This window comes from Lacerta agilis, chromosome 2, assembly GCF_009819535.1.
Source record: "Lacerta agilis isolate rLacAgi1 chromosome 2, rLacAgi1.pri, whole genome shotgun sequence".
NCBI lineage: Eukaryota > Metazoa > Chordata > Lepidosauria > Squamata > Lacertidae > Lacerta > Lacerta agilis.
Genome location: NC_046313.1, coordinates 57,807,290 through 57,935,873, shown reverse-complemented (window position 1 = coordinate 57,935,873; position 128,584 = coordinate 57,807,290). Strand labels below are relative to the sequence as shown.

At 41.4% G+C, this 128,584-nt stretch overlaps 4 protein-coding genes across 5 annotated transcripts; 3 read left to right on the top strand and 1 right to left on the bottom strand.

Annotated features, from left to right (window-relative positions):
- Positions 1–41,725: 41,725 nt before the first annotated feature.
- GFPT2 (glutamine-fructose-6-phosphate transaminase 2) lies at positions 41,726–65,774 on the top strand. Of its 2 annotated transcripts, XM_033140229.1 has the most exons (19): positions 41,727–41,804; positions 49,431–49,535; positions 49,994–50,092; positions 51,426–51,551; positions 52,008–52,066; positions 52,432–52,566; positions 52,901–52,962; positions 53,194–53,273; positions 53,646–53,763; positions 54,168–54,331; positions 55,312–55,407; positions 55,525–55,622; positions 57,142–57,262; positions 59,779–59,936; positions 60,366–60,480; positions 61,033–61,160; positions 61,936–62,103; positions 63,629–63,790; positions 64,940–65,774. In XM_033140229.1, exons 1-19 carry the CDS (start codon positions 41,798–41,800, stop codon positions 64,982–64,984), a joined length of 2,046 nt encoding a protein of 681 aa, XP_032996120.1. In that variant the 5' UTR covers positions 41,727–41,797; the 3' UTR covers positions 64,985–65,774. The 2 variants fall into 2 exon arrangements, with proteins under 2 accessions (XP_032996121.1, XP_032996120.1); XM_033140230.1 differs by lacking the exon at positions 55,312–55,407 and having other exon boundaries at positions 41,726–41,804.
- Positions 65,775–69,181: 3,407 nt separating this feature from the next.
- MAPK9 (mitogen-activated protein kinase 9) lies at positions 69,182–96,105 on the top strand. The gene is given in 14 exon segments (XM_033140228.1): positions 69,182–69,333; positions 79,580–79,750; positions 80,687–80,760; positions 80,763–80,815; positions 82,551–82,609; positions 83,439–83,577; positions 84,762–84,927; positions 86,090–86,132; positions 86,134–86,159; positions 89,404–89,586; positions 90,254–90,378; positions 92,066–92,129; positions 92,385–92,456; positions 95,317–96,105. Coding segments are annotated over 13 exon segments (1,269 nt in total). The 5' UTR covers positions 69,182–69,333; positions 79,580–79,628; the 3' UTR covers positions 95,460–96,105.
- Positions 96,106–110,254: 14,149 nt separating this feature from the next.
- On the bottom strand, positions 110,255–113,014 carry LOC117041422 (rho GTPase-activating protein 24-like). The gene is made up of 2 exons (XM_033140227.1): positions 112,347–113,014; positions 110,255–111,564 (listed from the first exon to the last, which is right to left on the bottom strand). Exons 1-2 carry the CDS (start codon positions 112,664–112,666, stop codon positions 111,327–111,329), a joined length of 558 nt encoding a protein of 185 aa, XP_032996118.1. The 5' UTR covers positions 112,667–113,014; the 3' UTR covers positions 110,255–111,326.
- Positions 113,015–116,094: 3,080 nt separating this feature from the next.
- On the top strand, positions 116,095–116,528 carry LOC117042924 (cytochrome b-c1 complex subunit 8-like). Its single transcript, XM_033142555.1, is given in 1 exon segment — positions 116,095–116,528. A coding segment is annotated over 1 exon segment (249 nt). The 5' UTR covers positions 116,095–116,158; the 3' UTR covers positions 116,408–116,528.
- The last annotated feature ends 12,056 nt before the right edge of the window (positions 116,529–128,584 follow it).

The following is a 128,584-nucleotide window of genomic DNA, read 5'->3' as shown; positions in this document are numbered from 1 at the left end:
CAGGAGTGGAAGGAAGCAGAAGGGGCAGGGCAACCATGTTCCCCCTCTTGCCCTGCCAGCCCTCTCCTGTGTCACTTGGTTTGTGCTTATGCCAACTTTTCTCGAAAGGTCGGCTGGGCCCTTGTGCGTCGTTGAAAAAGAGGAACTGCATTGCTCAAAGCAGGACAAAGAGGAGGACATATTTGCATGCAACAAGTCCATATGGGGAGATGCACATTTATAAATAATTACTATAATTTAAATAGAAATGCAGTACATTGCACCACCTTGGGAGAAGACAGGCCAGGTGAGCTGTGTACCTGCTTAGTCTGCTGCTGATGGGCTCAAAGCCCTGCTTCCCCCCCCCTTTTATTGATTTTTTTTATCAGACATGCAGCCCCTCTAATAAACAACTGTCCTCTGAGAAGTGAGTCACATGGTCACTGTATGAGAGCCTAGGGAAGGGGAGAGAAATGGGTGGCAAAATGGGGAACAAAATGGTCAGTGTAGTACCCCTCTCTCCCCCCACCTGTCCCCATTTCTGCTTTCATCTAGTTCACTCAAGGCTTGTGTTACTGTTGTTTTCCTTTGGAGCTTGTGGATAGAGAGAGGTAAACCCTGGATAAGTGGGTGCCACACTTGGAATTGTACTGCTTAGTATTACAACAGTTCTGATAGTGTCTCTAGTCCTATTACAGAAGGGCCCTTTTTGTAGTGGCACCCCAGTTATGAAACAGGCTTCCTAGAAAGGTTCATCTGGCATGATCTTTATGGCCTGTTCACTGATCATTCTATTCACCCAGGTCTTTTATATAACTTATATGTTTTTGGGCATTTACTTTTAGCTGTGTTTCAATTTTGTAGTTTTTTTATAGCTATTATTTTTTTGTACTGTGTGTGCGTGTGTGTGTGTTTGCTTTGTGAGCCACCCAAAGAACTCTTGTCTCCACCCCCATTGTTCTGCCCAGACACTGAGGTCCCGCGCCGAGGGCCTTCTGAAGGTTCCCTTGCTGCGAGAAGCCATGTTACAGGGAACCAGGCAGAAGGCCTTCTCGGTAGTGGCACCCGCCCTGTGGAACGCCCTCCCACCAGATGTCAAAGAGAAAAACAACTACCAGACTTTTAGAAGACATCTGAAGGCAGCTCTGTTTAGGGAAGCTTTTAATGTTTAATAGACTATTGTATTTTAATATTCTGTTGGACACCGCCCAGACTGGCTGGAGAAACCCAGTCAGATGGGCGGGGTATAAATAATAAATTGTTGTTGTTGTTGTTAGTGGCTGTAGAAATGCAGAAAATAAATGTATAAAACAACCTATTCCAATGTTCTCTTATTGTCTTGTATTTGCAATGAAAATGGAATATAATATTGTAACTGTTTAAAAAATTGGAAAAGCTGTTTTTGCTTTTTTAAAAAATGCAACTTAGTGAGACTTACTTCTGAGTAACCATTCATAGCTTTGGCCTATGAGTGTGTTCATTATTAGTACATTAATACTCCATAGTAGCCTGGCCTTTGACATTATTAGATTGTTTTTAACTGATTTCCATATTCTGTGTTGTAAATCACCCTGGGACTTTATGGTGTTTGAAAAATGAAAATAAGAACAGCTATTATTACAGTATATCCCTACCATGCCACTTGAAACTATTGCCACTGTAGAGCTGGAATTCTGTGCTAAGGTTTCTTATGTTATTGATTAAGGTTTATGAAAAAATCTAATTATCTTGTCTAAACAACAATTCTAAGTCAAAAGGCAAATAGAAAGCTAAAGGAAAATATTTCACTATTTGAGGATTCCACATTGTTCTACTTTAAAAGAATGCAAAGGGACATTTTGTGCTCAGTTGGGAAAGGAATTGTGAGCAAATAAGTCAAGAGATATTGGATGCCAAACAGGGGCTGAATTTTACATTTTGATTTGAATTAAATATACTGTACAGTTCTTGGGCTGCAGGTCTCTAGTTTGTTCAGCCTCATGCACTAGGTTCCCCCTGTCTCAATTTCACCCTGGAACAAGAAGAATCCCAGTTGGAGTGGGGGTAACCTCAAGTGGAGCAAACTTCAGAACATGGGTAGCACTTCATATGTTGTAGACTACAATCCCCACCAATCTCAGCCAGCAGGGCTACTGGTCAGGGGTGGTGGGAGTTGTAGCCCATGACACCTGGAAGGCATCACATTGGAAACCCTTGCCTTAGATAAAGATGAAACTTCCCAGCCACGAAGGTAGCAGCGACTCAAAAGTCATCCCTGGAGAAGGAGAGCACAATACTGCTAGTGCTACAGCTCCATAATATTCATTCAGCCAGGAGCTGAAGCAACAGCCTACTTGTGAGTAAGTGTGCAGTTGTGGCTATGAAGGCAGCGGTCGGAAAATGGGAAACAGTGTGGCTTGACCTATAAGAAGCAGAAGAGGCCATGGGATTTTTGGGATTTCTCTTGGCCACAGGCAGCCTGGTGTTGGAGAGCAGAAGGAGAATGTGTGAGAACCAACCACCTTCTTCTGCTGAGGGCTGCTGGTTGGGGAAATCACTAAGTAAATAATAATAATAATAATAAAATTTTTATTTATACCCCGCCCTTCCCAGCCAGAAAACCGGGCTCAGGGCAGCTAACATCAATTAAAATCACAGCAAAAAAACCCATAAAAACATAAAAAACATAAAAGGAGGGACATATCTTGGTATTTCAGTAGTATGGGTTTTGTGAAATGAGTATAAAGAAGAACTCTAAAAGAACATGTAGAGATGACAGGATTCCAAACAGAATTAATATGGGGTGTAGTTAATTGTGGAAGGAAAATTGGATTCTGAGTATATAGCGACAGTGGAAACGCAAATTTGATTTAAAAATGTATTCTAAGATCCATTGCCAAGCATGTGTCCTTAGTCACATTACGAGAAGCAATGGGTGTTTCTTCTTTCAAAAAGGAACAAATTCCCTCATTATAAATTGCTGGCTGTCAGAAGGAAGCATCTGGCTCATATTACTGAGTTTGCGTTCCCTATTGACTTCCCAGAGGTACCTCTTGCAGTATGAACCATTCATTGCCTGGTCTAAATAACATAAAGCATCAAGGGCCAGGGCCCACATTGGCCCAACAGATGCCATTTTTATGAGCTATAGAATTTTGAGGGTTATGATGACATAACCTTATTTTTGCTACAGATAGGTAGCCATGTTGGTCTGCCATAGTCAAAACAAAACAAAACAATTTTTTTAAAAAAAAAAATCCTTCCAGTAGCACCTTAGAGACCAACTAAATTTGTTCTTGAGATGCAGGTGGCGCTGTGGGTTAAACCACAGAGCCTAGGGCGGGGGTCAGCAACCTGCGGCTCCGGAGCCGCATGCGGCTCTCTGACAGGTCTCCCGCGGCTCCGGCATGCCCCCTTTCAATGCCCTTTCAATAATAATTAAATGGTTATCAGCAAAAAAAGGGCCAAAAAACCATGAATAATCCGCATCAACGTTGAACAGCTGGGCGGTCTTTCTCAGCCCTCTCGGGGTTCCCGAGGACAGACCCAAGATTGATGTCCACCTTGACCACTCCCAGAGAGAGGAAGCGACTTCTTCACACCAATAAGCGTGTGGGGAGGGCTGAGCTTTTACCACCTCGGCGTGCCGATTGGCAGGACAGATTGCCCGCCTTGGCGCATAGGCTCGGAGCCGGGGCCTTACCGCCGAGGTAGCCACTGAGGATGAAGGCGGGAGGCGGGCACGGGAGAGCGACGCTTCGTTCGGCCAATGAGTCGCCGGGATGCCTGTTCCTGTTTAAGGGGAACGTGCCAATGAGGGTGGCGTTAGGGTGGGGAGAAGAAGGAGCTGGGCTTTGCGAGTTATCGAGAGAGAGAGAGAGAGAGAGAGAAAAGAGTCGGGATAATAAAGGCGGCGGGAGGTGGCGGTGGCGATTGGAGCGGTCCCTGTTCTGAGCGGCCCCTGTCGGGCGGAATCCTTTTCAAAGCGGCCGCGCGGAGGGCGGAGCAGGCGGGCCAGGCGTCGCCGTGAGGGGAGGGCGGTGATGGTCGCTGACAGGATGAAGTAGAGCTGCTTTGGGGCGGCGGCGGCAAAAACGTCCGGGCTGCTTCTGAAACCTCCGCCAACCGGTGCTTCGCCAGAGCTCGCTGCGGGCGGTGTACATGCTCAACGACGGCCCCAAGGGCGGCTCGGGGGCCCGGAGCCCCGAGGCCGGCGTGCTGCAGTGCCTGGCGCGATCCCCCCCCTTCAAACCTGTTTTTTGCTTTTTGGCTTTTTGCCTTGCTCTCCCACCCCCCTCTCTTTTTCTTCCTCCCCTCCTTTTTTAATCCAAGGGGAGAAATCCCATTTTTAAAACAAACAAACAAACGAAAAACAAACAAACACCCCCCACAGCTGCTGCAGCCACTCTATTTGAATTTTTATTATTACCCTTTTCTCCCTCTATCCCCCCTTTTCTTTTCTCTTCCCCTTTTGTTTTTGTTTTCAAAAAAAGGAAAAAGAAGAAAAAGATTCCCCCCCTTTATTTTTATTTTTAAACTACTACATATTTTTAATAGATATCCTCCTCACCCCACCCCACCAATTTATATTTTTCCACCCCACTTTTCCATTCCCACCCCCTTTTTTCTTTCTTTATTAGTTCGCTTGCCAACCTATCTTAGAGGGGGAAGCCCTCTCTCCCACCCACCACACCCCCCCAAACAACTTTGAGCTGAACCCCCAAAAACAGGGGTAGATCACTGCTGAAAGTAGATCACAGTTTCTTGGGAGTTGGCCACCCCTGGTATAAGACATGTAACTAGAATAAAAAATTTAAAAAACCAAGCAAATAATTGTAATAACTACTGTAATAAAGCACTGCTATAATTATATATAATTTCCCTAAAATTTTGGTTTCATTCGCCTTTCCGTGCTGAAATGTCACAACCTGAATGACCATGGCTTGCCCCCCCCCCCAGTTTTGGTTCTGGGTACGCCCCTGAGTCAATGCAAAAAAGTAAGAACTTATTCTTGTTGTTTTTACTAATTATACTTTGCATTGGCTCCTATACGTTATTTATTATTATTGCATTATGGTAAGAAACAATATATGCAGCGTTATATTTGTTTTAAATGTTGCAATGGTTTTGCGGCTCCCAGTTGTTGTTTTTTCCCTTTGGAAATGGGTCCAAGTGGCTCTTTGTGTCTTAAAGGTTGCAGACCCCTGGCCTAGGGCTTGCTGATCAGAAGGTCGGCGGTTCGAATTCTCACGACGGGGTGAGCTCCCGTTGCTCGGTCCCAGCTCCTGCCCACCTAGCAGTTCGAAAGCACGTCAAAGTGCAAGTAGATAAATAGGTACCGCTCTGGCAGGAAGGTAAACAGCGTTTCCATGTGCTTTGTCATGCTGGCCACATGACCCGGAAGCTGTACGCCGGCTCCCTTGGCCAGTAATGTGAGATGAGTGCCGCAACCCCAGAGTCAGACATGACTGGACCTAATGGTCCTTTTAAGTTTGTTCTTGGTATGAGCTTTTGTATGCATGCACACTTCTTCACCTTAAATATAGAAGCACTCTTGTTATATATTGCAAGTTTGTGCCCCCCCTTCCTTTAAGGTTCTCAAATTCTCCCTTCACCCCATTTTTCCTCTTAAAATCCTTGTGAGGGAGCTTAAGCCAAGAGATATTGATTGGCCCAAGGCCACCCAGTGAACATTGTGGCTGAGTGAGGCTTTGAACCTGAGCCTGTCCTCTCTTGGTCCGACATCTTACTCACTATGCCACACTACATGTAAAACATTTTTAGAAACACTGGCTAGTGCATTGTTCATTGAGAGCAATCCATGGCAATTATAAGATAAGCGGCTAAAAGATTGTGGGATTTCCAGCAAAGTTAGTGATTTTAAACAAATCTTTGCAGGCTTTTATCCCCAGAGCCTCACAAACAAGAACATAACATTAGAACATAAGAAAGGCCTGCTGGATCAGGCCAATGGCCCATCTAGGCTAGCATCCTGGCCAAACAGATGCCTGTGATTAACTCACAAGCAGGATCCGAGCACACAGCACTCTCCCTTCCTGAGGTTTCCAGCAACCAGTATTCAGATATATAAATTCCTCCAAATGTGGAGGCAGAGCCTAACCATCATAGCTAGTAGCCATTGAGAGCCTTATCCCTTGTGAATTTGTCCTCTTTCAAAGCCATGTAAGTTGGTGGCCATCATTGCCTCCTGTGGAAATGAGTTCCATAGTTTAACTATGCACTGTGTAAAGAAGTACAGCAGTAATTTTTTTTAACCATCTTGAATCTTCCAACATTCAGCTCCAGTGGATGTTCCTGTGTTATAAGAGAGGGAGAAAAACTTCCTCCACGTCATGCATACCGGCAGTTTTATAAACTTATATCATGCCACCTCTTACTCTCATTTTCCCAAGTGCTGCAATCCCCAAGTGCTTCAACCTTTCCTCATAGGGGAGCTCTTCCATCCCCTTGATCATGGGTAGGCAAATGAAGGCCCAGGGGCCAGATCTGGCCCAATCGCCTTCTAAATCCGGCCCGCGGACGGTCCGGGAATCAGCATGTTTTTACATGAATAGAATGTGTGCTTTTATTTAAAATGCATCTCCGGGTTATTTGTGAGGCATAGGAATTCGTTCATCCCCCCCCCCACCCCGAAATATAGTCCAGCACCCCACAAGGTCTGAGGGACAGTGGACCGGCCCCCTGCTGAAAAAGTTAGCTGACCCCTGCCCTTGATCATTTAGATTGCTCTTTTCTGAATCTTTCCCAACTCTACAATATCCCCTACAAGCAAAGCATATCCAAGATGCTGAATTTTTGTAGAGCTATATAACCGTGAAACAAGACCTCCTTATAACACAAAATAACCCACAAAGGCATCTGCTAACAGATAACATTCAGAGGAACAGAATCAGAAAAAGTTGTCTACTGAAAAAATCCTTGCCTAAATATTTTTCCATGGCAGTTTTCCTGATATTTCAGCTGCTTGCAAGAGGAGTGCTGCTGCTTCAAACACACCGTAGTTCCACGGGGTCTCTATCCCAGTGTTTTTCAACCTTTTTTGGGCAAAGGCACACTTGTTTCATGAAAAAAATCACGAGGCACACCACCATTAGAAAATGTTAAAAAAATTAACTCTGTGCCTATATTGACTATATATAAAGTAATTTTTCAATTTTTTCCACGGCACACCAGGCAACATCTCGCGGCACACTAGTGTGCCGCGGAACAGTGGTTGAAAAACACTGCTCTATCCTAATGCTGAGCATTCATGGAAAGGGGTGGGGTGGCCTTGGCAGAGTGGGGGGGGGAGGCATCTAAAAAAATAAAAAAATGAGATCCTCACAGTGCAGTAATTATTTATATGTCCTTAATGTTGTTAGCTGTACCAGACAGCAGAGTAGCAGGCCAAACAGACGAATATGATTTCTCCTCCCCTCAAACTGGATTGGTTAAAAAACCATTTCATTCACAGATGGAATTTATCTGCGGAGACCGAGATGGCGACTTTGTCTGCGTAAATTGTGTGCTCTTTGGGGATTTAAATCTGCAGGCCACTGGAGTTCATTTGAATCTGCTATGTTTAATCCTAGTGGGCCATAGATCAAATTATAAATGGAGGAGTTTCTATCATGACATGAAGTAAGTTTCAGTGTCCTTGGCACAGACCCTACTGCCTTGTATGTTTCTTGGCTTAGCTTAAGCAGACAAGTGTGTATGAAACATGAGTAAGAGCTACTGACAGCTCTCGCTAGAGAATTATCCTTCCTTGCCTTCACCCCACCCAATGTCTCCTTTCAGCACAAGCATGTAACTTAGTTACATTTTCTATGGAGTCTTTCGCAACTTTGTAATAAAAGCAGAACCTTCACAGTTTGGTTCTTTTTAGTCATCCTTCTCATATAATAATATTTACACATAAAGCAGAAAGGAAAAGAAAATCATTTATTAGATTTATATGCCACACTTCTTCCTTCACGGAACTTAATACATAGGATTCTCAAGTGGTCTGCTTCTGCTATGAAAATGGCTTCTTAACTTTCGCTCCAGTGAGCTAGTGGTAGTAATCTGAAAGTGACCGGCGGTCCTAGGAAGATTTATTTAAATCAAACCACAGAAATGAGGAAGTTATACAAACCCAGCAGTAACTGAAATATACGATTAAAAAGGATGTACGAATCAATTTATAAATGAAAACAATATTACACTGGTAGATAAAAATAATTGAACAGCTACCAATAAAGCATGTATGTTACTAAGCTCCAAATTGAATCTTCTGAAAACTTCCACCAGTTCAAACTAGTTAAAAGGCTGCTAAGTTCACAGACTTCTAGCTGTGTAACCTAAAGACAGTGGTGGAGGGAGGATTACTCTACTAATCCAAGCAAGGACCCAAGGACAGGCTGTTGCGGGCACTTCAACCCTGTACAGCACCCCCGGACGTTTCACGGTCGATGAGTGCTGCACCAACGACAAACGGTCCCCAGCTGCAACCCACCAGACTGCTAACTGGAACCTGCTTGCTTTATTTACCACAGACGAGGTTTATGTGAATAAAGAAGTTGTTTATTGTGTACAAAAGCTTGTGGTTTCTGATAAATAAACGGTGTTCAATAAGCTTATAAAGATGGTCCTATACCGGCCTATTACCGCTAGATGATACTGGCCTATTACCTCTAACAGTCAACTAATTAACAATAACAACACATTTCACAATAACTGTTTATCCTCGCCGCTAACTTCCACCAATGCTACACCTCAGACTCTTAGACCCAGCTCTCACTCCCTGCTCAACTTACTTCTCCCACCAACTCCCCCTAAATGACCACAGGGAGGGGTTTTTTATACCCAGGCTGAGCCCGCCCCTTTGGGTTCTAACTGACACGAAATTTAACCCCTACCTTGCTTAGTCCTGGCTTTGGGCTAGTTCTCCACACAGGCTTCCATGGATTTATGGGGAAAGTTGGGAAAGATAAATATAGAATCCAGTGTATAGGATCCAGAGTGGTCCAAATGGGAAATAGGTTCAGGTAAAAGTAGAGGGGAATGGAAATTAAAATTGGAATCATGAATCCTAAGCCTCACAAGGGAATAAACAAAATGTAAAATTGACATAATACTGTTTTAGGGAAAAGAAAACCCTGTAAAAACTGCATCTGTTCAAAACTGTTCATGAGCCAAACATCCAGACCACAAAAGGCTCAGTGCAAATGGAGAAGAGTGAAAACTGAAGGAGGGACATGTTCAAAGCAAGAAATCCCTTCTCTCAAAGAGAAGGCAATAATGCTCCAAAGGCCTCAGAACAAACAAAACTCCAAATTCTATTATGAGGGGGGTTATTGGTTTGGTTTTGGTTTTATTATGTATTCTGCGTTCTCATTTTGTATTTTTATGCCAGATGATCTTCGGAGGAAGGGTGGTATACTACTACTACTACTACTAATAATAATAATAATAGCATTTTTATTTTTGTTTACTCATCTGCTCTAGCCAGTGCTTGGCTTTTATTTTATTTTGACCATCAATTCCAGGGACAGGGAACTGCCAAGATTTTGTGCCAGATCCAGCCCGGGGCACCTTTGGATCAAACCTGCGGAGTGTTACCACCTTCTCTTCCCAACTCCAACCCCTCACCAACCCTAAAAATCTATCCATTCTGGTGCTTGTGCTGCTGACTGGAGCTCGGTCCTCCCCCTGCCCCTTCCTGCCTTGATTACCGGGCGCCTTTTCCAACACATGCTTGGTTTTAGCACTCTGCTCCACCTCGAACCATCTCTGTTTCTCTGATGTCTCCACAGTTTCTATGTATACATTGGAACCTCAGATTTTCTGGACTCCTGAGTTCCGCACTGCACCTGACCTCCCTTTGGTGCCAGCAGCCATACACGGATTCTAGCCCAGAGACAGTAACTTTGTGCGAAACTTAGAATGGAACAAAATTTAGCACTCGGTAGTCCTGGATCTGAAAGCAGGTCCTGCAACACTTCCAATAAAATCTTTTTTTGGATAAAACATGTGTTCTCTGCCATGCACTATGAGCCACAATTGTTCGTGCTTGTGGTTGATTCCTCCTTTGAAGCAATGGCTCAAGAATGCAGATTGAAGAGGGCCAGGAGGGTGTATGCGTTAACGTCTTTCCCATGTGGTTTCGTTTCTGTGCTTCACACCTACTGAGCTTTGTTTGGTTCCTTGCTCATAGACCCTTTAAAATGGAACATGCAGCCAACATGGCAGAGATGCATTTAAGCAGTATAAGCTACAAACCATGACTACTAAGGCGGGGTGGAATGTGTGTGGTGTGAGGCCTCCTGGTTTCCAAAACAAGTACTTTGCTGCCAGCCATTCAGAATACCCCAGCTAAGCTGCTAAGAGTGCTTACCTAAACTGGCGGTGGAGTTACGAGCACACTTGATGACACAGCCTTTAGTCAACCATTTGAACCAGCCATGCCTATTTACTCATGTAGCATAATGTCTTGGTTTAGTCTTTTACATCACCACATCCAAAATCAAACATACACCACAATATTTTCAGTTGCGCAGCTACCTGCTTTCGTCCTGACTGTTATCGGCTCTTTGCTGCAAATGTATTAGATGCACAACAGCTTTTTAAAAGAAACTTTGAATCCCAGATGACTTAAGCCAACTACTACTACTACTACCAGGAAGAACACTGGAGCCAGAAGTTGACATAAGACAAGACCTGGTTCGCCTGAACCGATATGGCAAAATTAAATATTTAAATGAAATGGCAAACGGGTCTCTCTGTCTCTCTATTATTTTTAGTTGACTGTTTTGGTATCTGTATGGACCTTCCAGTAACTTCCATGCACCCCAATGCACTCTGATAGCCCTGGCTTTACACTCCATAATGTGTTGGGTTTTGTGGCCATCTTTGATAGTTTTTGATTATTTCCTTTGAGCTATTTAAATGGGGGAGCAGACCCCCCCCCCAGGCTTCCATCTTGATCTTCTTCATAGATCCAGTTACAGGTGGGTAGCCGTGTTGGTCTGCCATAGTCGAAACAAAATAGAAAATTCTTTTCAGTAGCACCTTAGAGACCAACTGTGTTTGTTCTTGGTATGAGCTTTCGTGTGCATGCACACTTCTTCAGTGTATCTGAAGAAGTGTGCATGCACACGAAAGCTCATACCAAGAACAAACACAGTTGGTTTCTAAGGTGCTACTGAAAAGAATTTTCTATTTTGTTTCATAGATCCAGTGAAGTAAAATGGCTTTAGTAATGTCCTTGTTCAAACATAGTCTGCGACCATTTGTAATGGTCTGTGATTATGGTCAGGCATTTCTTTCTGAGCAATTTCAAAGTGTGTGAGACAGAGAGAGAAGGGGAGGGCTTCAGGAAGTTCAGCATCTGGAAGCAATTGGCCTCTCATTATGCAGTCATTCTATACTGATGTGGAATCTGAAGACAAAATGGGGGGGGGGGTCAGGGAATCAGAGTGTGCTACCAGAATTTCGTTTATTATTATTCCTCTTTCGAAGCTTCTCTGAAAAAAGAACCTTACAGCCTCAACTCACATCCTTTAGCATAAAATGTCAATTGACCACAGTGGTGCAAGCACTGGCTTTGTGGGCCTTTGTAAATAGATTTGAGAAAATGCAAATGAAGTTGTTCTGGGGCACGTAGACCAACCTCCTGCTCAATACAGGATATGCATTAGGCAGGATGAGGAGACAGCATCTCTATCTGGACACCTCCAGAAAAAGAGAGCCCACCACTTTCCAAGACAGGCTGCTCCACTGTTGGACAGCTCTTACCAATCAGAAAGCTCTTTTAATATATAGCTGAAATCTGCTTTTCTGCAATTCCCCCTATTGGTTCTAGTTCTGCCTTTGGAGCTAAGTCTACTACTCCATCTTATGCATGATAGTCCTTCAGAGGAGGGGCAAGAGGAGGGAAAGAAGGTGCTTAACCTTTCCCTGACACACTAATAGTCCTTCTTACAAGGGCCTGCTCAAGGTCAAAAAGATATGAGCACAAGCCATTAATGATATTGTTTGTTTGTTGACCTCATTTGGTGTAAGCACCCAGAGAAAGGATTCCAAAGATGATCTGAAAGTAGGAAAAGGCATTCCTTTAAATAAAGTCCTCCAGACAAAACAGACAAAAAATGAACGGGGGCAATTGCAGTGTGTTTCAACTGCACTCTTTTGTTCACAATTTTTAGTCACCCGAAGTATAATTTGGGGCATTATATGGATCTTGCAAAAACCTGGACTGCTTGCACTTCTGATGCAATATCTAAGGTGAAGGGGCTGCCCTTTATATGATACGCTGGATTCCTGTATATCAGCACACTGAGCTCTGCAACCCCTGCTTCAGATGTTGCAATATGTTGGCTCCCCGATTGTTCCTTGTTTGTATTTCTTTCTGAGCATCATACATTTATGAGTGCCCAAGATAATGATCATGAACAAGAATTTGCATAGTCTCAAACATTAAGATAGCATGGGATCAAAATAAGAGCCCCCTGTGAACTACTGTAGAGTCCTTTTCCACTTGGTACTGTTTTCAGTTAACCCCTTCACAGTGTACACAAATAAAAACACTGAAGTGAATCATGGATTTGTTGTTTCAGGATGATGGATTCCGTAAACAAACCCTGCCTCGGGAATGGGTTTTAAAATGTGAATGAAGAAACACCTTAGTGGCGGAACCTTTTTTAAAAGTGTCACTTATCCCAAGGCCTTTTCACCCATCAAATGAGAAATGTCTTCACTATATGTTTTCCTGGAAGAAGACGATTATCCATTAACAGCAGGCAAGGAGGGTTTGTGGCACTTACCTGGCCTCCTGTCACAGTTGTCACTGTGACTCACCACAAGTGAGAGGTGGAAGGAGATAAGTCCTGCTGCCTCTCTCTTTCAGAAGTTTTTGTGATTATCTGGAGCAGTGTTTCCAAATTGGTGGTCCACAGACCAAAAGGGGTATGTGCAACCCACCCATGGGGTCCATGGCACATACCCATCAATGTCCGGGAGATCCCATCTTGGGGGGCTGTGCTCTTGAATGAAAGCATGGTGCACAAAATATTGTGGCCTGATGCACATCTTGTGTGAGACAGCAACATCCAAAAACATGTATTTGGGGGCACTGTGCTTTTGCTTGAATCACATGGCTTGTGCAGGAGCGCAGCCTGGAAGACTCATGTCCCAGTTATGTTTTGAGACATGTTGGTACCATTCACATCACAAAAACTACCACAGAAATATCAACATTTTCAAAAGTAGAGCTTGGCTTTTGAAAAACAGGGGATCCGCAGTACTTAGCTAATTGGGAACCACCGATCTAGAGAGTTGTTACTCTAGCTTTGGACCTGTTACCAGACAGAAAAGGCCTTGGTAGATGGCTTTTGCCGGGAGGTGGAATAAGGGGGTGCACCCCTACTGGGTCTCCTTGGTCTCTCAGTAGTTTTTGAAACCATTCCTTCTGGGCTGCCTTGCTGGACAGTGGCTGGGAGTGAGGCACTGTAGCTCCAAGCATTCCTGAAGCACAGGTCCCAGAAAGTATTACTAGGAGCCTGCTGACATGCCCCTTGGCTTTTTGGCATGGGCTGTTCCACAGTTTCATCTTGTATCCTATGCCATTTGCAGCTACACAAAACTGTTGGGTGAGGTTGTCCAGAGATTTGGGTGGAGATATAATCAGAAATGCTGATGATTTCATGATAGCCATGTCTTTCCATCTGATGCCAAGGAGCAAGCAATGGAAGTTCTGAACCAGTGCCTGAGGCCAGTGATGTACTGGATGTAAGTGAACAAACTGGAGCTTGATCCAGACATGACAGAGGTACTGTTGGCTGGGGGTTTCCTTTGATTTGGGACTGGGAGTGAAACCCCATCCGGCTTATAGCATAGGGATGCTTCCAGATCCATAACTGTAAAAGTAGCAATAATGGCGCAATCTCATCAAGTGAGTTAAGAAGAAATGACCAGTTGGACTCCTATAGCAGCATACATTAAAAGCGAGATGGTTATTGCTAATATAGGATCACACTGCATGCTTCTATGTAATGTTAATATTCTGAAATGTAAAATAGAGATTAGGTATTTGAAATTTAAACATTTTTTTCTTGACATATGTATTGTCTATTAACATCGTGTCTTATATCTGATCTTGATATATAATTAATGTTTGACTGTACATTGAATATTGTGATCATTGTGATAATGGAAGCTTATAAAGAAAAATTAAATTTAAAAAATGTAAATGCAAATAACAGTAACCAAAATTAAAATCAGACAATAAAATATAATGCACTCGGTCCAGCTGTTTTCACTCTGCTCCGTCTATTTACATCCTTTACCACACTTCTCACTTTTAGAGTCCTTTTCCATCCCCCATTCAGTCTCCTTCCCAATCTTTGATATTCCAAGCTGAACACACTACATTTTAAAATGTAAACTGGGGAGGGAAGGTGTTTCAGAAATTTACATATTTAATAAAGCCATCAACTTGTTGTGATATGCTATATCTACGACAACTAGATTTGATATATCCAAGGGTTAATGTGGTGTGACTAAAAGCAATTTAAATGGAAGCAATTTGTTTCCATGAGCTGACATAGTATTCAGCTGAAAATGGGTGTATCTCAGTGTAAGATTTTCACCCTTGATACATTAACATGTTTGCTAGCTTTAGGCACAGGGATAAATTGGAATAATTCAGGTCTCACGAAAGATGAGAGCAATGTGTGACTTCTAACTCATACAAACAGGGATGGGGGTTATGCTAATTTTTAAAAATAGTAACAATGAAGAATGATACAGCTCTAAAAAAGAGATGATTAACTAAATGTTACCACTGTCCTTCACACATCACATTATTTCATGCTGTCTTATCAGCCTATGGGGAAAGTGTCTTGGGGAAAACCACTTCCCTTTCTATGATTATATCACGTGGAAATGGCTTTGCACTAGTTTCATTCTGTGTACAACATTTTCTATCTTAAGGATTGTTATTGGGAAGGTAGGGACAACCTTCTGGGTTTTGAAAACTTTATGAGTATCTCCAACAACTCTGAGCTTTGCATTCTTTATTTTAATACATGCTACTTTTCAACCAGGAAAAGTTCAGTCACTCTAAGAAGAAAAGGGGCTTCCTTTAGAGACTCAGATGTAACCACGCTTTATGCAAGATTACTAAATCAATTGTGAATATTGCGACAGTCACCGCAGAGAAGAACCTTCCAAACCCATCTCTCATCCTTTCCTTACCCTAGCATCCAACTGGCAGCAAATAAATTGGAACAGAATGGAGGGATTGTTACCAGGTAGCTAGCTGCTTTTGCAGCAGCAGATTATTTTAGGCCCATTGTTCAGCAATGCATTTTAGTTTAACTGTTGGAATTTGGTTGATTTTTTAAAAAGATAATTGTTAAACCATATGGTTGAAACCAAACAAAAAAGTAACTCACTTAAAGTGACACACTATTGGAGGTTCTTAATCAGATTTTAGTATTTGTCTAGATCTCTTTGTTGAAATGCTGGAGAATATTGAGCAACGTCAAACCACATGGAAACTTGCCACATCATCCTTCGATGAGCAAGTGTGGCTTTTGTGTGTGCGTGTGGTTGTGACTCTGTTCCGGTCTATCAAATCTGCTGAGTCTTAATTTGCAACTTTTGCAGCTCCAGTGCAAAGATGAATGGGCAGCCATAGGCACAGTATTTTTACATTCCACAACGAGGCTGTAGCTCAGCAGCAGAGTACATGCTTTCCATGCAAGAGGCCTTAAGATCCATCTCCAGGTAGGGATATAGAGGAAATCCTGTCTGTAACCCTGGAGAGCTACTGCCAGTCAGCGTGGAAAATAAAGATCTAGGGATCAGTGGCCTAAGGCAGCTTCCTATGTTCCTATGGCCACTAATTTAAATAAATGAAGCTAGTCATTTGTGAAAAAGTATACTGAATAAGCAAACTTCTGCTCGAGGTCCCTGTTATGTCACACGTCTGCTTTGGAGACGTTAGCTAAGCCGATATTCACTCTCCTTCCAGTATTTTTTTCACCCCTGAAAGCAGCTGTGCATACATTAGTACTAATCTAAAAGCATTCTCATTTCCCAACCAACTTGAATCGTTTAATTTCTTAACCCAAAGAGTTCCTCACTCAGCCTGGCCCTCATCTGCGTACTGTACTGAAGAACACCTCACCCGGGAACGTTAAGACCTTCTTCAACTCTTGCCTGTAATTAAAACCACACCGGAGCAGAGTCCTTGAGGCTGGGGAGGGGGTGTACATTGGCACAAGAAACCAGGATGACCTCAGCAAGTCATGTTAAGGGCGAAATCGCAAGGCTGTCTTTTTTGAACACAGGCCAAAGGCTCAGAAACCCCGTTCATCCAAAAAAGAATAAGAAAGGGTTCTCTTCTTGCTTCTTCGCCTAGGAGAAGCAAATAGGGAACAAGCAGAACAAACAAACAAACAAAAACCCTCATTATCCTCAGGTTGTAAGGGGGTGTGTTTCGTGTTGTGCTTTTGCGGTAGGAAGGGAATATTATGAGAATGTGTGGCAATGTGGCTGGAAACCCAGCTTCCCTAAGTCCTGAGCATACTAACTACTAGCATCTCTGTGGGACTTGCTTTCCAAGTAAACATGCCTTTGGATTGGCCAGCAAGGCTTGGAGCCTGCAACCTGACAGGAAACTCATCCGAGTGCTTGCGTCAGACTTTGGGACTTGTAACAACAGCGTTGCTGAAAGGAATGGGATTAGGTTTGTAGGGAGAAGGGGGAAATAGGAGGGGTGGGAGGGACAGCAGTAATTATGGGTCTGCAAACATTCAATTTGCCCTTGACGTGGGAAGAACTGCTCTTTTTGCTGCCATGTACAAGAACTATGAAAAATGTTAACCAAGACAAAGCTGGACAACTAAAGATGAAGTGAGAGCCATACTCTGCGGGAGTAAAAATTGCTGCAAGGACTTTAAAATGAATTAGCCGTTCCGATAACTTTTTCTTTGTTAGTGGTTCACTGGGCAGTTAGAATGCAGGCAGGACGTTTCTGGTTGGCTGATGCCCAATTATGCTATTTTTATTCATTTCACAAAATTTATGTGCTGCTTGACAGTAAGAAAACCTCCAAGCACTTTACTAAAAGAATAAAACAATACAGTTATGAGTTAAAAAAAGTTAAAAGCAACTATTTGTTTTTATGCTAGTGGTGGAAAGAAACAGGGACTCCTCTTCAACTAGATTTTGCCAAGGGCAAGTTCACATGCTCATTTTGACACAGAAGTATCACAATATTTCCTTCTGGCTACTCATGGTTGCACACAGTTCCTATTAAATGCAGCACCACACGGTGAAATCAAATCAAGGTCCAACCACATCAAAGGCAAACTTTTGACCTTTCCATTTCACACAACTGAATGGTCACCCTTGTGCTTTAAGTGGCTCAGTAACAAAGTAGACCTTCAAGCGTACTGGGCTTTCCGTCCTGTGGCACCAAGCAAGTGGATGTTATGTGAAATGCATTCAGCATGTAGCTGCCATTCCCTCTAACAGCAAACTTGGTTGGTGAAGTGCTTAGCTGCTTGGAATAATGATGATGATAGCATCTGTCTGTCTTCTCCTGAAAATATCCTACAAGGCAATGGAGGTTTAGGATCAGAGTTTCCTTCTCCTAGATGGGCTACCTTCCCAGCTTGATGAGCCCCATCTGCTCCTCACATCCCCCATACACCACACACAGAAACCACCTTCTTGACTGTGGGACCTACTATTGGTCTTGTCTGCTGAATCCACCAGAGCCTGTCTTCTCATGCAAGGGTAGTCCCTAACTCACCAAAGGTTTGAGACCCATTGGCTACCTCACTTGGTTTAGCCAGCCAATTGAAGCCATTCCCAGAGTGTAGCCGCAGTCCCATGCTGACAGCTTCTAGTAACCACAGGTGAGAGCTGAGTGCAGGGTGGGGACCAAAGCTGGACAAACCAGCTTGACATGTCCCCCACCAGAGGTACTCATCCTCCCCTAACACCCCATACAACCCAATAATAATTAAGGCAGTGGTTTCTACATACAGAGAAAGTAAATTCTATGCAGAAATAAATGGAAGAACATACATTTAAATCCCTAAAGTGGTCTGACAGAAACCTTCTAGACTATCAGCATGTTGATTGCATTGAGCCCATAGAGCAGCGTGGTCTCATCAGCCCTAGCCAAATGGCCAATGGTCAGGGATGATGAGAGCTGTAGGCCAACATCTGGAGAGCTGCACATTTCATTGTTGAGTAGGAGGAAAAATTGCCCCCCTCCCCGGAGCTACCCAACTTTCCTGTTCCTTCCCGGTTCTTTGTTCCTTCTGCATTCCTCTTCTGTTAAAGTGGGGAAGAAGTGAAGCAATCTCTTCATCCTGGTGAAAGAACTAGCAGAAGATGAACATTGTATATTTCAAGGAACAGTATAACAGTAAAAGTTAGTACAGTCGTACCTCTTGTTACGAATGCTTCAGGATGTGTACAACATGGGTTACGAACGCGCCGAACCTGGAAATAACAGAATACGTTGCTTCCCGGGTTTGGCGGTTTGCACATGCGCATACATGACAAATGACGTTACGCACATGCGCAGAAGCGCCGAATTGCGTCGCGCACATGCGCAGACATGACGCTTCAGGTTACGCACATCACGGGTTATGAACGGGGCTCCGGAACGGATCCCGTTCGTAACCAGATGTACCACTGTATTACTAAATAAGGAATAGTTCATGTTCCACAGCCTATGGTCAGCATGTGGCCCCTGACAGATTACTCTGAGGGAATGTGGCACTTGACACTTACACCCTGAAAAAGGTTCTTTCTGAATCTTGACCTCCAGCAAGAACCAGAACCACAGTCCCCCAAATCCCCATTCTAGCAAGACAACCAAGAATACTACTATGGTCAGTGCTATCAAAAGCTGCTGTGAGGTCCAGCAGAATTGACCAGGGCATCCTCCCCTACCCACTTTCCACATCAAGACCATCTGTTAAGCTAGAGCAACCATGGTCATTTCTGTCTAAAAACTGTGGCAGAACTCAGCCACTGCTGCAGTTGCCATAGAGCAGGCATGGGGAACCCATGGCCTTCCAGATGGTGCTAGAGTAGACTCCAGTTCTCATAATCCCTGAATATTGGCTGTGCCGTCTGAGGTTGATGGAGTCCATATGTGGACCACAGCTTAGCCTGCACTGCTAAGTTGTTGGGTGCAACTCAGAAACTCCTGAGGGTGGGAGGAGAGATTGTGGCCTTGCCGCAACAGCACCAACTCCCTCCCATTCTGTATACAAATTGGTTTGGTCCACTATTGAAAGGTGCCTCCGGTTTATTGCTAAAGCCTCCATCCCTTCCCAATTCCAGACCTCAGCATTTCTGAATCACTTGCAGAAGGAAAGCTTCACTTCAAGAGACACTGGTTTATGTTTGTGGGATTTTGTTTCAAAGGAGAGCTCTGGCATGGTAGCTTTTCCTATTGTGAAATCTGACTCATCTTTCTGAATCCATGGATTTTTTTTATTGTCCCTGATTGCATATAATATGAGATTGTACATTCCCTAGAAATAGTAAACTGCTGAGGTAACCACACAGCTACTAGCAATTAAGAGACACTGCAAAGTGGTCACTCAAATGCTTAAAAAAATACTGAAGGATTTCCTAACCCAAATGAATTATGGCTAGCTACATTATTCAGCACATAACAATCTCTCTCACAATATAGATTGTATCTTCTTGGCTTCTTTGAGAATAAAATATTATTTTAATCATCATCCTTAAATCAATTACCTGTGAGTAAGCCCCTTTGAGGGATGTGGGTGGCGCTGTGGGTTAAACCACAGAGCCTAGGGCTTGCTGATCAGAAGGTCGGCAGTTCGAATCCCCGCGACGGGGTGAGCTCCCGTTGCTCAGTCCCAGCTCCTGCCCACTTAGCAATTCAAAAGCACGTCCAAGTGCAAGTAGATAAATAGGTACCGCTCCAGTGGGAAGCTAAACGGCATTTCCGTGTGCTGCTCTGGTTCGCCAGAAGCGGCTTTGTCATGCTGGCCACATGACCTGGAAGCTGTATGCCAGCTCCCTTGGCCAGTAACACGAGATGAGTGCCGCAACCCCAGAGTCGGACACGACTGGACCTAATGGTCAGGGGTCCCTTTACCTTTACCTAAGCCCCTTTGAACTCAGTGGGACTTACTTCTTAGCAGACATGTCAAGGATTGTCCTGCTAATGGCTGAATTGCACAGCACTAAGTGTGTTACCAGGGGCTTCATCTGTTACTAATGCATCATAGAGATGAACTGCCATGCCACAGCAGTAACACAGGAAATGGGTTTATTTATTCAGTTATTTGTAAATTCATAATCTGCTCTTTCATGAAATATAACAAGGCAGTTTACAACATATAAAATATTGTAAGATCTATCTATAAAGCATAATTCAAAACACTGATAGAACGTATGAATTGGTTTAAAGAAAAATGCATATTGTGAAGGCCTGCCTGAACAGCACAGTTTTCAGAAGTCATCTGAAGGCGAGGATGGTTCCTGCCAAACGTCTACAGGTAGGGAGTTCCACAGGGCAGGGCTGCCACACTAAAGACTCAGTGAAGGGCAACTGGACTTCGGGGGAGTGAGGAACCACCAGAAGTGCCCCATCAGATGATCTCAGTGACTGAGGAAAAGTATAAAGGATCGAGTGGTCCTTAAAGGCCCAAATAGTTTAAGAGCTTGCCAGTTAATATAAGAACCTTGAACCTGGTGTAGTAGCAAATCAGCAACCAGTGCAACTCTCTCAGCAGGGGAGTAACCTGTTGTGAGTAATCTGTTCCTGTGACCAGTCTGAATGCTGCTGCAATCTGCTGTAGGTGCAGCTTCTGGGCCAGATACAAGGGCAGCCCCACATAAAGCGTGCTGCAGTGATCAAGTCTTGAGATTACCAAAGCATGGACCACTGTGGTCAGGCTGTCGCAATCTAGCAACCATCATAGTTGGCATACCAGACAGAGCTGGCAAAAAACACTCCTGTCCACAGACGTCACTTGGGCAGAGATGGCAGAGAGAGATCAAGGAGTGCCCCCAACAGCAACGTGTCAGCAGCTTAAATTTAAGACAAGGAATAGAACATATTTTATTTATGTGAAATTCCCACCCACTATTTAGGAAGACTTGCAACACTTTAAAACTGCAATACAGTGAACTACAATAAAAAATAAACAACAGTAAAAATGCACTTAAACTAGAGCAGATAAAAATGACCATCAGATATAAAATGTAGCAGTCAAAAGCTTGCTGGAATACAAACAAGAGCACTGAGCCAAATCCATGAAGGCACATGCCAAGATCTTTATCATGATAATCTGTGGTTGTATTGAAACTTGTCAGGTTCCAACATATCACCCTCTACTTCCTACTGCTGTAAAATTCTCACTTGAATGGTAAAATGTTTTGCATTCCATAGCAGATGGTAGCACTGCACTTTTCAAACATTTTCACACAGGTTTTTGTGCTGAAATGAACAAAATTATAACTGAAGAATGACAGGAAAAATACAAACTATTGTGGAACTTAGTTTGGAATTCCATCTAACTAAAGATACTACTATATATCTGATCAGGATGACATAAAGATCTCTGAAAAGCCTTTCACCAATGCTAGAGCCTGGCATCAGGACTTGGCATGGTGAGTAGGGTTGCCGTACATCCACAATTTCCCAGACATATCTTGAATACTGCTGTCTCTAGCAGTGTCCAGGCGGAAATCGGTAAAATCCATAAACGGCATTGCCAAGAAAGCTCAACAACTTTTCTGTCCGGATTTTCACTGTTTGAAATATGGCAGCCCTAATGGTGAGGCAAATGATGGGGCCCATAGGCATGCTTTGTTTGATAAAATATGCTTTAATAAATGATGGTTTAACTTTAGCTTAGCACAATGTGCAAACCAGGCCAAGGGTTGGGGGGGATGGGACAGCGAGGAATGGAATAGTGAAGAAATATGGAGAAGGGCAAAGCCTACTGTTTCCAAAACCAGTGCTTGACAGGGATAGAAAGCTTTTTATTCCAGTCCAGTAGCAAAGATGCATTGTGAACCCCCCCCCCCTTTTGCCATGTCTGCCTTCATCTTCACTTGAAAATTGTATCCAACATTGTTATTGTTGTATTAATGAAAGAGCAAAGTGGAGGGATGCTATCAATAGGCAGGGAAACACTAGAATAATCATTTCTGGGTAGTGGCTGTTTTGTAAAAAATAAATGCTGATGTACATCGTGTTGGAGCATGGCATTTTCACAGTGGGGCTAAAAGCAGCTGAACAGCTGCACGAAGCATAAAGACCAGAGAGAAGAGAGGGGTGGACAAGATGTGTTGGCTTACATCATTAATTCAGAGCAGCACCAAGGAGCTTACTGATCACAAGAGTTCCTTCTCCCGCCTTCTGATGTTTATGCTTGGATTGCAATTTTCGCATCAGCTTGAAAGAAGACATCTTTCTGCCCCAAATGAGCCGTCAGTAGAAAACACAGCAGCAGTAATGAGTAATTTGTGTTGCAGCTTTTGTTATTGGCAGTAAGACCAGAGATTTTTTTCAGCCGGTACTCAATTCTGGCACCTCTCAGGTGGGTGCCATTGCCATTCTAGGAGAACGGGGAGTGTTCGTGGTGAGTTCTGATACCTATTTTTCTAGAAAAATAGCACTGGGTATATAACATATTAAAATACAACATAATGCAACCAAAATGATCAATGACTAATAAAAACAGCAGTAGCAAAAACACATCCTGAGAACTAAAATAGCATATGTAATGATAAATAGCAGATTAGATGAAACATCAAGATGGAGAAATGCGTCTGCTTTAAGAAGAGGGATAGAGAGAGTTTCAGTGTGGAATTTTAAATTAAAATCATATTCATATTGTAGAAATACAAATGCTGGTTTATAAGACATGTAAGTGTACATGATACAAGTTCTTCATAATTTGTGGAGCTGCATGAGTTTCAGTATTCATGGAAATATTTCTAGGGTTGCATATCTAGCACACTTCATATGTCACAGTTCTGCTCCTTGAGTATGTTTTCATTTATTAAAACATTTCATTTTTTCCTGCCAAGAAATGCTTGTCCTACATGCAGAAAGACACACACAAAGTGAAAATATAAAAACATTGTTCCATTTGCAGCATGAGGAAATGTAGATCCATCACTGCACGGCTCATAGTTGTTGTTCGTTGTTGTTGTTCAGTCGTTCAGTCGTGTCCGACTCTTCGTGACCCCATGGACCACAGCAAGCCAGGTTAGATTGCCATTAATGGAATGATTGCCAGCATCGTGAGGATGGAGTTGGGAGGAGCCTCTATTCATTCATGGGCTAGTTCCCTACTTTTAGCATATTATATCAAGAAATTTTCATTTTTGTTGGCGTTCATTCTAAGGCGTAAACTTCTTAATTAGCACTAACACAAAGCATCAACTAAATTTAGTCGGTTAAATTAGTCATGCCAGGTTTATTTAACTTGTTTAAATGGCACACCTTCTAGGGAAAGTTAACTGCCATAGTTTTGCCAGTTCAATATAGAAGAAAAATTATCTCATACACATTCTGGTTCATTTGCTTCACTATTATGACGCTGGTTGGTTTTTATATATATATACTCTAGTCTGTGCAGTATAAATTGTGTAAACATAATCACAATTCTGTCCATATTTTGCTGCCCTTTATGCAGCTGGGCTCCGCTTGCAACCTAACCTTCAGAGAATGCAGCTGGGTGTACAGTTCAGAAATCTGGAATTCATTAGTGGGAATTTGCAGATCTCTCTCTCCCCCCCCCCCCCCTTTTAGGCTTAGTTACAAGAAGTCAAAGCAAACAGGGCTGGAATCTCCAAGTGTGGAGGAGTTGCAGAGTTTTCATTTACTGAAAATGAACACGCAGAAAAATAAATGTCATTTTTACTCTCCGATAAGGCTTTCCTCCATAAATTATTAACAAATGCTAGAGGTTTAGGCTGTGTACACCATCCTGTTTACTCTGCATCCAGTTCGCTCCCACTACTGGTTTAGGAAGTGGTACACTTAAGATGCTTGTCACAACAATCCAATCTACCCTGTTGTTTCTTGTGAAATACTTCATTTGATGCATTTCCCCCAAACCAGTTTCTATCTGAATTGAGAAAAGGGATGTCCTATCTGCATATTAAGCCGGTGATGTGTGCACAGCCAGAGAAAAGCTTCTGCTACAGTTTTTTTTTATTGGTATAGTACTGATCACTGTTAAAGCCCATTTTGAGCTAGGCGTGGGCTAAACATTAGCATTAATGCGGAGAATTTCTGCAAGAGGAAAAGTCATTCAGATTCATAACATTTGTGTTTTCCAGTGGGATTGCAACAGGAACACAACTTTCTGGACAAGCTTTTTTAGGTGTGTTCCTTGACATTTAGTTTTCAAAACAAATGCCCAATAAATGCCGAGCTGATTAATCATTCTGAATTAGATTATGCACTTGCTACCATAGTTGGATAGCATTCATTTTTGAATGCTAACTGCGAAAATAGAGAAAAAACTCCAAAAAATAAATAGTGATTTACCATATTTATTTGCTTTAAAAGACCTGCAAGAGTAACAGTAGAATATATTTGGGAGATTCCACTCCCAGCTTTCCTTCTATCAAATCTCCCTCACATGAGAAGTTTGCAACTTAAGGACCATGCATTTAACCTAACCCTGACACAAATGTGTCCCATACACAGAGAGATTTGACAATGGGTTGGTTGTCCACGTGGATTCTGGGTAAACCAGACCCAAAGAGTTGAGTGATACAGCTGGCCTGCAATTTGCATGCACTCATCTTTACATATAGAGCAAAACATTATATATATATAATGGAAATGGGGTGGAAAAGGAGTTGGGTTCTGGGAAAATAAATAAATCTGGGTGGTCCAGTGGTACTTTACAAAGTGTGGTTGCATGGTCAGTTTAGCCATTAAAAGGTAAAGGTAAAGGACCCCTGACAGTTAAGTCCAGTTGCGAATGACTCTGGGGTTGGAGTGCTCATCTTGCTTTACTGGCCGAGGGAGCCGACACAGTTTTTTCAGGTCATGTGGCCAGCATGACTAAGCACTTCTCGCGAAACCAGAGCAGTGCACAGAAATGTTGTTTACCTTCCCACTAGAGCGGTACCTATTTATCTATGTGATCACTAAAAGTCAGCAGGGGTTTCTGAAAAATAAGTCATGTCAGACCAATCTGATCTCATTTTTTGACAGAATTACAAGCCTGGTAGATGAAGGTAACGCTGTGGATGTAGCCTATCTTGATTTCAGCAAGGCCTTTGACAAGGTGCCCCATGATATTCTTGTAAAGAAGCTGGTAAAATGTGGGCTAGACAATGCTACCATTCAGTGGATTTGTAACTGGCTGACTGACCGAACCCAAAGGGTACTCATTAACGGCTCCTCTTCATCCTGGAGAGAAGTGACTAGTGGGGTGCCACAGGGTTCTGTCTTGGCCGAGTCTTATTCAACATCTTTATCAATGACTTGGATGGGCTTGAGGGCATCTTGATCAAGTTTGCAGATGACACCAATTGGGAAGGGTGGCTAATACCCCAGAGGACAGGATCACACTTCAAAATGACCTTAACAGATTAGAGAACTGGGCCAAAGCAAACAAGATGAATTTTAACAGGGAGAAATGTAAAGTACTACACTTGGGGGGGGGGGAACGAAAGACACAAATACAGGATGGTGACACCTGGCTTGAGAGCAGTACATGTGAAAAGGATCTAGGAGTCTTGGTAGACCATAAACTTGACACGAGTCAACAGTGTGATGCAGCAGCTTAAAAAAGCCAATGCAATTCTGGGCTGCATCAATAGAGTATAGCATCTAGATCAAGGGAAGTAATAGTACCACTGTATTCCGCTCTGGTCAGACCTCACCTGGAATACTGTGTCCAGTTCTGGGCACCACAGTTCAAGGAAGATACTGACAAGCTGGAACGTGTCCAGAGGAGGGCAACCAAAAATGGTCAAAGGCCTGGAAACGATGCTTATGAGGAACGGCTTAGGGAGCTGGGTATGTTTAGCCTGGAGAAGAGAAGCTTAAGGGTTGATATGATAGCCATGTTCAAATATATAAAGGATGTCATATAGAGGAGGAGAAAGGTTGTTTTCTGCTGCTCCAGAGAAGCAGACATGGGGCAATGGATTCAAACTACAAGAAAGAAGATTCCACCTAAACATTAGGAAGAACTTCCTGACAGTAAGAGCTGTTTGACAGTGGAATTTGCTGCCAAGGAGTGTGGTGGAGTCTCCTTCTTTGGAGGTCTTTAAGCGGAGGCTTGACAGCCATCTGTCAGGAATGCTTTGATGGTGTTTCCTGCTTGGCAGGGGTTGGATTGTATGGCCCTTGTGGTCTCTTCCAACTCTATGATTCTATGATTCTACTTGCACTTTGACATGCTTTCGAACTGCTAGGTTGGTAGGAGCTGGGACCGAGCAACGGGAGCTCACCCTGTTGCGGGGATTCAAACCGCCGACCTTTTGATCAGCAAGCCCAAGGCTCAGTGGTTTAGACCACAACGCCACCCGCGTCCCCTTGTTTAGCCATTAGACAGGACAAATGATAGAATTTTTTTCCGTAAGGATAGGAAGAGCTGACTGTTTTTCAGAGACTGAAAGCTGTTATGATAGAGCTCTTGTCAAACATGCCACTAATATAGGTTATGCAGGTGTCAGAATCACTGCAACAACCTGCAAAGTTTCTCTGACCAAATCCCACAGTGGGAGAGAGAGAAATGAATGCCAGACGTTGGAAGTTTAACTTTCTGTCTAGTTGTAAACATAATTATTGCTTATCACCTTCAGGTTTCTCAAAAAACTCTAGAGCTCCATCCCCATGATGAGGGAATTGGACATAATGGAGAACAGGGGAAGAATGTATGATTAATGCAATTAGCCATACTTAGGCTTCGACATGGGAAATGAGAGTTTGTGCCAAAGGCTTCAAGGTAAGTTTTCTGGATGGGTTTGAAGAGGGAGGCAACATTGTGCAAGTGATCTGGGTGGCAGTTCCAAGCACACAGGAAAGCAAGGAGAAAGGACAGAGTCTTTGGAAAGAGCAGAAGACCTTTGGCATGCTGAAGGTTTTGCATTCATTTTGGCAAAAGAGTTCTTAAAATATGCTAGACCTCAGCGTCAAGGATGCTAGAATAATTGATACAGCATTCAAATCATTGCTGGCTGTTATGGGTGAGAGCTGCTCTGAGGGTAGGTAGGTAGGTAGGTTTATTTCGGCCATGTGGCCCATATCACATCGTAAAACACATTCATCATAATACACACAGAGTAAAACAATTTAACAAATTTAAACAATACAGTATGAAAACAATTTTAAAACAACCCATTTACACCCTTCCATCTAAGTCACACTGAGATCTGAGTAGTCCAACTGAACTAGTTTTTTTAAATTAAAATAAAATCTGTTAAAATTAATTTATCAGCTATTTTATCGCCCCAATAATAGGTCTTAATTATTTTCTGCATTGTCATAAATGGGAAGAGAACCATTCCTCTTCTTTGTAAATAGCACATTAGTCAAAAACCTAGCAACCATATGGGTTCTATTTGGTTCCTCGTCATTTAATAAGAAAATTAATTTAGCATCCTGAGTTCCATCTTGGGTTTTCTTCAAAAGTGGAACCAAAAATTTGGACCGAGCTGCCGAATGAATTGGGCAGCAAAAAATATATGCTGTAAGGATTCTATGGAACCACTATTACAGTCGCAAAGGAGGGAGATTTGACCATTGGAAAGTCTATTGCCCAAAACATTTGATGGGAAAACATTAAATCTGGCTTTTATGAAGACATACCTATACCTCACAACAGAGAGATTGGTTAAGTAGTGTGGTAGTTTCTTTGGTGGTAATAGGCCTAAGTTAGATGGTGAGCAAGTTCCGTGACTTGTCAGAGCAGTAAGCTGAAAATCAGTCTCCTCTAACTTTTGAGAAAAGGTTCTTTTGGCTGAGACTAGGTCCAGTTCCAGGAGATCGGATGGGGATAACCCAATGTCCACAAGTTTATTATGTATAGCTTTCAACCAAGGACTAGAGAAGCCATCTCTCCAAAGACATTGGATCAGGTGGAGATTGCCTCTGAGGGGAAAATGCATTTGACATAAACTAGTATGAAAAAATCGGCAACCATATCAAACCAACAGCAAGGTCCTATTTCTCACGAAGTTGCTCTGAAATAGCTGTTTACATTTGTTCTTTAACAGCACATTCTTTGTTCATTGTATATAAATTGTGACACGTCCAAATTTACCAATCTAAAGAATCTAATTAAGGTGCAGTGTGGGAGAAGCAATTTCTGGTGTGTGTGTTCTCTTGGTATCCCTGGGCTGGATTTGGATTCTGCTGAAGCAAAATCTGGATTGAAAAATGGCTCCCTGGAGTGTCCCTAGAGTTGCACAAGACAAAATCCGTTACCAAGGGACACGGTGTGTAGGTGTGTGGAATTAATGCAGAACTGTGCCATGATCAGAATGGCCACACAAGGAAAACCATATAAGGGCCTTAATAGTTAATATTTTCATCTGATGCTGAGATAAACTAGTGCTTTTGTGAGTCAGCATGCTCCATCTGGTTTATGGCTACTTTATTCACATCCGGCTTGGAAGTTGCTTTTGGAGGAGTTACACTTTTTTAAAAAAAATGGTCAAAAAGCTATTCATACCATACTTATAATATTAGTTTCAGACTTCATCTTCACAATAGCAGATGCAGTAAAACGAGTCTTTTAGAGAGAGGAAGAGAGAGATGTGCATACATTGTCTTTAAATAGTGAATAAAGGTAAAGGTAAAGGGACCCCTGATCATTAGGTCCAATCACAGACAACTCTGGGGTTGCGGCGCTCATCTCGCTTTATTGGCCAAGGGAGCCGGCATACAGCTTCCGGGTCAGGTGGCCAGCATGACTAAGCCGCTTCTGGCAAACCAGAGCAGCACACGGAAACGGCGTTTACCTGTGTTGGTCTGCCGTAGTCAAAACAACAAACAAACAAAATTCCTTCCAGTAGCACCTTAGAGACCCACTAAGTTTCTTCTTGGTATGAGCTTTTGTGGTATCTGAAGAAGTGTGCATGCACACAAAAGCTCATACCAAGAAGAAACTCTAAGGTGCTACTGGAAGGAATTTTGTTTGTTTGTTTGTTTGTTTTGACTACGGCAGACCAACACAGCTACCTACCTGTAACTGTAACAGCTAAATGTTGACTGAGGAATGAAGTCCCTTCTGATTCCCTTATTCCTGCACCTCTACATGAAAGCCCATCTCTAATCAGATTAAACGAAGTCAAACCAACAGCTGGCAACACACATTTCTTTAGAGCAGCCAGGTTACAGTCTACTGCCTAATTACAATCTCTATTGTTCTGGTCACCTATACCCCTTAGTTTTGTTTCTCTGCTCCCTTGGAATAGCACTGGTGGACTGTTCACAGGAGGGAAAGTGGCTTCTGATGTATTGTTTAATGATTCCCTATTTAGTTTTTACCATCCTGAATCGGATGCAGGCTATTTGGCTTATTAACCCAAGATATGCACAAACCATGCAAATGTCTAAGCCACCCTTCCCTCCTCTCTTCTCAGCATGCCACAGCTGAAGACTTCCAGGGTTCATTAACAATAGTTTCCTGTTCTATCAGGAAACCTTGGTACAGGACAAACCAGAATCTGAAACCAATTTCAAACCATCATTTCTGATCCTGGTTTGTTCTGAAATAACATTACATATAAACTAGACCACAGTCTCTGGTTCAGGGCTGGCCCGTCCATGAGGCAGTGTGTCGGGACGTAGTGGTGCTTCCCACGAGTAATGACTCTCGACTCCTGATCTGTATATTTACATTGCTTTATTATACAGATATATGTACAAGTCAGAGCTAAGGTTCTAGCGTCCATTCAGTCACTTTCAGATTCTGGAAGTGGCACTCGGCGGGAACGTCTCCAACACAGCAGTTGGGGAACCCCAAATCTCCTCCTCTCTTCCTCTGTTTGATTCCCAACGTTGTTGAGGCGACGGGCAGCCACCTCCCCCTCTGTTCACGAGCTGCTTAGTTGGCTGCTCAGTTGGCGTTCGGGCTCTCTAGAGAGTCGTCGCTGTTGCATGATGCTCTCAAACTCTCCAGGCATTGCTCGGAAACCTCCGCCTCCTTGGCCCCTCTCACCCCCTCATTCTGCTCTCTGCTGACTCCTGGTGGTCCCCTGACACGGTGCAATCCAAAGGGTGCCATCATGGGCTCCACCACCGCCACAACTGCCGCACTAGTGAGGAAAAGCAGCAGTGGCTTCCAAGATCTGGTGAGATCTTGCGAGAGCCCTGTGAAATATAGAGAGCCTGGGAGATCTCATGAAACTCTCACAAGTTTTTGCAGATTTCTCGCAAGATCTCATTGGGCTCTACAAGATTTCGCCAGAACCTGGAAGCACCACAGTGCAACCCTGGTATGTATGGATAGCTTCATTGGCACAGGGGGGCACTTTCACATTTCCCCTCAGGTGGCGAAATGGGATGGACTGTTCCTGCTCTGTTTGCTATTTTATGATAAATGATATGGGTGTTATGTAATTTTAATTGAGTTGTTGGATTTTTTCAATTAACTTAATTAAGCTACTGTGAGAGCAACAGGAATGGTGGGAAAGTGGTGTGTAAATCATTAATATTAAAAACAATAATATTGTGTTTTGATCGCTGAGATTTTCAGTAGTAGAGAGCCTGGATTCAAGTTTCTAGGTCTGGGTTTCCAAAACTGATAAACCTCTGAACTCCGTAGTATCTGGTGACAGTGGCAGTTCTTCAGCAGCTGCTAAGGTATTAAATTCAGTGATAATCTACTAGTTTTCCTTTAAAGACTCAGCATAGCGATTCAGTGGAGTTTAAACTTATTAAGTATATACAGAGCTGCAGCTGAAATATAGACCTGTCTGTATAAAGCATTCAGTGAAAAGGTCCTGGTCATAAAATGGGATCAGATCAACATTGGTGACTCCCGTGTAAGGATTATACAAATAATTTTGGGATTGTAAACGCTTATCAGACCAGTCAGTAGATTCAATGGAGGCTGGTCCATTAAGGGAAATGAGACACTGCTCCAGCAACCTCAGTCTGCTGCCACTTGACTGTCAGCTTCCTCCTTCTTAGCATTCCTAGCCCCCTTGGCCTTCTAGAACTCAGCAAAGATGGGGAGGGGGACAAAACCAGAATTTGTTGGTTCTGCCTGTAATTGGCTCTGGCTCTGCCCAATGTTAGGAGCCCTGCCTACTGCCCTACCAGTCCCAGTGGGCACCGGCCACCACTGAGTGGGACAGTGAATCTACTGTTGGATCATTAAAAGATTGTCATTGATGCACAGTAAAGTGTGATGTGTATTTAAGTACAGAAAGTCTGTTTCCAACAATCGGCACAATCCAGTCAAAGCTAATTGCTTTTGCAGCCCATGAGTTCAATGGGAGAAACAGGCACGTGTTAAATGTACTCCACTGAAATCAAGGCCGTTTTAAATATGCTCAGCTCTGGCTGAATTATTCCCATTGTTTTGGAGCTGCTTCTTACAGTACATTTGTACTCCAGTTCTGATACTGCAACACAAAACTCATGTGTCCTTTGTCTCGGTCTCTGAAGTGTACACACACATGCATAAATAATAGCTTCTCCGATCTGAATACCTGCGAGCGGTGGCTGGAGGACTGGGTTCCTGCTTCTGCAATTTGGGTAACAGAAGTATGGTTTATACATATGGGCATCATATAAACTATGTGAGGTAGGTATGTGTGTATGTTTATGCTAGATCAGGCTTCCTCAACCTCGGCCCTCCAGATGTTTTTGGCCTACAACTCCCATGATCCCTAGTTAGCAGGACCAGTGGTCAGGGATGCTGGAATTGTAGTCTCAAAACATCTGGAGGGACGAGGTTGAGGAAGCCTGTGCTAGGTGCTGCTGTTCCTGCTTGCCCCGCTTGCCAACCCTGCCTACTAACCAACCACTTTGCCAGTGCTTCCTCCCCGACACCTGACCAATCCTCCTTCTTTTACCTCACCCACCCTCTCACCTATCCCTTGACCCCTCACCCCACCCTCTCCTCACAGTTCACCCCTCTCCCCCCCAACCCACCCTGAGTCCCCACTCACAGCTCACCCCAACTCCCAACCCCTTTTGAAGGAGAGGAAAGGCACTACAGCTTGCTAAACTGCTGTATGAAGTGCCTCCCCACAGTTAAGCCTCACTGCAACCACATTTAACAGCAGGGAGTGTTCTTCACAGAGTGGATAGCTAACTGCTAAGTCAAGAACATCTACCCCCCCCCCTTGGGCTGCCCGCCACCAGCACTGCTTCCCGTCTCACCTGCCTGCTGTTTGTCACCCTGCAGTGGCCGTGGTTGTCTATTGGTGGCCACATGAAAATAGCTTTATATTTTAATATATTGTTGTGCACCACCCCACTCCAAACGGTGTAAGATTCCAGGGGTTCTTCCAGGCGTGCTTTACCCAGGATTCCCGTTTCCTTTTGGGAATGAGGCCCAGTGGAGACTGTGGTGTCATTATGATCTATGGTTTATTTACACATATATACAACCTGAGCCTGCACTAGTGGGGTTCACAGCATCAACACCCCGTAAACATCTTGCTTCTCCCATAGCAGTAACCTTGGATTCAAACAGACACCAACCACTCCTCTCACATACTGCTCTCGTATCTAATACTTACTGCTTGCTTTTTTGTTTATACTCATGCTCCCTAATCTAAGCTTCTAGCTCACATTGCTTCTAACTCTCTAAACTCTAGCTTTATCTGTTGGGGGAGGGCCCCTACTCATTTGCCATGTCACACCAGGTCCCTTTGATCCTCTGTTCTTTTAATGGCCCATCACCCCAGGCGATTACCTCATCAGGAAACTTTGTTGTTGTTCAGTCGTGTTCCGACTCTTCGTGACCCCATGGACCAGAGCACACAGGCACCCCTATCCTCCACTGCCTCCTGCAGTTTGGCCAAACTCATGCAGTCGCTTCGAGAACACTGTCCAACCATCTCATCCTCTGTCGTCCCCTTCTCCTGTGCCCTCCATCTTTCCCACATCAGGGTCTTTTCCAGGAGTTTTCTCTTCTCATGAGGTGCCAAAGTATTGGAGCCTCAACTTCAGGATCTGCCCTTCCAGTGAGCACTCAGGGCTGATTTCTTTAAGGATGGATATGTTTGATCTTTTTGCAGTCCATGGGACTCTCAAGAGTCTCCTCCAGCACCATAATTCAAAAGCATCAATTCTTCGGCGATCAGCCTTCTTTATGGTCCAGCTCTCGCTTCCATACATTACTACTGGGAAAACCATAGCTTTAACTATACAGACCTTTGTTGGCAAGGTGATGTCTCTGCTTTTAAGATGCTGTCTAGGTTTGTCATTGCTTTTCTCCCAAGAAGCAGGCATCTTCTAATTTCGTGACTGCTGTCACCATCTGCAGTGATCATGGAGCCCAAGAAAGTAAAATCTCTCACTGCCTCCATTTCTTCCCCTTCTATTTGCCAGGAGGTGATGGGACCAGTGGCCATGATCTTAGTTTTTTTGATGTTGAGCTTCAGACCATATTTTGCGCTCTCCTCTTTCACCCTCATTAAAAGGTTCTTTAATTCCTCCTCACTTTCTGCCATCAAGGTTGTGTCATCAGCATATCTGAGGTTGTTGATATTTTCTTCTGGCAATCTTAATTCCGGCTTGGGATTCATCCAGTCCAGCCTTTCGCATGATGAATTCTGCATATAAGTTAAATAAGCAGGGAGACAATATACAGCCTTGTCGTACTTCTTTCCCAATTTTGAACCAATCAGTTATTCCATATCAGTTCTAACTTTAGCTTCTTGTCCCACATAGATGATTTCTCAGGAGACAAATGAGGTGATCCGGCACTCCCCTTTCTTTAAGAACTTGCCATAGTTTGCTGTGGTCGATGAAACTAGCCTGGCTCAATTAGCTTTTAACACTTGTTGGTCTGAGGATTAGAGAGGTCTAGCAAACAGTTTAGCACCCCAAACCTTAATTAGAGTTTAACTACTTTGCTGGCTCTGGGGATTATAGTGGTCTGGCAATTTCCCATAATTAGAAGCCTTTGATTGAATTCTAACACTTACTGGTTCCAGGAGTATAGAAGTGTCTAGCACCCACAAGCTCATAACAGTATATGGCTAATACATACACCCACACACATACAGGAATAGAGACGCAAGGAAAATTCCTCATATGATGTAGCCTATGATGCGGAGATGATCACAAAATTTCTTTAACAACAATTTTTGAAAAATGCATGTATTAAATAAACTTTCATTCATTTCAGAAAGAAGAATGGATAGCTAATAGCGACCGGTTTTAAAATGCCTAAAACAAAGAAAGCACAAGGATAAACAAACACGTTTGACATTTTGGAAGGGCAAAATTTGGAGCAAATATTTCCTCATTTCCCCCCACTATCTCCACCCTCTTCTCTCATCTGCCTTTCCCATTCCCTTGTGTATATTGACCAAATCAGTGGCAGGAATCCCAGAACAACACCAGGAATATCTATGCAACATCTGTAACCTCTGAAGCAGACTGATGTTTGGCTGCACTTGTTAGTAAAGGAAGGGAAACATTTAATTATCTATCTTGACTATGTAAAAAAGAAAAGCTTCACGAGGTCTGAATATTTAGGAATATGAGGTCAACAGTAATTTCATCAGTATTTTACTCATTGTTGTTAGCTAGCTAATTAGCAACATGATTTGAGTTGGAAAAGGCTTGTTCTTGATCCACCCCATGTCTCATAAAATAAACAACTATAAAAACCATGATAGAAGGGTGTCAAGCATAGTCTTAAATAGTATTAGTGATAAAAAGTCACTGTTGGCAGTTTGTGCCATTACCTAACTTTTTCTATGAATTTTCCTGTTATTTAGCGTAAATTGAGGATTCAAGAGTTGACGCCCAATCCTGTTTGTTTTGTCTCTTTTGCTCATATCCTGGCTAGTATGTACAAAAAGTGCTATTACGTGCAAAAAGAAGAAGAAGAGAGGTGTAAATTCACATTTTGGAAGGTGGAAATGAGGCCCTGCTTTCATCAACAATATGCTCCTACTCTTTTCTGCACTGAATATAAGTTTTGCCCATGGTCTTTAACCTAAACACTTCAACCTCATAGCCACAGTCTACTGCTCCCATATCAGATCCTTGGGTGGCAGCCAGCAACCTAAGATGCTCAGCTCTCTTTCCCCCTAGAGAAATGCTTACCATATGAAAACACATTGAAGGAGGTACTCTTGGCTATTACATTTACACAACCCCTTGTGTATTCTGTAGGGAAACAGGTACCTGATCAAAGTGTCAGGTGAGAAGGATGAAACAGTTGGCCACTGGTGCCCTCAAGCTCTCTTCCAAATAGGTTCCTTCATATGGTGCCTTCTTACTACATTACTGGTACAAATATAAATTGGCATGATAAAATAATGGTTTACTAATGAGAAGTAGTTGTTGCATTTCTTTCCCAAGTCAAGTAAAAGAATTTGAGCTTTCTATCAACATTCATTGGTAAACAAACCTTCATTCCCATCCTCATTCTACTTAGAAGGCTTTCAGAGATAAGGGATCAAAGTTTCTTTAAAGAGTAGATAACATTGGGTTCTGTCAGTGATGAGCCACAGGTCTCTTACTTCATTATACAAGTAGTGCTAATTATCTAAAGCACAACAACTATTTGCTTGCCCTGTCACAGAAATATACGATTGCTGTCATTTAAAACATGGAAAAAATGGCTCTTGGATTTATGGATCTATGAATCCATGGATGACTCATTCCAGATGCTAAATAATTTCATGAAATGAAGTAGGCCTATGTATTGGGCAAAGAGAGTATGTATTCCGTAATGCATAGAATTGGTTTTTTACGCTTATTTTCAAAAAGCTATTTACATGTACAGCGTGATTGTAATAGACAGTAGTAATGGATGAATTACAAAACCGAACAATTATAATAAGGGTGTTTATACATGAGCATATATCACTGGTGATTCTCAGTAACATTGGGTGCCAATCTTCAGCAGAGGGACTGGCTAAAAAGATCAGATTATCAGGTCTGTGGTTAATGGAGGAGACATTCCCAGGATATTTTCTGACAGCAGGATAGAGTGTTTTAAGTGCTGCTGGAATGGTGTTTGAAGTGGTGGCGATTTAGCTGCAAGCACTCTCAGAGGGAACTGATTATATGGGCTCATTTCAATCTAGGTTCAGGCCTGTTTTTGGGACAGATTTGGCCTTGATAATCCTAATGGATGAAAGATGAGGAATGTAACTTCGTTAAACTTGCTGAATCTCCTCAGCAACTTTTGATCCAGTTGAGCACTTTGGTTGGTATGGCACCTCTGGTAACTCCTGGGCAGGGATAGTCTGTCCACACTGGTCCATGCATTGGTTACTATGATCCAATGTATGTAGGGCTGCCCTGGTGCTTGGTTTGGAAGCCGCACCTAGTGCAGAATGCTGTGGATAGTGCATTGAGTGATACATCTAGCCATGCATATATTACAACAGTGGTTAAGGATTTTCACATGTTGCCTAACTGCTACTGAACCAAGTTCAATATTTTATGATTAATATATAAAGCCCTAAACATTTCAGGACCATCAGACCTAGAAGACTGCTTCCCTACTATAGGCCAATGAAACCTTTATGATCAACAGAGAAGACCATGCAAACCATAGAGCAGCCAAAAGATTGCCACCTAGAAGCTTCTCAGAAATTTATCTTTTCAGTTGTAGCACAACCCTCTAAATATTCTTTCAGAAGAGATTTAGGAAGTGCAATTTCTTGGATGCTTCAAATGTTTCCTAAAAGCTGAGATGTTTACCCTGGGGCTATTTGGATGGCTGAGTGTGTTATCCTGTTCAGTTGCTGACTTACTGTTTTAAAATTATGAATTTCTTACAATATGTTTATCATATTCTGATTGTTACTTCTATTTTATAATACTTTATTTACTGTAGTTGAAGTATATGTATTTTGTAAACTACTTAGGGATTTTTGTCAAAAATGCTAGTCAGGTACATAAATCTCTAAATAGATAAATGCAAACCAGAGTTAAGGCACATCTGTCTCCTGCTTTGCTTCTCCCTGTGCTTTTGGAAGTCCCTGGTGGCTGAAATATCTGGTTTTTGTCCCTTTCTCCATACTGGGTGATAGACTAGGTTAAAATCCTACCTCTGTGTAATCAGCATTAATTGATACATTCTTCATAATGCTTTTGCTGCACCGAGAGCTTTTGTATTTGATGAAGTTTTCTGTGAGGAGTGTTTTTTTCCTTTCTTTACATATTTATGAAATTATTTATGAAATTACAAATATATGCTGTGAAGAAAAACTCTTTATTTAGTTGATCTAAATAAACGCCAAAACACCAAGGAGCAAACATCTGAGCGAAAGCTCTAGTGCTGCTGTTTCCTCATACAATGGCTAGTTGGGTTAGTTTTTTGCACAAAGTATTTCTGCGGAGAGTCATCCCATGCATGCTTACTAATTTCTGAGGAAACCAGCTCCTCTGTGTCAAGTGGCACTTACTACCAATAAGTGGCTGGGGTAACCCAGCCAGATGGGTGGGGTATAAATAATAATTATTATTATTATTATTATACGTGTCCCTCTGGACTGCCCAAGAAGGCAATCTGCATACTGGTTAAGTCAGTGGCAAAGTTACTCATTAAGTTCACTGTAAACTTTTGGTTTTCTCCAGCCTTTTCTGGCCATAGTACAGTACAAACAATTTTCTAAAGATTTCTCTATGCAAGGTCCAAAGCACAAATAAGCTCGTGGCAGCAGGTACTGAAGTACAAGTAAGATATGGACTGGGGCAAGTCAAATACGAAGGCAAGCAAAGAACAGTGATCTAGAACACATTGGCCAGCACTGAATCTTTGAAATCTTTTCCACTGAGGGCCTCCCCACACATGAGTTTACTGTGTGGTTTGAGCAATCCAGATTATGTTACCTTCAAACAAGACCTAGTTCGAGGCTTTGCTCTGTAAATTTGGATTTACCTGATGAGGGGATAATCTTATAAAATGGTGGAAAAATAGGTTCCCTCAGGGTCTCAGGCAATTTATTCAGTGCTTTGGGGTGTGTGTAGATAATTGTCACTTTCTGCACTGACCTTCCCACATCCACTACTACCTCAATACATAGGCATCAGGAGTTTAGTCTTTTATATTTTTTGATCCCTCAGATCGTGCACAAAACCGAAAAAATCACACAAGCAAATTTAGAATTGCCCAACTCTCTGTTTTCGCACACTTTTGATGTGTGAGAGTTATAAGAAAAACCCAAGGTTTCTCTGTGCACATACCCTGTTGGTATTTACATGGCATAATGGAATCAACAAATTAGAAGGCAAGGACAAACACAAAAAGAGAACAAAATGAGGTAATGGGAAAGACAAAAGTTGCTCCTCATATACATATTCAAATATGTGCGGGGTGTGTATATTCTGGTCTAATTCAAATGGGGGAAATGTGGATTAACAGCTAAGTAATGCTCAAACGTGGACAAGCCCTGAGATAGTGAAAAGGAATTAGATACTGTATTCAGATAGACAGTGAAGTGGAAAAGATATGAACCACAAGGAACACAAAAATATGAAAATAAAGCAGATATATTCAGGAAGCAATAGCTTTTATTAGATCAAAAAAGATTAAAAACGAATCTGGCTTTCAAGTGAAAAAAAGAGCTCACATTTCCAGCATCATGTGTTAACATTATGCCTCATTTGATCTATTTTTATTCTATCAGCCCAATATAGCTACCAAAGACTTTAATTAAGCCTTTAACTACATGCAATTGTTTTGTAGGGAAAACTCTTAAAACAATTTGCATGGTTTTGTATTTTAAGCCATTATGATTCCTTCAAAGTAGGAGGCAGGCAGCTGGAGGGCTGGGATGAGGAAGGCCCATGTGCCTTAAGAAATCAAAGATGTGCAATCCCATATTTGGGTAATTAATTAATAAGTGCCATACTGATGTGTATTCAGGCCAGGAGGGGGATGTCAGGTCATACACTGTGACACAGATCACATTGTAATCCTTCAGTGCCAGATGCATGGGAGTTGGTTAAGATGAAGCACAGTCAGTTTCTTTATTATTACCTCATAGATTAAGGCCGAAGCCTGTTTTGAAAAACACTGGCACTGATGATTGCCTGATTAGCTCCAACACAATAAATGAATAAGAGCGACTGAGAGAGAACTAGATAAGAACATAACCTGAGTCCAATTAACTTCATCTAGTCCGGCACTTTATCTTACACAGTGGTCCAGGCAGGGAGCCACATACCTCAGGGAAGTTGGTAGGCAGGGCATGATCTAATAGTCACTGCTTGTTGTTTACCCCAAGAATCCAGCAATCGTAAGTACACTGCCTCTCTTCATGGATGCTCCATTTGACTTGGCTCGGCTCACAGCTATCAGTGAATATGTATTTGTGTCTAACCTTATTTAAAAGCAATCCAGGATAGCAGCCGCCACTGTTAGGTTGCAGTACTGAATTCCTGGTTGGTTAGTATATTCAGACCGATGGCTAATGTGATGAAGTTGGTGGTACTTACAGACTTTGAACTTTGTGGTTTTATGCCCTGAATTCCACCTGATGGGAACGTAAACTATGCAGTTTAAAATGTGGCAAGCTGCATTTCTGCTGCATTTTTGGCTCCCCATCTCATTTGGCTGAGTGGGTCCCTGGACTTTTGCCCCATAGTCCTGCCCTGACTTGTACCTGCTGGATGAAGCCCATAGAATGACCTTGGACAAATCAGGATAAAGACAAGATAATTTGAACGGAATTGGTCTGAATACACATTTAGTGCCCTGGACAACAAATGTATCAGAATGCAATGGATATACTGCTGCCTCAGTTTTGAATGCCTGTAGTTTTTTCTTCAGACCAAATGGGTATGGGGAGATCATGGGGAGTGGGCTGAGCATGCTCACCCCACCAACCTAAGAACACTGCCTGCAATCTAAACAGACTCTGTGTATATACATGCAAATGGTCTGTTCTGACAACAGACCAAACATGGATAAGTCAGGAGAGAGACCTGGCACTGTGATTCTTTTTCTTTCTTTCTTCTTCTTCTACCATCACTTTTTAAAGATTTGCCTTGAGAGAGTCTTTAAACCTCTTTTGTTGACCATTTTTGCTTTCCATTTTTAAGTTCTGGCTATTTCCACCCCACCACAAGATTTTAACACCTGGAAAGTTTCATCTGCCTTCTATATTACTCTCTACAAATGATGGACCATAGCTCAATCTTTGCATGCAGAGCCTCAATATCGGTTCTTGGCTTTTCCAGACAGAACTGGGAAATATCTGTCACTGAGATCCAGAACCACGGCTAGTCACGGCAGACCAGAGGGAGGCAGAATGTTGATCAGAATGTAAAATGTTAGATCTCTGAGTGATTTGCAGAACAGCACAGGCTTTTGACACCCAAATGTTTAACAGCAGCAGCAACCAAACGACTGGTTTTGACCTTTAAAGCCCTATGCAGCTTAGGACCCTCGTACCTAAGGGACCGCCTCTCCTGGTATGTCACATGTAGGACCTTAAGGTCCTCAAATAATAATCTTTTGGAGGTCCCGAGCAACAAACGCTAGGTTGGCCTCAACTAGGGCCAGGGCTTTCTCAGTATTGGCCCCGACTTGGTGGAACAGTCTATCACAAGAGACCAGGGCCCTGCGGGATTTGGCATCTTTCCGCAGGGCGTGCAAGACGGAGCTGTTCCACCTGGCCTTTGGGTTGGTTTCTGTTTGATATTTATGCTTCATTCTTTTATTGGTGGGTTATTTGAAAATGAGACTGCAGTTTTAATATTGAATTTTTAAATTTGTATTTTAGTCTGTTATTTTAAATTGATTGTGTTTATGTTTTTGCTGTGATTTTAATTAGTGTTAGCCGCCCTGAGCCCGGTCTTTGGCTGGGAAGGGCAGGGTATAAATAAAAATTTATTATTATTATTATGCCTAAATTAGGCTGCTGAAATGAAGAAATCACATCAGGTGTGGCCTGTTGTGTGAAAGGACTGTGCCCCTGTTCATTCTGGCACTGGAAACAAAACGCCTAGGCACAGAATGTGCTCAGAAGATAAACCCTGCTCCTTAATCTTTGCACTCGGCCTTGCTTCGTAAATCTTGGGGTCCTACTCAGAGAACAAAATGGGCCGAAGAAGACAAACTGTGTTAAAGAGCACCGAGGAGGTCTGAGTTAAGCTTCCTATGCTTCCTCTCAGCCTCACGTATCTTACGGGGTTGTTGTTGTGAGACGAAGACACCCCGGAAGGAAGGGCAGAGTAGACCTGCGTTGTCTATGAAACCCACTAGCAGCGAGTAAGAGGCACGCCCGCCTCCATCCATCGCTACCGGGCGCCTTCGGCTCACTGCAGAGTCGCCACGCCGGTTGACAGTGCCCTGAAGCTGCCGACAGCTCCGCAGAAAGCCCGGAGTGGAGCGCAGGCCGCGAAAGGTCCGCGCCTGCGCCTTTCGCTCCGTCTGCGCTTGGCCCCACAAGGGAGGGCGACGGCCAGAAGCGGGGACCCCCCGCCTCCCGCCCCACACACGGCGCTGCCTGCCTTCTTGCGCGTTCAGCCAATGAACCCGCCGAGGGGGCTGGTCCAAGGCACGTTATAAAAGGGGTCGGCGGAGGAGCGACGCGTTGCTGCGCTCGGCGTGCTTTGCTGGTACTTGACGGTAGACGGCGAGAGGAAAGGAAGGTTTCTTGCGAGCGGGCGGGCGAGCGAGCATCGGCCATGTGCGGTGAGTGAGCGAGCCCCCGGGGGCTGCTTCGGTGCCGCCCTGCGCGCTTCTAGATGCGGAGCGGGAGGGAGCCCAGGCGTTGTGGAAAAGGGCTGCGGCCAGATCCACTCGGAGAGGAGCGGGGGGGGGGACTTCGCAGAGGGAGACTTGGCATGCCTTGCTACTGTTCTAACCATACAGAGGGGCCCTTCCATTTTGAGGGGAGGGGGACCTGTGCAGATTTTGTGGAAGCAGAGCCGTATTATTTTCTAGGGAGTCAGAAAGGGGAATGAGCTGGAAAAAAACTGACCCCGCCTCCCCCCAGAAAGAGATGCTTAGCGCTTCCTTTCCCAGTCAAGTACCCCCCACCCCCCTCGCCATCCGGATGCTTTTATTGTTATGCCCTCTGCTTCCTCAGGGTAGCCATTGATCTGCAAGGCGACCGTAGTAGCATTATGCTCTGCCCTGGCTTCCATCCTCCGGAGGTTTTGTTTGTTTGCTTATGGAGGAGTTTAACGCTCCATGGTCTTTATGAGAGCAAAGCCAAGCTGCTAAACCTAGCTCTCTCAGCCAAGGGGGACAAGAGGAACTTTATCTCCCCTCCCCAAGCTTTGTCCTTTAAATGCTCCAGGTAACTGAAATTCCAGAAGGACTTCCAAAATGTATTTTTAATTGACATTAATGTCCTTTCGTGCAAATGTTTCTGAGCGATAGTTTCCCTTGCATTAGTAACGGTTAGCGTCTCCTTCCTACTCGGAAGAAAATCTGAACAAGTCATAAAAAGAGGTTTTTCTGGTCGAAGATGCTGACCTCTCCTACCTGGTTAAAATGTATTTTGAGGGCTTTCTTTCAATGGGACACTGGCAGATGGCAACATTTAAAATGTTCATTTCATGCCCCCCTGTAATAAGTAAAGAGGAGGGGAGATATTGGTGCCACAAAGCAAAGACCAAAGGATTGCCATTTAAAGGCTCATGAACTCACATGGCCAGGAACTTTCCTGGATTGCCCTGTGTTAATGGTAAATGGGTCATCTGATTTGGTACAGCTTGGGCACAAGTCACTTTTGTGCATCACTGTTCAACCAGTTACAGGTAGGTAGCCGTGTTGGTCTGCTATAGTCAAAACAAATTTAAAAAAAAAATTCCTTCCAGTAGCACTTTAGAGACCAACTAACTTTGTTCTTGGTATGAGCTTTCGTGTGCATGCACACTTCTTCAGATACACTGAAACAGAAGTCACCAGACCCTTATATATAGTGAGAGAGTGCTAGGAAACATGGAATTGCACCTTTCAGACAATAGCCTTCCTTATTCAAATGTTTTTAAAAAGAATGTTCATTGTATGTGCATTGGTGGTGGCACACGGCCCCTATTTACAAGAACAGAGCCCTCTGCACATATGGTCTCTTGTATTCATTTAGCCAGGGAGGGAGGAGGAGGAGCCTGCTACCATTATGCCCCCCATCATGCGCATTCATCGAATACACTTTTGAACATCTGAAAAAGGCTAAACTGTTAGTGTGATAGCAGCATAATCCTGATAAAAGGGCCTAGCCATATGCAGAAAGGCTATATATGAGCAGATCTCTAAAACTGTGCCTGCAATTCCTTAATGATATAATTGCTGTCTCAGAACATCTGAGCAAATGAGAATTGCTTTGGGATAATTACCCTTAAAAGAAACAACATCTGAGGACGCTGAAGATATGTTAAGTCAAGTAAAAAGGAATTATTTGGTGATCAATAGGTATGGAATAAATGCCCAAGCCTCTGTCTGAAAATTGGATTGGACATTATTAATTCCAAAGCTGAAAGGAGATGGCCTGCTTCAGATTTGTACATTCAGAACAGGAAATCACCCACCATCACAGTCAAAGCAATGTGTTGCCTTTGAAAGGTGGACAAGAAGTGCCCTATTGCATCAGTATAAGATTCTGTTCCACCTGAATTTCATTAACTGACCCTTCTGCGCTAAAGAAGGTCTTATCAGAAATGACCCATATTACCTGTGGCTAACAATTTAAGATTTTGTAACCAGAAATTGAAATAATACTAAATACTAAAAGCAACACATCTGTGGTTGTAGATCAGGAAACAGGGATATTACACTGTTCAACTAAGTTTTAACTAAGAAGTGGTATAGCTGACTCAGTGTGAAGTAACAACAAGTATGGTATGTGATTTCAGTGCACTCGCCTTTCTAACACCCTTCACTGCTGCCATAGCAACCAGACAATTTTGGTGATGCAAAATGGATATGTAAATAAGAACGCTGTTCCAAAAATGTCACTGGAAGTGGGGAGTGAAAGATTCCTGCTCGTAGCTGAAACTCCTTTAAAATACTCTTGGCGAAACAAGCATGGTTATATAAGAAGTTTAAAAAGCATAATTATTTTTCAAAAGAAAATTCAAAACATATAATACATTAAAATGCCATATATTTTAAAAACTTTTAACAGAGGTTGACAACCCTGTTCAGTTCTGAGAACACAGCTGTAGCTTGCTTGTTTTTGGCGATGTTGCTTCTTCCCTTGTATATTATTAATTATTATTATTTGTTGAATTTACATACTGCCCTATACCCACAGGTATCAGGGCGGTTCACGGGATAAAATCACAATATAAAAACAAAATACATAATCAAAATAAAAACAAGAACAACCCAATACCTCCCTCCCCCAAATATAATAATCAGAGAGGTAAAATAGAATTTTAAACAGAGAAAATAAGCACCCATCGGGTATCGTCTAGGAATAGATTAAAATATCAATTTAACTGTCTTTCAGATAAAAACATTTTAGCCATTGGGTCCCTCCGCCCCGCCCCCCCCAGTGTAACCATTCATAGAAGCTCTTTTAGTACCAAGCCAGATTGGGCATGGTGGATTTTTGTGACAATCTTTTGTGGAAAACCTAAACATGAGCTCCATGAAATAAAGGGGAAATGAGAAAAAATCTGACGATCCCTTTTTAAAGACTTAGCTGCAGATTTCCTAAGCGAGCGTTTTTACAGGTGGTTCTTTCAAGGCTGACCTTTGCCAACCTTTTGCCATGCTGGCTGGGGCTGATAGGGATAGTTTCCAAAACATGTGGAGGGCACCAGGTTGGTGAAGCCTGATACTGGAAGATGTTTCTGTGAAGTTTTCAAATAGAGGTTGAAGGCAGCAGCCTACCCCTTTGGCTTGCCTTCCAGCATCTGAAATCCAAGCAGATATGAAATCCTACGAATGTCCAGGTGTGGGACTCCAACTTTTGCCAGCAGGACCAGTGATTAGGGAACATAGGAGTGGGCTTCAATATCATCTGGAGGTCTATGGGTTTCTCATCTCTATTCTGAAGGTACTGCCTCTGGACATGAGGGTTCACTGTAGCAGTAATACTAATGACTGTCTAGAGAATGTGAGTAACGACTTTTAAAAAGCTATTTAACTGGATTAAGCTTAGGGTTCAGTAACATGCCTGAAAATGGCGCACAGCTGCAACTGAAGTATTGGGAACTGATCAGTTTGTCAAATTAACTCCATGATAATGCAGAACTGCAGTTTTGAGATTATAGAATGGCAGGAAGACATCAGTACACTGAAGATGGACTATTTCCTATGAACAGCAGAGATACAAAGTAGCTAGAGTGGGAGCATAATCAAATAGAATTGCTGCTGCAGAATACCATTCCCAGTGTAGAGGATAAATGGTGTGTCTATAATGCTCTAAGGCAGTACATACTTAAAAGCTGAAGGAGGGGAGTGTTGACTCATTAGTCTCAAACTATGAGACACCCCTATCTTGTTCCTGGTAAACTTACAAGTACTGACGTTTCTTGAGGAATTTCCCCACTGGAAAACTCTCAATGACCCTTTCTTTACCCCCCACCAGTTGCATTCCACAAAGAGGAAGCAGGGACTTCAAAGCCTTGATGAGAGATAAAGGGAGCTGTTTTAAACAAAGATGCTTGTGCAACTTCTAGCTGACTCTCTGCTTGAACTTCAGTTTTTTAAGTGCCAGCACAAAGCATGAAGGCTTTTCCCTCGCAGCCTTTGTAACTTGAGTCTTTTCCTGTACAGAATTCCTTCTGTGCGGTGGTTTAAAAGCAACCTGATTCTTTTCAGTTTTTCTTCAATCAAACCAAATGATTAAGTCAGCTGTAAGTAGGAGTACTTAATGTCATCTGTTATCTGCTGCATGATAAAGACAACAGCATGTTGAAGGCTGTAACGTGAAGCTGTGCTTTTGGGAGCTTTGGCTGGGAAGTAGGGTCTAAAAGAAATAAGTGAGGATAATGAGGTCAAAAGGGAAATGGTCTAGTTAGCAATAACAGGTTTATTGTACAACTCAATAAAACTCAGTAAAACTCAAAACACTGTTCATTCTGTGGTTGTTTTCTATAGCTCCGTCCACATAAGCTTGTGCCACATTTTGTTTGTCTCCAAGTTGCTGCAAGACACATCACTGTTTTTGCTATCACCGACATATACTTGAAGAAAATAATCACTCAGTTTCAGTCTTTTTTCTTGCTAATGCTACCACTCATAAAAGGTCATGGCATTAGCAATAAATGAAACTTAAAACTGTATTTGCAATTTGTGCTAGAAGCTCAGGCCAAAAACGAACTTAAGTTTTGTTTTATTTTAAAAATATGATGGAACAACAACAGATTTTTCAGTTTCAGATTTTGTAATGCTTGTGACAGACATTGTAGCAATACTTATTTTTTAAAAAGGCAAATACCGTAGATACCCGAGCATAAGCCGCCCGAATATAACCGAGGCCCCTAATTTTCCTACAAAAACCTGGGAAAGCTTATTGACTCGAGTATAAGCCGGTTCACCTTTGCCGCTGTGGAGGAGGAGGAGGAACGAGCAGCCCGAAGCAGCCCTTTGGGCTGCTCCTTCCTCTTCCTCCTTTGCCAAGTTTGCATTTATGCGAACAGTTCAGGAATGGAACAAGCTGCCTGGGAGTGTAAAGAACCGCCGTTCTTGTACGCTTCTTAAGGAATGGTTGACTGGGGAGAGCAGGTGGTGGCACGAGCGGAGAGAAAGGGCTTCTTTCTCGCCGCCCCCCACCGCCCGCCTCACTCGAGTATAAGCCGAGGGCAGCTTTTTTCAGCACAAAAAATGTGCTGAAAAACTAGGCTTATACTCAAGTATATAAGTACTTATTTTTTGCCTCTCTAAAAACTCTATATCAGCTACTGAAGTTCAGATTCCTACCTGATCATTACCAAATTCATACCGACTTGCTCTAAAATATAGCTATTTCTAAATGGCTCCTAATGCCCTCACAGTGTCCAGCTGAGCAGCACATAAACCCAATTAGAAGAGAGAGGACAATCTGTTTTGTGGAAGGAAGTATGTGAGAAGTGGAATGAGTTTAACAAGCAGTAGAGGGTTTGGCCACAGTCTAGCATGGAGTTAAGAGAAGGAGTAGCAACCTAAGGCCCGTGGGCCTGATGCGGCCCAATCGCCTTCTCAATCCGGCCCATGAATGGTCCAGAAATCAGCATGATTTTACATGAGTAGAATCTGTCCTTTTATTTAAAATGCATCTCTGGGTTATTTGTGGGGCCTGTCTGGTGTTTTACATAGAGAATGTGTGATTTTTATTTAAACTGCATCTCTGGGTTTTTTGTGGGGCATAGGAATTTGTTCACCCCCCCCAAAAAAATATAGTTCTGACTCCTGCCCACCACATGGTCTGAGGACGGTGACTGGGCCATGGCTGAAAAGGTTGCTGACCCATGGTTAAGAGCATGCAAGCCCACTGACTTTAATGGTATTAACTCTGTGCTGGGAATTTTTGGCCTCCTTGTGTGTGAAAGTGAGCAGTTAATAAGTTAATAGAAGGAACAATAGAATGTGTGTGCTTGAAATAAAATTTCTTTCTTTCCCATGACCCAAAGAATCTGTAATATTTCCTTGGCAGCCCAGGCTCTGCTATCATTTTCAGTTAAGTCTCTAGTGGCTTCTGAGTCTCCTGGTTTTGCATAAATATAGCAGTGCTAGAGTTCAGTATAAACAGGAACCTTTACCAACACAGGACACTGGCTGCATTGTGGACAGATCCCTCAAAAGAGGCCTTCCCTGAAGTGATAATACACCATAAAGACACGATTCTTATGCAGGAAATCTGACAGGTCTTGAAATATACAGGACATATTGTAAAGCACTGGTTCAGAAAGCAGAAAAAATGTCATTTCTTTTTTTAAAAAATGAGGATATGCATAATGTTTAAAACACTTCTCTGGAAAAGTAGCAGAGAATTTGAGTTGAGCACATGGAAAAAATGTTAATAGCCATAAATTTAACAGACTTTCTTGCTGCCTCAGGGCAACTTTTTAAAGTTAACTATTTGCAGGCAGAGTTATAACTGATATGTGTTAACAGAACCCAACAAAAACACAAGATCTTCATACATTGGCTGGGGTTGTTTCGTAACAGGCTTTGTGAAATCCCAGTTTAATCTGAAAAGTTTTCCATTTCAGTCCGTTGTAAAAATATGTGCTTTGCACATCTTGTTTTGAGGGGTAGGAAATTAATGCTGACTAACTTTTGCTCCAAAGTACCAATCCTTCTTGGTGTCAGATAAAAACCATATTGACATGACATAGGTAGCTTCAGATGATACAGTTTCTCATTTATACTCATTTGTTTATTTATAATTTCATTTTATTGTACAGTACCAAAAGGGGGCCAATTAACCATAACAAACTGATTACAAACAGGGAATATACAGAAGTTTTCAGGTACATAATCATTATATGCTTGCCCAACTCTTCAATCTGTTTGTAGCCAATCCGTAAGATATCTCCAAAGGAGTACCAACATTGGAAAGATTGCATACCAGCATGAAGATAAAAATGGAAAAGAAAAGTGGGAAAAGATCAGTGTAATTAATACATCTCACATTCTTAAGAGAGCTTGAAGAAATTAGGACTGGGATTTCAGACCAGATCCAGCTTTGTCCCCCACCTGCCACCAAAATGCTGCTGGCTATTGGCAGTAGGTGCTGTTGCGGTTTCTTCTACCTACCCACTGTTTGAGTAGGTGGGCACCTCATCCAAACCCTCTCCAGCATGGCTAATCTGAGGATTGGACTGTCTTTAAGCATCAACCTGTTTGATATGATGCTAATTACAAAACAAATTAGTTTAACTTTTAAGCATGAAACGGTTTCCCTGGCCATGGTAACAAATGACATTACGCCATAATATGCAGTAAGTTTCCACCTCAGTTAGTGTTCTTGACTTCATGAATATTTGTCTATGATCAAGTAGTAGGTGGTCAATTTATTGGTCAGTTGACAGTAATTTGATCAGTCAGTTGACTAGTGTGCCAATTGTAACACAACCCGTTAATTGGTGTCCTAACCTGGAATGTCACTCAAATAAATTAAATCCTTGACTAAAATTGTGCAACACTTTGATTATTGGATTGGGTTGCCCCATTCTAAAGGTTGTTGCTTAACTACGTAACAACCTCATCTGAGTAACAAAACAAAGCCCCAAACCTCTATAGTGATGGGATTAAGACTTGTAGAATTTGGTGTAAATGTAGCACTTCAAGTTTATAAGGCTTTATATTTGCTTCTGAGTATGTTGTGTAAACATATTAAAGTACCGGCTTATCATTCTTCTTTTCAATACCCAACAGGAATCTTTGCGTATCTGAACTACAGGGTGCCTCGGACCAGGAAGGAATTTGAAACTCTCATAAAAGGGCTACAGAGACTAGAATACAGGGGATATGACTCTGCAGGTATGTGAACAATAATGTTGTGGAAAATTTCCACAGCAGTGGCCAAGTTAGTCTCATACTGTAAGAAGAACAAAAAGTCTTGTGGCACTTTAAATGCTAATTCATCAGATGCATAAAATGACATCTTAGCTGGAAGGTACATAAAGGAGAAGATTTTAAGGCGGGAGTTGAATGGCAATGAGATGCAAATATAGCCATCAATGATAATTAGAGCTTGGCAGAGCAATCCAAACATCGTTACATTGGGCTGCTTATTTTATTTTAGTAGGTAGAGGTATTCCTCCACCCAGTGCCCTCATGAAATTTTGCTGCTTTTAAATCATTTGGGGCTCATCTAAGGTACGATGAGCAATACAAATGCTTTACCTCAACACCAGTTGCCTAAACATTCACCTGGCTTTGTAAGCAATTGTACATGTTAACTAAGACTGTCCAATAAGTTGTGTTCTGTATTTCAGGTGTTGCAATTGATGGGAATGATAATGAAGATAAGGAAAGGTACATTAAATTGGTCAAGAAAAGAGGGAAAGTGAAGGCTCTCGATGAGGAGCTGCAAAGTGAGTAGAAAGAGTGGGATTCAACTAACAAGCCCCACTAACAACCAGCACAGGCTGAAGTTCCCCACCTCTAAGCTAGCATATCCATTGCTCTTCTTTGTGGACTGTGGTGGTATGTGTATCAGGCATTTCCAAAGTCTGTTTCAGGGGCCTAATTTGGCCCGCCGGTCAATTAAATCCGGCCCCTGTGGCAGTACAGTGGTACCTCGGGTTACGAACTTAATTTGTTCTGGAGGTCTGTTCTTAACCTGAAACCGTTCTTAACCTGAGGTACCACTTTAGCTAATGGGGCCTCCCGTTGCCGCCGGCGTGCAATTTCTGTTCTCATCCTGAGGTAAAGTTCTTAACCCGAGGTAGTACTTCCGGGCTAGCGGAGTCTTTATCCCGAAGTGTTTGCAACCCGAGGTGTTTTTAACCTGAGCATATGTCCTGGGGTAAAATCCTAAGACAAGCTCAGCAACTTCAATCAATCCTTAAAAAGCACAAAAACTTCAATCAATCCTAAAAAAAGCACAACAATTTTGGTCGCATCAAATCTGGCCCTCTTTGAAAAAAGTTTGGGCACCCAAGGTGTATATGATTTACATCAGAACTCTCTCCTATTGGGAAAGATTCATCATTAGCTACAGTGGAGGAATGGTTGTTAAAATTACTGGACTTAGCTGAGATGGCGAAATTGACATTTTTAATTCGGGGAAAATCATTGCCAGCATTTACTAAAGATTAGAAACTTCTAACAGACTTTTTGCATGAAAAGAAAAAGAACTTAATGATATCAGGGTTTGAGGATTGAAGATAATAATGTTGGTTTATAGAAGGTGGATTTTCTGGGTGTTGTCTTGGAGTGGATGTGTTGAATAATTCTCCCTATATAGCTGACAGATGAAGAATTGGAAGTTCTCTTTTTTATTGTTTTCTTTTTCTTTCCCTCTTTTTCCTCCCTTCATCTCCCCCCCCCCAATTCTTCTCTCTAGTTCTGTTGGGTATTTTTATTTAGATTAGCTTTTTAGGCTTGATGAAAAGGTAGCTGATATTAATCTTTTATTTTTTGGTGCAAATTTCAAGAAATTTAATTCATTTTTAAAAAAACTCTCTCCTGTTGGTACTGATGGAATAAATGCAGCCAATATAATATGGACAGCCCAGTTTCAAGTGGTTTATTGAAAGTATAGAAGCAAATACTTTCCACACAGTTCAGAATTTACAAATTGTCTCTCTTTTATAATTAAATAGAAAGTTAAGACTTTGTTAGTTACATATTTTTGTGACTATAATTTGAGTTAAAAGTGGTTGGGATTAATTTGTGTTTGTTTGGGTTTGATTTTGTATACAGAACAAGATGGTCTAGATTTAAAGGCAGACTTCGAGACACATTTTGGTATTGCTCACACTCGCTGGGCAACCCATGGAGCACCAAATGCAGTGAACAGTCACCCACAACGATCAGATAAAAGTAACGGTAGGTACCTTCTAAAAAAATCTGGAGTTGCACCAGAGTAGAAATTCCCAGAAACAACTTTTGAAACCAGTAGACTAAAATGATTTGTTTGTGCATATTAGATAAGGTTGGTGATTACATCAGATATTTTTTCTTCTTACATAAAGGAATGTTGTGGTTTTGCAAAGGTGCAACTCCAAGGATTCATGAAATTAGGGAATCTTAAGCAGCTGAGGCTAGAATGCCAGGATTCCATTCACAAATCAGATTGGAATTCCTACAAAACCCCTTAACACACTGTGTTTTCATTACCAAAAATCTAGTGACAGCAGCCCAACACAGTCACTGAAAGAGGAAAATAATGTAAAGCACTTTGCAGATTTAAAATGCTATTTAGAAAAGGTTCCAACTTTAAATTTTTGATTGAATTAAACTGTTATTGATTAGCTCATCTCTGTGTTTTACTATTTCTTTCAGAATTTGTCGTTATCCATAATGGAATCATTACAAATTACAAAGACCTAAGGAAGTTTTTGGTAAGCTGAAAAGACCCGGATGTCCCAAAATGTGTGTGCGCCATTTCAGCTCTGTGGCCTGGTTAGCTTTTGCTCTATGGCCTGGTTCTCACGATGCACTAAGCCAAACCTTGGCTTAATGAAACCATTTGTACCTAGTTTAGTGGGGCTTATGATCAGGCAAGTGTTTATAGGATTGCAGTCCAAATGAAGTTTCTCTATGTGATTTTTGATAGGTGGTAGGAATGATGGTAATGGTGATTGAAACAGTAGATGACACTTGATTATGTTGTATGCAGTCTTAAAATCCTGATGGTAAGATCTAAACATTTTCTTTAAAAAAGATCTAAACATTTTCTTTAAAAAAAAACACCCCACTATTCCAGGAGACAAAAGGTTACGAGTTTGAATCTGAAACAGATACTGAAACCATTCCAAAGCTGATCAAATATGTGTATGACAACCGGGAATCTGAAGACATAAGTTTTTCTGTCTTGGTTGAGAGAGTCATTCATCAGCTGGTGAGTGGGAAATTTTCTCTCTTTATTTCCTATAATAAATAATGTTTAAGACAATATGAAACTACTTTTCATGTATGAAGTTAAAATGTGGAAATAACTACTCAGTTTTGTTCCGTTGGGAAAATGTTAAAGAATTTTTTCAATTCCATGTTTTATTTTGCTTTCATTTTTAATAAATATCTTATTACATACCTGCCCTTGATGCAGAATGACAAAAGATTTGTTTTTTCTGAAAGGGTCATTAGAGATAATAAGACAGGATCTTACTCAGTGTGTAACTATCATCCATGCCACCCCCCCCCCACCTACTAATGTTTAATTTTCCCCCTCCCAGGAAGGAGCTTTTGCACTGGTTTTCAAAAGTATCCACTACCCAGGGGAAGCTATTGCTACCAGGTTAGTAAAAGTATTTAGTGTCCATTTCTGTGTAATAGAAGCTGAGGATATATGTAAAGCTCTGTGGTTTTTTATACTTGATAGTTTTTAGAGGGTTTTTTGCATTTGGTGGGGTCCATATTAATAGACAAGCACACAGGAAGGTTTCTAGTTGATATTATTTGTTTGAAACATTCAGTTTATCCTTAATAAAAGTTATACTAATTTGCCTGTTGTTTCATTATTTGACAGGAGGGGGAGTCCACTGCTTATTGGAGTACGAAGTGAATCTAAGCTTTCCACTGAACAAATCCCTGTGCTATATAGAACATGTAAGTTATTAAAGCATTATAACCATACAGGTCTTGCTTTTGTTACAGAATTGTTGAGGAAGTGAGTTCATTAAACACACACAGAAATGCCCATGTCACTAGAAACCCCACAGGTAGACATTTAGGGCAGGGAAATATTTGCATTAGCACAAGGATTAGTGATAGCACCCCCTCCTCCTGTGTGCATCCCCAAATCTGTTCTGGAGCATTGAGTGGAAACCCAGGCCATATTTAGGGGGCAGATTGTGGGGAAGAGGGAGGAAGAACCTTTGCTACACCTGTTTTAAAATCATGTAATTCTGTATTTCAACTTGATCTAGATAATGAATCAAACTTCACAGTTGTGTGTGTGGTTTTTTTTTTAATTGGCAGGCAACATTGAAAATGTAAAGAATCGATGCAAAACACGAATGAAAAGACTAGATAGTTCTACCTGCCTTCATGCTGTTGGAGATAAAGCGGTTGAATTTTTCTTTGCTTCAGATGCAAGGTAACTGCAAAATTTGTGTCTATCAGTTTAGTTATTTACCCTGCCTTTGTAATTCAAGGGAGAAATGTAAATCAGTGGGACAGGCTGCTGCTGGCTGCAGCTTCTAATCCAGGCATGGCTAACCTGTAACCCTTCAGACATAGCTTCTTCAATACACTTCCCATCATCTCTGGCCTTGGCCATGCTGGCTGGAGCTGACATTTTGAATGTGAGAGCCTTTCTAGAACTTGGCTACCAAATGCTCATTTGGTGTTGTAACTTTCCCATCTTTGTGTTGTGAGCAAGACGTGGGGAGTGCATAATCCAAGCTCCTTTTTACTCTTAGACTTGCACATGCAAGTAGAACAAATTTAAATTACATTGGAGATTCTGTAACTTAGCTGATTTTGCATTTTTGTTTGTAGCGCTATAATTGAACACACCAACAGAGTAATCTTTCTAGAAGACGATGACATTGCAGCAGTGGCTGAAGGGAAGCTTTCTATTCATCGGCTAGAACGTTGTGCTACCGATGACCCATCTCGGATCATACAGACTTTGCAGATGGAACTGCAGCAAATCATGAAAGGTAAGGGCGGCTGAACAATCTTGCTGGTCCAAGGGCATATGAAGAAAACATGTATCCATTAGAAACCAGGTGCCTTTCTGGTCAAACCTTAGCCACAGGAACAGCGCTAGAGATGGGCAGGGAGGAAAAAAGAAAGACAGTTTAAAAATAATGACAATAATGATACTTCAGTATCACTTCTAGAAGCTGGTGTTTCCCCAGAGCTGTAAACTGGTCCTGCTGATATTTGAGGCATAAGGTATACCTCTATAAAGAAAATATCTCAGTTTAATGGTTAATAAAAACAATGAATATTAGTAAAACATCTGAGCAATGAACAGTAAATAAACATAGGCAGAAAATTCAGTAGCTGGCAGGTGCAAGTTAGAACAAGGTGGCTTTTTAATAGGCAGCAAGTTATCAGTTGCATTTGCACCTAGCAGATGTGCCTAAGGAAACACATTCTGCAACCTGGGTGAGTAGAATGACATGACAAAGTTGTGCTACGTCACCAAAGAAGTTAAGCTTCTGTTGATACTTCCATCTGTGCTTGCAACATCTCCTTCACAAGGGCTAGAAATCTGGAAACGCAGAGCTTTGCCCCCACCCCCAGTGTGCTGGCAGGAGCACAGTTTAGGAGGAGAGGGTGGAAGTAGAAAAGCCAGTGGAGTCTTAGCCCAGTGCATGGTGGCATTTCCACTGGTGTCTTGTTCGTGGAGGCAGTTGATCCATATCCCTCTGCCTCACCCTAATGCCCTTCAGCCACCAAACCAGAAGAACTTCATCTTTAATTAAGCTTAGTTATTGTTTAGGAGAATTTAATATTTAAAATGAAGTGAATTCCCATAACCCCATCTGCATTCTTTGCCCAATCTTTCGCTAGCAACAGTTTTGAAATTGCTGTTCTGTGCTTGGTTACTCTCGCTGCAAATTCAAGTCTCATTTGAACAGTAATAAGGAAGGCAGTCTGAAACTTAACTAGTCATGTTTTATAAAAACAGGGAACTTCAGTGCTTTCATGCAAAAGGAAATATTTGAACAACCGGAGTCTGTTTTCAATACCATGAGAGGAAGGGTGAACTTTGAGAGCAACACAGGTAACATGGGAATTTTTTAAAATTCCACTCAACTTTGCCACTACTCGTGTGTTTTTTTTTAAGCTACCTACTCTGAACTAAAGATATCTCCTTTTTTCTGTTTCATGGAAACTACAGTTCTTTTAGGTGGCCTGAAGGACCATTTGAAAGAAATCAGAAGATGCAGGCGATTAATAATCATTGGTTGTGGAACCAGTTTTCATGCTGCAGTGGCTGTAAGTTCAGTATACTCTTGGGAACATGTAAGAAAGATAATGGAAATGTATCGCTACAGGGATTTTGCTTTTCTATTCTTAATTTACTTTTATTTATAAAAGGTTTCTTGATCAGTTTTCACAAAGTGGTGCTCAATGAAAATACATTGGACCTGCATAAATATACCATAATAAACCCAGTTGTGAATGGTGAGGTCGGGTGCAGCGCTCACCTGACCTCGGGTTCCCTGTGTTGCTGCTGCATACCAGGGCAGAAGCTGTGAAAGACTCTTAGGGATGGCCTTGCTGTACCCTGTGTTTCCTGCCTGGTTAGAGATAGAATCCAGCTCCCAGTCAACAAGACTTGCTGGTAGAGGATGGCTGGGTAAAGAGCCTGTGGGCAGACAACATAGACCACTTCCCCTTCCTGCCAAGTGACCTGATAAGGCATATCAGAAACAGCTGGGATGATTGACAGCCTTGAGGCCTCAGAACTCTTTATAACTCAGGAAGAAAAGGTAGCGGGTAGAGTGGTGGGTGGAGTCCTAGCTAAGACAAGCAGGGAGAAAATGCTTGGCAGTGGGCAGCTTGAAAGTGGTGTAGGACTGTGGGCTAGGCTTAACTCATGTCCTGGCTGGGAAGCTGACTGAAAGGAGGCTGAAGGGACCTGTTGCGCTTCAGACAGTGCCTGAAGTGCACTGACATGGACCTCATAGATTAGACAGGGATGGGTTTGATAATATGGCACCCTGAGTGAGGACAAAATTTGGTCTCCCCCCCCCCCATATTTCTTATTTTCCCAATAATTCTTTTAGGTACAGTTGCTTTTTTAAATGGATCTTCTCAGTAGCTACCTGGATGTTGTTGTTGTTGTTGTTGTTGTTGTTGTGTTGTTGTTGTTGTTGTTGTTGTTTTGCGCTCCCTCAGCTCGTGGGAAACTGCCCACACTACCTTAAATCCAGCACTGGAGTAGACCCTCCTGCCTCAGCCCACAGGGAGGTGGGATGGTTCTGGGAGGGAAGAGCAAGAAGTTCCCCCCCCCCATTCTGTTGCTCTACCCCACTCCCTGCTTGCTACTTCAAAAAATAATAGACAGGATAACATGGCAAAAAAAGAGTTCTCAGTAGATGCTTTGGTAAGAAAGAATGCCTTTAACTGCTGACAGAAGCATGCCACCAAAGATGCTCACCATATCTTAAAATAAATAAATAATAAACCATTATCTAACACAACCTATGAAAATAAGAAGAGTCTTGCTGGATCGATCAAAAGCTCATCTAATCCAGCATCCTTTTCTTACAGTGGTCAGCATTTACCACAAGTGGGATGTAAATGCAACAGCACGCTCCTCACTTGTGATCTTGGCAAATATAGTTTATTTCTGCAAAGAAATGCATTGTGCATATGCTGTATAACTTTACAGAATAGCTATTCATTTTAGAAATACTAGAAATAATCCATTGTTTTTAAAGGCTAGTTTTAATTGTGCTTTACTTTGTTAAGACTGAAGTTTGCTCTACTATCTTTATGTTGGTTACAGACCCGTCAAGTTTTGGAGGAACTAACTGAGTTACCTGTGATGGTGGAACTTGCCAGTGATTTTCTGGATCGGAATACCCCTGTGTTTAGAGACGATGTGTGCTTTTTCATCAGTCAGTCCGGTGAGCGTTAATGTATGCTGTATGTTAATCTTGGCAGGGCTTTTTTATTTGGTTTTCAGATCTATCATGGGCTGGTGACAGCTTCAGAGCCAGTCTGGAGTAGGTTTTTTACACTCGCAAGTGAGACAGGCATACCTGATTTCATCCTGGGGCTATGACCCAATCCCTTTCTCCATACCTAGGTGATAGATTCCTGGCTACATTTTTGAATGCTTTCTACTAGCTGAGCTTTGTATGTCAATTGCTACAAGCGTATCACAATGGAAAATAAAATAACATTCTATGACTACTCTAATTCGCTTTATGTGTTAAAAGGGAAATAACATTCCTATGTCAAGGCTATAAGATTTCTCTGTTGATCATGTACTGCAAAGGAAAAAGCAGGCTTTTCAGAGTTTTGTAAAGGATGTAATAAGCAAAGTGTATCTGGTGAGGCAATTAGATAACAGTGTAGATAGTTAGGCCAGAACCCTCCTTTATTAACTACAGAATCACTTGGCAGCAGAGTGACACTATACTCAAGTTATCTCTTAACAGTGAGAGGCAAAAAAACTGGTGCCAAATGAGAGAGAATCTTAAATGCTTCTTTTGTGGTATAGCAGGAGAGCATAGAGCAGAGGTGGGGAATGTGTAGCCCTCCCATTGTTGCTGGGCTTCATTACCCCTGATAACAACAACAACAAACATAATTAATTTAATTGTACCCTGCCCATCTGATTGGGTGGCCCCATTGGCCATGCCGGCTGGGACTGGCGAGAATAGTAGTCCCACAACATCTAGAGGGTCACAGGTTCTCCACCAGAGAGGAATGCTGCTTCTGAAGAAGAAAAACACTATCAAAATACATTAGGTTTTCTCAGTCCAGTGAGTTTTCCATTTGGCACTAACTTCAGGTTTGCCTCTTTTTGTCCAGTGCTATTTTTGCTGTGGTGTTTTTCTATTTGTTGCTGCTAACAATGGACAATGGGGCTTACACAATGATAATATTCCAGGAAATAGAAGATACGATATAAGCAAACATTAGTCACTCCCAATTACTCCATTCTTTTTATTTAAGTTTACATTTTAAGTATCTCATCAATCTAATTAGAACAAAGTTCGTAAAGGATGCACATTTTCTGTCAGGCAACACTCAGGTTGAAGTCAAAGGGAGAACATGTAATTGGTACGAGTTTTCAGGATAGAGGAACAAAGGCTGATGTGTAGACTTCAAGGCTCTTCTGTCAAGATGGGTACAACATTTGATTTCCTTTACTATAAAAGAGTCCCATGACAATATCTTCACTTTTTCTTAAGTATATGCCATAATGTAGTTCAGCTTTATGGTAAAGAGTATAAAATATAGGAAGGCTGCACACTCTGTGCTCAACATATGTTACTTTTCTAGGTTCAGTTATAAGAGGATCCCAGAGATGTAAAAAGGGAGGGGGTTTAAGTATGAAATAGCTAAATTAGACCTAATAATGAAGCTTCATTCTAATACGGTAAATCTGGGCATGAATAAGGACAATGGTTTCCGGTTCGCTACAGGTTAATTCAGCAATTGCTAGGATCACCAATTACTGTGGCTGTGAATAATAACGGTGATAATTTAAGATTGAATAGAATTTTCACAGCCTCCACGTTTTCATTTCCTTGCTGTTTGACTTCTCTTTTTACAATTTCCTGCCAATTTAAGATAATTATGCATCTGATGAAGTGGACTCTGGTCCACAAGGGCTTGTGCCAAATGAAAATGTGTTCATTTCTTTTAAGGTACTACAAGTCTCTTTGTTGCAATTTAAGCATATGATCTGCAAAATTTTGTAGATGAAACCTAAAGGTACCATGAACCAATCTGAAAGGGTCAGGGAGACTAAAGAATTCTGATTCTATCGTCTGATCTGGTGCATTTGATTTGGACAATTAATCCAAATGGCTATTGATACATTTTTTTTTATAAAAAACCTCTTTTCCTCCAAGTAGCTCAGCTTGGTGTACACTGTTCTACCCCCAGCCCAAATTTATCCTCAAAAGATGACGTGGGGTGTGTTAGGCAGACTGACAGTGACTGTTCCAAAGTCACTCAGGGTGGGGATTTGAATTTCAGTCTTCCTAGTATGACATTCCAGCTTACTACACTGCACTATTTTCCTATGGCTCCAGAGCTTAGATTCTTGGTGTTAGGAGGGATTTTTTTTTGGCTTTCAACAGTGCACCAGCAGCTAGGTGGATGGGTGAGAGAAGTTCTTAAAAAGCAAGCTGGAGGAGAGCCTGAGGATCATAGTGCTCAGCTTGTATTTAAAACATTGCTTCATATTCTGAACCAAGAAACGGCAAATTGTGTCAATATCACCAACTCAGAAGGGGGGGGGAAACAGTATGGAAATGCCAGCCCACCAGGATCTTCTATGAATGGGTTATACATTTCCAACCATACAACCTTTTCAAGTCATCTCTTCTGACTATATGATAGGTTAATAATTCTGCTGCAATTCTGAATTAAGCATAAATGTCAATATGTTCTTTTATTGAAGGGGAAACTGCTGATACATTGATGGCTTTGCGGTACTGTAAGGATCGCCGAGCTTTGACAGTTGGAATTACAAATACTGTTGGAAGCTCAATATCCAGGGACACTGACTGTGGTGTACATATCAATGCCGGGCCTGAGATTGGGGTGGCAAGCACAAAGGTAACTGATATGTACTGTCATTGGTGGGGTTTTTTTTACCAAATCATAGACCTAGACATTTCTGCATAGATTGCTGGAATAATAGCCTTGCATGGTGCTAGAGCACCATGTTTTATGACACAGTAGGATGCTGCCATGTCAGGCCACTGATTGGTTCATCTATCTCAGTATTGTCAGCACTGATTGGAAGTGGTTTTCCAGGGTTTCAGGCAGGGTATTTTACAGCTCTACTTAGAGATGTCAGGAATTGAACCTGGGATCTTCTCAATTTAAAACATGTGGTATCTTCTCAGCGTAAAACATGTGATCTGCCACTGACCTGTAGCCCTTCCCCCTCCATCATAATGTAAGAAATAATTTTGCTGAGGCAGGTAGTTTAGGGAGCAAACATGAAGCAAGCCAAATTAATGTATTTTTAAAAATCTTCAGGCATATACCAGCCAGTTCATCTCTCTTGTACTGTTTGGTCTGATGATGTCAGAAGACAGAATTTCCTTGCAAAACAGAAGACAAGAAATCATAAGCGGTTTGAAGTCATTACCTGGTATGCATGTTTTTACCCGTTCAAATGATATATAGGAGTGTTAAAATTCAAGAATATGTGGGCCATTTCAAATGGGATATGTAGAACGTATTTCAAATTAGTATGTGAGTAAGCAATATCCATAGCTTTTATTTTTAAAAAAATTAAGTTAACCATTTTTAATCCAACTTTATATTTTGATGTGCTCAATCCAGTTTGTATTGAGTTCAGAACCTTCAGGGGGGGAAATAGCAATTGAGAAAACAGTTCAGAGATAAATGGAATGGCCTCTTGTTTAATGTCTCAGATCAAACCGCAGTGTGTTTAAAAGCTATTGAGTGTTCAGCATAGGGACTGACTTAAAATAATTCTTTATAACTTGATTCAAAATGGCCCTGTGTATTTTTTCTTTGTCATTTGCTTCAGGAGCAAACACTGTGCTTTGCTAGTAAATAGAATTAAAGCTGATCAATCTGAATTCATGCAATCCTGGCCACATCTTCTGTTTTACTACTTTTGAAATGGTTGACTCTGTAATACCGTAAATAATTATTGGTTTTAATCTGTTGGCAGAGATGATCAAGGAAGTACTGTCCTTGGATGAGAAGATACATGATCTGGCACTTGAACTATATAAACAGCGATCTCTTTTGGTTATGGGTCGTGGCTACAACTATGCCACTTGCTTGGAAGGTGCATTGGTATGCATTCTTAATTTCAGTTTTATTTGTGATATTTTTCCTGCTCTTTTTTGCATGATTGGATGTTGTTTGTTTATACTGTTTTACCTGGAATATTTTCAGGTAAATTTTACCCCAACTCAAGATCAGTTGATGGACAATTTAGGAATATGTTAAATAAGTACATAATTAAATATGGTTACATCTGTAAGTAAAACATTTTTGCATATATTACCTTTTTGCATATAGAAAGCCTTCCATGGACATAAAGAGTCCTCCTCCCATGGAAGGCAAAGTCTGGATCCAGCCCATTAAAATTTGTTCTTTTCAGGAGGAAAAAATGCATATCTGATAAGTTTTGTTTCAAAAAACTCTTAAGAGCTGTGTTACTGAACAAAGGGGTGTAGATGTTTCACTTTTTTCTCATTTTGAGCTCAGTACATCAGCTATTGCTGCCTTGCAGCTTCCGTTAATTAAATCAACTTTTGTGCAGGAAACCTCAAAGAAAATCCTTTGAACTGAATGTAGGTGGCGTTTATGATCTTAGATTTAAGGCACCTCTGATCTTCCTGTTTTGCATATGGGCATGGGAACCATACATGCACATAGGTCAGGATCCAAAGAACCACATAACTTGTGAAATGTTGCCTGTGGGACTTTAGGCACAATGAAAGTGTCTTTTGGATTCAAACATCTGTCAGTTTTACCTACTTGCACTTAATTATTTTTGAACGTAATAAATGCATTTTTATTATCCCAGTGCTTTGGTTGTAATCTTGTTCCATTTGCTTTGCAGAAAATCAAGGAGATTACATATATGCACTCTGAAGGCATCCTGGCTGGGGAATTGAAGCATGGGCCCTTGGCTCTTATAGATAAGCAGATGCCAGTTATCATGATAATTATGAAAGATCCCTGCTTCACAAAGTGCCAGAATGCTCTACAGCAAGTCACTGCTCGCCAGGTAAATTGCCTAGTAAGCATGTCACTTTTAGGACTAGATCGTCTGTGCATTTCCTGCAAGATGATCATTATGAAGGGTAGTAATAGGGAAGAGAAAGTACAACTGTGAGGTCAGAAAGGGCAACCAAAATGCCATAGGGATGGAGCTTTCCCATTAACAATAATCTGTCATCGATACTTTAGCTGTGATTCCTGCATTGCAGGGGGTTGGACAATATGACCCTTGGGGTCCCTTCCAACTCCACGATTCTATGATTCTGTATGTATGGTTTAGAGGACATGGAAAGAGATTTCCTTTCCCCCCTTCTCTCAGTAACTCTAGAACTTGGAATCATTTAATGAAATAGTTTGGGTGTAGAGATTAAGGACAGACAAAAGCGACCAGTCTTCACACTATTCACAAGTTATGAACTGCTGTCAAATGATACAGCGATAACCACTACATAAAAAGGTAAAGGCAGATGACTCTGGGGTTGTGGCGCTTATCTCGCTTTACAGGCTGAGAAAGCGGCGTTTATCTGCAGACAGTTTTTCTGGGTCATGTGGCCGGCATGACTAAGCCGCTTCTGGCGAAACCAGAGCAGCACATGGAAATGCCGTTTACCTTCCCGCCGGAGTGGTACCTATTTATCTACTTGCACTTTGATGTGCTTTTGAACTGGTAGGTTGGCAGGAGCAGGGACCGAGCTCACCCTGTCATGGAGATTCGAACAGCCGACCTTGTTCTGATCGGCAAGCCCTAGGCTCAGTGCTTTAGACCACAGCACCACCCGCGTCCCATAACCACTACATTAGGTATCTTTAATTTGCCATTAGAGCTATAGTGCACAAAGTTTTGGATATAAGATGAGGTGGAAACTGTCTCCCAGCAGCTGTTGCTCCTCTGGACGTTTTCAGCCTAGGAAAGCATGTGCTCAGAATACACTGCTGCAAGCATATTATGCTGGAACTAGGAAAATACATTTCATGTTCTTAGCTTGTACATAACATTTGGTTTGATAAGTCAATATTGAACACATTTTCCCAAGGCCTTTTATTTATTTATTTTAGTATTTTTCTGGAAAGAAAGGGAGAAAGTAGGGGTTTTTTATGGCCCATGGGTTTGGAAATGTTACATCATCAGTAAACCTATGGAATGTTTTTCCAGTAGAGGTTTGGCACTTCCATACTAACTTGTCTGCATAAGCTTCAAGGCATAACAATTAAGATTTGTGGAGTGGGTAATAGTTAGCAGGTGTTCTGTGATGTTAGTTCTTACATGGTTTTTATTGTGTATATTAATTATTGTGAAATACTTCAGTATTTTTATGAAGTCTATTTAATTTATAAAAATATTTATAACCATTGTATCATAAAATATATATCAAAGTGGTTTACAGAGATATGCAAAATGGCTTTGAACTTAAAATTTAGCTCAGTTGACATTAATTGCTGCATGTTGGCAAAGTGTCTGAAATGCGCAGCAAAATATAGATGAAATAAAAATGTAACCTTTAATCAACTTTATTTGATTTCTTGCTTTGCAGGGCCGCCCTGTTATATTGTGTTCTAGAGAAGACACTGAGAGCTCAAAATTTGCTTACAAAACTATTGAGCTTCCACAGAACGTTGATTGCCTGCAAGGAGTTTTGAGTGTTATCCCTCTACAGCTGCTTTCATTCCACCTGGCTGTTCTCAGAGGATATGATGTAAGTTACTTCTATATTTAGGCACTCCAATTAAAGCACTTATACAAACACACTTGGACACTTCCCTTGTTTCTTCAGACTTGAAACAAGAATGATTACATAGAATTTAAACAAAGACCTGGTTGTGCTCTCTTAAGATGGAAATTCAGTGCAAATCAAATTTAATTTACTTTTACCTTGCAACATAAGCTCTAAGTGCTAAAAGCAAAGAAAACAAGTATACACAATTACAAAAATAGTTTTGGAGCACATGCCATTTTTCTTGATATGCACATTCCCATTATCCAAGCTATAAGGAGCCATTTGCAGCAGATGCATGTGCAACATGCCAACCTCCCCTTTGTCTTGCCCCACCCCTCAACGAGTGGCAGGGAGCAACTGAGCAGCTGAGAAGCAAGCATTGTGGCTCTGCCCCCTGGATGACTGCTGCTGCTACACAGTCAGTCACGTGATAGGATACAAATGTGCTCTACCTTCAGAGTTTAGGTGCTAAATGAAGAAAGGGTCCTGTCAGTTTTGTTGTCCTGACCATGGAATGCCGTACCCAAGGATTGTCTGGTGCCAAACTCCATTGCCAATGAATACTTTCATTTTATGCATAACGTGTACTAAATCTGTTTTCATTGCTGTTGCTTTTTTTTTAACCTTATATTGTTTCTCAACAATTGTTTTAATACTTCTTTTGTAGTGCCTTGGGAGTTTTACAACTGGGGCATATTTGTTTTTAAATTATAGGTTAACAGTGTACACGATCAATTACACTACAGTTTCAATGTAATCTGTCTCAGTATTCATACATTTTCTCACATTTTGATGTTAGCTTTGCTAGTATATCTATAGGGACGATCCATAGCCGGAAAGGTCTGAAGGAAAGTAGGGAAGGAAGCAGAGACCCAGAGTTATGGTTCAAATAAGGCAGTAGAGAGACGGCAGAAGGGGAAAGTGGTCAAGGGAAAGTGGTCAGGCAAAGCCAGCTGGGAAGGGATGCAGCTAGCTGGGGCTTTATTTCCATAAGAATTTGGGGAGGAATACAGCTAGTATGGTGATTATTATTTTTAGTCTGTTTTACTGAGTGATGCACATGAATTTCTTAAATGAAAAAGCCTCCTATAAATTTAATTGAGGACAATTTTTTTTTCTTTTCCCCAGGTGGATTTTCCGAGGAATTTGGCCAAATCCGTGACTGTGGAATAAGCATCGCACAGTAGAATATTTGTTACCAATAATCCAAAATTGAATTTCTGTCAATGACACTTTAGCAGACTGTTTTGATGATGCTGATTCTACAAAGCGCACCACTACTAAACATAATTCTGTTTACTTCAGTGGGGTTTGGGGCTATGGAAACCACAAACCAGTGCAATGGATCTGTTGCTAACTGGAAAGTATTTGGGAATGTTTTGTTATTTTTTAATGTGATCTTTAATGTGCCTTTAAATATTTGTTACTTGCCTTGCACCTAAGTGCTCTTGCCACATCCCTGAAATAATAAAATTGCCAAAGAAAGGAAGAAAAAGCATTGTTTACAAATGATTAATGAACAGTTTTTCTACTTCTACGACTGTGCAATATATGTATATAACTTTGGAGTTACTGTGAATAAGTCAACACTATACGTGCAGCCTGAATCCATACATGTTTACTCAGAAGTAAGTCCATCTGAAATCAGTAGGATTTATTCCTTGGTATATATGCATAGGAGTGCTGCCTTAGTTCTAAATACAAAGTATTATATATACACAAATGTATAGCATTTAAGTTATTTTTAGTATGTTGGTTGCCTGTAGTAGTGGGCTGATTTTACTAATTGTGTACAAGTTCTTTTACTGTTTGTGCTTTGTATTTTTAACTGGAATTCTCTTTCCTATTATATTAACCTTTCCTATTTACTGTTATGGGATTGTATCTGTATTTCCACAGATCCTTTCATCTATCTACACATCACAACTTCTGCATATTGTGAATTAAAGTTTCTTAAACATCATTCAGATTTAGTTGTGTTTTGCTGAAAATTTCATTTCAACAAAATACCAATTTACGTGAGCCAAATTATCTTCATGTTCTTGAAAAGTATTGTTAACCATTGTTGGCTATTGGCTATTGGGTGAGCTCAGTATGTTTATATTTAACTATTGTACAACCAAAACGCTATGCAATTAAAGAGACTATTGACTGCAAAATGTTCTTGACTGGGTTTTCTGATTCTTTTCTACAACCTTTTTTTTTATAAAAGCCAGTCTCCAACATTCCATCACACACTCAAAATTTTGTAATACTCTTAAGAGAACTCAATCCCATAACCCTGTAGAGAGGACAGGGCCTGATTTTCAGTGGTAGGATGTAGGTTATGGTGTGAGGGGGAAAGAAGTGATTTATTTGAGGATATTGTGCTGGTTGGTCCTCCAATGAAATTGACGGGTAGATTTAGAATAGACAAAAGGAAGTATTTCTTCACACAATGAAAAATTGATGGAATTCACTGGCACTAGAGGAGATAATAAGTACTAGTTTTCACAGCTTTAAAAGAAATTAGATACATCTCACAGAGGATATGTCTCAATGGATATTAGTTATGATGAATGTATGAAACTTGCAGTTCCTGGAGGTCAACAACAGGAGAAGATTACTTTTTCATGTCCTGATTGCAAGCCTTCCAGAGGCAGTGGTCTACTGTGGCTGCTCTTATGTTCTTAATTAGCCAGGCTCTGCTGTGATTTGATGCCTCTTGTTCAATCTTTTGGCCTGGCATTGTGGACACTGTCAGATCCACTGGTACAATTAGTTAATTTTATGTCCTGGACTTAATGGTGGACAAGGTATAAGTAATAAATTCTTATTCGTATGGAGAGCAGGTTAGGGATGTGGGCTCTTTAGATGGTAATGTGTATTACTTCAGAATATAATACGTTAGTCTTGCTTTGTTGGGGGGCCCTTTTTCTCATTCTGCTGTGTTCTGCTGCATATTTCGGCCCTGGTGTTGCCTCTGAATGAAGCTCACAGTATAGTCTTGGACAAATCAGGGTGAAGAAAAAAAATCTGAGTATGGGGATGTTTCAAAATTTCTGATTACTATGAACTGACAGTATTAGTGCCACTGACAATGCAGATAGGTAATCATATCTGCACTTAACTGGTGTATCTTCAAGTTTCATGGAACTTTCCAAGAAAGTGAGTGTCTATATTTCTAGCAACTGTGTTGCTGAAGTTCTATCACTTCTTTACTTCCTAGAAAAATACATTTTGCCACAAAGATAATTTCTCAGTATGTTCCCATACTGCAGTTTTCAAAGTAGCCATTTTTACGCTACAGCTCACTGAACAGAATAAGCAGAGTTAGTACAGTAATGTCCCTTTTTGGATAAAATTCCTTTAACTTTGAAAGACTGCACTTGAGTTGTAGATTCTCTGCTACTTAGTGACTTCAATTTATTTAACTAGTTCAAACTCAATGGCAGTCTCAAAAGTTTTGGGATTTGGGATAAAGTGAGCTTACATTCTTTGTTCCCCTGCAAGACCTGTTTCCAGAAATTTTTCCTTTAATTAAAACTTCCTGTTCTTCTGATGTTTCTTCCTCCATCCCCACTACTATTACTTTTATCTCATAATCGGTAGTGTTCAGTTTTTGCTGGTTCCTCAGGTAAACATCCTTAGAGGTGTTGTGGATTCATTGCTGTGCCTGGAGACACATGTTGGCTTTGCATTGGCTGTAACCATTTTTGTCTTATCTCCTGAAGGGCTGTCCCATAGAAGAGAATAAGGGTCAATCTTCAGACCTATTTTTTATTTTCACATATAGTTAACACGTTCTGTATCATTTTGAAGATGTTTTTCCAGAGTTTCATTATCTGACAACAGTTTTACAAAACATAATTTTTCATGTGAGTAAAGCAGCCAGAAGTGTGCTATGAAAGAGGACCCAAATTCCTTTATCCCCTACACACTAAAGTTCAGTTAAAGACCTCTTCAATAAAACAATAGGTTAGTCAAAGTGCAAGTAGATAAATAGGTACCACTCCAGCGGGAAGGTAAACGGCGTTTCTGTGCGTTGCTCTGGTTCGCCAGATGTGGCTTAGTCATGCTGGCCACATGACCCGGAAGCTGTCTGCGGACAAACGCCGGCTGCCTCGGCCAGTAAAGCGAGATGAGCACCGCAACCCCAGAGTCGTTCGCGACTAAACAGTCAGGGGTCCCTTTACCTTACCTTTATACTATACTTACTGATTATTTTGAATTAGGAAGATCAAGCCAGCTAATGAACAAATGGTTTAATGTTAATTGGAGTTCAAATAATATAAGCTAATACACAAAATGTCATATGAAGAAACTTACAAATGTTACATTGACCAATATGGAATTACCCTAAAGAGTTGCTATCTTTTGCCCCCAAAGGCTTAAGTTACAGAAGGATAAATTATGTGGGTTCCTCTTATGTGCTGCTGCCCTTTTTGAAACCTTGCAGTGTTTTACACCAGTGATGTGAGTTATATAGTGTATAATTATGTTTTGGAACTTTATTATTAAATGCATCCCCCCTCCCATATAGAAAAAGCTGTACAGTACCTTAAAGAAGCAGCCTTCTCTTTCCTGCTGATTTCTATTGTGTCAAATGAGCAGGATGAACATCTGCTTAGTGTTCTTTTGTTGCCAGATGAATCTCATGCTTGGTGAGGATAAAATTACCAGATGCCATTTTTCATAGAGGTGTCTCATTTTAATGGAAATAATATAGAATAATTTCACAGTAGTGTGCATTCCTCTATCAGTGGATGACGATGTTCAAACTCCTTTCTCCATATTGATATACCAGCAAGAGATTCAAATGTCACTGTCACTGACCCTTGTATGCCGCACTTTTCCAATATCCTATTGTGGTTAATAGCAGATTACCCGACGGCTCCAGCCCTTTGCTAGGATTGCAAAGTCCAGGATATTTATGCATATGAATACATTTCAAAAGCAAACACGTCGCACTTAATCCGTTCTCCTAGCGTTTTGATATATGATGAAAATGACGTTTCCACTGCTGTACGGAGTGGGGCAACTAGCTGTGTGTGTCGAGTGCTTCATTCATGCTTAACGTCATTTCACCTCAGAGCGGAAAAACAAAATTATGTGGAAGCCTGACATCAGCCATGCGATCATTTGCTGGTTTGTCTTCTTCATTTACAGCATTATACTGGGGAAACGGCCTCGCATATGTGTCACCCTATGTGAATACAGTATTGGAACCGCTCAGTTTCACACAGGCAGGTGACGTTACCTCAAAGCACACACCCCTCCCCCCCCCTCCCGCCCAGTCACCGAGGAAGGCGCTTGTCACTCCTTACCATATATAGTGGCCTTTAATACCCGCCTCCGGAAGGCTGGTTGGCCGACCCTCGAAGAATGTCGGCGTGGATTGGCCGCGGCGGCTGCCTGTCATCACGCTCGGGGCCTGGTGCGGCCTGTGAGGGACCGAGGGAGGCCATTGCGGCTGGAGCGTCTCCGAGAGCTCGGTCAGGAATCAAAGCGGCAGAGTGGCTCCCCCGAGGGCTTCCGAGGAGGTGAGGCGGGCGCTGGAGCGGGCATGTTTGGGGCCGGGCTAGGTGTGGGTGCGGCCGAGGGATACCATCGGGGTTGGCTCCGGGAGGAGGCGCCGGGGGGTTGTGGGTGGGTGGCGGCGACCCCCGCAGACGGCTGCGTGATGACTTCAGCCCCCCTCCCCCACCCGGAGCTGCGGCTGGAAAGTTTCCCCGCCACCTTGGCAGCCCCCCTTCCTCCTCCTCCTGCCCCTTGCGAGGGGACGGCGGAGGCTTCCGCTTTAGGCCCTGGCCCCGTTCCCCGCTTCGTGTCCAGCCCCCCTCTTATTCCCACCCGCAAGCGCCCCTCGTTCCCACGACTCGTTTTCGTCTCCTGAGCAGCCGCCCGGGGGAAAGCGGTCTGGTGCCGCCCGGGGAGGGGGGGTCGTCTCTCAGGGGTGGCGAAACACGCAGGAGGTCCTTCCCGCCCCACTCCCGTGGCATCTCCAGGGGAAGAGCCTCCTCGCCTGACAGCATTGGGCTGACTCGGCTTGGAAGGTACCTGCGCCTCTCTCGCCTCCCTCCTGCCGCTCACCCCTTCTGCTGCCGCAGTGATTCTCGTCCTTTGCGGTTTGTGAGCAGGAGATGCCAGGGATGGATCTCGTTGGTTGTGGACCAGCTTCTCCGTGCCCCGACGCAGGGGTCGGACTGGAGGGTCCCAGTGGTGGTGGTGGTTTGCTATAAGCTGCTACCCTCTCTAAACACTGACCTGGGTGGGAGCAAATCCCATTGAATCCAGCGGAGCTTACTTTTACTAAGCAGGCCCGCCGCATAGGATTGCGTTGATGGAAAACCAAGCCCCCCCAGGAGCACTTTGGTCCTGCCATCGCTAAGCTTTCAGATGGGCGTTGTGCAACAGTCCTGGTACACATTTTCAATGCCAGAACAGAGCTATCTAATCTGTGCTATGGAAGGTGGAGGTTAACAACCCAGCTCTGCACGTTTACTTGGAAGTAGAAGCCATTGATTTCTGTAGGATGTACTTTCAAGGAAATGTGTTTTGGATATCTGCCCAAGCTTTCTTTGAATATCCCTGTCCCATCTCAGAGGCACAGTAAACTGTTCTGTTCTTAAATTATTGTCAAAGGGTAGAGGGGGATCAACAAGCCAAGCAGCAGTTATTGTTTAATGTAATTGAATAGCACATCTAGTTTGTCACTAGTGCTCTCTTGATGTCATACTTCTCTGGATAAGAATGACTGTGCTTTAAAATTAGTATGGTGTACTGTCCGCTTGTCAAATTGTTGAGTTTGAGTTGTGTTGGATTGTGTAATTATAGCCCTCACATAGAGAAATTACCTTTTAAGAGAAGTCTGCTTGTTATATCACTTTTCCATTTCATGTGCCAACGTATAACTGAAATTATTAAGAATGCTAGCTTTCTAACTTTCTTATTTGCTTTCTAACTTACATATTGGTAGCTTATTTTGTTAAGAGCATTGTTTTGGTCACTATAAGGAACATGTTTTTCTTCTGCTTTTTTATTATTGCCTTTATACATCACTTCTTACATTTGAAAGTGCATTATTATCGACCTTGTATTCATGTTCTTGTGAGAAGGGTCTCTGTTTAGTTTTTTTAAAATAGGGGAAGGTGATTCTGGGGATTTTTACTTGTTCAAGAGAGCTCAATAAATGCATGACTGAGTAGTCATCAGAATCATGGATATTCAAATCCAATACATTTTCTGTTAGATATATCTTGGAAATAGTTTTAATGTGAAATATTGTTTTGGTACTGTGACATGTTAAACACATAGAGTTCCTCTGAAAGTAGGTAGGATGTAAGTTTTAAAAAGAAATGTCTAGTACAGTCTACTCTAAGCAGCTGATACACGCTGGAACTGCACTTCTAACCTAAGAAAATAAGATCAAACTAGAGGCCTGTCTCGTTCAGCATTTTCTCCCAGAAGTCAACCAGATGCCTATGAGAAGCTTACAAGAAGGATATGAGCACATTAGCACTCTCTCACTTGTGACCCTCAACAAAAGATATTCAGAGGCATACTGCCTCTGATACTGGAGGTAATGTCATGGTCATATCTAAGAGCCATTGCTGTCTCAATACTTTTTAAAGCCATCCAAATTGATGGCCATCACTACATCATGTGATAACATTTCCCACAGTTTAAGTATGTGCTAGCCTGTTTGTACATCACAATAAGCAAAATCATTGCTTAGCCCAAATGTCCCTACAGTTGCCACATGCTTTGGAGACATAATGTGAATATTATCTCTCCTGTATCCAGCTCCAAGTTTGAGGGGACTGTTGAGCCTCATTTGTATAGTTCTGTGTTTTGGGGCTCTCCGAACACCTTGGAAGCACAACATGGTGAGTTCCAGCCCCCTCCTGAACTTTGATCTGGGGCCTGGGGTTTGTTCTTTGTCGTGGGCTGTATTTTGTAGGTGTTCTGAGCACCTCAGAAGTTCAGTGCTACATCAGAGCAAGACTTGCTAACCACTGCAAATGGAACAGCCCAGAAAACTTAATATCGGACACACTGTTTGTGATAACTATGCCACCATTTTGTAAATATTCCCTGTTTAATAAGTACCATGCATCTGTTGGCCTTTTGGCCAAATCCTCATCAGAGAAGAGTTGAACAACTTTAACAGTTGCAGAGACTGAATGACCACCACAGCAAAGGAGAAGTACTTTGTAATGTGCATAAATGCAATTCCTCTTTCTCTTTCCCTCACCAGTTTGTTTAACTTGGTGGTCTTCTACAGTGGAATTTATGCTTAAAGAGTGGTGTTCCATCCTGCTTGCAAATACCTAGCCCTTGAAGATAATAAAGAAGTCTGGATAAATCCCTAGACTCAGAAGTAAGCCCCAATGGGATGTACTATTGGGCAAAATAGGATTTCAGCTTTAAGTGTACAGTTAATATGAAGACTGGTGTAGCATTGTAAAAGCTTGAGATTATCCCCAGGTTACTACCAAAGCATAGCCTTTGGTAACTGCCAGTGAGCGTTCTACCTTCCAGTCAAGTAGGCAGCGAATAATGTGTGAGTAAGATTCTGGCACTGGGTTGAAAGTGTTATGAGTGTTTATTGCTGCTGGTTGTACTGCTGTGTGTGTATAGGGTACACCAGTGTTTTTCAACCTTTTTTGGGCAAAGGCACACTTGTTTCATGAAAAAAATCACGAGGCACACCACCATTAGAAAATGTTAAAAAATTAACTCTGTGCCTATATTGACTTATATAAAGTAATTCTCTTGAATAGGAATCAAATAAACAAATTTTTCCCACGGCACACCAGGCAACATCTCGCGGCACACTAGTGTGCCGCGGAACAGTGGTTGAAAAACACTGGGGTACACCACTAAGATCTGACTATTTAAATTATAATGCTCAGTTTTTACACTGGCTCTGTATTTAGTGAGTTTTTTTGTCTGTATTTTCTATTCTATATTGCACGTATTCTGCAATGAAATTATAATGAGAACCTTTGGTAGCAGTTGTCATTTATATTCCACTGTGCCTTATTAGTTGTACTTTTTATTGACACTCTTTTTGCATTAGCATTTTGTGTGACTCTTTTGGTGATCCAGAGCAGATAAGGAATGTTAGATATGTGCCTGGCTGACTGTATTGCGGAGAGAAGGGATCAACAGAATCCCAGGCAGGGTAATATTGACTCCCTGGAATACACTGGGGGAGGGATGATGTTAGGGATAGTAGGCAGAAGGCACTTGACCACACACACCAACCTGTCAATAGAACCTAGGTCATGGGTAGGCAAACTGAGGCCCGGGGGCCGGATCCGGCCCAATTGCCTTCTAAATCCGGCTTGCGGATGGTCCGGGAATCAGCGTGTTTTTACATGAGTAGAATGTGTCCTTTTATTTAAAATGCATCTCTGGGTTATTTGTGGGGCATAGGAATTTGTTCTCCCCCCCCTTCAAAATATAATCTGGCCCACCACATGGTCTGAGGGATGGTGGACCGACCCCCTGCTGAAAAAGTTTGCTGACCCCTGACTAGGTAGTCATGCCAACCCTCCCAGCTTGAAGTGCTATTGCTGAATGCCAGGTAGGTGCATAATTAAACATGTTAAGGTGCTGACCAGGTATGCATTACATAGAGCTGGGTGAGCCTGACTGTCCCAGCTGTGCCTACCTGGTCAGTGGCGTTGCTAGCCTCTGCGCTGCTGGGGGTGGCAGCGCAGAGGCACCCCCTGGGGGAGGGGCACGACGCGCGCGCCGTGACGTCATCATGACGTCACGACGCACGTGTATACAGAAAGGGGGGATTTCCCCCTTTCCGAGGCTTTTTTTTCGGCGGGGGGGTGGTGACCAGTGAGGAGGGGGTGACAAGCGTGACCCCCACCTCGCTGGTCGGGCCCCCCCCGCCGAAAAAAGCGGCGGAAAGCGGAAAAAGAAGCAGAGCGGCGCTTAAACGCGCCTGCTCTGCTTCCTTTCCAGGCTTTCCCCGCCCCCCCGCGGTTTTTTCGGCGGGGGTGGTGACCAGCGAGGAGGGGGTGACAAGCGTGACCCCCACCTCGCTGGTCGGCCCCCCCCCCCCGCCGAAAAAAGCGGCGGAAAGCGGAAAAAGAAGCAGAGCGGCGCTTAAACGCGCCTGCTCTGCTTCCTTTCCAGGCTTTCCCCGCCCCCCCGTGGTTTTTTCGGCGGGGGGTGGTGACCAGCGAGGAGGGGGTGACAAGCGTGACAACCCCCCTCGCTGGTCGCCCCCCCGCCGAAAAAAGCGGCAGAAGCACCCCATCCGTGTGCTGCTGCTCCCGGGGTGACGGAGGGAGCGGCGGCGGCGCGTGGGAGTGGCGGGAGGGGCCGCCGCTTGTCACCCCCACCCGCCGCTGCTCACCCTGTCACTGGGGGCATACCGCCCCCACCCCCCTCCCCAGCGACGCCCCTGTACCTGGTTCTTAGTATGACAGTAGGAAGGATTGCAAATTCTTTCATTAGTAATCCAGTGTCCTTGGGTACCAGGGTCAAGGGAATACACCTAGTGTTGGGTCATGGATACAGAACAGGGATCCTCACCCCACTGCCCAACAGCTTCCTTGGCAGAGCTAGCTGGAACAGTCTTTGTGGTGATGCTGGTTGATGTTGGGCACCATCAGAACCACATGTAGCTGGATCAGCCTAGAAATGATAATAGGCTGGATGAGGATCAACAAGCTGAATCTGAATTTTGGCAAGACAGAGGTACTGCAAGTGAGTTCCCTTCCCCATGAAAAAGGTGGATTTTCAAAGGATATAACATCCACACATAACCACGATGAGACTGACCCATTTTTTTGTGCACATTAAACCTGCAGAGGAAATAAATTGATATGTCCGTCCCTACAAATGGCTACCTCTTTGGTGTTTCTGTTCACCTAGAGGACTTATGCTTGATTTGATTAACCTGATCTAAGTCAGAGGTTTGTGTTGTTGCTGTGCTGTTTATTGTGCCTATTTATTAAATTTTCATTTTTACATTTGCTGTTTGGTTTTAAATATGATATTATTTTGGCTGATGGATTGTTTTCATTATTGCTGTATAAACTGCTTTGTGAGTTTGTATGGTGAAAAATGGTCTACAAATGTTGGAAACAAGTAACATAAATAAAATGGGGACTTCAAAGTTTTTATATCTCCTGAGACCTCGGTATAACAATATTTGACAGCTAATTTAAGCAAATCTGTTATATCTGTTGTACAGTGCTTTAAAAGTCCGTGCATAAAACTAGTGATTTTTATGGGAGTTTTATTAATCCCAGATTTAAGGACACTCCCTCAGTTCCGAGGAAAGGTTCTGTTACACAAAGTGAACATTCTCCCCCAATTCCTGGAATATAGGGAGTAGCCAGGAGAGCCAGCTGTCCTCAATATTGTGATGCTTCTCCCAGTGTCATGTTAATGGCAGCTGTTCTCTTTCTTTCCCCCCAACTTGGAGCTAGAATTTAAGACTAGGTGTGGTAAAAGAAACTCTACTTGCAGGTAGCCTCCATATTATTACTGCAGAGACTGAGAATGGACTAGTACTGTTTCTTTCCTAGCAGAGAGGGAATAGTCAGTCATTATGTGGGTGAGGTTTTTAATGAATGGGGTTGGATTATTGATCCTCTCTTTTTGTTTCTCTTGAATTGTTGTTGTTGTTGTTGTTGTTCTCCTCCTCCTCCTCCTCCTCCTCCTCCTCCATCCTCATCCCACCTGACTCTGGAGAAGGACCAAAAAAAAAAAAGGAAAAGGAAAAGAAATCAGCATCCAGGTCTAGTACATTTGCCTGGCTTGGCAAATAGCACAGCTAGGCTATGTAAACACAGCAGTTTAAAGTGGATTAGATGCAACCCATTTGTGTAAGTTCTTTGCATCTTCACATGGTATTGTTCTTATCAAAGTGACAACCTCCACTTCCCCACTTTAATAAAAAATAATTATTCAGAAGTTACAATACAAAGTTACAATACAATAATTTCAAGCCTGCATTGATGCTACAATTGCTCCCTAGTGTATGTAGTTATTTTAAAGCAACTTGGCAATGGTTTGAAGGGGCAAATATCTATAGCATGCTGAAGCCTTGGCCATGCAGGTATTCTGCAAGATTGATTGACTGATTTAATTTAATTCATAAATTTATACACAACTTGAATGTTTAAAATCTCAAAGCAGTTTGCAAAGAGAATAAACAATATAGTTATCAATAAAAGCAATGAAAAACAACTTTAAAATCAGTAATAAACTAAAACAGATTGAAGCAATATGTCTGGGTAAGCTTATATATACAAAATGCTTTGGTTCTTAGGGTACTTAATGGTTTTTTCTAAAGACATACGGGCTGCAATTTCAAAAGCAGTGTGAGCTGTGTTACCCACATTTTTGAAGCTGGTGTCCTGCCTCCAATATAGCAGCTTCTTCTAGTAAGCATTTATCCTCTGAAGGAGAGCTGAAATACACTCGTTTGGCTTTGAGCACCCTTTTCTTTAAACTTGGTGTGCTTTGTGTGGCTCACAGACCATATGTTGCCCACCTGAAGATTGGAGGTTTGTTTTACTTTTTATACCTAGACATGAAAGGACTTGCTTTTACTGAATGTGCCCAGTTCTGAACAGAGAAACATCTATGTTGGCTAGGGTATATATGTGTGTGTATGATGCACACAGATGTAATCACTCAGAAAGTGTTTTATAGGTATCTATGTCTGGCAATGAAACTGAGTGTATATCACTGTCAGAAATACATTTTTTCCAGTTCTGTAGTGGAATGTAATAAAATGAAAAGATTCCAACGAAAAGTTTTTACTTATTTAATTTTTAAAAAAAATAGTGAAATGTAATCTAAACTCTTTAGTGAGGTATTTTTTTTAAATTAAACTTGTAAATAGTTTCCATTTTGGTTACATTACCATAGTATAAGACAACTAGATTAAAGCTCTGCTACTTAAACAAATGCAATATTTAATAAACACTAATCAAATTTACCAAAAAATTTGGTCATATGTATTAATGATTTATAAGAGAGGCTGATTTGGCATCAAATTAAAGTTTTGAATTTTCAATCTTCTATTTTTTTCTTACTTTCTTTTCAGGAAAACCACAGTTTACCTGTAGATCCAACTGTGCTAACTGTGGTTTGTCTTTCCTTCCACACCAGAACTTTAAACCCACCAATTCTGCATGGGAGGGCATGCATAATCCATAACCTGCCAATTTGGATGTTGCAGCAAACGATAGCTGACTTTGACCTGAGAACCATACCATGGTTTGCTTTGTGTGAACCAGCTGCAAACCTATAATCATTTGGAAATGTGAGTTACTTCGTTGCATGTTCTTTTTTTCCACCCTGCCCTGTAACTTTTCTCGAACAAAGCATTGAATCCAGTTCATATTAATGATACTTCACATAATATGTTGAGATTGGTGGAGGAAGGGAGTCCTTCTGTATTATGCATGTTGTGGATATATAATTACTTGAAACACTGTCAAGTTTCTTGAGAAGTTTGTTCACATAAATGCAGTCTCTCATGTAATTCATATTAACATTAGATATAGCTTGTCATCTTATTTTTAAAAGCTGTTTAAAGCTCCTGCTGCCTGGATTTGTTTTGAAATTTCGCAGCACATTCCCCTAGTAGGCAGTGAAATTTCTGTAGTTGTCTGAGTTATCCAAAAAAAGTATGTTTGGCTGAGGATAACTTCTTTTTTCTTGCTTCTAGTACTGTAACTTAATTCCCCCTCCCCCACACATACTTAGTATTTTACAATATTTGTCATATTCCAGCAAGCACAATCTACGAGTTCAAACATTTTCTGCTCACCAACATCCCTCCAAGGAGTACAAAACAACTGCTGTAGAAGCAAAATCTCTCTACCTCCTGCATCTGAACCAGGGTGCGGGAAGGGAGATGTGTTTTCACACATGTCTTACAACATGCAAGCACTGGCAAACAGAGCAGTGCTGCCTGAACTGACTGTGCTGATCATATTCCAGTCTTCTGCACAAAAATGTATCTGGATTTGGGACAATTGGTAATAATTAAGTAGGAGTGTAAACAAACATCATACATGACATTGTTTGACTTAACATATTTACTGAAAAGTAAGTCCCATTAAATTCAATGGCCCTTATACTCCCAGATACATGGGTTCAAAATTGAAGAATTGTGGGTTAAGAATTTCATTCAAAAAATGTACAGCTTGATAGCAGAGGTGGCTGACATTGGTTTGCGGCTCTTTTGAGGTCTGTATGCCAACCTGAGCTAATTTAACTCATGCACACAAGCTTGCACATGCATGTATACTCATGCAGGACACACAAACTCAGAAGGAGGAGGAATAGACTTAGTTCATGGAGTTGGACTTGATGACCCTTGGGATTCCTTCAAACTTTACAATTCTCTGAAATAAGTACTGAATATAAGTGAAACGGGGACAGACAACACACACATAAACAAAGAAAGAGAGGTCAGACAGTGACACAAACTTAGCAGTGTGTTTGCTGTCTTGGGCAACTTTGGTGTATGAGGGTCATCGGTTGCTCCGTTCTTCCTTAGGGGGGCAAAAGGTTAAGGATTAATGTTAATGGGTTAATTCTCTATGAATCAGCAGAGATAACTCATTCCCCACCATGCACCTGCAGGCATCTTGTGACTTTCTTATCAGTGTTAGTGGGCAGATTTGGCAAGTGACTTTGTGTATAAAAGGGCTCAAGATTACAGCATACTGTGTGGGTCATGGTAGGAGACTTGCTGAAGGCTATCTGTTGGAACTATGGATTGAAGTGAAAACTTTTTGAAAAGATTGTCCGAGGAAGAAGTTGGAAAATTGGTGGACTTCAGAACTTAGAGAACTCTTATCACAGGCACCCCCAAACTCAGCCTCCCAGCTGTTTTGGGACTACAACTCCCATCATCCCTGACCACTGGTCCTGTTAGCTAAGGATGATGGGAGTTGTAGTCCCAAAACAGCTGGAGGGCCGAGTTTGGGGATGCCTGTCTTATCAGCTGCAGGACTTTGAACAACTGACCTTAGGACTTGGCTGTGGACTTTAACACAGCAAGGACTTTGAAGCAAAGAACCCTCTCTGGGCTCAAGAGAGAATGCTACTTGTAATGTTTGTAAATAGTGTGTGTTTGTATAGTGGTGTATGTGGTATTAGCCTAGTAAAAACAACTCTCCTAAATGGTTGTTATCTGCTGTGAGCTTAATGGCTTAACTGAAGCTTTTCCAGCGCCAATACACAACACCCTGTTGTCTCCTCCTACATCAGCATTGCCATGGGAAGGAGTAAGAACCTCTTATGTTTGAAAAGGCACCATTTTCTGTCTGGTGTGGCACCACTGCTAGAAGATTTTAGATAAGAAATGAAACAGAATGCTTCTTCCTCTGTTCCAAGGCACTCTAAGACATTCTACCCATGGAACTGACTGGAAAGAATGGTGCTGTGCCAAAAGGAGAAGTTAGACTTCTGGCTCCATGGGCAGCCACTTGCCTATTGTTGCCTGTTACTTGGGACAGGGCAGGAAACCCACACAGAATAGGACATGTGTGTACAGGACAGGATAGAGAATTTTTTATCTCCGCTAAGATAGCATTGCACTGATCAGTCATTCTGCTAAAATCACTTTTGGATCATCCATTATGCTAGTCGTCTCTTAAGTTAGTCATCTAAATGCACGTCATGCTTTGTTCCCTCACTGTTGTCTAATTTCTAAAGAGAAATGCTGTTGGCAGCTTTGGGTACATATTTATAAAAAGTTTCACTTTTTTGGTTCTCTTTATACAGATCTTGAAAACTGCCAAATCCTGGGAGGAAAACTACATGACACTACATCATGAGCGAGAGTAAATGTGACAGTCAGTTTTACAGTGTTCAAGTCTCAGACTCGACATTCACTGTACTAAAACGTTACCAACAATTGAAACCTATTGGCTCTGGGGCTCAAGGCATTGTATGGTGAGTAGCTAGTTATTGGACAAAACTAGTACCCTGTTTCTCCTAAAATAAGACATAGCCATAAAATAAGCCATAGCAGGATTTCTATGCATTTGCGAAATATAAGCCGTTCCCCAAAAATAAGCCATACCCCGAAATAAGCCATAGTGACGTGGTACCTCCCATTAAACAGCCTGGAGAGGCGTGGCTATGCAGCGTACCGATGCGACGCGGTTAAAATAAGACATCCCCTGAAAATAAGCCATACTGTGTTTTGTTGGGCGAAAAAAAATATAAGACGGTGTCTTATTTTAGGAGAAACACGGTATAAGCATCAAACTGTAATATCACCAAAATTTTAATCAAGGACTCAAAACAAAGTATCTCTAAAAGTGAGATAGTTTTTTATTTGCTTGACATCTGATGGCACATACCTTAATTCCACACATACATAGAAACAACAGAATCTAAACATTATTCTGAAGTATAGTACTATTCCGTGATGATGTTGAAAATTAACAGAACCTTTAAACGGCCTGTGTCAGATAAAGCTCAACTAAAACAACAAGTTGATGAAAGAAATTGTGTAATCTTAACACCTGTTCTAGATAATAATTGTCTCTTAGTTTTTGACTGAGATATAATGCATCTGCATTTTAAAATTTCTAACTATACTTTGACTAATGGAACAGGATGAAATGCTTCATGCATGGAGGTGTTAAAATTAGTCTAGTAATAAGATCTGATTTATTTTTGGTTGAATAAAGAACTTGAGAGGGTTTTCATTTGTGCACTTTGCCCTTCACCTAAAACAAGAAGCAGTTTCCTTGGGGTGACTGAGCTTGTCTGTCACATACTCTGATACCCAGCCGCACCCTGGGTGCCTCTCCACTCTTATGCTGCATGGCTCTGATTTTAAAAAGCTGCAATTAAGATGTTTCTGTTTTAACTTTTCAGTGCTGCATTTGATACAGTTCTTGGAATAAATGTTGCTGTAAAGAAATTGAGTCGCCCTTTTCAGAACCAAACACATGCAAACGAGCTTACAGGGAACTTGTGCTTCTAAAATGTGTCAATCACAAAAATGTGAGTAATGTTAATTTATATTAGAAACAGGTAAATGTAAAATATAATTGAACGAATGTCAGATGAATCAACTGGAACTAAAGCCATTATTCTGTTATTCAAATAATTAAATAATTAGAGAGAGATCAATTTTCGCTATGTCCTGTACCTCCTGTAATGAACACTGTATTTGTTTTAGGACAATTTTCTAATTGCAATGTAGAAGACTAGTTATTCATAGTTTGTCGTATTTCTTTGAAAAGCTAACTAAATTTGGGTTTTTTTTCATGCAGGTCTCTTTGTGGTCTCTTTGTTGTCTGTGGTTGGCTTTAGGTAACAGTTCCTCAGATAGGAATGATCTATGGCTTACACCACAGATTGGCAACCAATATTTCTAGAAATGTATTAAAAAAACAGTATGTTTCTTTATGACCATTAAAAACCCAATGAAATTATCCATTGAGCTGAGGAGCACAACATGGCCACTTGTTATCTTGATTATCTTCCGAACTTTCATATTAAGAGAAATAATTTTCATATTAATGAATCTGAAAAAAATCTGTTTTGTTTTATGCACCTAGGACCTTCCTCTCTGAACTCTCTTTATGCATTATGGGTAAAATCCTGAAAATGGCATTTGGCTATCAAAAGGGGAAGCCCTGGTAGAATGGCAGTTACTCTTCAGCTTATGTGACAGCTTATCTATAAGAACATGGTTAGACAGTGGCCAGCTACATCCATCTCCAACTTTGCTAAAACTATGGCATCCAAATTGCTATGTAACGAGTGATTTTATCCATCAAATGCAAAACTAATTATCACTACATCATATTATCACATTACTGTATTTTTACATTACTAGACCAAGGAGGGGCGGCTAGAGTCATTGGGAAGGAGCAGCCATAACACTCTCATAATATAAGAATTAGTCCTTAAAGCAGAGTACAATGACAAGAACACCCATTCTTTCATTTAGTTTAACTATCAAATTCCTTCCTATTAAATCAGAAATAATCAGGAAGCATTTGACGTAAGAGTTGAAACTGGACTGCATGAGGAGACCCAGCTCAGTAGGTAGAGCATGAGACTTTTAATCTCAGGGTTGTGGATTCGAACCCATGTTGGGCAAACGATTCCTGCATTGCAGCGGGCTGGACTAGATGACCCTTGTCCCTTACAATTCTATGATTGTATTATTATTATTAGGAGGCTTATAATATATTTAGTAGCATGTATACTTCTTAATAACCATTATGTTTTTCTTCAAAAAGCAGTAAAAAAAAATCTTATCAATAGGGTATTGATCTCTTCCCACTGAATATTTGAACAGGCAATGTGGAAATGTATTTTCTAGGCCTTCTAGCAAAATAATATATCGCTGAGATGCAACTGAGCTACTCCCATAATCTAAGAATTGGCCATATGTTAAAACTCTGGTTATTAATTTATCTGTGGATTTATTATAAGTGAAGCTATTCAATCCATTAAACAAATAACTTGATTTATCTCATTTATGTTGAAATATTGATTGTCCCTTATGGACAAAAAAATAGCATCATGCAAACTGAATGAGGATAGTGAGTTAGTTCAAAAATATTTGTGAATCACTATGTTAATCTCCTTTTTCTTGCTACAAAGCTTCAGGTAAAAAGTTATTAAATAATTTGATCTATATGCTGACATTGCCATGTACTGTTTCATTTTTTTTGCAAATCATTGTGATGGTGATTATAATTCTTTTATTTTGGTTTTACAGATAATTAGTCTATTAAATGTATTCACACCACAGAAGTCACTAGAAGAATTTCAAGATGTGTGAGTTTACTTTATTGTGTTTTCTTGATAAATATCTATTTAAGATTTTAAGACCAAATTCTTGATGTTCTCTGCCTGGAAGCAGTTGTCCTATAAAAGATTTAAAAATATATTGTGCTTTGTGGAGAAAAATGCTGAAGCCTTCTGTAGGCATTGAGATTTATGAACAAAACATGACACTCCCCCCAAGTGTTTATTTCATCATTAGGAGATGGGTTATTGTTTTGTTATTGTTTTTTATGTGTTCTCATTTTGTATTTTTATGTTGTGAACCGCCCTGTGATCCGCCCTCGGATAAAGGAAGGTATCCAAATTAAATAAATAAAATAAAAAAAATTTTACTGGCCACATAACTGACATTGGGGGGGGGGGTTGCTTTGTTTATTTTCCTTTGCTGAAAGAGCAGTCAAACCAGTAACTAAGTACCAATATCCTGACAATATTTTCAAACGAGATGTGAACTAATGTCAGTTGAAGTTTTGCCAATTAACTTCAGTGGGAGATTTGTACCCAAAGTAATAAAATAATACATTATTTGAGTCTGGATTGCTAAAAATATTTCTGCTAAGAAAACAAAATTGTATAACTGTGTCCACTGTAATTTCCGTTTTGCATTCCCACAACATGTTAAGCTATGGCTTCCTGGGACTGTGCAAACATGTGGGCTCCTAAACCACCTAGTCTTTTTTATGCTCTCACCATGCTGAGCTAAGCTGTGGTCTGGCTTAGTGTGTTGTCTGTACCTGAGCTTGTGGTTACGATCTCTCATTGCTAACCACAAGCTGTAGTCAACATTTGCTCTTGTAAAAAACTTTTTTAAATGTTTCAGGTATTTAGTTATGGAACTAATGGATGCTAACTTGTGCCAAGTAATTCATATGGAGTTGGATCATGAAAGAATGTCCTACCTTTTGTACCAGATGCTGTGTGGTATCAAACATCTCCATTCAGCTGGTATCATCCATAGAGTACGTAGTGCTATTACAATCGTATCAATAACTGACTTTCATTAATTAACTTCATTAAGAATATTCAGCTATATTTGAAATGATTTTTTTTTAATAATGACATGACAATTAGGACTTGCCATGTTTGATCAATCCCTTTTATATTCTCATACAAGAGGGAAACAAACGATATCCTGTCGTCGTGAATTCTGAAGCTTAATCAGATTTGTCATTCAATGCCCAGAACTGTTGGGTTTCCACTCCTCCCTTTCTACTTTAGCTCATTGCCCTTGCTGAAAACCTAGTTGTCATCGTATACCCACTAGCTAAGAGTAAGGCTCATTAAACCAGAGAAACCCAGCTCTGAGTAGCCATGTATACAGTTGTACTATAAGTTAACTATACAGTGAATTCTTAATGTGGCTGGAGCTTCTGCACAGCAGGAGCCTACACCCATTAGCAAAGCTTCACACTTGCCTTTTTTGGGGCAAGAAGGGATTCTTTAATATTTACTCATACATATTGTGTAGTATTATTTGCATTAAAATAACTTCTAGGGACTGCCTAATCTCAGATGACCCCACCACAGGAAAGATGCATCCTGGTTCCTAGTGAAAAAGAAGGACAAATATGGACATTCCAAAGACTAGAAAATAAGACAAAAGCAGGCGAGCGGAAAGCAACAGCTCTTTATGGTTGACTAAAACACTGACAGATGGGAGTAGCTAGGCTGGCTCATTTCACAAAATCACTTAGATGGTACCTGCTTATCTTGCTTTGTAACTTTCTAGGAGTGTGAAAGACTTAATTTTATTTTATTTTGAGGAAACTCAAAAGTTTGGGCCCACTGCTTGCAGATGCCAGTGAAGGCATCTGTGGATGCCAGGTTGGCAACCCCTGTCATATGTCTCTCTGTGTGTGTAATTGGCGACCTCCCCTGTCCTATAAAACAGCAGCCAACTGTTAGGTGGGGCAAGAGCTAAGGACAAAGCTCCCACAAACTTAGTTACTCCCTCCTTCCAATAGTAGATGAATATCACTCTAGAGTCTCTTCCAGCCCAATGTGTTAACTGGGGGCGAGGGGAAAGGTACCAAGACTGCCCACCCCAGAAACTCTTAATCATGCAGATTCTCCCCCGCCCCAAACACAGCACCACCCTATATATATATATATTTAACATTTAATTGAATGTATTTTTTCTTAGGATTTAAAACCCAGCAATATAGTAGTAAAATCAGATTGTACTCTCAAAATCCTTGACTTTGGACTTGCAAGGACGGCATGTACTAATTTCATGATGACCCCATATGTAGTAACACGATATTACAGAGCACCAGAGGTTATTCTTGGCATGGGATACAAAGAGAATGGTAAGTTGCAGAATAGAATTGCGTCTTGTTGGGCACTTGACCAGTTGTAAGATTTCTCTGTTCTTGAATGTATTCTTATCAGTCGAGAACTGTGTGTAGTAGGCTTTCCACCATCAGCACAGTGGGGTAATTGCCTGAGGCAGTGCTGCAGTTTTCACAGCCTAAAGAACTAGTTTTAACCATCTTATCTTTTAAAATCGCCCTATGCAAAGAGAAAGGCAGCTGGTGAGAGTAGTGCAGGAGACACCACGCACCCACCACCAGCACTAAGCATCCGCTGAGGGAGAGGGGTCAGCCTCCTCATCCAACACCACCTCTCAGTATATGTCCGAGAAGGCTGTGGAGATTACCTCATCTCCTAACTCACTGGCTACAGTAGCAGAGTTAACTAAACCGAATCTCCAGGTGCCAATATGGCAATAAAAGGCAATGGTGCATGGTGCTGAGTTTTTCTCTTGGTAGAGCAGAAATGTCGTAATGTGTAAGCTCCCCTTTTAATGTTTGCCTCCCAGATATTCCACTATGAAAATTAAACTCCAAAGGCTTATGGATGTTTTACCAAAATACGCAAGTCATGAAGGGAGACTATGTGTATGTAAGGACCTCAGTCTAGGAACGCTAGTTCTGTTTAACACTCTTTCAAACCAGGGACTAGTGCTATTATTTCAGTTTAGAGAATACTGTACAAAATAGTCTGTGGTGAATTTTTGTTTGGGTTATTCTGAATAGCTGCCATGAATGTTTGGTGTGTACTGAAAATGTGTTTGTAGATTTGTAACTTGTCCCTAGTACACCTAACATTTAATAGTGGATATCTGTCTGTTGGGTGCATAATGGCAGAAAATTGTCCTCCATAAGGTCCTGTTTCCAGGAAGAGATTGTATCCTTTATAAGACTTCCATGGACCACAAATGTGAACAGCTTGAAAATAAGACTGAAGTGATTTTGCCAGACCTACCATAATATGTGGTGTTATATTTTAATGCAGATGTTTCTTGTCAAAAGTAAATTTGCATTTAGATTAAATGTTCTGTCCATGTTGTTCAACAACACGTTAGCGGTTTCATTTTTTTGCATTGGTGTGTTTTTAATGTAAAAATGTTTTGTTTCCACTTTAGTTCACGACACTTCATAATTTTGTCATTTCATCTTTTACTTTCAGTTGATATCTGGTCAGTTGGTTGCATCATGGGAGAATTGGTGAAAGTTGTGTGATATTCCAGGCACTGATCGTATCCTTCCCTAATAATTTTGAATCTTAATCCACATTTACAAAGAATTATTTCACTCACTTACGGATGCAAAAGATGCTAATCCCCTGCCCTCATCTTTTACTGAATGGATCTGCCACGCATGTTCAAAATTTTGTGATATTAACCAAGCACTTAAACTTTTATCTCTTCTTTGTCCACATTTAACTTCGGTGTTTGAACATTAATCATTCTTGTTTGGAATTTCATTTTTTTGTGGTTTTAATGGTGCTGCAAATTTCCTTGATGTTATTGGCACTGTTTAAACTGAAAATTCCACAAAATTACTGCTCAAAATTTACTGTTTTGGTTTTTTTTTTTGCATTTCTACTGCACAATGGACATAGCCTCACAACAGTGGTTTTGACTTGTCAGTTCTTATCTTATCCTGTTCTTCCTTCAAAAGGATAGCGAAGGCATGCAGGTTAGAAAAATATAATTCCGAATGCTTAATTTCATGAAATTTTAATGGTTGATCATGTGTTAACCTAATAACACAATTAAATAGAAGAGCTTGAATTTTCATTTTCTCAATTTTCTCCCATATATATTATTTTATTCTCTAAAGCCTTATGACCAACCTAACACAATTCTTCATGTATGCTGTGTCTCTTTTAAGTTGCATGTTAACACTAGTTTTCATATTTGCTGTCTTCATATATCTGTGTTTCATGCTTTACAAATTTCTGTGCAGAAAATGCATATTACTTGTTTGAGCTCCACCAATCTAGTCTCTGTTTCTCTGATCATTACTTTATGTTATTGGTTAAAAGTGTTGTTTACTTGAAAGTCAATCTCAGGTGCAATCACAGTCTCTTCAGAAAACACATAATTTAATATATTTCAACAGATACTGGTAATTTTCATGACTGAGCAGAGATAGTTGAGAAGAATCTTTGTGTTGACATCCTAATGCTTTCTTTCCCTCTTTATACCCATATTGTTTTCCATCTCTGTGATTTACATGGAAGCCATGTAAAGGCTATTTTCCCTATTGAAATAAACATTTGGTTGTTAGTTTATAATTTGGGTTTGCAATCTGGTGACCTGGAAGAAAGTGGGGGAGAACCTTACTACTTGTATCTTGCTTAAAAATAATCAGCTAGTTGTTTTGTCACAATTGTTAGCAAGTGAATGTCCTCTCCCCCCCCCCCCCAATGTATTGTCAAACACTTTTCTTCCAGAAGTACGTATGTGAAAGTTTCTCCTCAGTGCTTTGGGATATTAAAAAGACTACGATGTTCTCTGTTTGCAAAATACAGTATAGATCTTAGGCACACCAAGCTATCTGTAGTACCTTTTTAATAATTAGTAGACCATGCAGTTCCAATTTGGATTCCTGAAGGAGTGTGAGGGGTGAGAATGTTTCTTCCATTTTAAATTTCATTTGCTGCAGTTTAACAACTTGAGGGACCTTATAGAAGGCCACATTTAAAGGGACTTCCTCATTAATTTCTACAAGCAAGCACTATTTTATCATTATATTTGCATGTCGCCTCTTTGTTCCTAGATGAGAGGCACATTTTAGTAATCTGGATTGTGACTGCTGATACTTCTGGTGTGTGCTGTTGAAGATTTATGGTGATGCCCAAAAAACCCCTCACTTGATAGCTGTTTCTGATTAAGCACTTGTCAGCCATGTGGAACTTGATTGTTTTCACCTACGGAGTTATTCCAAAAATATGTATTTCATGTAGACTAGACTTCTGAATGCACCAGAGAGCAGAAACTGCACAAAATTGTTGTTTTTAAATATTCTGGAATTCAGTGATGAAATACATGGTTTGTACAAAGCTTTCTAAGGCTGCAGTTTTATGTACCTGAAAGTACATCCTATTTAATTAAGTAGTACTAACCTCGGAGTAGACATGTTTTATGACTGCCTAGTGAATTAAGGTTCCTTTAATTCTAGATTGGTGGAGTTCTTTAGTAAAATCCATTTATCTATGCAGATCAAGTAGCTGTCTTTATTTGTGCAATTTAGCATGTGATGTTTTAACCTTTTATAGTACTTGGTATCAAAATTCCATCTAAATGCATTTGATCAAGCAAGGAAAAACTGAGCAATTAGCATGTTCATCTGTATAGAACATACAGATTCTTTAAAAGGGTACCTTAATGGAAGCAGGGATGTGGCTTTTTATTTGGAAAACTATGGAAATATGCACTGTAGTGTAATATGTTTCTTCCAGCTAGTAGTATCTTTTTCTGATGCCTTAGAGAGCTAACTAATTTAGCATATTTTGCTTGCATTTAGTAAACAAGGCTTAACACTTTGAAATTGCCAAGCTTGTAGTTCAATCAGCACCCATTCATTGTTACTAAAGAATTTATGAAATTGTTTTTTTTTTGCCAGCATTTAACTTGGTACGTCTATATTTGAGGAAGAAGCACATAACTGCTTTTGGAAAACCAAAGAATTTTAATTTTACCTTCTGAAATGTCAGCTAATGCCAAACAACAACAACATAACTGAAGTTATTGGCAATCATTTTTACTAATTTCAGTGCAATTCTACACACATTTACTTACCAAGCACAGCTAAATTATATTAATTTAATTTAACCAAATATCTTTTGAAATTCTTAATGAGCATTCCTCATTTTGTAAGTTGAAAAATCCAACCACACCCTGTGGAATTGAGGCATTTTGATTTGGGGATTTGGTTTTGTGCAGGGAAGAGGGGCGTAACTGAAGAAGATACTAATTTCAAGTTGATTCTGAAATTTTATCTCCATGTACCTTTTAAATACTTAAGTTCAGGATCCACTTGGAGTACATCCTGTGACTATCTCTAAGGGAGTTATCCACATAGGTGGCAAGCAGAAGCGTTTCGAAATTCCACCAGCCCTGAGAGTAGAAACATGCTAACAAAGTTTGGATCTAACTTGTCTCTCAAGCCATTCCCAACATGCTTCACAACCTTTTGTGAAGAGCCAGTGTGGTATTGTGCTTAGAGGACCTGGGAGGCCAGGGTTCAAATCCCTGCTCAGCTGTGAAGCTCACTGGGTGACCTTGGGCCAGTTACAGTCTCTCAGCCTAACCTACCTCACAGAGTTGTCATGGGGATTAAATGGGAAGAGCCATGTATGGCACTTTGAGCTCTTTGGAGAAAAAGGTAGGATATAAATGCAATAAATTAAATAAATAGCAAATTCTTGTACTATACATGCTTTTTTGGGGGGAAGGGGGAATACTTTTATTTTCCTAAATGCAACTTTTGCAGATATTGACCAGTGGAATAAAGTTATTGAACAACTAGGTACACCATCAGCAGATTTTATGAAAAAACTGCAGCCTACTGTGCGGAACTATGTAGAAAATAGGCCAAAATATCCAGGTATCAAATTTGAAGAATTGTTCCCAGACTGGATATTTCCATCGGAATCTGATCGGGACAAACTAAAAAGTAAGATTTCATGTGTGCATTATTTCTTGTATTTTCATTTCTCTCAAGGTTGTGAAACAGGCATCATTTTTTTTTTATGTACAGGCTTTTAATACTTCAAGTTGCATTATAGAGTTTAGGTTACCAGACTGGTTGGTGAAGACAGGAATTGCTTAATTTTTTTATTTGGGACATTATAACCATATGCTACAGCCTATCAATTAATATATGTTTCTTTGTTTTGGCATTGTTAATTCGTGTTTTATTTTGCAATTGAGTCATACTACTGTCCTGGCAAAAGCCCCATTGCAAGAAACAATGTTGTGTGCTAGTAGAGCAGTATGAATTTTCAGATTTAAAAATGTAACAAAATTCAGGGATCTTAACTATAATGTACGGTAATTGTTTGGGGGTGGGGGTGGATACTTTTTCTAGTTGATAAAACAGCATATTTCTATTGTCTGTCACTTAGCAAAATGCAGATTATAATTTTTTTAATCCACTGTTTACATTAAGCATGTTGCTTGTATTGAGTGAATTCCAACATCCTTACTATCTCTTGTCAAAATATCCAAGACTAAAAAATACCTTATGGCAATGGCATGTCCTTGTTATGAATATGCATTTTGTACCTTACCTTTATGCTTCAGATCTTCAGCTAACGGTCACCCCCCTTTCCATTTTCTAGCTGGTCAAGCTAGAGATTTACTATCAAAAATGCTAGTAGTAGATCCAGACAAACGAATTTCGGTAGATGAAGCTTTGCGTCATCCATATATCACTGTTTGGTATGACCCAGCTGAAGCTGAAGCGGTAAGCTTACCTTTAAAGTTTGTTCAAAAGAAATTTTATGGTTGCTGTCACTATGGCAGTGCTACTTATCTTGGTGAAAATCTGAGAGCATATTTAGATTTCTCCTTACACTAGAATAAAGTGTTATATATGCTATATATGTTATATATGCCACAGTAATTGCAGTGCAATTTAACAGCCTAAATAGTTTTAGTTAGCAACTATTGAAAAATGCCAGATATATTGAGCTTGAGTTTCTTTTTCTACTCTTTTCTTTTAAAAAAAAGTTTCAGTAGCTGGTGTATATTTAAGGCTGCATCTTGAATTTCTGACATTTCTGACTATCAATCAAAATGTGTTCCATAATTAATCCCACCAAGTCCCATTTCCCAGTCTTTAAGCCATCCTGTATTTTGCAGCTCTGTGGCAAGACAGAAGTCAGTATGAGAGAGTGAAGAATTTGTATTTAGTTGATTCTTAAGAATTGGATAAAAGAAGAAGGGTAGAGGAGGCAGGGGGGAGAATAAACTTGTAATTCAAAAGATTGCAGAGGCTGACAATATCCAGTCTCCTTTAGACCTTTTCCCCTACTTCTGGGGTGTGCATGAGAGCTGCCCATAAAAAGGGAGGAAATCCTGCATTTTAGGATAACTGTGACTGGGCAGCAGTGTGTCTAGCAAAGGGGAAAAAGGTAGCAGGAAATATGGAAGTCCCTGTGTCCTTTAACTAGGTGGTTTTTTGGGGGGATATGAAAAACCATGTGGTATATGGTATATTTGAAGTGTGGTTTTTTAAAATATTTAAAACTGCAGAAGTTAATGGAGTACAAGGATTCTGCATGCAGCTAAACGCTGGGCTTGAGTTGGGAGGATGTTCAGGAAAAATGTTTCCAAATAAGACCCAAGATGGGGCATGAGCTTCTTTCTTTACTGTTACCTCTTTGTGTATGGATAGGCATACTGCAGCTAATCACATATATGCTAAAGGCTTCTCTGTTGTTTCCTATGGGCAACTCCCAATTTTACCAAGGGGAGGAAAATGGTCTAAAGGAACTTAGAAGTTCTGTGATGGTAGTGTCATGTGCACCTCTTCCTTTCTCCATGGGAGGGAGAGAACCAGCTCAATGACTAAAAATTCAGCAGCTTATTAAGATTATATTAGGGATGAGGTAGGGCCACTGAAATATTGCTGAGACTAAATAAGCCTGTTAACTCATGCTAGCTAGCTATAATGTTTTTTCATTAAATGAAATAAAAAGCACAGACCTCCTTTGTGGGTTTTTTAACTTGAAAATTTGACTAAATTGAGTAAAAATTTAAAAATTGCTTAGTCTGTTGAAAACTTGATCATATTCCTGTGCAAATTTTATTGCTAGATCAATTGATTTGTCAACTATGTACAATGATTAATTGACTAAAACTCCTTTATTTGGCTGCTACCCTATTAATTGTAGCATTTACTAACCCTTGTATTCAAAAAAGCAAATCGGGTGATAACAGTAGAAACTAGCTTTGATGAAAAGTTTATAAAGAGCCTTTTAAACAGAAACATTCTCTTATGCAGCTTCTGTTTGTTTCAATGAAAATAACACATGAGAACTTCCTAGCTCAATAAACGATCATTTCTTTTTTACACTTGTATTTCATCATGGGAATTAATCTAAGTTTTATTGAATTGAAAGTCTTATATTTTTAACCCCTTTTTGTAGCCTCCTCCTCAAATCTACGATGCACAGCTGGAAGAAAGAGAACATGCCATTGAAGAATGGAAAGGTAACCATGATTTATTATATGCTATGATGCTTGTGAACCTTTTCTCATAGGGCAACCTATAGATGCTTTATAAACAAAAATTAAACATAAGTATGCTCTTACAGTGAAATATGACTGGGTGGTTATTTGAGACGGAGGGGTTTGCATGAGAGTGTTGTGTCAGAACATAGTAGCTGTTTCAAGATTTTAAAAAGTACTCTTGTAATTTCTCTTCTCTTTCTCTCCTCCTTCCTCTGTCATTTCTTTTAAATGTAGAACTAATATATAAAGAAGTAATGGATTGGGAAGAAAGGAATAAGAATGGTTTGGTAAAAGAACAACCTTCAGGTTAGTCATTGATGTAATAGTCTGTTTTTGTCTTAAGGGGTTCTTTGTGCTGTGTTATAAATCTGTTGTCATTAACAACGGAAGTTTCCAAGTAAGTTATGTTGTTCAAGTTCTTGTTCCAGTGCAACCTGTTTCAGAATGTGCACAAATAACTAGTAATAGAATAATTGAGCTACATGGAATTATACTATTAATTTCTAGCTTGTGGAGAAGGACGATAGAAGTTGAGAGCTGTGGATGGGATGCCTTATTTCCCTGAAGCACAGGTGAGGAGCCTCTGGCCCTCCAGGTGACGATGGACTACAGCACACACCATCCCTCACCACTGAGGAATAAAAGTTGTGTTCTCTGTGGCTTAAGGTTTCAGGAGAGAATAGGAAGTCTTTCCTCGTTGCTCTGAGTGACATTTGTGTCACTCGTACTCTCTCTCTCCCATCAGCAGGCAGATCCATCATGATGAGAAACAAAAATGGTGTGATCACATTCCATTGAACTGTAGGGGAGCAAGGTCATTGGTTTTTGAAAGGAAATTTATGGGGAACAACACTCCTCCTTTTTATTTTAAAGTTGTCTGACAGTCCTGTAACAATGATGAATGGAAGCACTGTCTGGCTTGACTTGCTGTCCCAAGGGATGTAATGGGGAACATTGTAGGGGCTCATGCCTACTTGACCCTGAAAATTTAGATTACAAACATGTTTTCTTCATATCAGTGGTGAATGCAGGCAAGATAGCAACCTGGCAGTCTCTTCGGGCATTTGCTTGGCATTATGCTATAGATAGTGATGCCATAAAAATAGGGTGATGTTGGTGGAGATGTGCTGATGAATATTTTTAGCTGACACAATTTCTACATCCTTCTCCAGGTAAGAACTTCTCACTCTTGTCATATAGGGGACTGCACGGAGGCCACAAAAAAGGAAACAGAATTTCTCCTTCCTGTAACTGTTGTTCCAGGAGACAATACACATATGCTTTCCCTGCTCTAGAGACTACAAATATGAAATGAACGAGTGAGGTGCTGTCCCCACATCTTGACTGACATGCTTGGTAGCAAAAAGCTTGTCCAGGGAACAGGGAAGTGCAACTGAAGTACCAGAATTCTGGAAGATTCTGTGTGCAGGTTGGCTCATGCACAAATCCACTGGCCCAATTCACATATAATGTTTTATATACTTATTTATTTCATAAAATGTATGCATCGCTTGATTGCAAATTAATGTCAAATATTGCACATGTTTTCACACAATGCCAGGCCTACTCAGGTGTGAGTAGCAGCAATATTGATTTCATTTCAGTAGCAACCAAACTTGGCAAAAACAAAGCCACACTTGACAGAAATCCGCTTCCCAACCATGTGGGAGCAGAAGGATGGCAGGGAATATGCAAGCCCAGCTTGCTCTCGCTCATGGAAGCTAGTTCACCATGGCCTGGCATTATGAGCAATATTTGAGATTACTTTTCTGTGCAAAATTACAGGTAAGTACAGCAGTGTGGTTCTGTTGTGAAAATTAAGTGCACACAGTGCTGCTTCTAACATTGGCCTAGCCCAACCTCATAAAAACAGAGTAGGAAGCAAGCATGAAATGCCCATCACTGATAAGTCAAAGCAAGGTTTGGTAGTTAGTAGGCAGACTACAGCAGTTTGTTTTCATCAAGTGAAAATGAAATGTCTACATTTGGTAGGTAGAAAGCAAGTGTTCATATTTGAGAAATGATCACATAGGGTCTTCTTTTACCCTTTTGCTCAGTGCATTTGATAGAGGCATTGATTCAATGTAGAGATTAATTTGGGGGGCAACACATTTTTATTTAGATTATTTATTTCTAATTGTTTTTTAATTATTTCTAATTTACAGTTTTTGGATTATTATTTTTAGAAATTGATTTTTATTCACCCTGACCAGATGGTTATGAATCCTCTGGAGCAGTATAGGAAGTGGCCTAGAATTGCAAAACATGACCCCCTTTTCCCTAGCAGGAACCTCCAGTAGATCTGCCGCTTTTACAAATGGAAAGGGCTCTTCCATTTATAGAGGGGCACACTAGATCCAATCTATTGTGGAAAAATGGGTGATATTTCTTAGAAAACAAAGATTTCAAAGATAACCAAAGGAAGAAACTGAAATTTCATTTTCGTAAGTGTGAACACTATCATTCCCAACATACTGGCTACATGTTTTCATTTGTTCAAAAGTACAGGGCTTCTTATAAAATATTTGATGCCCTTGAGGGGAAATATTGCATATATATACTCCTTTAAGAAATAACACGGTAAGCCATTTGTGTTTGGAGAAAGAATACTATAAATCCTAAAATATCAATTTATTGATTTGATACAATATTTGTATTCCGCTTTTCCAACAACAAGCATTGAGTTCAAAGCAGCTCACAATAATCCCAAAAGGATTGGGGGGGGGGAGAGAAGAAGAAGAAGAAGAAGAAGAAGAAGAAGAGTTTGGATTTGATATCCCGCTTTATCACTACCCGAAGGAGTCTCAAAGCGGCTAACATTCTCCTTTCCCTTCCTCCCCCACAACAAACTCTGTGAGGTGAGTGGGGCTGAGAGACTTCAAAGAAGTGTGACTAGCTCAAGGTCACCCAGCAGCTGCATGTGGAGGAGCGGAGACGTGAACCCGGTTCACCAGATTATGAGTCTACCTCTCTTAACCACTACACCACACTGGCTCTCATTGTAAACACTATAATATCAAACACAGAAGCACATAAATAAAGCAAACTGCAATAAATAAAGCAAACTGCAATAAATTCATCAGAACAATGAATACAGTTCCGTAAAATCTATGGTTCCAGCCATGTCTTGCCTCAGATTTTCTTATGCTTGGTTTACTTAGCACAGATGCAGCAGTGAATAGCAACACCAGCCCTTCCCAGTCATCATCTATCAATGACATTTCATCCATGTCGACAGAACAAACATTGGCTTCAGACACAGACAGCAGCCTTGATGCTTTGACAGGAACACTTGAAGGATGCCGGTGATCAGCTTTGCAGATTTAACATTGGCAAAGAACTTTTGCTTCTGTTGGGCCTGAAATGCTTGTAAGTTTATGGAACCAAGCAAAGAAACTCCATGTTCTGCATGTTTTTTTCTAAAGTAATGCCTGTGATTTTACTCAGTTGAAATAAGACTATCTGCTTAATAGTGTAAAATGAAAGCAACTTTATATCTCGGGACGAAACAAACATTACTATACCTATTCTGTTTTAACCTACATCAGGTGAGCAGTTAGAGTAACTCGAAGCGCTAATGAGTTCATGGGCATTCTGTCAGACATCTGAAACATAATCAATATAAATTTCAAAAGAAAAGGAAAAAAGAAAGCCATTGTAAGTGGCGTTGAATGTATATCTTTACAATTACATACATTTGCTATATTAGTGTATCTTGCTGGTATTTTCAGTACTGTAAAATATAGAGGCAGTTGTTTACCTACATAGCATTCTTTTCTCGGGGCCTTTTCCTCTCCACCTCCTAATTTCTGTACTTTTCTATAGAAGAAGCAAACATGTGAATTCTTGCTTCATCTTTACATCTGAATGTAACTCTGCTTCTCTGAATGTGCTCTTTCAGTGCTTTCATTTCAAGGGGTAAGGTGGAATAAGTAAAACGTGCCATGTGGGAATTTTTCTTAATTCTTGCATGCATTTATGAATTGGTGTGTCTTTTAAAAATAAGATTTTTGGGGTGTTTAAAGCAGTTCATAAAACACTCTTAGAAATCCTGACCCCTTTTTTCATACTCTGGCATTTCCATGGAAAACTTGATTAAAAAATGGGGGCATTCAAAGGGGTTGGAGGCCTACCTTGACCCTTTGAATAGGCATTAAAATATCTGCTTTTATGGTCTGTATATTAAAAGGGATCTTTACTCTCTATATATAACTACACGTACATCCAGAATAAATAGAAACTTCTAAAAGGAAGTGAAAGGGGCTATTTTAAACACCAAACCATACGAAAAGGACTACATTTATTATACATAATTGTGTGTCCCCCGCCCTCTTTCTTTGGCATATTCTAAAGGCAAACACCAGTTTGACATGATTCAGTTTCTTTCTAGCTCTAAAAAATTGTAATTTGTCACACCTTGAGCTTGAGTTAAAACTACTCACCTAGGATTTAAAATAAATAATGTTTCTGTGAATGTGTAGGTGGGTTGCCAGACTAACACTTTGTATTAGATATGGTGGGAGGAACAAAGTTATGAGACAATCCCAGGTGGTGCAACAGGCTTACTGGCAAGCTCTAAACAATGAAGATTTCTGGCTTGGTGATGGACATCTCTTTGTTCCACTGAAAACCAAAGTCAGACTATATATGCCATCGTTCTGCTCTGGCACCAGCACTTTACTAACATCAAAATCTGATGCAGGATTACTTGGAAGTATGTCCCAAGGAATTCAGTGAGGTCTACTCCCAGGTGAGTGAGTATAGGATTGCAGCCTAAATAGATTTTTGTAGGATAAGCACTATCAGGCAATCGTCCACAAATACATTTTAGAGTAGCTCTATCATGATGCTGCATTTGCTGCTACAGACTTCTCTTTGAATTTGCTCTTAGGGTTTTCCAGATGTGCATGTAAATTTATTGGTATCTTTTCACTTGAGACTTGCAGCTGAACATGGGAACAGCCTCCCTTAAATATTGTGCTTGAGATGCGAGATGGTATGAAATTTGTTTGTGGTAGCTATTTATTATGTGCACCTGTCAGCAGCTGATGAATTGCTGAGTGATACATTTGTGTATGAGTTGATTCTTGGATGAATGGATTGCCCTGATCTAGAGTGCTTATTCAGGTATGTCATTCATTTCAGTAGAACTTAATTTCAGGTATGTTATAAAAAATAAAATTACATCTTTAAAGAGCCCCTGTAAAACTGTTGGCCAGGATCCTAAGAACCACATGCACATTACGCCCCCCCCCTGCAATGCATTGGTCGTCACTATCAAGAGGGTACCTGACTTTCAGGAGTGATTTTTCTAAGGTTCAGTCCCAGTGCACACCTTTGGAACCTGGACATAATTTATAATCTAATACAGGCATCTCTCCCACTTACATGTGTTCTACTCACGTGTGACTACGTGAAAGCATAGCTCTGGTAAGTAAGTAAGTAAGTAAGTAAGTAAGTAAGTAAATAATTCAATCATACCAGGAAATGGTGGAAGAAAGCTGTAAAGTCCTTGTGACTCACAAGGAGATACCCCCCAGAGCCCGAAAAAGGTGTCAGTGAGGGTGGAGGAAGCCCTGAAGAGACCCGATATGCAGCAGGGTTTTGTTAGGCTGCTCAGCCTCCCCATCTAACAGCTGGTGTGTGTGGTAGCGCAGCCACAGCCACTTCCCTGCGTGCCTTTAGCCTCCAACCAGCCCCAGAGCTTTAACTCTAGTTGAAGAGAGACTCGTGTGGAGAGTAGGAGAGAGAGCTAGAGAACGGGCGAAATAGGCATTTAGAGACGTTTTAGAGGGTGCTTCCCACTTTATGTGATTTCACTTATGTGCATGGGTGCCCAGAATAAGCCCCGTGTAAGTGGGGGGGGGGGCGCCGGTACTTGTATAGCAGTATCCATATGGATGGCACTTAGATAGGTTGGTGTCCCCAATTAACACTCAGCAGTGGGGGAAACAGCAGAGGAATATGAGAGAAGAAAGAGACAAGAGTAGCAGGGAAAAAGTGAGAGGATAAGTAGACTAAGAGTTAAAGTTGTCTGACATCTTGGCCCCCAAAGCTTGATTCATAATGTTGTCTGACGTTCTACTGGCTGTGAATGTTGAAATGACTTCCTAATAAATCTCTATAACTAAAGATGTAAAGTACGCAAAGAATCCTCCCTGACTTCTTTTGCTAAAGCTGAACACAGACAAGAAAGAAAATTACTCCTTTTAAATAGCATAATGCATAACTATGGCATTAATTTTCATTCTATAGTATAATTCTATAGTACATCTGCAGGGTGAGGGATGCAGCCTTCCTCCCATTGGGTTTGATACAACTCAATGTATTTAACAAAAAGTTGAATAAGGAGGTGTTGCAGAGCAACTCTGACTTGCTTAAAGTAGCATTTTTATTAAGCTATTCTTTGAAGAGAGTCTAAATTATCGATTATACTTAGAAATAGAAAAATAGAAATCTATGTTTTAACTATGTTTAAGTATGCTTCAATGTGTGCTTAATAAAAAAGAGATTTCCCATTCATATGCAGATTTATCCTAGTATAACTTAATTAAGTGATGACAAACTAGTCCTAAAAATTAGCGTAACTGTAAATAGTGTTAATGTATGTTAGTTTTATAGGATTTAAATCTTTCAAAATGCACATTGTACTTCCAGAACCACTATGAAAATATTTTCATAAATGTTTGTAAATGTGGGGCATTCAAGGATTATGTATGTATACTTTGTATAAAATATCTAGTAATTGGAGCATTATTTTCTGAATGTGCTATACTGCAACAGAGACTGGGCACAGTCTCCCCACCCACATGACCTGGGTTGTTGTGCATAAGAGAATTCTGGTGGACAAGCAGCGGCAAGGACAGGCCCACCTGCTTCATCCAACCAAGTCTCTGTTACACATGCGAGGTCAAGTCCTTCATCCACGATCAAGTCATGGATGGCAGTGGTCTTGTGAATCATTGACCTGGCATTGCACAGCAGCACCTTCAGGTCATGTGGGTCTCCCTTGTTGATTCCAGTATCCTTTTGGTCAAGACCTGACCAAGAGGCAGTGATAGTCTTCAAACAATGACTAAACCTGCCTCCTCGGTAATGACATGGTCTGGGCTTAGCACAACTTCTCCTACCCATGTTCACTGAGATTGGGTGTCCCAGTGCATCCCCCCCCCCACTATGGAACATGCCCCAGCAATTCTGTTAGCTGGAACCTACTCCCGGGACTCTAGTGAGTTGTGTGAAGGCTGGGACACTGAAGCTATTAGAGCAACCAGAGGCTTGTGCTTCAACAGTGTGAGGAGCAACTAGTTCAGATCACAGGAATTCAGTTGTCCGGATTTGGTTGGGACAGCTTGTTTTCTAGAGTCTGCCCTGCCAAAATGTCTAGCCATCAACCTTGCTGTTTTCAAAGAAGCAGCCCTGGGTTGAGATGCTCTTGAATGCTAAGTGTGTGGAGGAGGGAGACTGCCGTTGTTCAGTGGTGACATAAAGGCACTCTGCACATGCTCAGAAATACTTTTGGACTTCCATTTCATGCGGCTCAATGTGGTGCCTTCCATAGTTCCAGTTACAGGTGGGTAGCCGTGTTGGTCTGCCATAGTCAAAACAAAATCGAAAATTCTTTCTAGTAGCACCTTAGAGACCAACTGGTTGAGACCAACACGGCTACCCACCTGTAACTAGAAATACTTTTAATATCATATTCTAAGACTCATCTCTAATACTGAAAAAAGGAATCATGGGCTGAGCTCTGGTGATTCTTTGCATCAGTTTGGTAACAAGGGAGAGCTTGCCTATAACGAGAATTGGAGGGGGGCACACACAGTTATGGGGGAAAACATTCGTGAAGAACTTGTTGCTGAAAGGAAAGTGAAGAGGAAAATTACTGGATTGAAGTGTGGAGGAGAATGGAATGTAAATGTGTTCTGGTTATAGTTTACTAGCAGCAAAAGTGAAGTTTGTGCTTAATTTTTATATAGTGTTGGGTGAGATAAGTCATGTTCATTATAAAGCAGCCTTGCATCACTGTCTAAATACATACAGTGGTAACTCGGGTTACAGATGCTTCAGGTTACAGACTCCGCTAACCCAGAAATAGTACCTCGGGTTAAGAACTTTGCTTCAGGATGAGAACAGAAATAGCACTGCGGCAGTGGGAGGCCCCATTAGCTAAAGTGGTATCTCAGGTTAAGAACAGTTTCAGGTTAAGAACATACCTCCAGAACGAATTAAGTTCTTAACCCGAGGTACCACTGTACTCTTAAGTTTGGGAATAAAAAAGATGGCCACTTTTTAAAGCTCTTGTAACACTTTTCTTCAATATAATGCTTTTATAGGGCTTAGTTCTCTCAAGTGGCAACCTGGGCTGTACCACTTCAGACCAGAGCTGGGAGCTTACATGACTGGGTAGTCCTTCATAATGTATAATAAGCCTTCACATAGAATGTCCAAGAAATATAGTTAACCACGTGCACACACGTCTCTGCTCAGGTAATATTTTCACCAACTTAGAAGTACTATTGCCTTGTCACTTAGCATCTCCACATTTTCCTGTTCTTATTTTAAAATAAGTTAATTGTAATATTTCATTCTCTGTTATAAACTGCCTATGTCAAAAGGATGAGACTCGGTAAATCAGTGGTGGAGAACCTCACCCCCAGATCCCAGATGCAGCCCCTCCTGCCTCACTGCCTGGCTCGTGCAATTCTTCCTGAGTCATGCCCCATGCCAGGCCATGCCTCTCATTGGCCCTGCTCAGTCCTGCCTTGAGCACTTTTGCTTGGCTGGAATGTTTCCTTGTACTGTGACAGTGCCTCTTGCTTGCCTGGACGGAGCAATGTGTGGGTGCAGAAGCCTCTGACTTTTGCAGGGTCAGAATGTAACTTAACTGTACAAAGATAAGAATTGCTCCTATTGTGCCACCCACTTTTGCCCACCCACCACTGTCTTATGGCCTCTGGAAGGTTATGCATGAAGGAATGCACCCCTGCCGTAAATGGGTGAGATACATACCGGTATTTGCAAACTATTTTCTTCTAGTATAGGTAATGTTATTCCAGTAAATCAAGTGATAAGGTTATTTTTTTGACCAGTTTCATTACCGAAAGGTAGAGCTAACATAAGTATGGGGCAGACAGTGGGAAAACATGACCCAGTGGGCCACTTCCATAACTTTACTAGTTAGCATTTGGGTATCATTATCTTGTATCTACAGCAGCTTCAAAATAGGTAATTCTAGCACTTATTCATTTAAGAATCCAGAATCTATATCTATTAATTGAGTATGTATTAGGACTAAATCTGAAACCTAAATTTGCACACTGGTCTTGTCGCCTCAAAAGAATGTAAATATGATTATAACATGGAATCAAACTTATCCATGTTATTTTTAAAGTTCTAGCAGTGGAGGCTAATTCAGTTAGGTCATTTCTTCCTACGATTTAGATAAAGTTTATTCCTTTAAATATTTTCTGTCTTCTGTAGTTTGGTGTGTTTGAGCCACTTAAATGTTCACCTTTTTGAAAGCTCTTTATGTGTATATGTAATCAATTATGGCTGTCTTTCAATAACAAAATCCCATCACGAGACTACTATAGCATGCTCTGGCAATACTGTGAAATGTTTAAACCGCCATTCTTTGTCAATAGTTCTACTTAACTGCTCACCTGAAAGGGAGAATGGAGAAAATTGGCTATTAAATGTTGAGATTTTATATTCTACATATTTCTTTAAACATAATACTGAGTAGCTGAATGGCATTGCAGAGATGGAGTAGATGTAAAAACTGTTTTTGCATGTACCCTTGTCATTTGTTCAGAACATTACGGAAATTAGAAGCAACCCATTCTCAGTCTGAATTGTTTGTAGAAAGTGTTTTGAAGAAATGATTTTGTGTGAACATGCATATTTATGATTAATTATATAAAGAGAGGCACGTATCTGCACAGATAATACCAAATAGATAACAGCTGCTTTGGTATGTTTGGGGAAGTGGCAAAAATGGAAATTAACAGAGGGTTCTGCATACCTTAAATGTCCATAATATTACAATGTAAGTATGAAAAGAGAGTCAAGTCACTAGTGCTTTTTGCTGCTTCCTGTAATGTGTGGAAGAGCACTTCCTGTGTGCTTAGGTTTATACACAGCCTCTGAAATAGTGTCATTTTCTATTCAGTAAAACTAAATTTATCAAATAGTTCAGGCTGGTTAAATCTAGTAACAAGGGTTTATTTATGTACCCAAATGTTTACTTTTGGGCTAACCTAGGCATCTACATGTGTTACCAGTATATTTGGTGTTGGGTTTAAAAACCTCACGGATCCATCCTTTCAAGTCCTGTGTTTCAGCATGAGCTGCTTAATTTTAAACTCATTTTGTTACTGTTACAGGTTTACATGATTTTCTATGGAATGTATGAACTTCTGAGTAGATATGGGGAGCCCATGGCTCTCTGTATGTTGTTGGATTGCAAGTCCCATCATCCCTGCCCAATGGCTATACTGTCTGGGGTGGTGGGATTCCAACAACATCTAAGGCCACCAGTTCCTCATTCTTTGCTTTCGAAGGAAGGTCTAGGATCCAGATTTCTAAGTTACCCGGTAGGTGAGCCCAGTAGACCTTTTTACTCTTATTTTCCTTTGAACACCACATCATGGGCCATATCACAAACTGGTTTTGAAACTCTCTTCGGTTTCGAGAGAGACTTGCCATGTACAGTGGCAGGGGGCTGCTCTGAAGCTCCTTGGGCCATGTGGAACTAGGTGTATGGTTCTTTGAATTTAGGCTCAAGGTAATTAAGATGTAGGAAGAATGGATCTCTAGTTTTAGGCTACAGCTTAACACCCCAGGAATTAAGTGGGAAGATAAGTATGCAGTTTGCAAATTTGTGCTAGGTTGCACTGAAACTAAAAGCTGCAGTATCTAAATTGAGATCGGTTTTTCGAAACAGAATTGGTGGCCATAATAATGTGCAAGAAGCATGCTGGATAGCATTCCTTATAAATATCTGGAATTTTTTCCCCAAGTGCAGAGGCATCCTTCTTGACCATGCCTCAGAGAATACTGGTCCAGTCTTGGCAGCAATACAGTTTATGTAGGGAACTGGATTATTAAACTGAGGTGCAGAACTGCAAGCTTAAGAAAGGCTGATCAACATTTTGTAAATTCAGTATGAATGTTGTCTGTAAAATTCTGCACACAGATGAAGTCAGTGTATGTAGTATGGAATTGATCAGGTCTTGATGCTACATTTAGTGATACTGTTGGAGCTAAATGTTTTCCTGGACATGTGTGTACTTGGATAACATACTTGAAGTTAGTGTGATGTGCACATCTGCTTCCAGATACAGAACTTGGAGTCAGGTTAAATTCCCTCAGCTGACTTGCCTGATCTTTAATTTCATAACTTCACCATCAATGTTGCTGAGATCACTTTTTATATGTTGCGGTATGAAAAACAGTGAACCAAAATTATAAGATAATTTGTTTAGATTCTACTTTTAATACCTTTATGTAATTTTTTTAAATTTTATGCTTGGTATGCATGTTGAGAATCTCTTGTGCAAAAGAATTACAAGCCATCTTCTCATATGAACAAAGCAAAAGTAAAACACACGTTCTCATTTTTAAACTATAAAACAATTGTATTTTATTTTTATAATTGTAATTCTGATTGTGGATTTCACTGCCATTAACTCATTGTGCATATTGTAGATAAGTCTGGGTCCTATATTTCAATACGTATATGAATTTGTAAAAATAAAGTAGAAATATACTACTTGGAAGTAGTTAATTAATTGGTTCCTTAATTCATTTGGTTCTAATGGTTCCAAAATTGAAATGAAAATGTACTTAAGGTTCAAATTGTGTATTTAAGATTTTAATTTTTACTTTGTCATGCTGCTGCTTAATTTTTCTGAAAGAGTGCCTGCATTTTTGCACAGCAATCTGTTTTGTTACTTGTTTTTTTTAAGCACTTTAGGGCTCTTCTAAACACAACCATGCCTCCTCTCTCATTACACAATCTTTACTTATTAAAAGTGTTTGGAATTGATGCAGTCCAGCACGAACGCAGTAGCTGCTTGCGTAAGGATCTCCATAATGCATATGAGGGAAATTTTCCTCCTCTCCCCTCTGGTGCTCATCTATGGGTGCATTTATAGGCCCTGCCACTAGTGTGTAATGTGAGATTGGTGCTTCAGCATTCATCCCTTATGGTCATCTAATGTATTCCCTCTGCTCAGTCAAAAAATGAAAGCTTGGAGCCAGATACTCTTGCCCAAGCAAAGCAGGAGGGCTAGATGGGATGTGGAAGGTGTGTGTTTGTGTGCACCCACATACCCTAGTTCCCTGTAACAGCCTTGCCTGCCGACTGTCCATAACCTTTTACACATGCTGTGGAAAGGTGGGGAGAAACAGGCTCATATGTCAACAGGGATCACACTGTCTGTTGCTGCGACTGTTTTGGACTGAATTAATATCATTGTAGTTAGGGCTTCTGGGGAGACTAGTTTAAAACAAGGTATAGATTTTTTTTTTAAACAAAACAAAACTATTTTTAAACATTTTGGATGTGCATTTTTTGGCTTAAAAGTTAGTGTACTTTAATGTCAGGTGGAAATAACCCTGAAATATAAAGCTGAGTTTCAAAATCCATAGCTAAGTGCTTTTTCAAACTGTCCAAGATCTGTGTGCACTTGGCTGTGAGCTTGTTAAATTAATGGGACTTAAGTGCATTATGTCTTTCTGGATTAGAAATTACTGCTAGGCTCTTCATTAGATTTTTTTTAAATAATCTTTGGCTATGCATTATAAATTAGCTTTCCAGTATTTATACTATGAAAGTACCCAGATAAGCTTGCAGGAATCAACCCTTGTACATGCTAGACAGGCAATTTATATAAAATGTATACTAAGATGGGATCCCTTCTCAGTGAGGAGCCCTGGTTCTGTCCATAGTATTTCTCTCACAAGTACACATGATTATAATTTTTTGCAGATATAGGGCTTTAGTGCTGCACTATGTGCCTTAGACTGAAACACAGAGGACAGCTTAATCATCTTTCTCCCATTCATAATGAAGGTGAATTATGTATGTTAATGATGGCCATATTTGATTGCTGTAGAAGTGCACATGAAAAATGAAGCTGTACCCTTCCCACTTTTTCATAGCAGATGCTACTGTGAGGTGCTATCATCTTTTAGGGGAAACAGTGGTGGCTGAAACAAAAAAGAAATGTGCACAATTTTGTAATGAATTTTTGATGCCTACATGAATTTTTTCAACAAGAATTGGCATAGCAATATGGTTGACATTTTTATATGCTTATATTTTTAAATGGTTGTTGGTTTATGTTTAGCTATTGTCCTTTTCCAGAGTGTTTGGGTTTTCTTTACAAAAAGTTATTGTGGAATACTGAAGGAAATGTAGATTTCTACAAAAATAAAAAAATGCTGTTTCCTCTTCCGAGGCTTTTACTGGGTAATGCATGAAACATATTTTCAAGGGCCAAATGTAACTGTTAAATTCAAAAGTCAATGAAGTATTTAATTAAAGGCAATACACAAAGCATTTCAGTCCAGCCAAACTTTTGAATAAAAACCTTAGGTGAACTTTTGAGCATTTTCCAAGTATCTCTTCTCTTAAAACTAAAATATATTGTGGTAGATGCTCAAGTCCTCGTTAATTTTTCTAGAATGACTCCAGTGATTTCCAGAGGTTGATTCACACAACCTTAAGACTGTTTGTGCTGATTACATTTTTCAAGTGTTTGCAGTGCTATGCTAAACCAGGAGTTGCTTCACTATGGGTGTGTTATCACACTGTAGTAACCCGGCCATATCACTGTGGTTTGAAAGCCCCAAAAGCTGATGTGTGAATTAGCCTGAAGACTTGTGTTGCTACTGAAGTTTAACTGTAGCCACACTGGTTGAATTTGGCAGTCCTGGGCTAACAGATGTTATAGCTAGCTGTTCCCCTAGTTTCCAGTAACTTTAAACAATCCAGCTAGAATTTGGCTTAGGGCAGAATGTTTTGGAACTTCCATTGTACAAGCCCAGTCAAAATGAGTAAGCTGTTGGTGGCCTTCATTGATTTAAATGGCGCTTACATCGAAGGTCCCAGTACATTATGCCTGTAACATGTGTAGGTGAACTACTGGAGAGCTCTCCATTAAAATATTGTTTTTAACAAACAGCCTTAAATTGTTTCCTCATATCTGTATTTTTATCTTTCAGATTCCCCCCATAAGCCTTTGTTTTTACAATATTGTTTATTCCCTGTAAAACATGTGCTGCGATGTATGTGCCTGTATTCAAGTGATTTAAATATACAAATTATAACAGAAAAATAGCACCAAGCCCCAATATCCTCACCATTTTTGGAGTCTTGGGTCATTTATTGTGTCAGTTTGAAATGTGCTTTCAGACTAAACCTTTGAAATCTCAATGTATTGATACATCAAATGACCTGTTCTGTGTACTAAATGAGGCTCTTGACACATTTCATTCTTGATGCTTGTGCAATGTTCTGTGGGAAATGGAAGTGAATTATTTTATATCATGGCTACTTCAACAAGATTAGATGCCTCCCCCCTCAGAACAACTCAACTTTTGAAAATAATGTTATTAATAGTGAATTATTAAGTGTTAGCTTTTAGTCTTATTTTAATTCGGGTTTCCATTTCCCCCCAATAGTCTTGTCTTTCAACATCTATATTAAAGCCACTGTAAAAATGAAATAAATGTGGACAAAATGTATATAAGAATTCTGGCTTGCTGGTTTTTGTATCTCAACATGAGTGTTTCTATACTTCTTTGGAATGGTGGAGGGAAATATGGATAATCTTGGAAGAGCAATTTTAAGTTGAATAAAAAGATAAGAGCGATTTTTTTTAAAAAAACTACTAGTTGGGTGGAGGGGAAACCTTAGAGCAGTGTTTTTCAACCACTGTTCCGCGGCACACTAGTGTGCCGTGAGATGTTGCCTGGTGTTCCGAAGGGATCTTTGCGTGCACCCCCCCGCCCCATTCTCGGTGCAGGGCTGTAAATTCCTCCTGTCAAGCCACAGATGCAGCAGCAGCAGCGAAACCTTGCCGCTCTCCGCTCTCGCCGGGCTGCGGCGCTGCGCCCTGGCTTGCAGCCTTCGTGACATGCGGCAGCTCGTACTGCTGCTGCGACTGTTTCACCCCAGACTGCTTCGGATCCGGTGCGGGGTTTCCCGCTCTGCGTGCTGCTCTGGGGCGCCGCAGGGTGAGGCCGCCGGTGGAGCGCCTGTCCTGCAAGTCCCAGCCTCGACGGCCCGCCCAACGGAGGTCACCTTGCGTCCCAGGAGGGGAAGGGGGAGAGGTGGAAACTGCGTCCGTCCCGCCTATGCCCCAGCCAAGACGGGCGACGAAGCCTCGGGGGGGACGGACGCCTCTCCCTCCTCCCCGCGGTTCCGAAGTGGCGCAGCACTGCGGGGAAGGACCCTCGGGACTTTGGGGGGGGGACACCCCAGCTCTTGGGACCTTTGGCGGCGGGGAAAGACCCTCGACGAAAAGGTCCCAAGAGCTGCCCGCAGTAGCGAAGGTTGAGTTGCCTTCTCGGGCGTCGGGTCCAACCAACGACGGCAACGCAAAGTCGACGGCAGCCGCTTCTCCACGTCGCCAGCCCCGATCTTTCGGGCATGCGAGGCATGTGCGCGCCCTCGCCACCCGCCTCCGCCCGCGTGGTTTCGCTAGCCAGGGGGTGGGGGAGTAATCGAGTGGAGCTGAGGCGCCCCCGAACTCGCGTCTTCTCCTTTCGCAATGCGGCGCTTCGCTTGCCGAGAGTCGTGGCGGCACTTTGGGCATTTCTGCTCTTTGCACGCTCCGGGACTGGGCTGGGGAACTTTCGGGGTCCTTGCACCCTGGGAGACTCTGAGAAGGGGTCCCTTGGTAGAAATCCACTCAGGGGTAATTCCCCACCTGTGAATATGGGCTTTGGGCGAGCTGCAGTCACAGAATGGTAGAGTTGGAAGGGAGTCCCAGGTGTCATCAATAAAGTATTTTATAATTTTTCATATTTCTGTTTACTTACTATTTCATAATAAAGTAATTATAAAATACTTTCTTTGTGTTTATTTGATTCCTATTCAAGAGAATTACTTTATATATAGTCAATATAGGCACAGAGTTAAATTTTTTCACATTTTCTAATGGTGGTGTGCCTCGTGATTTTTTCCATGAAACAAGTGTGCCTTTGCCCAAAAAAGGTTGAAAAACACTGCCTTAGAGGTGGTGTAGATGATTCTTAGAATACTCCAGGATCATGTGAAACAGGAAAACTACAAATGCCATAATAATGCCACTGAATATTTAGAGACATGGCCGGTATCATCTACATGTGATGTTCTTTCAGGCCCTTGTTGTTTATTTTGCATTTAAAGCAAGCAACTTTATTGACCATATACAACAGGGGGAGCTAATCTGTGCACTCCCAACATCAGCCAGCATGGCCAATAGTCAGGTTTTATGGGACCAACAACATATCGAGGGCACACGGGTTAGCTGCCCTACCTACAAAAATTAAAAACCACTTCTAGAAACCTTTTCCTTGACTATCCTTGCTTGAAATATAAAACAGGAAAGCAACATTTTGTTTCTGGGGCAAGGTTTCCCTTACACACAGGTTTTTAAAGTTAACAAAACTGGTTACAAATGGAAAAAATTAAGGTATTCTGTAAGGCCAGTACACTTTAAAAGTCAGTAGGGAATTGCAGATCTTTGAAATGACAATAAGGAGTTTTAATTTATTGAACCTCTACTTTCAACAATATTTTTTATGATGCAAAGTTTGTACCCAGTTGGATTTCATAGTTGCATTTTGTATAATTTTTGGAGGGGGTAGGGGGGACAACCCTCTTCTGTATTATAACTAAAAGAACTTTTTGCTATACGAGTTCTGTTGTGGAAAATAATTTTTTCATTCCAGTGTGGTTCTCTGCATGAATGGTAGCTTTTCTGGATATGTGGCATTCTACCACCCCCAATCTTTGTAATAAAGAAGGCCGTGTACCTCCTTTGTTGTGTTAGTGGCTAATGCTGGGGACCTGGAATGCCACATAGAACATTCGTTTTTATTTTACTTTGTTAAATTTATCCCACTTTTTCCCATTGAACCCAAAGTATACATATGGTTCCTATTTAGCCAGACACTGAAGGAACCTAGAACTTCTTAGCTTCAGCAAGGTGGTGGCCTCATGTGCCTTCAAACTATGCCTTGTGCTTACATTTAGGTCCCTGATTATACCCCCCCCCCACACTGTTTTACCCAACTTCCTTCTTGGTAATGGCAGCTAGTAACCACTGGACCTGGTAGGACAGTCAAGTGGGTCAATGGAGGCATGGCTAATTTATTCCGGTTTTCTCCCCATCCTCCTTTGCAAAGATGCTGTGAACACGTAAGCAGCTTTCCTCCTGAGTTTGCCTCCTCCTTTTGTCTTTATTTCCATATTATAATTATTCTAAGGAATGGGAAGTGGTGAGATGAGAGGATCTGCCTTCTCTTTCAGTATACACCTCTAAATGATTGCCACACAGTATGGTGAATGGGTCTTCATTCTCTTTACCCATGTTGCCCATCATTGCAGTAACACTGATAGCAGACTATACCCCATGATATGGGATTGTCCCCTGGAAAGAAAAGAAAAAAATACCTCCAAAATTTAAAATCTCAAGAATTTAAACTCTCAAAGGATTGTTTTTTAATTAAAAGTAGAAAGTTATAATGAGAAGCATTCAGGGTTCAAAAGCTTTCTGTAATAAAGCATTTTGACCATGCATCTGAAACTCAGTAGGGTTGGTGCCTGTCTTAGCTTCCTGGGGGAAGGAGTGCCATAGAGTTGGACCCTTGAAAGCATAACTCCTCTTTGACATGAGTCATGCTTCTGGCCCATAGTCATGCTCTCCTGGATGACCCCAGTGAATAACTTGGGGTGCATAGGGTAAAGAGATCCCTAAGGCAGGCATGGCCAAATTTGGCCTTCCAGCTGTTTTGGGACTACAACTCCCATCATCCCTAGCTAACAGGACCAGTGGTCAGAGATGATGGGAGTTGTAGTCCCAAAACAGCTAGAAGGCTGAGTTTGGGGGTGCCTGTGATAAGAATTCTCTGAAGTCCACCAATTTTCCAACTTCTTCCTCAGACGATCTTTTCAAAAAGTTTTCACTTCAATCCATAGTTCCAACAGATAGCCTTCAGCAAGTCTTCTACCATGACCCATACAGTATGCTGTAACCTTGAGCCCTTTTATACACAAAGTCTGAGTTTGGCCATGCCTGCCCCAAGGTATCATGGGCCTAGGTTTTTCAGGGTTTTGTACATGAGTACAAGAACTGTGAACCTTGATTGTTACCAAAGCATGAACTACAGCGTTCACATTACCCCTATCCAGGAATGGCTGTAGCTGACATACGAGCTAAAGCTGATAAAAGGCACTTCTAGCCACAGAGGCCACCTGAGATTTAAGTGACAATGGTGATTCAAGCAGCATACTCAAACTATGTACCTGCTCCTTCAGAGGGAGTGCAACCCCATTCAGGGCAGGTAATTGGGGCTGCATCCCAGATCAAAGAACTACCTACCCATAACTCCTCTGTCTTTCCATAGTTCAGACTCAGCCCATCACTGCGCCCAGGCACTAGTCCCAGTCTTTCACTGCCGGTCCTAAATCACATGCAATGGAAAAACTGAGCTGAGTATCATCAGCATATGAACGGCACCTTGTTCCAAAACTCCAAATGACTGCTCTCATCGGCTTCATTTAGTGTTGAATAGCACCGGGGATAAAAGAGTGCCTTGTGGGATCCCATAACATAACTGCCGTGGGCCCGAGGAAAATTTTCTCACTGCTACTTTCCAGGCACAACGCTGCAACTAGAACCAATGCCCCCCCCATATTCATGCCACGGAGCCAATCCAGCAGCCTGCCAATGGTATCATACTGTGTAACCCTGAATTCTGCATTAACTGTTTGAATTAAGCATTGCACAGCATACTTTACAACATACAGAAATATTTTAAAATATAAGCAAGAAGAATCCTATATAATCATTGTATTGCTCTGAAAAGTCCAGGATTTCCACCTTTTACATTTGGATGTAGTAAGAAAATGGGAGTGGCGGCAGCAGGGGAGCCAGAATCAAGGCCTGTCACTCCCTATAAGCTCTGGCCAATTTGCTCTGGTATCTTTCCTTCTTGTGTTAATTCTCCAAAAGTATCAAAAAATTCTTCCATTTCCCTCTGAAGTGCTTCATTCCTTCTCTCTGCATCTTTGTGTGCCCTCTCTGTGTTGCGCATTTTAATTTCCACCAAGCAATGCCACTTCCTTTGCCGACTCAGTTTTGAATGCAGATCTTTAATCTCTAACTGCAATTCTTTGTTCCGTTGCTCCAGGCTGTTGGCATAAACACAGACACTGCAGTTTAGCATTTTGCAGTCCACCTTTCTCCTGGCTATCCTTTGACATAGTGATTTTTAAAGCAGAACACTTTTCAAGCGCTTCATTCTTGGCCCTATAAATAAGACACAATTCAAAGAAGGATAGTGTTGCTCTTCTCACATGCCCTGATACAAAATTATTAAAACCATCACATCTGTGACCAGATCAATCTCTGTATCTATTATGCCTGTTGCTGTTTGGAATCACAATCTTCACGCATCCATCACTTACAGAACCACACTGACTACAGGGGGTCGGTGGAGGGCAGGGGGAATAGATATTATCACCAGGAGTCCAAGTCTCATTGTAAGATGCATTAAGATTGTGGTAAATAAAGAGGGAGGGTGAAAAGTACACACTCCTATCTTTTTGCTATTGAAAACCACCACCACCCAATAAATGTGCATTCAGACAGCCACCCAATACATGCCAGTCATGCAGTCATATTTTTCTGTTGGCCTTTCTGGAGGAAAATACTGTTCTGGCAAAGCACAATCATGTTCATTACTCCTTTAAAGGTCATAGATAAAACTACAGCACAAGTTCAAAGTTTGAGGCATGTGATTATTTTTATTTTTAGTGCATTCTATATGTAAATTATTCCAGCTTATTCTGGCAAAAACCAGTAGGTGTTGCCAGTATCTAGAAACCAACACAACTCCTTGTCTTTTCTTTCTAGGAGCCCCTGAGAAACCCAAAGGAAAATGCATTAGAAATTTCAGGGACAGAGCTCTTACCTTGAAATCTTAGTCTCGTACTCTGCCTTCTGCCTGGCCATCTGCTGCTTTAGACTGACAAAGTGGTCCTGCCAGGAACTCTGACTTGTTGAGCTGTCATTGCTCGAGTGGGGATATTCGCTACAGTTGCTCATTTGGACTTGGTCCAAGCTGTCTCGAAGCCCCGAAATATTTGATGTGCCCTCGTTAGTTTCTGCAAAATCTTCTGTGCACTTGGGTCTGCTAAAAAGCCTTGAAACTAGATTTTCTTCAAGCATCATGTCATCTGGGCAGCTCTTCCAAGAGACCTCGGCAATATTGTTTATATCCTTTAGGCTCATCGGACAAGGGCATTCGGCTCAGTTCTAGGTAAGAAGCAGTTTTGATTTTGTCCCTGTTCTTTCACCCTGGACTGTGAGACTTCTCATCCTAGCTGCAGCTGTCCAAAGCTTCTCAAATGCTTGGAAATAATCCACTTTATTGGAGCCTGGGTCTTGTTTCAGCTCCAGAGCCTGTTCTTGATTTGGAATGGGCAACGCCTCAAGTTGCCGTGCTTCACATGTCCTCTTGCAGTGAGGGCTTGTTTCTGTCTGGCAGAGACAGTGCCCTTTTATTGCCTTCTTTTCTCTTGCCCTATGCAGTTTGATTGACGTGGGTGCATGGAACATTGACTTGCCCACGCATTGCTACTTGCTCCCTTCTGTTAAAATTTCTCCAGAACTGGCAGCAGAGAGGAAACAAAACTTGGATTGCCTTCATGCAAGTACAAGGTCTTCTATGTCTTTTGTGAAGACAATAGAAGAAGTGTTTTGGATTTACTGGTGTCACAAGGGAGCTGAAGGAACGAAAAACAGCTTCTGCTTGGCGGTGCACCTCACTGTATTTCTAAGGTGAACCATGGTAAATTCTGTGTCTAAATCGGTTAAGTTTTTGTCAAGACCAAACAATACATTTATACAAAACAATCATAACATCTTAAGTTAAAAACCAGAAAACAGTTTACTTGTACAGATAGAATACTTCGATGTGCACTTGCTGGTGCATAAGAACGAACCTTTCTGTAACAGTCCTGTACCTGCCTCCTAGGAAATATTATGGATTTTGCTGACCTTCTCAAAGGAGGGGATCCATGTATTTCCTTGCAAATGAAGAATGAAAAGAACAATGCTGCAAATTCTCTACAACTCCTTCCTCTTCATAGGAGAGAAGTTATCAAAGTTTGTGAATGCATCTGGTGACCAGAAAAAGTGCCAAACCTCCCTTTAATATTTCAAGAGGCCTTTACTGTATATGTAACCTTCAAGTGATGGGTAAAGCATACTGGCTTCCCTCCACCAAACGGGGTTGAATGTTTGTTCATATATTGCTTATCCTGGTAAGTAGACTCTGAGGCTTAGAGCAGCTTTCATGTGCCAAGATGAGATTATACCTATACAGTCATACCTCGAGTTGCGATCGCTGCGGATTGCGCATTTTCAGGTTACGGATGCGCCGAACCCAGTTTTCCAGGTTTTGGCACTTTGCGCATGCGCAGAAGTGCCGAATTGCAACCCACGCGTGTGCAGACGCGGCGCTGCGGGTTGTGAACGTGCCTCCTGCACGGATCACATTCGCAACCCGAGCATCCACTGTACACTGTTCAGTTTGCTTTGGTGTTATACTCTAGTTGTCGCTGGTGGCAAACCTCTGCTAAAATAAAAGGGAAATCATACATCTGAAAAAGATGTTCCATCTTTCGAAGCCAACAATACTCGTTCAACATACTTTTCACCTTTGGGCTTTTTCCTAGCTCTGTTATAGAATGCCCTTTTATTATTACCCTCCTCTTTTTTTCAACGCAGTTTGAATGCCTGGTGGCTCTAATCTTGGCGACTTTCATCAACTGAATTTTGAAGCCAGTCATTTAAAATGAAAAGATGAGGGTTCCTCCTCCAACCCAATACAGTACACATCAAGATATGCTGTAAGCTGTCATTTCCCTCCCTGCCCCCAACCAGTTATGGATGTGTGTCTTGATAAAACTGCCCTCCCCCAAAAAGGCAGTGTTGATGAAACTGTGCATACAGTGTATCAAGACATCTTTCTTTGGCCTTTCCCCAAAATGCAGGAGCACCACCTACAAAAAGAACCATGATGATGGCAATCATATGTACAATCCCTGCATTTTTGGTGGTGTTTTATCAATGCAGTTGTATGAATTGGAATATAAGCAGTGAGTGGGTGGAGATGTAAATGACCCAAGAGAGACTGAAAGCCCTGGCACACAGTGCATGCTTCCAAGACTGGAAGTCATTTTAGTTAAAACCAGAATTTGTTAAAAGTGGAAAGTAGGGAAACACAAGCCCACGGAAAGGGGGATGGCACAGAGGGGAGGGGAGCAAACATCTTCATGCCTACTTTTAATACTCTTGCTTCGTAAGCAGTCTTGGGAGGTGTGTGAAGGCAGAGTGAAATTAGATTCTGTCCTTCTAACAAATCAGTTCCCAAGTGCTATGTAGGCACCACTGCAAAGATCACCAGCAAGAGCTTGCACGTAGGAGAGAGGCTTTTCTCATTCTGGTGCACAGCTTCCTGCCAGACATTCTTTTCCAGAAATCTTGCAAAAACAGCCTTTTTCTAACATGGAGTCTGTTACTGGGTCCAGAATAGCTTGCTGCTTAGAATGATATAAATATCACTTCAGTTTCCTGATGTGCCAAACAAATTTAAGCTGGATTGAAAGTTAAAAGGGTGGGTTGGGGTGACTGTTTTGTTTGTTTGTTTTTGCCCACTTTGAAAGAGAGAAGATGCATTTTGAAAGACACAGTTCTTGTGACTTTCCCAAAGGTAGCTTTGCTGAGATATGGTAGCTTATGCATTAAGAAGCATGACAGGGCGAAGGAGGAGGTGTAATAACTTCCTAAGTAAGGCACTGCCAAACGGTCTCTATATTTGGGTAGGATTCAGTCACATATTGGCAAATTCAGGCCATGCATTTCAAGTTGAGTTAGAGCTCTTGTGCAACAAACCTGCTTTCCAAAAAGGTCGGGCATTTTGAGAGAAGGAAACGACAGGGAAATGTACTGAACGGTGCAGTATAATGCAACCTTTTCTAACCTCCCCACAAACTAATCGGGATGAACGCTCACGAAATAGCAGACATTGTCTAACCTCCTTGCAAAGAAATCAGGATGGATGCTCAACAAACAGGTTGTTTGGAAGTGCCCTGAGTTACTAAACAGAAAATGTGCCTAGGTTTGTGCTGGGTGTGCAGTGTTCCAGACACCTCCCTTGATACAAGTGGATCATCAGCAACATTGGCACTCAAAAGCTGGAACACGCGGCTTAACAGAGTATAAGCCTGCACCCCCAGCTCCCATCACTTGCTTGGAGGATATCTCTAATTCTCTGGCGATGTGTGTGCAGTAGCCTGCTGCTGCATCAGATCAGGACCCTTTTCACAACACGTAGTTAAATCTGAGCCAATAGATTCAAAAGGCAACTTTAAAATAAATTGCAAAACTTAGATGAATTTGAAAAGGAAGTGCCACAACCACCTGCAATTCAGCTTTTTTGTAGTTCTGCAGAACATGAAATCTGCCCGATACAAACTGAGCTGCCGGTAAAAGCTTTGTAGCACATGGCAATAGGTCATCAGAAGGGCAGAAGAGTGGAGAAGGCAGGAAACACACTTTAACAAAAATGAAAGTTACCTTTCACTATCAGTCCTGGAAATTGAACTAGCAAGCCACTTGTGTAAAACCCTTAAAATCCAAAGGTCTTGGCCGTTGCTGATGCTGGAGTGAGAAGCGGTGACCTTTCCTGCAAGGAACTGAACGGAACAGCCTGCCAAAATGGGTATTCACTTTGGAAACTTGGAGAGAGTAAAGCATGTGATCACCTACAGCTTGTCTCCATTTGAACAAAGAGCTTTCCCAAACTACTTCTCCAAAGGAATTCTTAATGTCTGGAGGCGGTTCAGTTCACAGGTCTTCCGGGTGGTGCCTCCCTTTGTTGTGGCCTATGTCATCTATTCCTGGGGAACCTAAGAACTTGAACGTCTTAAAAGGAAGAACCCAGCTGACTATGAGAATGACGAATAATCTGACAGATAACAAAGAAAACAATTGCCAGCATTTATTCTTGGCCTCAGCTTGTTGACATGAATATGCAAATATTTAAAATAACACTGGTTCAATAAACCTCTCTTCCTGTTCTAAAAAATAAAAATAAAAATCCAAAGGTCTCTATTGCATTATTAGGATGTGACCACTAGATGTCACTATTGCATTTTATTTTCTCTCAATACAGGTGGGAAAATGAGAAGCTTTCACTGTTCAGTACTTAGCAGCCCTAACAAGAATAGTGTGAAGCTGTTTGCTCTATTGCTTCCTAAATGAGGACATTTAGGAATGATTGTGTCATGATCCTGTCATCCCAACTAGCAGAGACCAGGGCCTCAACAAGATCCCTCATAGGAAATTCTTCCCGCCTCCAGCCCATAAGAAATCCATCTGGACAAGAGTCAAGCCAGGGTGGACCTCCAAAGCTTTTGAGCAGCCCTGAAAGGAAACCTGACTGGAGTCATATCTGGCTCCCCCAGCTTCCAAATATGTTCCCTCATAACTGTGCAGAAAACCAGATCTAAAATCTGTTCTGTGACATGTGTTGGCCCTGATATTCTTTGAAACGGACCCATGGTTAACTTGGTGACCATGACGTCCTCAGGCACTTTAGTCCCAGCAAGGTTGCTGAAGCCCCCCAATGCCAATCTCATTGTCACACTCAAAAGCACCTCCATCAGCTTGAGTAAGAGGACTGTTTGGGTGGTTGACGCACCAGCAAAATCCCTATCCTGCCTCTGGAGCCCAAGACCATGTATAGACCCTCAAAGATGTACTGGATACCTGGCCAAGAAGATGCTATCCGTAGGCCTACCCCACCTTCCCACTTCTCCAGCTGAGCCTGGTGCTGCACATAAAAACGTGATGGGCACATCCATAAGAAATTTACCCCTGCACCCTTGCCCAGTAAGGTTTTTGAAAGGTGAGCATGTTGTTCTAGCAGCAATTCTGATCTTAAGCACACTTTGCCACCTGCTAACTTCACATTAAGGAGCAGGAGAGAAGCCCCTTAAGGTATCCAAGCTTCTAGAATCACCTTCTGCCAGCAGCTCTCCTCCCTACAGATGGAAGCCAATGGAGAGTAAGGAGGGGGGAGAGATTTGATTCAGTCCACATTTAATGCATACAAAACATGCATATACTGGGGTAAAATGTACATTAAAACTGTATGCATTGGTGAAAATAGCATATAAACATGCATTATCTTAAGTTGGTGGTTCTCAAAGGGCGTGGTGTGCCACACGGATGTGGCAGGAGAGGATGGCAAGTGTTGAAGGAAGATTAAAGCACAATCAAAGAAACATTTAAACATTTCAGTACAGTATAGTATCGACATAAGTTTTCATATTTGCAGGATATCAATAGATATATTTTCAAAATGACAGCAAGAACATCAAGCGATACTGAGGACATGCCTCTCCCTAGAACATTAGTTCTTCTTCTACAGTTCCCCACCACATATTGTTGTGAACAGGGATATTCAGCTCTGACCAATATGAAAGATCAGAAATGTTGATGAGGAGATGAGAGTTTGCTTGTCTTAAATTAGACCTAACATAAATTACCCGGCAAAAGCAAGCTCGCACCCTGAAATTGTACAACTGGCATCACATATGAAAAAGAACTCCATGCCTAAGGAAGAGTGAGGCAACAAGCTACATGACAACATGAAATGGCAGTTGTCTCATGGCCTCAGCAATTAACTTCCAGTCATTCTGCCTGCTTTCACACTATTCAGGTATACAGGACCGAGGCCTGTTATTTCTCAGGGTTATTTCCACTCCCAGCAAGCTCTGGTTGCAAAATTCAAAGGGGGGGGGGGAAAGAAGCCCTAGATTTTACATCTGTATTTTGTACTTCTGAGTTGTTGGTTTTTCTGAACAAATGGTCAGCATCCCCAGGCTCCACCCCCCCCGTCTGTTTGCCTGTTTTTGCTTTTTCCCAATAAGGTGCATATGTTAGCATCTTTCTTTCTTCACACTAAGTAGGCTATGCATTAACATTACGGCTCATGCTTATTCTTCCTGTGCAACAGTATTGGCAATTGCCGTGGTGCCAGACTCCTCGCAGCTGTTGTGAGAGACAGTGACTTTATCTCCAGACAATGGCTCATTGTAACAATCCAATTTCATTTCTGAATGTGAAAGAAAGCAGAGTATGTTGTTGCAATTGCTGTCTTGAACAATCAGTGGATGATTCATAAAATTTGACTCTATATATATATATATATATATATATATATATATATATATATATACATACAGTATCTGATGCATGCATGCCAGCAAATGGAAAACCATCCTGGTTATATTCATTTATTCTGAAACAGAATATGCAAAGCATGCTAGGTGTAACCCAGTCATTTATTAAATGGGTTTAATTTCATGCAATCACTCGAATGTTAATTTGGGGGGGGGCATTGGTTCATACTTATACATGGGGAAAGACTTGAGAAGTGAAATGTAAGCATGACTGCATGCATATACGGTATATTTTGATCCTGCTATGGTATGACATCCTATGATACAACAGCACTAGGCAGAAACACTTTTAAAATATTTTCTCTGAGCTTTTAAATGTGAAAGTTTAGTCTCTGGCTTTTCTGCATTATTATTATTATTATTATTATTATTATTATTATTCTGCAGCATTTAGATTTTCTTGTATTGTGTTTTATCTGTTTGTAAGGCATACTGCAAAAGTTTTTTGTATGTAAAAGGTAGAGTATAAATGTTTTTAAATGTATTATTTTAAAAAACAAACAAATAGCTGATTGCCTCTTCTTTTCTGCCCGGAATTATGCCAAATTCCTATAGAACCGCCTGGTTTGAGCTCACACTATGCTCTTTTTTCATTATTATTTTATTGTTGTGGCTTTTTATGAACAGGATAATCTTCTATAAAAGGTTATACTAAAAAGGCACAAATGTTTATAAATATAACAATGAAACCATCCTAACCCTAGTGACCATCCTTAACAATTGCAGCAGAAGTACCACTTCCATTGCACCCCCTTCACCACTCTAAGCGATGGTATAAATAAAAGAACTTGGGAAACATTTGAGGACCCAAAGATGTGGCTCACTAGTATGGCAACACCTGTTTCCTATTTTCCTTATGGACAGCCTCTGTCTAGTGCAGCCTTTTGGACAGAGTCTGTGAAAGAGGCCAGCTGTCAATATGGACAAGAGCCTCTCTTACGGGAGATCACAAGATGAAAAGGAATCTTATTGCCAGTTCTGGAAAAGAAAAACATACTTTTGTTACTGGAATGTTGTTACCAGCAGCACTTCAAATTTTGCTGCATGGCCAGGCACCTGTGATGGTCACTGGAATGATAGAACAGTTGTTCTTCAAGTGAAGCCAGCAATTTCAGGTTTTTGTTTTTTTTAGAGCTCAAGTTCTCTTGCCTGTACTGCATAACTTACACATCTTCTACCCACCCCCCAACTCCTGAAACATTACATAACTGTGAAACATGTGAAAGCCCCAAGTTCTTTTCCTTCTTTGACATTTGTTCAATACTTCTGCAAGGGAACCAGTGGTGCGAATTATGGCTAATGCTTAAGCCTTTATTTTAATACTTTTGCAGAGCATTTCCTGTGTATACCAATTCAGGCAGTAGAATGGCCACAATATTAGGCCAGGAGGGGAGGAGACAAAACACAGCAAGGAAATACGGAAGCAGCAGACACATTGGTCCTGGAAACACTGCCAAAACCCACCAACCAGGGATGGTGACAGCAATGAGGAAGGGAAGGAGCAACGGAATGAGCTTGTGGCAGGGAGGACATGCATTGAGAATACATACAACCTTGCACCACCACAACACAATCAATGTCACCCTGGTGGCACATGACCAGCCTCCCTGGCTTTATCTTTGGTAGCCCTGCTACGGCCAGACGTCCCTACCAGCAGGGCTTACGAGTTCCCGTATGCTGCTTTAAATCTGTTTTTCGGGAGCACAGCACACAAGCAGAAAGGAAGAGAACCCAATGCCCAACGCAGCACCCACACCCTCAGAGAACACAAGCAGCCTCCCTGGAACAAGGGCTCAATTCCCAATCAGAGAGGGAAATATTTTGACAAGCAGCCAAAGCGCAGCCAGTAAGGGGAGCCACAGTCCACACTGGCTCCAGAGGCTTATTCCTTGGACCATGAGACTGGAAAGCGAGAGATGATACCTTGAGCCCCAGCAGGGACAATATTGTGTGTGTGCCTGACTATGTCAAGGGCAAAAGAGAGGGTATCCTGGGACTCAAATTGGGACTCAGGTTTGATGGCCATCTATTATGGATGCTTTAGTTGAGATTCCTGCATTGAACTAGAGGACCCTCAGCGTCCCATCTACAGATGAAACTCGAAAAATCAGAATATCGTGAAAAGTCCATTTATGTAAGCAATTGTTTTCATTAGCTACTGGAGTTTAATATACGAGATTGACTCATGACATGCAAAGTGAGATATGTCAAGTGAGATATGAAAACCCCAAAGTTGAAATTGTTAAGTTGGGGTTCTCATCAGCTGTACGTCATAATCATCACAATTACCGGTATAACAACTAAAGGCTTGACGTATCTCGCTTTGCATGTCATGAGTCTATCTCATGATCAATGCACATGATCACGCATGCACACGAAAGCTCATACCAAGAACAAACTTAGTTGGTCTCTAAGGTGCTACTGGAAGGAATTTTTTATTTTATTTTGTTTTGACTATGACAGACCAACACGGTGACCTACCTGTAACTGTTCTTCTTGTTGACTTTTAAAACCCTGAACAACTTGGGCCCAGCTGAAAGACTTCCTCCCCAGACCCATCCAATCACTCAGGAGCAAACCTGTTGGTGGTACTGTGCTTTATGGACTGTTGTGGGGCAGTAAGTCAGAAGGAGGCAATTCCCATGTTTAGTCTTATAGTCTGAAATAACTCTCATTTATCCATTTTGGACAACTCCTTTAAGCATAGTTTTTTGCCCAGGCTGTTTCTGACCTCTGAGGTTAGATTGTGTATCTTGTTTCTTTATATTTCTGTTGCTTATGCTTTTATGGCACGCATGATGATTTTATATTATGTTACATATTTTGTTTCTGTTGTATATTACACACCCTTTAGATGATTCTAATTTAGGTGGTTTAGGATTTTTAAATACATAACACCACCACACATGCTTCATAACAAGCCAACACAGAGGCTTCCTGTCTTATTCTGGTCCCCTTCCGTCCCCATCAGACCTCTCCACTAAAGGAACCTATAAAACCCATTTTCTGATGTCAAGGTGGGGGAAACAAGCCTCCTTTGCAAAGGGCCTCTTTCCATGCTATTGATTCAAAAGGCCTTCACTAAACTGATATTATAAGGGAGCTGCCAAGCAGAAGTGCCCTTAGGCAGCTTGTCACATTAACCAACATAAAAGTGATCATTGTTCTCCCATAGGACATGTTGATAATTCTTCTATTAGTCTTCTGGGAGACAGTGCTGTATTTCTTTCAAGATAACAGCCTTTTCTGTCAGCAGCCTAACTTCTCCCTTCGCTCTGACAATGCTGGATGGTGGGGGTGGGGTGCCATGAGACACTGGGAAATCCTGATCACTGGATTAAATTGCACCTTCTTAAATGCCACCCGAATAGAGCAGTCATAACGTGGAGCCATTACCATCCATTTGCATGTGAAATAGCAGCAGTGAGAGAGAAAGAAAGAAAGAAAGGTACCGATCAATAGTAAAATCAATAGTATGTTCATAGCTTTAGGTCTTCTGCCCACAGCTTATCAAGCACCAGCAGCTGGAAGTGCCAACAACTATTAATTAAAGGAAGCATTTGCTATTCAGGAGGAATGGCTGGCAAATTCAGAAAGCTCCCCAGGTTTTCATTAGCTGTGAAAGTTGATGGGGGGAGGGGAGAATAAATAAACAAAAAGTGTTATTGTGGAATCACATTTTGGTTCATTTGCATTCGGTCTGGATTGATGTTTCATTGATGATCTTATATGTAGAAGGAATTTGAGACCTGCACTATGCACACACCCCTCACCTTCCATTGTACATCATTGTTGCGGCAGCCCCTCGGCTTGGCATCCAGTGAGGGCGAACCAGTGATGCTCCCCTCAATACACCTCTGGAGGGACAGTGCCCTGTTTGCCCTAATGGACAATGGCAGAAAAAAAGCAAGGAAAGCTCCATCTCCACATCACAAGCTCCATCTTCATTCCAGTGAAACAGGAGCATGAGAAGCCCAAATAATGGCCTGCCTGGTCTTGCCAGGTAAGTTCTAAAACTTACTAAACCTCTGCAATATGAAGAACAAATAAACACAAGATGACTCCTGAGAAACACACACATGTAACAGTTCATAAGAAATTTGCTAGATTCTCAGGCAAAAACGAGAGAGCAATAGTTTATGTTTTTAATGGTAGGAGGAAAGGCTAACATGGAGGCACCCTCAAACTTCAATTTACTTTTATATCCTTTCAAAACAATAATTCCCAGTCTCAGACACTCATGGTAATATTCTATGAAAGGACCTAAAGCTGTAAATTGTACGACAGAAGATTCTTATAATCTGAATTGGTTTATTTAAAATCTGTCACTACCCAAATTCAACATTATTATTTTTTATGACAGTGGGTATGTCCAAGTCAATTTAGCCAAACCTTTCCGTATCAAAAGATTTTCAAATTTTCATGTCATTAATTGGATAAATTAGGTCACACTGCATTTCTGCGCTTTCTGCAACAGGCTCTCAACAGGATGCTCTCAGGAATCCTGATGGAAGTTGTGGACAGGCCATGATGACATATTCCACAATCTCCATTCTGACAAGTAAGGGGGAGGGAATGAGCAGCATGGAGTTGGAAGGCTTTTAGCTAAACAGTAATGAGGCAGAGAAGCTTTTAAACTCTGTATTAATAGGCACTTAGCTTTCTGTTTAAAGCACCAGCTTGCTCTTGTAAATCAGGGCTCTTAATAACTACATGCCACACTCTGTCATTTGCAAACCTTTGGATCTTGGCCAAAGCTCAGTGATGTAGCATGAAATACTTTCGTTAAATCAAATGGAGATCAGAGCTGAAGCCATACAAACGGAACAGTGATGTTTAATCAAATGGGTTTGTTCCTCATGGTGATAATATTTGGCCTTCTAAATCTTGTTGGACTACAATACCTGTAACGGGTAGTGGCTGGTGAGGCAGAACAGGTAGGGCACTATTGGTCTTCCAGCTTCCTAACACAGTGGATTGCTGGTGCTTACTGAGAAGGGGACAGGAGGTGTTGTGGGATGTAATCCATTGGAACAGTCAAGTACAACATTCCTTATTTCCCTAGAGTGGGCACAGGCCAGAGGATGTTACCCCAGTCAGTGTAACTTCCTGTTACACTGGTCTGGAGCTTCCTCCCCCTGCATATGATCTGGGAGATGGGCGTGGCCCTGGTTGACTCCATAAAAGAGCCAAGTCACACAGTCATTTTCTCTCTCTTGATTTCTCTCTTGCTGATCTCTTGCTGCCATGCTGCTCTCCTACAGCCATTTTGTTCTCTTAATGTAATTTTGCTGTCTGCTGGCTCTCAGCCGGCAACACATGAGCTCAATCTCCATATGAGATAAATTCACAGTTTGTTATGTAACTACTAAGTAAAGCTTGCCTTTCAGGGATCTAATCGTGAACTGAATGTGAGTAAATTTCATGTTACTTTTAAGGAAATACCCGTGTGTCTTTATTCTTTTAAGAGGGACAAAGGAGGATACCAGAAATAATCCATATGGGCAAACCAGATTGAATTTCTTAAGTAATCCAAATGAATCTGCAAACTAGCTTCCTGCTATATTGAGGGGAATCTGATCTTCTACATCACTCACTAGCGTGAATGAAGGAAGGATAATACTTATTCAATATATAATTTCCTACTATCCTTAACATTCCCACAAAGGGTTATGGGGCCCAGAGTTACGTATTTTTGAGTAGTTTTGGTAGATGGCACTGGATTGAGATCCTGAGTGCCAGAGGCAAAAGTGAATGGAGGAAGAGGTGTGAGCCTTAACTTTTGTATTTTAACTCACATTCCAGCTACACAAAAATAAGACGTTTCTACATGCACACTGTATCCAGGCAAGCCTAAGGCATTGTCACAGCTGAAGGGCACATTCCAGCTAGACAAAAGCACTTGAGGAGGGGGCAGAGCTGACAAGGGGATGTGGCCTGAGAAGAGTCATGAGGGCTGGAGGACCGCACTTGGCTGCCACCCTTAGTCTTTAGTTCCCACCTCTAGCTTAATGTATGGGCACCACAAAAAAACACCACATTCCTTCAGGACTAACCAAATAGCCCGTACTTACGTTCCATAAACAACTAGTGCAAAAAGATCTGATCTATTATTTCACTATAATGGAAATTTGGGATAACCAGCCTCATATAACCAACATACTTAAGTCTAATTAATGCATGAAGGAGTTAATACCATAAAGGAAGCTGTCCTGCCAGGCTTAGCTCACCGGGGGAGGGACTAGGTAATCAAGACTTTGTTTTCCCTCAGTCTACCTAAGAAGGTCAGCACGTGAAAAGGCTAAGCTGGTTGCTCCATCTTAGCCACATGTCTTTAACAAGCTTCTCTTCCATTCCTGTATCAATAATTTAGGAACCTTCACCACTTTGACACTAAGCCATGTTTTAATGCCTGTGCAACTTTTCTTATTGATGAATGGAAAAGCACATTAACCTGACCTTTGAAGAGTAAGTGAACCAATTTTTAACTTACCAAACATGGTCTTTTCCTATCCTGAGGGAAGAAGGAAGTTCTGGAATGCAGAAGGGCATATTTGCTGCATATATTGTGTTTTTAAATTTCTGGTGGGTTTCTGTCACCAAAGAATACCTGCCCAAAAACTTGGGTCTTGGTACCCAGGAATTCTCCTTTTTATACCTATTTCCCCCTTGCACCAACATAAAAGTGTATATGTCTGAACCCCTGGCCTACCTGGCAGCAAGTCAGTAAGTCAAGTCCAAAGTCCAAGTACAGGTAGGTCAAGTCAGGCAAGCAAAGTCCAAAGGTCAGGAAATACAATCCAGGGTCAACCCAAGTAGCCAAGTCTGAAATCCAGCAGTCAGAATACAGTCCAGTCTCAAACCCAAAGAACAGTACCGTGGAGGTCCAGGAGCATCCAGGCCAAGGCTGAGCAGACACAGCACCTAACCTCTGCTTCCTTTTTGTATTCTGCATGCCAACTGCAGCATCTGGGCTTGATGAGGCATGGGGCCCTGTTCCAACCCTACTCCAGCTGAGGAATCACACCCCTCCTCCCAGAGCAAGCGTGCCCCACCTAGCCAGCTAGGGAGGTGGGCCCTTGCCTGCCTCAGCCTCCTAGAGTGCCACTTCTGCTGCTCCCTAAGCCTTAGGTCCTACTGTGTTCATGGGGAAAGGGACCCCACTGGCTCTGGTGATGGATCCTGCTGCTCTGGTTCCTGTTCACCTCCACCCCCTTGCCATCCTCTGTCACCCTGTGAGTACTTCCTTCCCCATCCCCTGCTTGCCCCAGTGTATTCCAGCCCCATCTACACCCCTTGTCAGGATCCTCTTCCTCCTCCCCGCCGTCCTGCCAATTCATTACAGTATTTAAGTGCTCATGTTTGGATTCATCTAGTGCAGGCATGTCCAACAGGTCGATCGCAGGGGTGTCCCAGGGCGATCATGGTATTGACAATGGGTAGATCACAGCCAGTTTTTTTTAATACTTGGAGTAGATTGCAGTCTCTTGGGAGTTCGATGTGCCTGATCTAGTGCTTCACATAAGTGGCGCCTCCATGTAAACACAACTCTGTATGCTCCTGAACTGATAACAGGGGTTGCATCCTGTGTGAACCAGCGCCAACCATTCCCCATATTTTGATCCAGGAAAGCACATCTTTGCCAGGTCATCTTTGGCTATTGACTCCAGGAATGTGGTTGCCTTCTCATTTAGTGTATGCCTTGAGTCTGGCAGTCTTCTGGAGCCCGTGCGAGTTGATTAGAAGATGGTGAGTCCCAACTAACAACAGGAGGATTGGACCAGATGGCTTTTGGCTCCTTCTAGTTCTTTGATGCTGTGATTCGACATTTAGCAAAGACAGATGCAAAACAGACTTTTTACCTAGCGTTTCTTTCTGTCCTTGACTCTTGTTATTGTTCTGTTTATTAAGCTGAAGAAGGCTGCTTGGGGAAGTCAGTGTGCGCTTTTGCCATCCCTAAGCACACAGAATAACTAAAAGGAAGAACAAATTCTAGAACCAACATTTTCTTAGATGCCACTCGCTTTGTTTTCAGAGGACCATCAGCAGCTGTTTCATTCATTATTTAGGACTGAATGCGCAGACTCGCCGGGTTCTATATAAAAAGCACTGATCTCAGTCCAAACTCCAGCATAGCATATTCCTGGATGTGCTTAATACTCACTTTCTCAGCTAAACATGAAATTTAAAGAAATGCTTGCCTGGAAGATGTGGCAGTTTGTGTTGAACTGCATAATAGTTTACAATCCCAAATCTGCTTTCCCTAAGTTTTGACAGGCTTAAAACAGCAAGTGAGTCCTGCAGCTCTAGTTTCTTACGGGAACAGAGGGAAATAATTGTTATCTGTATAAAGGTTCTGCAGCAGGGCTGATAAATAAGCTGCCTTTCTAGGTGCTTCTCATTAGATGAACATATTTGCCCTGCAAATAACACAATTCACAAATTCTTCCAACTCCCTGTAATCCCTTTACATCTATTGTATGCGCATGCATTATGGTTTGAGAATGAAGACTGTAGCATTTGCTATTTCTTAACTTTCAGGCATTCAGAAGAAGTGCGTGGCTAGTCAGGCTTAAATCTTTATCATTGCTATTCTCTGCTTGTATCCCATGTAATTATTTTTAGTGGCGAGAGAGAAAAATCACCACAAACTACCCCTGAGACGTAAGCTCAATAGCAAGCATTGAACAGAGTTTATCTCCGCTATCTAGTTAATATATTTTAAGGTATATTGGGCTTAGGGACTCTCAAAAGGCAAATCCTATCTGTTTGCTGTCCATTCATATTGGTTAGGATATCTGCAGGAACCATTTCCTTTTCTCCACAAAGACTACCCGGCAGCTAAGTCTTGTAGTTCTAGGTTTAACAGATGTTGGGAGTTTCAGGAGAGACACATGTGATGTCATGCACATCGGGAGGAGGGCACAAGGCCCAGGGAGGCCTGCTGCTACCGCGAGTAAGCCCAATGAAGCCCTCCACCACAGTGAGGAGGCCCGGCAAGGCATGGCCGCTCAAGATTGGGGGGGGGGGGCGACTCAGTCCTGTCCCTACATACTTCGGAGTCTATGGGCTGGAATGTTTGAGAGTCCCATATTCAATTAGTGAAATTATCTTAGCATTTCTGCTAGGCTTCAAGTTAATACATAATTGTAGGGAGCCATTTATTCAGTTGGAGAAAAAATTGTTTACATGAAGTGGACCCATGCATCATTGACATTTTATAAAGCGAGGCTACATTTGATTAAATAAATTGATCACCTACACCTCTTGCTTTTGTCTACAAGATACATGTCAGCTGGAGCACAGCAGCTACATGGATGCGGATTTTATTTCATACAATACCTGTACATGCAGCCATTATTTGTAAGCGTATGTGAATTGCAGTCTGCCAGTTGTCTCAAAGGTATGGGAGGTAGGAGCAAACTTTGTGATAGTCAACACTGTGATGGTTGACAGATTCCCTGGACTCTCTAGCAAACTGCAAATAAAGTGGTGTTGGTAAAGGGAACTTGAGTATTCTAGATGGTGCCTTTGCTCCAGCACAGGTAGAAAGATGGTGTTGACAATGGGTAACCCCCAACCCCACTTCAGATGATGCAAGACCCATCACTGTTCCATTGATTACAACTGCCAAATACTGATTCAAGGCTGAGATTCGGCCCTTCTGCCTATGGAGCTGATAATGGCAAGAATGAGTAGTGTGTGAATGAAACCCTGGGACTCTGCCAACGACACACAGTCAGCAGAATGGAAGCTGGATCTCACAGGCAAGTGGAAGCCCACCAGAATACTATTCCAAGCAGATGCAGATTGAAATGAAAATATGATTTATCTTACAAAGAGACAGCAGTATGTAAATTCAAAATTGCAAACCTGGAAAGCAGGGTGATGCTTC

What these genes read in the sequence shown, in the direction of transcription:
- GFPT2 (XM_033140229.1), top strand. An exon ending in CAGGGGATATGACTCTGCAG is followed by an intron (nt 49,536 to 49,993) that starts GTATGTGAACAA and finishes TCTGTATTTCAG; the next exon opens with GTGTTGCAATTGATGGGAAT. An exon ending in GGGGAAGCTATTGCTACCAG is followed by an intron (nt 52,963 to 53,193) that starts GTTAGTAAAAGT and finishes ATTATTTGACAG; the next exon opens with GAGGGGGAGTCCACTGCTTA.
- LOC117041422 (XM_033140227.1), bottom strand. Translation starts at nt 112,666, where the DNA reads ATGAGCCTAAAGGATATAAACAATATTGCCGAGGTCTCTTGGAAGAGC. An exon ending in TACGAGACTAAGATTTCAAG is followed by an intron (nt 111,565 to 112,346) that starts GTAAGAGCTCTG and finishes TTATGCCAACAG; the next exon opens with CCTGGAGCAACGGAACAAAG.